Genomic DNA, 121,896 nt, shown 5'->3' on the forward strand with positions numbered 1-121,896 from the left:
CTCTCTTCGGCAGCACGTATGATAAAATCGAAATGATGTAGAGAAAATTAGCATGGGCTCCGTGCAAGCATGACACTCAAATTGGTGAAGCATTCCATATTTTCATAAAATAAGTAAGTCCCGAAAAGGTAATGTGACCATAGTTAACAACACTGTATTGTATATTTGAAAGTTGCTAAGAGAGTAGATCTTAAAAGTTCTTACCACAAGGAAAAAAACTTGTAACTCTGTGTGGTGATCAATGTTAACTAGACTGATCAGCATCATCTTGCAATATATACAATTACATATAATTGTGCTACACACCTGAAATGAATGTTATATGTAAATTGTATCTCAGTAATAAAAAGAAAATAACTACTTAGCAATAAATAGGAATGAACTATTGATTACTACAGCAACATGGGTAAATCTCAAAATAATTATTATACGTGCTGCCGACGCAAGCACTCAAAATAATTATTCAGAGTGAAAGAAGTTAGGCAAAAAGAATACATATCAGATGGCTCCATTTATATAAAGTTCTGGAAAATGCGATCTAATCTACAGTGACAAAAAGATCAGCAGTTACCTGGGAATTGGGGATCAGGGAGAGGGGGTGAGTGCACAGGGAAACGAGGGAGTGTTTGCGTGATAGGATATGTTCACACCTTGATTGTACTGATGGCTTCATATTTTATACATGTGTCAAAATTTATCACACTTCACCCTTTAATATGTGCAGTTTGTTGTACATCAATTATATTTCAACAAAGCTGTTAAAAATAAAATGAGGCACAAGAAGAATTTAAGACATGAGTCCTGGGGTGCCTGGGTGGCTCAGTCAGTGAAACCTCTGCCTTCAGCTCAGGTCATGATCTCAGGGTCCTGGGATTGAGCCCCACATTGGGCTCCCTGCTGAGCAAGGGGTCTGCTTCTCCCTCTGCCACTGCTCCACCTGCTTGTGCTCTCTTGCTCACTCTCTGTCAAATAAATACATGAAATCTTGGAAAACAAACAAAACAAAACATGAGTCCTTATTGGATCCTGATTGGGGAACAAGAAACTTTAGATACGATTGGGAGTATTTTAATATAGACTAGATATTAAATATATTAGATTATTGATATTTTTCTTAGATATAATAATGATATCATGGATATGTAAGGAAAAGCATGTATTCTTAAGAGATCTATGCTGAGGTAGGGGGTAAAATGTTGTCATGTCTGCAGCTTATTTCAAATAGCTTGGCAAAAACAAAGTAACAAGAAACAAAAACTGCACACACAGAAAAACCAAAGACAATAGAAAAATAAACAGATAAAGCAAATATGGCAAAAATATTAAGACTGTAGAATCTAAGTGTTCAGTATACAAGAGTTCATTAAACTATTTTTTCAACTATTTTTATGTTTCATAATTTTGTCATTAAAACCTGGAAAAGGGGGCACCTGGGTGGCTCAGTCGTTGGGCATTTGCCTTTGGCTCTGGTCATGATCTTGGGGTCCTGGGGTCAAGCCCTGTGTCGGGGTCCCTGCTCAATGGGGAGCCTGCTTTTCCCTCCGCTCTGCCGCTCCCCCCTGCTTGTGCTCTCTCTCTCTTCTCTCAAATAAAACTTAAAAAAAATAAAAATAAAAAAATAAAAAGCTGGAAAAGTTTACCAAGTAGATGTGAAAAAGGACCAAATTATAAAAGATAAATAAAACATAATTGAATTATCAAACTCAATGGATAGGTTTAACTGAAGTTACGGCAGAAGATAAAATTGGTGAATTGCAAAATAAATCTTAAAAAAATTATCCAAGATGCAGTACAGAGAAAAAGAGAAAATACGAAAGAAAAGTTAAGAAAAATAGAGAATAAAATGAGCAGGCCTATCATAAATCTGGCTGGAATTCCAAGAGAAAGAGAAAGAATGGGGCTAAGGCCACCTTTGTAGATATAATCCCTGAGAATTCCTACTGAATCCCTGAGCATATAAATGAAAAGAATCCACACCTAGGCACTCCGTGATGAATCTGCAAGGCACCAATGGCTGAGAGAAGGTCATAGAAGCTTCCAGTGAGGAAAAATGACCTGCAAAAGAAAGAAGACCGAGTACCTACTTGTCATCACTTACGACAGAAGCTAAGCTAAAAGTGGAATATTTTCAGTGGATTGAAAGAAAATAAGTGTTAACCTAGAATTAATTAACTAGTATCTTTAAGAATGAGGGCAAAATAAAGGCATTTTCAGGTAAACAAAAAATAATAGAATGCTTGCTGCTAGTCATGTTCACTCAGTGAAATTTTTTTTTAATATATATATATTTTTTAAAGATTTTATTTGTTTATTTGAGAGAGAGAATGAGATAGAGAGAGAGCATGAGAGCAGGAGGGTCCAAGGGAGAAGCAGGCTCCCCGCTGAGCAGGGAGCCCGATGTGGGGCTTGATCCCGGGACTCCAGGATCATGACCTGAGCCGAAGGCAGTCGCTTAACCGACTGAGCCACCCAGGCGCCCCCACTCAGTGAAATTGTAAAGTGTGTATATGAGACAGAAAGAGGTAGGAGGTGAAGTTTGGAGACATAGGAAGGAGTATAGAGCACAAACAAAATCAGAATATAAGTATATTGGAATATGTGAGTATATCTACACAAATTAGACTAAATAAAACAATAATATCTTCTGCAGTTTAAAGTAGAATTAAAACACCAAACAATAGCTTATAAATTAGGAGGAGGGTAAAGATGCTAACCTTCTACTTTCATAAGTATCATCTTGAAGTTTCTAGGTTACCCTTAACGGAATGCGTATATAACTTTCAAACTAGCAAAAGGGAAAAAGGAGAATGAAGGGGAGAAAAAGTCAGTCCAAAAAAAGGAAAGAGAGTGCAGAAAAGTAAACTTAGCCGACATGGGACAAATTGAAAGCAAAAAATAATAAATATTTTTCATCCTGTATTAAAAAAAAATCAACACCAGAAGGCAAGTGCAGGAATAATCATAGCTGCATGTTTGTAAAAAAACAACAACAAAAAAACCAACTCCACATAACCTGGAAGTCGGTCAACAATGGACTGAATGAATAAACTGTGGCATAGTCTTACAATGAAATGCTATACAACAGTAAAAATAAACGAACTACAACTATATGCATCAGCATTAATGAATCTCACAAACAATATGAAACAAAGATGCAAGCCACAGAAGAATTTGGAAAAACTTTGAGAAATTTGAAAAGCTGGACTAACTGACCAATACTTCATTTATTAAGGACATCTAAAAAGACTATACAGCCATAAAGGCAAGGGGATGATTGTCTTAATGTCGGGAGAGCCTATACCTCTAAGAAGAGGATGCCCCAAGGAGGGAGCATATATGAGGTCTTCCAGGGTGTTGGCCCTGTTCTCTAGCTGTGCCTTGTGTGGTGGTTCTGGGGAGCCTATGTTTTATGTCCCCTTTTTATGTCTGTTTTAGTAATCAATTTAAAAATAAGATGCAAGAAAAGGGCAGTCCTCCATGGAACCCTCTGAGACATCCAAGAGGATGAGTCTAGAAATGAATCTACATACAACCTACCAAGACTGAATCATGAAGACAGGAAATTTGAACGGACCAATGAGTAAGGCGATTAAAACAGTAATAAAAAAATCTCCCACCAAAGAAAAGCCCAGTAGTAGATGGTTTCACCAGTGAATTCTACCAAACATTAAAGAATAACACGAATCCTTCTCAAACTCTTCCAAAAAACCGAGGAGAGGGAATACTCTCAAACTCATTTTATGAGGCCAGGAGTACCCTGATACCAAAGCCAGGTGAGGATAGGAAAAAAAAAAAAAAAAAAACAAAAAACGAAAAAAAACCCCCAAAACAAACCAAAACTATAGGCCAATATCCCTGATGAATATATGCAAATTTTCCAGTAAAATACTAGCAAACTGAAGGCAACAGCACATTAAAAGAACCGTACACCATGATCAAGTATAATTTATCCTTGGAAAGCAATGCAAATTAATGTGACACACCACATTAATAGAATAAAAGATACATGTTCGTCTCAAGAGATGCAGAAAATTCAACATCCTTTCATGATAAAATTCAACATCCTTTCATGATAAAAGCTCTCAACAAACTGGGTATATAAAGAATATATCTTAACATAATAAAGGCCATCTATGACCAACTCACAGCTAACATACCCAATGGTGAGGTGTTCAAAGCTTTCCAAGATCAGGAATAAGACAAGGGTGTCCATGCTGGCTATTCCTATTCAACATTGCACTGGAAGTCCTAGCCAGAGCAATCAGGCAAGAAAAAGAAAAAAAGGCATCCAAATCACAAGGGAAGAAGTAAAATTGTCTCTGTTTACAGATGATATGTGTGCATATGGATGGTAAAAAAAAAAAAAAAAACAATCCTATGAAACTACATAGGGATACAGCTGTTTTCTATGGATAAGTGAGAATCTTGTGACTAGTCATGTCTACTTCTCGGGATAAAAAACCTCGAGTTGAATTTCCTATTCACCTTTTTTAACTACATAGGACTTTACTAGTTTAGGTACTTATTCCCTTTGATTTCTACTTTCTTCCTTTATCCTGATTTCCTCATCTATGTTTTACTGATATGAATTGCTTTTCTGATATGAATTACTGAAATGAATCATTTACAGAATAGGGTACATTCATACATATTACCATCCAAATTGACTTACAAATGGCCCAAGATTCTTATGATCTGCCTCCAGTCTTTTGTCTCAGCCTTATACCTATGCTAGTCCTGATATACATATGTTAATACTGTCATATTTTGTCTAAGCTTATGTGTATTTCTGTTTTGATGCAACCGTGTACATGGGATGCACAGGTAATCAGATTTGGTTTGCACCTTGGACTTGCTTACAGGCTGTGTACCCTTAAATTACCTGGCCCCTCTGAACCTCAGTACCATCATCTGTAAAATGGCACCTTGCAGGATTATGTAGAACACTAAAATGTGAGTAGTGGAAAATATGTTATTAACATTTGCCATTCGTTGGCTAGCTGATGTTGGAGGTTAAATAACCTGAGCTTGTTTCTTTTCAGATAGGATTATCTGCCTACTTTTTTCAGGATTTGAATGAATATATGTAAACAAAAGTGAACATAAAGCACCTGACAAAATACTCTATTTTCCCCCCCTTCTCTCCCCTGTTGCCTCTATCTGGGAAGCCCTTTCTTACCATCTCTGTTAGAATGCAAGCATTTACTAAGTTTCATTTAAACGAGTGTCTTCCCTATTTATTTTTCCAACCATAATTTATGCTGTCCTCAAATTTTTCCATCGACTTTTTAAATCTCTATATTGACTAGTTTTGTCTTTCTTGTCCCATGGTTCCAAGATTTTGGGGGGAAGACATTGCTTTCCCTTTGTATTCCCTCCTAATGCCTTGCATGCGGTTGGTCACTACCTACTGCTTTCAGCTAATTTTCCCGAGGCTACTAAGACCGTGGGGCTCCTTCCTTTGGTTCACTTGAGCCAACCATCCTTCCCTGTGTGATATTGTAGCCTCTCGCAGCCTCCCGGAACTCTGGTCCTGCTACTGTGTCACAACTTTGGGGAAGCTAGTACCACCACAAGGAAAAGACGCACGCATCTGAAACTGTACATTTTCATGTATTACACGCGGGGACCGGTCTTCCTCCGACCAGACCCGGACGTCGGGGGGCTCCCAGCACTCCGCCCCTGGAAGCCTGTGCGGCGGGGACGCGCTCCGAGGGCCCGGGCACCCTGGGCGCGCTGTTTCCTGCAGTTAAACGAACACCGCAAACACAGGTGGGCACCTCCGAAGCCCCCGGCACGCCCAGGACCCTGGCTTTGCCCCTCCTCTTCCGCCAGCCAAGCGCCTTCGCACCACCTGTGCCAGTTCGAAGGGCACCCTTCTTATTTTCCTGACGGCTGCCCCAGCTGGTGACGTCGGCCGGACACACAGCGGAGGGGCTGCCCCGCTCAGGCCAGGGCCGAGGGGCCGCCCCGGGGCGACCACGGCCCGCCCGCGCCCGCAGGCCCGCCGCCGGAGGCAGGGGCCGCCAGCCGACCGCGGCCCGCTCGCCCCTCGTCCGCCCCAGGCCCGAGCGGCGGAACGCGCATGCGCACGGCGCCGCTCCCCGCCCCCACCTCGCGCCCGCGCCCGCGCCCCACGCCCCTAACGCGGCCCGCCGGGCCATGGAACCCGCCGAAGTTGGCGCGGTTCTAGCTCTCCCGTGCGCTCAGCCGGGCGCCTTCCCCCCGTGAGGCCCGCGGGCGCTCAGACGCGGCTCAGCGGCCGCCCGCCCGGGCCGCTCCGCCCGCCTCCGCCGCTCGGCCGGACGCGCGCCGCGCTCCCGCGGCCGGTCCCCGCGCGTGCGCGCTCCGCCAAGTGTATGTGTGTGAGTGTGTGTGCGGCCGAGGGGTGGTCCGCCGCCGCCGCCGCCGACGATGCCGCGGGGCCGCCCCCCGAAGCCCAAGGAGAGCAAGGCGCGCGGCGACACCGGTAAGCGGCTCCGGCCCGGCCGGCCGCGCTGTGCCGCTCCGCGCGAATATAGTCCCCGGATGCGGCGCGGAGGGCGCCGGGAGCGGGCCGGGCCGGGGGCGGCCGGCGGGGCCGGGGCCGGGGTCGGGGCGGGGGCCGCCGCCGCCGCCGCCGCCGCCGCCGCCGCGCCCTGCCGCCGCCGCCGCCGCCGCCCAACTGGCGGCCGCAGGGCGCGGGCGGAATGATACCGGCGCGGCGCGCAGGCCCCTCCGCCGGGCTGGGCCTACTTTCCTGGGCCGGGCGGGCGGCGGCGGGGCCGGGGGCGAGTTGCGCGCCGCCGCCGCCGCCCGCCGCCCTCCTCCCTCCTCCTCCCCCGGCCGCCCTCCTCCCTCGCCCCCCTCCCTCGCCGCCCTCCGCCCGCCCGCCCGCGGGCATCCGGCCTCCCCGGCCCCCGCCCGTCCAGCCCGGCGTTCCCGGGCGGCGGGAGGCCTTCCTGGGGGAGGTGCCCTCCCCGGGGCGGGTCTCGGGGCCGCCGGGCCGGGCCGCCGTCCCCCGGGCCCCGCGTCGCGTGGGCGGGCGGGCGGGCGGCGGACGCGGGGCCCTCCCCCCAAGTGGGCCCGAGGGAGAGGCGCCGCGGCTCGGCCTGGTCGCCCGGGGCTGCCGAGTGCGCGCTCGCTGCGCGGCCCCGGCGGGGGGGCCCGGGGAGGCCCTGGGGCGCGCGGGCCAGCGGGGGCGGGCCTGGCGGGCTCGTACGGGGGCCGCGGGCCGGGAGGCCGGAGAGACTGGGGGCCCGGGGCCGAGATCGGGGGGCCGGGGCCGGGGCCGGGGCCGGGGCGGTCGCAGAGGCGGCTGCGTGCGCGCTGGGCCGGGGGTGGGGGTGTGGGGCATGGACTCCTGGTACTTGGGCCCTCGCTGGCTGGTGACCGTGCTCGGGGACCCCCGGGCGGAATAAGCGGGGCTCACTGGAGGGCTGGGGCCCGGCGGCGGGCGCCTGCACTGCTTTTCCCCCAGACGGAGAAAGGTTCCTCGTGGGAGCTGCAGATGAGAGTGTTTACCTTGCCCTTCCTCGCATTTAGGAAGAGCGAGGAGCAGAGTAGGAAGTGGTGCGAACTTACCGACGGGACGGACCCAGCGAGGCATCGTTCCTGCGGTCCTCCTAGCCCATCCAGTGAGCAGACACGCAATTAAGGAAATGTTAGAACACAGAGCATATGAATTTCGGCAAGACTGGACACCCCTCACCTAGCTTTTCAGGAGCTGAGATGTTGGCTGGGGAATAATGCCGGTCTGCAGGTTCCTAGCTGGAGAGTAACTGCTCCGAATCCGGACTAGGGGCTGCTGGTGCCTGCAAGGAGGTCCTAAGGCCGTTCACTGCTCCCGCTTTGGCCTTATTTTGTTCAGTGTTTTTATTTTAAGGTGCTTTCTGGCAAAAATAATTTTAAGTGCAGTGCCTCTCAGTTACTTGGAAGAAGGTGTAGGCTAGACCATGGAAAATGTGCATCAGCTTAAGGCCGGGAACATAATCCCCCCAATCTTTCCCGTCTTCCCAAATGGCATCACTATTCACCTGGGTTTTCAAGCCCTAAATGTAAGCATAATTCTCTTTCTCTTACTCCTCAAGACAATTCATAACTAGTCTTGCAGCTTCTGCCTCAAAATGGTATTTCCAGCCAGCCCTACCCTCTCCACGTCTGGTGCCCCTGGCTGGCCCCAGCCGGTCTGTCTCCGGGTGGGACTTCTGTGGGAGCCTCTCACTGCTCCCGGGTAGTCTCGTCCTACCGTAAGTCCATCACCAGCACCCTGGAGGAGCTCTTTAAAGTGTAGATGAAATGGCCACACCCTGATTAAAACTCTTCAAAGGATTTCTCATTCCTTAAGGTAAAATCCACATTCCTGCGGGATCCTAATTGATCTGGCCTTGGGTAGGGCTCATTTCTCTCTTGCCTTGCTCTAGCATTCGGTTCTTTGGGTTCCGGTTTGAGGCCACATTTGTGGTGAATTGAGGTTTGTGCTCTTCCTTTTCTGAGAATCCACCTGCTCTTGCTCATTCCTTAGGCCTCAGTGCTTCAGCTTCCTAACAGAGGCCTTCCTCAAACCTGTCTGAACATAACTTTACAGACAAGCCTTTCCTCACAGTGAGGTTCCCGGAGACACTTGGAGGGGTCTGCCGGGTAAATATTTTCATAGCGATACTGTTTGGTTATTTCACGTGGTTAGCATTTGCACCAATGGTACGAAAATTATGAGGGGTAAAATTGCTGACGCCTTTGCACGGATGCGGGTGGCCATGCCACCGGGCTGTGTGAAGCTGTGCTGTCTTCCTGCATTTCACTCAAAAACAACATGCTGAATATATTCCAAGTAAAATAACTTGCAGGAAAATAAAACATAACATATTGCAACCGAGAGAATGCAGAGGCAGACGTGAGGATCCACTTGTCCTCTACTAAGCCAGACATTAAAAAGCTTTGTAAAAGTGAAAACTTTTTTTTTTTTTTAAAGATTTTATTTATTTGACAGAGAGAGAAACAGCACAAGTAGGCAGCAGGCAGAGGGAGGGGGAGAAGCAGGCTCTCTGCTGAGCAGGGAGCCCGATGCGGGGCTCGATCCCAGGATCCTGGGATCATGACCTGAGCCGAAGGCGGACGCTTAACCGACTGAGCCACCCAGGTGCCCCAAGTGAAAACTCTTATTACTGCTTTTTTGGAGAATATATTTTTCATAAAAGTGTGTATTTGCGTTAACATATAATAGGTTTGTTTTTAAATGAATAAATATTTTAAAAAGCGCTCAGTTTTAGTTTCTAATAGGGCAAGTGGCGATATAATCTGTATAAACTTAAGGTCTTTGGGGTCCTCAATTATGTTTTAAAAATGTAAAAAGATCCTGAGATCAAAATGTTTGAGGACTGTTGCTCTGTCAGTTCACTGTCTTAATAATGCTTCTCATTACCTGAAATGATTTTGTTTTCTCTGTTACCATTATGAATTTTATGCCTAAGAAAAACTGGGAAGGTCGGTGGGGCTTTTTACAGATAGGGGGAATAAAGCTCAGAGAGGTCCAGTGAGTGATTTGGAAGGTCCACCCAGCTAGTGTCAGAGTTGGGATTTGAGTCTATATTTGACACCAAAGTGTGCATTTTATTATTTTGTCTTGATGAATATAGAGCCCTACATATGGGTTAATGAATTTCTTGAACAAATATGTTGAAGCACTTCCTGTGATGGGCGGATACTGCTAGAGGCTGGGTTACAGAGTTCAGCGACAGAGAACAGGATCTCTGCCGTGGCTCTTGAGGACCGTGCGTGTCCTGTGATGGTGGGAACACCGTGGCAGCAGAGGGCAGACGCTTGAAGTCTAGGGTTCCCAGAGGAAAGGATGTCAGAATGGAAACCTCAAGAAAACATCAGGAGTAGGCACTGAAAAACATTTCTTGGAATAATAATCAGCTTAGGACATAAGTACACTAGTCCCCCCCCCCCCCCCCCCCGCCCCAGTACCCGAGGTTTCAGCCCCTGAGGTTGGAAGCAGGTGGTGCTCTTTCTGACATGTTGTCAGAAGGTCATAGTAGCCTAACACCGTGTCATGGTGCCTTACTTGATGGCATCACAAGAAGAGGGGTGAGTGCAGCATAGTAAGAGATACCACATTCACCCAACTTCTACAGTGTATTGTTAGAGTTCCAATTTTATTATTATTGTTAATCTTTTACTGAGCCCGATTTCTGAGTTAAGCTCAGTGAGAGGTACGTATGTGTAGGAGAAAACGGTACAGCCAGGGTTCAGCACCCTGTGGTTTCAGGCACCCGCTGGGGGCCTGGCAGTACACCACCTGTGGGCCGGGGGGGCTCCTGGAGTGAAGGAAGCCTCCTGTGGGGGTCGGTGGGGGACGTGTTTATTGAGCACTTGCTTGGTGCCTGGCACTGTCGGATAGAAAGATGAGTGAAATCGGATTTTTTCTCTATCATACTTATTTTAGTTTACTCTTACTAAGTAGTAATGTGACCTTGATGGTCTTATATGGCTTCCATTTGTATTTTCCAGTGTGGTGGTACAGACTTTTTCTCCTGAGCTTGTACCTTTAGTTGGCCTCCTGCTAAGTTTTTGTTTTCTGTTAGAGGAATATTTATAATAACTTCATTTTCAGAGAGTGGAGACAAACTGACCTTGAGTCAGATGAATAGACAAGTCTTCTCTTGCTCAGATGATCAGTTCGGGCTATTTTAGCTGTGGATGAATTCAGGAACTCTACTTTTCTCCGAGGGGACTAGACTACTGGGGTGAGCTAAGAGCCGTGGAATTTAGCATACAAGGTGGCAGGAGATGCGCTCAGGTTTAAAGGTGACTCTCATGTACTTCAGCAGACAGAACTACTGGCAGAAACGAGGGGAGGACAGATTCTGCTTAAAATAATAACTTTCTAACAGTATTGGGTATCCAAGGACAAAAAGATTTCTTCATAAAGGAGCACCCTTCATTCTCCATACTTGAACTTTTTAGGTAGGCAGAGACTTGGACTTTTTAGTATTTTGAGAAAAGTGTGTCAGGTAACACATCAGATTTAAAGATTTTATGATCCTGGAATCAAGTAGTGAGTTAACAGGAGTTCAGAATCTTGGTCTTTCCCACAATAAAGGAAAAATATTTCATTATAAGGATTTATTAAAAAAAAAAATCTCGGGTGCCTGGGTGGCTCAGTTGGTTAAGCGACTGCCTTCGGCTCAGGTCATGATCCTGGAGTCCTGGGATCGAGTCCCGCATCGGGCTCCCTGCTCGGCAGGGAGTCTGCTTCTCCCTCTGACCCTCTTCCCTCTCGTGCTCTCTCTCTCTCATTCTCTCTCTCTCAAATAAATAAATAAAGTCTTTAAAAAAAAAAAATCTCTGTCTTTTACACAAACACGGCCCGGGAAAACGTACAAAACCATAATTGTTTGTGAGATAAAGTCAATTCAGCAGTTTTTAGAATAATGCTTATCCTATGTCAGGGTCATTATATTTTCTCTCTGTACAGAGGCCATGTCTCTGTGCTCAAGCAGTTAGTGTTTTTCAAACTACTTTTTAGTCTTAGAACTTACTACGTGAAATAATACGGCAAGGTCTCAAGTGGTGGTTTTCACTCTTGGCAAAACACCATGGAATTACCTGGGGGAGCTTTTAAGGATCTGGATGAGCGGGCTGTATCTGAGCCTGTGAGGTGGGACCAGGGCATTCCTGCACTGAAGAGTCCCTGGTGGGGCCACTGCATGGTCAGGGCTGAACACCACTGGCCCACGGCAAAAGCAGTTCTGGTGGAAGGGCAGGAGACTGAGGGATTCAGAGACAGACAGCCCATACCTCTGAGGTGCCTTCCCTCCAAATCTCAGCAGAGTTGAAAACTGTTGCCTTAGTGGATTAAAATGAACACTTTATGTAATAAGCCGCGTGAGCGGATAGTGTGCTCTTACTACAGGAGTCAAACACTCAGTTGTTTACGGGTCAGACAGCTAAAGCAAATTAGCGCGTCAGTTAAAGGTAGTAGTGACAGGTAATAGCTGGTCTGGGGCCGTGCTCCTGCTCTGCTGCGTTTAATTATTGCCGTGGCTTATGATTTTTCAAGAGAAGCCAGACGTGTGTATTTCTCTGAAACCTTTAATATTGTATTTTAGCAATTATGTTAATTGAACAAAACATCTCCAGAGGAAGTGCATAGACTTTCGTGTGCTGCATGAATTTCCATATGTAACCGGCACCTAAGGCATTGGCAGGATCTCCAGGGTTTTCCTGTTCCTTCCCAGTTAGTCATGCTTTCCCTCTCCGTGCTCCACTCTCCTCTTCTGATACCACAGGGTAGTTTGACCCATTTTCAAACTAAATGGAATTCATAGCATGGACCCTTTTGTTTCTGGCTTCCTTCATTCAGTGTTTGTTTTTATGAGATTATCCCTCTTATTGTTTGGCAGAAATAGGTTCAGTTACATGGTTGTATATTATTCTATCATATAATGTACTGTCAATTTATCCTTTGTACTGTGGGTACTTGCGTTGTTTCCAGTTGGGGACTATTACATATATGTGCTGCTATGAACTTCTGCATTTCTGGGTCATAGCAGACACCGTGAAACCGTTTTCCAGTGAATGTACTCGCTTCTCCTACCAGCGGTGTCAGAGAGTTGCATTCGCTCTGTCCTGTAGCATTTTAGCCATTCTGGTGTGCAGAGGGTTATTTTGATTTTAAACGTGCAGTTCTGTACTAATAAAGACCTTATATTTATTAGCCATTTGTTCTCTTCCGTGAGGCTGTCATTTAAGTCTTCTCCGATTTTCCTCCTGGGTTGAATATTTATTTATTTAGTTAGTTAGTTAGTTAATAGACTTTATTTTTTATAGCAGTTTTAGGCTTACATTAAATTGAGCAGATAGTACCTAGTTCCTACATGCTCCCAATTCTCCCCCTCAGGCTGCCCCCTGTTATTAACATCTTGTGTTAGTCCGGTACATGTGTAACAATTAATGAACCGATTTTGATACATTATTATTTAATAAAGTCCATAGTGTACATTAGGGTTCACTGTCTCCATAGTTCTGCTTGCTCTCAAATACCGCATAGTTGGAATCATACAATATGTAGCCTTTGCAGACTGCCTTCTTACTAGGCAATATACATTTAAGATTCCTTCATGTCTCTTCATGGCTTGATAGCTCGTTTCTTTTTTATTGCTGAATAATATTCCATTGTCTGGATGCACCAGTTTATTTACGTTTTGAAGGATATCTTGGTTGCTTCCAGTTTTTGGGAATTATAACTTGCTGTAAACATTTGTGTGCAGGTTTTCAGCTCATTTGGGTAAATGTTGAGGACCACTGTGCTGGATGGTACGGTGAGACTGTGTTTAGCTTTGCAGGAAATTGCCAAACTCCTCCAAAGTGGCTGGGTGATTTTGCCTTCTCACCAGCAATGAATGAGAGTTCCTGTTGCCCCACATCCGTGTCTGCATTTGGTATTATTATTATTAATTTTCTTTAATTCTAGTCCTTCAAATAGGTGTGTGGTGGTATCTCATTGTTTGAATTGCAATTCTCTTATGAGATAGAATGTAAATCATCTCTTTGTATTCTTCCTTGCCATCTTTGGTGAAGAGTTCTGTCTTTTCATTATTGATGTATAGGAGTTCTTTATATATACTGTATGTGAGTTCTTTGTATTTTTCTGCTCACTCTTTTTAGGATATCTTTTCATGAAAGAAGTTCCTAATCTTAATATTGTCTAATGTATCAGTTCTTTCAAGTTTGGTATTTTTGGGACTTGTATAAGGAATCTTTGACAATTGTAAGATCATGAAGGCCTTTTCCTATATTTTCATCTTTATTGTTCTACTTCTCACCTTTAGATTCATCATCTACTGTTGAAGGGCATTTGCATTGTTTTAGTTTGCTGGCTGTTGTAAATAATGCTTCTGTGAGCATTTTTAAACATGTGTTTTTGGTACACCTATGTACACATTTCTCTGGGGATATACCTAGGAGCGGAATTGCTGGGTTACAGGGTTTGTGTGTGTTCAGCTTTGGTCACTGCTGCTAAGTGGCTTTTGAGTGACTGTAGTGATTTTCACTTTCTAGTGGAATGTGAGATTTCCGGTTGTTCCACATCCTCATCAATCCTTGTTGTTTTCTTTCTTTTTAATTTTAGCCCTCCTAGTAGATGTGCAATTTACTTTTCTAAAACAATATTTTTTGTTTCATATTTATCATTCCTTGGATTTTCACAACAACCCATAACTACGCAAGATGGAAATCAACCTCATCTTTGTGTGAAGAATCGAGCCGAGCAACAGATTATCTGCTTTGCAGAGATCTTACTAACCACTCGGCAGGACTGACATTCACAAAGTTCATGATTCCCAGTCCCGCTTTCGTCACCATCTCCCTAATCTGTGACCAGTAACCCATGTTTTAATCTATAGATACCCATTTTTTAAGTTATGTACATTAAAAATAGTATGTACTGTGCATACATACTTCATTGGAAATTGGCACGGAATCTTGGACTGGGCTACCCATACTCTTCTGTGGCGCCCTTTAGCTGTACTTGTTTGTTGTTGCAGTGCTAACATAAATTGTACATTTGTGGAGATGAGAAACAGAATAATGGCAGCAAATAGACCAACAAAAAATTATTACATATTGCATTGTCTAAGGACGCATTATTCTCAGCAATACATTCCCGGATCATTCTCAAAAAGGCATTGTTACTTTTAGACCTTGGGCCTTGGGTTGTTTTCGCTAGATGGGGAGGCTCTAGGTACTGGACATATTATTTTGTTATAATTTTAACACACCATGGTTTTGTTCAATTGGAATAATGTGTGTGGTGTCTAAATATACATCCGTCTGAGTTTAAAGTCTTCTTTAGAAATAAAAATGTACAGGTAATAAAAGCAAATATTTGAAAGAGGATTGATACTCCTTTTAAAGATAGAGACAGTCGGGGCGCCTGGGTGGCTTAGTCGGCGAAGTGTCTGCCTTCGACTCAGGTCCTGATCCCAGGGTCCTGGCATAGGGCTGTGTCAGGCTCCCGGCCCCCGCTCAGTGGGGAGTCTGCTTCTCCCTCTCCCTCTGCCTGCCATTCCCCTGCTTGTGCTCGCTCTCTCTGTCAAATAAATAAATAAAATCTTTAAAAGAAAAATAGAGACAGTGTAGTAGTATGAGGCTTGAAAGGGAAACTCCACACAGATACAAATACTGACAAAGTGGGCATATTGGAAGCACACCTGGGTAAAGGTGAACTTTACTGTGGGAACATGAGCGACCTGACCCTGTTAGAGACCCTTTAGTGAGTCTTTGACCAGTTATTTATCTTTAACTCTGTGTCACAGATAATATTTCATATCATTTATCATGAAACCAGTATCAGTGTTGTAGACTCTAATTGTCTCATTGAAACTACTCATGGTTTTGACAAGCAGGGCACTTTGGCTTGACTCTCAGTTGAATGTGTTTTATACTGAAAGAACATAAACCGAGTTAAGCTTACAATTGACATAAAACACTGTTGATAAAATCCAGGTTCACCTGCTGTTTTTATAGTAGGCACAAGGTTAAAATTGGGGTTTCAAAAAAAATGAAATTGGGGTTTCATCTCACAAATCATGACCTTGAGAGGCATGGAAGCCTGAATAATTAGGAGAGAGCCTTGAACTATGAGTTGAAAATTACTTCCAGTTCTGCCTGGCTAACTGTGTGATTTTGACCAAGTGGCTTGTTTTTCTGGGGTCTTAGGTTCCTTAGCTATACAGGAGGTGGCGTGTATAACTCACCTTTTCCCCCCAAGTAAATTTTATTTCTTACTTTTTAATGTAACCGCTTTTGAACAGGTAATACATTATAATGCTTCAGAATTTAAAAAAATGAAAGTCCTTTTCTCAGCCCTATTCCCCAGATAGTTACCTTTTTTACAGGTAACCAATGCTATTATTTTTTCTGTACTTTTACAGGGCTATTTTATGCACACACAAGCAAATATGTGGTGTATCTGCCCCACCCTCCCCTTTTTAAAGAAGCGATAGCACCTAGAACATACAGGTTTTTTTCATTGACTACATTTTGAGGATTATTTTTTTATATGAGTACATTTCATTTCCAAATGAATATTTACTTAATAGCAAATACATTGAATAAATAATGGGTGAAATTCAAAAAGTGCCAGAGTCTTCCCTGGTAATGCCCACCTCTCTTGGTGCAGGCACTTTTGAGTTGACAGATGCTTGTTCCTTTTTTTTTTTTTAAAGATTTTATTTATTTATTTGACAGAGAGCATGCAAGCATAAGTAGGCAGAGAGGCATGCAGAGGGAGAGAGAGAGAAGTAGACTCCCCGCTGAGCAGGGAGCCCGATGCGGGGCTCGATCCCAGGACCCCGGGATCATGACCTGAGCCGAAGGCAGATGCTTAACCGACTGAGCCACCCAGGTGCCCCTGTTCCTTCTTAGAAGGAAGCAGGTGCTTATGGCTGGTGCTGTGAACTCAAGCACTTTCTTTTCTGACAGATTCTATGGAGAAAATAATGTAGATGCATTTCACCTAGCTCCTAGGAACAACCAAATGGCTAAGGAAATGTACAAAATAAGAATAGTCAGAGGACACATAACAAGCTGGAAGAATACTAAGGTAACTTTGAGGTGAAGGATGTGAGTCAGGCTACAAGTGGAGATTAGATATGCTGGTCTTAGGCACTTTGGACAACTGGGTAGAGACCAAAAGAGTCATTAGCTTTCTTCTTATCTCTATTTAGCAAATATTTGCTAGGCACTCAGGATGTGCCAGGGTGCAAGCCTTTGGAGGTACAGTGACCAAGTAGAAAGGGCTCACGGGCCCAAGCACTGCAGAGTTTTATCTGAAAAAGTCCAGCCGTGCTCAGACCTGAATGCTGACCAGTGTGAGAGGAACAGGAGAAAACAGGAGAAAGGAGAAAAGAAGAAACTAGAAAACAGTAAAAATAACACACACACACACACACACGAAAGTAGAGAGGAGAAAGCATGGTAGCTGGAAGTGGGGCCCCACCTGAAATGGGGGCGACAGCTGTCAGACTTCTCCAGGGCCTGTTTGGTGACCTCGGAAAGCATCCTAATGTCAGAGTGAAGAGCAGAGAAGATGCCTCCATGGTTAGAGAGCTGGGCTTTCGGGGACAAGATGTTGGAAGACGGGGGCGCCTGGGGAGTTCAGCCCGTTAAGCGTCTGCCTTCCGCTCAGTTCATAATTCCAGGGTCCTGGGATCCAGCTCCACGTGAGGCTTCCTGCTCAGCGGGGCTCTGCTGCTCCCTCTCCCTCTGCTCACTCTCTTCTCTCTCAAATAAATAAATAAAATGTTTAAAAAAATGTTGGAAGACGGGCCTGTTGAGAGCAGTAGAGATGTCAACTACTTTTCGGAAACTTTTTATTCAAAACAAAAATAAAAACAAAGTTTGGGGGTTAGCTCAATTAGTTTAGAAAATGAATCTGGTGGATCTCATTTTATTTTTTTATTTTTTTATTTTTTTAAATATTTTATTTATTTATTTGACAGAGACACAGGCACAGCGAGAGAGGCAACACAAGCAGGGGGAGTGGGAGAGGGAGAAGCAGGCCTCCTGCCGAGCAGGGAGCCCGATGTGGGACTGGATCCCAGGACCCTGGGATCATGACCTGAGCCGAAGGCAGACGCTTAACGACTGAGCCACCCAGGTGCCCTCTGGTGGATCTCATTTTAATATTAAAAATGCCTCAGCAGGATTTATGGATAGCTGAGATCTTCAATGCATAGTGCTTAAGGATTTAAGTCAGGAGATGCAAACTGGAGTTAAATCAATGGAATGCTATAAATGCAGTAGGTTTTGTTGAACCATCATATCATAGAGAGGCAATTTGTATAAGAGATCAACTTAGCAGGGCACCTGGGTAGTTCAGTCAGTGGAGCAGGCGACTCTTAATCTTGGGTTTGTGAGTTCGAGCCCCACATTGGGTGTAGAGATCACTTAAAATTAAAAAAAAAAATCATCTTAGCTCTTTAGATCAGAGATAAGGACAGACCTTTGCCATTAAGATTTAGCTGACTGGGCTGATTTGCTGTGCCCGGTCTTGGGAGAAGAGCAGTTTGTCGGCTTGTCCAGTCCCCCTTATGGACCAGGCCTGAATGTGGCTGTGGCAGAGTATGGTTATGGAGGGCCGGCGAGGGCATCGGGTGGCAAGGATGAGCATTAAAGAGGTGGCCGTGTTCCTAAATCATTGATAGGCTCTGTCTCAGTAGTGTCAGGAAGCATTATTTTATTTAATCTGTACAACACTGAGGTAGACTTTATTATGTGGGTGGCTGGTTGATAAATAGTTATTATATACTATTGAGAGTTAAATTGATTTTGAGACTAGTCTTCACATTTTTCCAAGGAAAACAAAGCTGCTTTTTTCAAGGAAAACAAAGCTGCTCAAACAGTTTCTGATCTTTGCAATCAGTTTGTGTTTACATTTGACAGTGAATTTGAGTTTTTGGTAACAGGAAGGGTGAGCAGTTGAAGAGAATGTGGTCGTGCGCATGCATGTGTGTAAGGTGACCTAAACCGGCTGGAATCAGCCCACTGAGTCTCCCTGCCTTCTGGAACCGCACAGTGATCCATCCCCTGCCTCCTGGGGGCAGGGGATGGGCAGAATCCCGTACTGGATGAACTCGTAGATTTGAGCACTGCGCAGTGCACGCAGATCCGTGCTTCTGTTGTGTGTGTGTGGGGGGATGGGCTACAGAGAATACCTGTTCTGATTTGGGAGACGTGAGGAATGTGTGGTGCCAAAATCTCACGGGAAGGTCCTCCAGCTGCTTCTAAAAAATGCAGCGGTGCTCAGGAGGCTGACACTCAGAGGCTGCCATTCATTTGGCCGAACCTTACTTAGATCCCTGGCCCCTCAAAAAGTCTGGTGGCCTGTGTGGCCCGGAGTTTTCACCCCGCCCTAACGATGGGCAAAGGCATGGACGTGGAGTATCTGCATGTCCTAAGGATACATCAATTGCATGGGCTTCTTTCTGGAAAACACATACTCTGGGGACCAGAAATTTGAATGAGCTTGAAGAGGGGAGAGGCAGAAGGGGTTATCCTAAGGCCTTGGACACTACCCAGGCAGAAAGCAAAGTGTGGGTGAGAGAGCCCGCCTGGCCCTGGGAGAAAGGCTTGTGCTTTTCTCGGTGCGGAAATGGCGCGGTTACTAAATGTGTTCCCCCAAAGCAAAGTGAAGGTCCGGACATGCTGTGGATTTTATTTTATTTTATTTTTATTATTTATTTATTTTTAAAAAATATTTTATGTATTTGACAGAGAGAGTTAGCGAGAGCAGAAACAAGCAGGGGGAGCGGCAGAGGGAGAAGCAGGCTTCCCGCGGAGCAGGGAGCCCGATGTGGGGCTCAGTCCCAGGACCCTGGGATCATGCCCTGAGCCGAAGGCAGACGCTTACCGACTGAGCCACCCCGGTGCCCCAATGCTGTGGATTTTAAAATTATGCTCAATGTGCAACTAAAGCATGTTTTTCCCTTTTAGTTATGCTTTAATTTGAATTGGCGTTGTTTTGTCTATGAACCAGATTAATATTGTATTATCACTGGGGGAAGGGACTTAGTGAAAAATGTGATTTTATTATGTTTTGAGCTTTGTGAAAGAGGGAAATCTTGCTTCTTAAGATAAAAATCTTTTCTGGAAAAGTCTTAATTCATAAGCAAAACAATGTCATTTTGGGTTTCAAATGGATAGTTTCTTATCTCTTAGGGTCTTATCTATCAGTTGCAGTTAATTACATCCTTTCTCATTTTGTGGTAACAAGCAGTTTCAGCTTAGAGGCTGTGAACATTGTTTCGTTCTACATCCTGAAATAGCCTTTTAATTTTGCTTTCTCGGGTGGGGAGGAGCTCCCTCATGACTGCATTTAGCCATTAGGTGGGAACACTGGCTACTGAGTTTTTAAGACACAATTTTCAACAGAAACTTTACTTGAACGTTCCCAACTTCTGTTTCTTTCCATAGTATAAACTTTCCCAAAGGGAATCATATGTCAATTGACATGGTTCCAGCAATCATTTTATTTGGCCCTGGAGAGCATAAAACATTTTGTTACTAATTTAATTAAAGTAGACATTTTGAATACATGGTCTTTGAGTAGAATGTGGATATAATGAATAAATAGAATAGAAGTTATGTGTATCTTTCCTGTGGTAGGCCCATTCTGTTTCTGGATGAAGTTTTTCTATCATATTAGTGTCTCTTGAAACTGGAATCTGCTTTACTCAAGGATCTGCTGGAAGAATTCCTGAAGGTGTTACCAGCCTTCTCCATGCCCCACTACTCCCACCTCCTCCGAGGCCTCCTCCCCCTCCCATCTGGAGAATTTCTCATTTCTTGTTTACCACAGATGCCCGTGTAGGGGAGGGGGACTTCTGGCCAAAGCTGGACTGCAGGCTGTTTTCTCAAAGGAGGGATTTAAAGGTCTATTGAAAGTTTGGGATGCCGTTGTTTACCACATGGATGTTTGAGAAATAGAAGACTCTCTGGAGCTCACTTGAGTCTTAAAATCAACCCTACTTTACTTATAGATTTCTAAATTTCAATATTTTTGAGTCAAATTTGATACAAAGAATTGTATGTGATGTATTTCTAGTCTTTGTATCATTAATATGTGTTATATATTTGTGCCTAAATTATAAGACTTGGAATTTATTATTTTAAAGAATTGTAGAGGTTTAGGACATCTTTATTTTCTGAGATTCTTGACAAATTTTTGTGATTATTACATATTTTTATTTGAAAATACTTTTATGTTTATAGCTGTTGACCTACGTGGGTCTATAGAAGCGCATCATGAAGCCTAAGGATTGTCCAAAGCACTGCGGACAAAGGTCTTCCTAAACCCTAACCATATGGGAGAACAGAAGTTTTTCCTCTCTGACTTAATCTCGCTCTGCAGCAGTTTTCAGAGGTAGATTGAATTAGTGAATTAGCTTTTATGCTTCTACTTGAGTTTTGTTTGCTGAGCGACTTAAGATGAACAATGTGGGTTACTGATGGATTCTCAAAGCGACTTAGAGACGAAATGCCTCTTTGATTTCTAGTGACATTGAAGCCATATTAAGCATGAAGGCTAAGAGACGTCATGGCTTTTATGTGTCTTTGGGTGGATGTCAACTCCGGAGTTTAGTTTCAGGTTTCTAAAAATTCTACCAGCAGGTGCTTATAAGCCCATTGTCCTGTGCCTCAGGCTTCCCAGCATTTCTCATTTCTGACTTAAAATCATGTCCTTTCGAAAAATTTAAGATATATTAATTTCTTCTAAATTCTCTCGTAAGTCTCTGCCATAATTTGGTTTCTAAACAATAACCAAATAATTTAGTTTTATTTATGTGATGAGAATAACAACTGGTATTTATTGTCTATACTTATGCAATTTTATAGATGGAGTTTTAACATTGAATGCGGAGAGCACTAATTATGCCTATCAAGTTCCAAACTTCCATAAGTGTGAAATCTGTCTGCTATCTTTTCCAAAAGAGTCCCAGTTTCAACGCCACATGAGGGATCACGAGCGAAATGACAAGGTATGTATTCTCAAGAGGGATGTCAGAAATGTGAGCGTTGAAACTGGAGGTATTGTAAAAATCAGCATGTCAAATACAAATTTTTCTTGTAATTTAGATTGCTAAATTGTGGGGCATTTTATCTTACATGAGTATATCCCTTGATGTTTTGTGCTTAGCTGTAGTGTATTCCTAACCCTTATATGGTTAATGAGATCAAGTGAGAGCTGGTCTCGTGAATCTCTGTGTTGAAGTTCTTTATCTGTGGACAAAGAAATCATCTCAAAACAGGACTTTCTGTGGTTCGGTTTCTGTGTGACTGAACGCAGACTTGGTATATCTTGGTGTGTTTTTCTCCAGCAGGGAGTGTTATCCCGAGGTGGTCTTGCGTTTTAAAATGGTGTTCCAGAGATTTTAGATGCATTTCAGCAGGAAGCAACACTGTCTTCGAGACTGGGATCCTTTTTTTTTGCAGGGCCCCTGTGGGCTAGGCTAAGAGTATTAGTGCCTTAATGGAATGAGCTGCCTGACAGAAAGTGGCAGTTAAAACTACCTTTAAAAAATGATCAGTTGACTTTTCCTAGTTTGGGAGAACATACACCAGTGAGCCTTTTGAGGTCAGGAGCATGCCAGGGATCTCTTGTCTAGGGAACGACATGACTAACTCCGGCTTTGTTTTCAGTGTGAATCTGATGTATAATATATATGATGACACATGATATCACTGGTACTGCTGTCAGCTGGTATTACCCTCCTAAGTTGAAAATCTGAAAATACTGACTCTAGTGTCTTGATACTCAGAGAGAAATACCAGTGGTTACTTTATCTTTCTACAAGTAAATGGCAGAATACCTTTCATTTGGGGAAAATTTTAGACTGTGATAAGCAGCTCTCTTAAAATGTAGTAAAAGTTTTTATGATTCCTGATTTTACTTGAAGTGATTCTGTTTAGAGCAATGGAGTTGGTCAGAAAAGAAGGGAAAAATCTATCCCAGGGAGTTGAAGTTTCTCATGTTTATTTTCATAGAGACTATATCCTGATACGTTTATATGCAGCATTTTTTATTCAGGCTTTTTTCTGCATTGATGTGTTGTCGTCCTTATAATCCTTTGAGAAATTCTGTAAGGAGCTTTGCTGTGTCCATTTTAGATTTATTGACTTCAGGTCCAGAAGAGACTTCAGAAGTTCCTTAGATTGTCTGTAGATTATGGTACGTGTTAATATTTGAATGGCATTTATTGTGGAAACATTGTATTTCAGTGGCTTCTTGACTTTTCTCTCCAAATAGCCACATCGATGTGACCAGTGCCCCCAAACATTTAATGTTGAATTCAACCTGACACTTCATAAATGCACCCACAATGGGGAAGATCCTACCTGTCCTGTGTGTAACAAGAAATTCTCCAGAGTGGCTAGTCTCAAAGCGCATATTATGCTACATGAAAAGGAAGAGGTAATTATTTTGGCCTATACTTTGTTCATGGATTTTTAAAATGCATCTAATCCTTAGGGGGATTTTAAGTATCAACTAGTTTAAGAAGCCTTTCGTATAGATTTCTAGGAGTTAATTATCATTCAGTGTGCCTTGCCTAATTCTCTACTTCACTGACAAAACGTTTTATTTTCTGGCCTGTCAGTATCTCAGGGTAGACACTTCAGTGTGTCGTATCTTTGGAGGATCCACTTGTGCCCACATAGGATTCTGCAGTGGTCACAAGTAAATGTTCGGTCTCTAAAGACGGTAGTATCTCCTCACTTGGCCTCTGGATCCCCTGACGTGTGGGATTTTGGGAGAGGAGAAGAAATTCTTGATGCCCCAAAGCAGTTTATGCAGCAAAGTGAGCAATTCTGAAAGGCCCACAGCTGTCCTCTTGGGGCTGCATTGAGGATGACAGGGCCACACTGCTGATGTGTGAACGGGGGCTTCCTGTTGCTGGGGTGGGTGGGCCTGATTTAAAGTACAAAGGGCTATTGCTTTAAAAAATTAAAGCCCCATGTCCCTGATTATTATTGTGTAAAATTAGGAAAATGCAAACAGTAAAAGAGAAAATAAAAGTCACCTTACCTTTAATTCTACTGTCCAGGGATGGGTTATAAAAAACCGTTTGGTATATTTTCTTCCTGAGACAGAAAAACAAATAACAGTATTTAAATTGCATATATAAAAATTGAGTTCATACTTTCTATATACGTTTGTCTCTTCTTTTTATATATGTCTTTACTTTTTAATATAAACTAATTTATTTTTATCTTTTTAAAAGTTATTATATAAATAATGTGTGTTTATTTTGGAAAAAAATTAGAAACTAAAGATTAACAAGAGTAACATTATTAGAAGAACCAAGAATCACGACATTTGGAGAGAATGCATGCATAGTCTTTCAGACTTTTTTTTTTTTTTGCTATACATACTTTCCATAATAGTTTATTTAAGGATAGTTTTTTAATTCAAAAGTATTTATGCTACTTTTTTTTAACCTGCCCTTTTTCCTTAATATGTTGTAAATATATCTTTCTCCATTTTCACTTACTGTATTATGATTGTTCCCCTATGTCAGTATTTTAAATTACTTTATTAGTCTCCTGCATCTGGACATAGCATGATGATATGCAATCATTTCTTTTGTGATTTAACATTTATTTATACTTTTTAAATATTACTCCTAATGCATCATTATATGTATCTTTAATTATTTCATTAGGATAGATTCCTGCAGTTGGGTTTACTGAATTAATACTACTTTTTCAGGTTCTTTATAGAATGCCACATTATGTTCTAGAAAGCCGTGCAGCCTTGTCCCTTCTCCTGCAGAGTGTAGGTCTTCCTTGTCTCACCCATTGCTTTTTTGTTTTTGCTTTTGTTTTTTTTTGAAAAGCAGAAAGTGCCTGTGTTAAATGGTACATTAAAGTGTTCTGGGCTGAGTTGTACACGCGCACAGTAAGAGATGAGAGTAGGGGATGGCGTGGAGGATGATTTCCTGTTTTGCTGGAAGCAGCTTCTGTGTCCTTCCTGGGCATTCTGGGCGCATACAGATTTCTTCTGCAGCCCCTTTAATCCAGGCCATCCATTCTGTGCCTTTTGTCTTCGGTGGACGGCACCTCAGCTCTTGTGGCGTGTCCGTGTATCGTGGAGCGGTCCCGTTCTTCTCAACAGCACATGGCCTTAACGTTGCGTACACACGTACAGTTGGCAGGTCGCCCCTGGCAGACACGTGTGTACACACGAACAGTCGCAGGTCGCCCCTGGCAGACACGTTGTGTACACGCGAACAGTCGCAGGTCGCCCCTGGCAGACACGTGTGTACACACGAACAGTCGGCAGGTCGCCCCTGGCAGATGACGTGGGTGGTTTCCAGCCTTGTGTCTGTACAGACAGACAAAGCTACAATGAGCAGTCTGCTCATCTACAGATTCTGGTTCTTGTGACTTGCTGGGAAGTACTTCCCAAGTCCCACCGCATTGCACAGCACACACGTGCATCGCACAGCCTGGGAGGTCACGCCGATCCCTCCACCTCCAGTCTCTCCCTCCCATCCTCCACCATGGGGACCCAGGCTCCTGCAAGGGCACACTCGCCACTCCTTTGCCCTGTCCTGTCATTGGCTCTGAAACAGCTTCGCAGTAGCCTGGCTCGGCCCACTGTAAGTCAGCCTGTGAACATGGTCTAGCCTGGCTCGGCCCACTGTAAGTCAGTCTGTGAACATGGTCTAGGGGCTGAGGGACGTGCAGGGCTCTTGGGTTCAGTCCACGTCCTGTTGTAGGCCCACCCCTTTCCCGTGCGCCCTAACTGCCCTTGACATGGGTCTAGTTGGTGTGACCACAAAGACGATCCAAAGCAGAGTAGGGGTTGAGGGTGGGGCGGGGGTCGGTTTCAATATCTGGATGGTAACTTACTATTACAAGTCACAGTGACATGAACAAGGGGCATCAGAAGAGCCGCCGCCTCCTGTACCCTCTGCCTGGTCCTCCCAGGGTCCCCGGGGCACTACCACCTTCTCGAGTTTCACCTTTGTCTTTGCTGTGTTTCGCTGTCATGATAAGCAAATGTTCATATGCTTCCTGTTTTCCTTTTCTGGTTTATTATTAATGTGAACGTTAGAATTTTGCCTCGTTAAAAATCAGTTGGTACTTTTACGTAGATAGACTTAAATTTTTAGATTGTTACAGGGGAAAATTGAACATGTTTACGGGTTTGAATCTGTATTGTCAGAACATCTCAGTGGCCTTCCACCCTTTCCCACGTGGGAGGTAGGTGACAAAAACCTGACTGGACGACCAGCACAGGAGGGGTTGGTCAGATTACAACAGCCCGTAAACCCCCAGACTTAGGGACTCCAGCGGCAACCCTCTCAGGTCCCCTCTCTCCTCGGGAGCTCTGTACTATCACTTTGCTATCGCTTGATAAACCTTCCTTTGCTGCCACCAAAAAATAACCAAAAAACAAAAAAACATCTCAGTGACGTTTTGTTCATATGGGTTCAGTACGTTTAAATTCTAAAGTGTTCTAGGATTTTTATTAATCATTTGGGGGTCTTTCTGTTACGTTTTTGTCATTTGTCCGTAGGAAAGGAGTGTGTTTTGTGTTTCAGTTTTGTAGCCTGCCATCCTACGAGATTCTCTTTGGGTTTTCATCTCTATAGGCTCATCTGCAAATAATAATTGGTTAATAAGGTGTTTTGTTTTCACTAGTATGTTGGGGGGTGTCTAGAATAAAATCACCTGTTGATCAGTATAAGTCATCATAATATGTAGTGATCGCATTTCCCCTAACTTTTTATTTTGAGAAATTTCACACTTGAAAGATTGGTACAATGAATACTCAAGAACAGTGAATCCTTTACCTGGATTGACCAGTTATTAAAATTTGCCAGACACCACCCCTGCCACTTCACCCCATCGTCCTGTTACCGCTTCACCTCTAAACACTTTAGTATGTGCTTTTCCTCCTGCTCACAAAACCCATCTCAGACCCAAGAGTTACCGTTGCTACAGTTGTTTGTCCTCAGGGGCCCTCACCTGGGTGGCAAGGGATGAGGTCTTGCCGGAGGTGAGTGTGAAGGGAGGACAGCTCTTCCTTAGGCCTGCAGGCGAGGCCGGGAACAGATGCAGGGGGAGGTGGGGGGGGGTGCAGGCCTGGACCAGGGAGGCCGCTCCTGCTGGGCCGCAGCGGAGTTCCCGCGCCCCATCCGTCAGCTTTTCCGCTCAGGCCCAGGCCCAGGGGTGGCTTTCTGTTTTTATCCAGCGCTTCGCTCCCCGCAGCCCAGGATTTGCCTTACTAGCTTAGCAGTCCCGTGAAAAGCTACTGTTGGTGAATTGGGCCCCGCACAGCTTTTCGAACCCGGGATTTCCCATTCCACACCAATTCCGGCTCGGTGCCTGCCTTTACCTGTGGCAGCTCCCGAAACCCACCTTCACAAGGGCAGCGTGGAGCTCGGCGTCCGCCTGGGCTGCGTCGCCCTGGAGAGGGCCCCTGAGCCGGGCCTGGTGCCGCTGGGCGCCGGGCCCGGAGCCTGGGGCGGCCTGGGAGCCCCCCCCGTTTGTCTCTGTGAAGTGGAGGCGCTGCTCTGTCTTCCTGAGGCAAGGCAGCAGGCGGCTGGCCATGGGCGCGGGGAGCCTGCCTGGGGACAGGGGAGCAGAGCCTGATCAGAGCGCGGCACACGGGCCGTATACGTGGGACGCGTGGTCGCTGCCGAGAAGGAGCCCAGGCGGCCGCAGCCAGCTGGGCCTGTGGGAAGCCCGCGGGATGGCCCGAGGGAAGGCGTCAGGACAGTGGGGACACGGGCTCCGGGCTGCGACGGCGACGACGTGAGCCGGGGCTGCAGCTGTGGGTGCTCTCGCAGGGCCCCCGGGGGGCGGTGAGGATGGTTGGGGCACGTGGTGCTTGTGTGTGAGCAGGGCGCCCGCCGAGGGTGGCGGTGGCACCGAGGGCTGTCCCCTCGCGGGACCCTGCGCCTCGCTGCGTCCCCACTGCACTGCTTCTTCAGCGCTGCCGTCTGAAATCGACTTTGACTTTCTCCGTGGTGGGAAAGGGCGATAACAGTAATTGATCGTTTCCAGACAGTCTTAGTTTCTTGGACATTGGTTTCAAAATCTTGCCTTCGTTGTCTCTTCTTTTCCACGCGCTTTGTCCACGTCTTTTCCCATGTTGTTCCTCCAGATGGAGCTCACCGTCCTTGGCTCTGAGGGCTGTATCCCGTGTCCCTTCCTTTGCTGGAGGCGGGCCCTGTGGTTTGTAGCTGTGCTGGGACGGCAGGTCCCCGAAGCCCGCCTGACCCTCAGTGTCCTCGGAGACAGCCCAGCTGTCTTTGCCTTTCGCTGTCATGGTCGTGACAACGTCAGCGCGCCCTCGTTTCGGACTCCTTTTTTTCTTAAAAAGGCCTTGGAGGAACGTGTATCTGCTGAGATGAGTAGACTCTGCGTTTCTGTTCCCGTTGCTGTCCTGTCTTGTGTGTCTCCTCTTGAGTCCCTCAAGCCACCCACGGTCCTGGGGGAGGGAGAGGCTGTGGTGGCGCTGGGGCCCAGGGCCCGCGGCAGGTGGCGGCGCGAATGTGGATGCCGGTCGTGGCCCAGAGCCACTGTGTCTGCCGCGGAGAGAGACTCAGTCACCTGGCCTGGTCACCCCACGCCGGGCAGGAGCTCCTGGCGAGGGTCCTCCCTGGGCAGAAGCAAAAAGAAGTGCTTGTTTCAGGTGGGAAAATGCGTTGGCCTTGTGTGAAAAATGGGCGCTCTTTTCTTAAAGGGCGGTGTTAGGTTTGGAGTTTTCCTCTGTCCCCTGTGTGGCCTTGTGCGGTTTGGAGTTGGTAGGGCCGCTGTACCCTCCGAGGCTGTCCAGCGCCGCCCCCCCCAAGCCTACCTCTTGTCACGTGGCTCGAGGACGAGGAGGAGGGAGAGGCCCGGTCTGCACGCGAGAGAACACAGTCCCCACGCACAGTGGTGGCGAGTAGTTTCTAGTCAGAGCCCTGTGCTCGGTGAGGAGCTCTATTAGTGTAAGGAAAGAAGAATAGATATCGGAACACAATTATCAGTCTTTCCCACATATGTTCAAACAATACATTTCTGGCTACCTTTTCCTTTTTGGCATGTTTTTATTCTCAGTGACTCGGTATGAATATGGTATTAGTAATACAGGAAGACGTCCTGACTTTTAGTCACATGCAAAAATAACCTGTAAGGATCCAGCCAGCATGGAGAAGCCTTCCTTTTTTTTTTTTTTTAAAGATTTTTTTCATTTTATTTGAGAGAGAGAGAGAGAGAGAGCACGAGAGGGAAGAGGGTCAGAGGGAGAAGCAGACTCCCCGCCGAGCAGGGAGCCCGAGGCGGGACTCGATCCCGGGACTCCAGGGTCCTGACCTGAGCCGAAGGCAGTCGCTGAACCGACTGAGCCACCGGGCGCCCCGTGGAGAAGCCTTTCTTTCGATCCCAGCCCCCCTCCCCCGCCACAACTGACACCACCCAGTGGGCACATAACCCGCTGATCGAGGGCTGTGGAAGGCGGGAAGAAGGCTGGCCGCTGAGGGACTTCGGGACCTGAGGAACAGTACGACAGTGAGCTCCTTTGGCTTCTTCTTTTACTCCCATACACCTGGGCAGGTTGCTGGAGAAGCCTGTAGCCTTCTGCCAACAGGCACAGATGAAAATACGCTTCAAGGAAAGCTGGTTCCCCTAAGTTAAAACTGGCAACAAAAGACTGGTTTACCAATAGAAAATTTTTTGACGATGCCCACCCTGCTCCAGCCAAATACCAACTGAGAAATTGCTCAGCAAGGTTGTGAGTGATGATCTACCCCATCCTGTCCCGGTTCCTAAACCTAAACCAGAGGGCCATCTGGCCCTCTGATCCCGTGACCGCCTGGGATCAAGTACAGAGGTAATCTTGCATCTCTCTCTGGCAGAAGGAGGTGGTACCCAGGCTCCCCCACCCGATGGTGTTAGCAGAGCCAGGCTGGAAGCTGACCTCTCATACTCTGCCCAGCAGAAGCAGGCAGTGTTGTGATTCTCTGCCAGAGTAGTGCCGGTGGGTCAGTGGGGAGCTGAGCCTCACTGCACCTGACAGCAGTGAGATATGAGGGTGCAGGATGGACTAGTCTGCACTGTGCTTTCTACCCCTGGGGTTGGCGGGACCCTGTAGTGAGCCTTCACCCCTGACGTGCTCCTCTGCTGCATCTAGGCGGAGTGACTGCCTGATAAAAGATAAGCAGAGATCTAGAGTCTCACAGCCTGACACCCAGAGTGTCCAGGATACAGTGGAAAATCACTCAACAGACCCAGAACCGTGATAGCTCCAACTCTAACGTAATGAGAAAAGACAGCATATTCTAACACTGAAGGGAACCCGATGAAATTATTTGGCAAAGATTTTAAAGCAGTCATCCTAAAATTGCTTTAACAATTGTTTTGAAACAAATGAAAAAATTGAATAGAAGAGAGAAGAACCAAAGGGAAATTACAGTGAAAAATGCAGTGAACATAAAGAACTCAGCTGAAGGGCTTGGCAGTGGAATGGGGAACCCGGAGCCTCCCGATGAAGCCCAGGGCAGGGAGAGGACATTCCATACTGGAGTGTGGAGGGTGTGAGTGATGGTCTGAGAGATGGGGCCACAGGGAAGGGTCATGCGGTGGCCCCTGGCGGGGACCTAGAAGGGCAGCCGTTACAGGGAGAGCGGCTGCAAGGCGGTTAGTACTTATCATATTTTATACTCTGACCTGTAAAAATTAGACCGTCAGCAAGATGAGGGCTGATCAGAATGCCATGCATTTCCCTTGACGAGTTCTGCTTGTCACTCGTCCAGGATGGAAATTACCCAGAAGGGTCTGTTTCTAGGGGACAAAGCAGTCACTACTTCTAGCCTGGAGGATTGCTGGCAGCTCTGAATATGGAGAATGCAGGACAGGGGAATGTCCCTTAGCGGTTGGCGAGGAAGCAAGGTATGGGGCTCCCTGCTAGGGCTTCCTCAAGTGTGGCCAGCTGATGGGAGCGGGTGGGAGGCGCGTCCTGGCTCCTGGGGCTTTCTGGGTGTGAAGCAGAGGCAAGATGACACTCTCCACCACATGCTGGGTTCTGCCCCTGGCCCCGGGGCACTTGCCCTGGCTTTTGCTAAATGAGGGAGCTATGTTCCGAGATCGAACAAGTGTAGATAGCCCCTGAAATATACTAATCTGCTCATTAAAAGAATAAAGTGAGGATGGGACAGGTTGGGAGAGCCAAGTTGTATTTCACAATTACAGGAAGGGACACCTGGGGCAGCCCCGAGCAAAAATGAGTGTTTTGCCATATAAATTTAGGAATTTTTTTTTTTTTAAGAGATGCAGCCAATTTTGTTAGGTATTTTTTTTCTTTTTGACAATTTCCTGAAAAGAATTTTCTTTATTATCAACAAGATGCTGACATCTTGTAGCTCATTATTTCCTTACATTATTATGTAATAATACTAACTTAATGTTACTTAAGTTGAAATCATTATTGGATTGCTCAGAATATTCCCTTCAGCTCATCTTTTTTTGCCGAGGATGCTCTCAGTATCAATGAACTACTCATTTTAATGGGGTTTACTCACACTTACAGGGCTGTTATGTATAGAAATTAGAAGAAAGTCTGATGGAAGAACTAGCTCAATAACTTTTAATATGTGAAAAATATTTCGTATATATTTTCAAACTAAAATATATCAAAGTAAAATTTATTTTATGTTTGTTGTTGTTGCTGCTGTTATTTGGAAATAACAGTGTCTGCTCATTGACAGGTTATACTCATTTTCTCCCCGTGTTTGGACAGTCTATGTTGAGGATGGTTTAAAAACCTGTACGACGGAACTCTTGAGTCTGCTCATCCAACTTCGTCCTCAGCCAGCGATTACTCCTGCCGAGAGCTGGGCTGAGTTCTCCCTCTGTGCCCTGCTCTCTGTCGAGCATCTTACACCTGGGCGGCAGGTGCTATGACATCCCTGTGGTTAACACCCCGATGCCACGTAGCTAGTGGTGAACCAGCCCAACTCCAGGCCACATGTACCACTGTTACCTAAAGGACAGAGGAGTCATTTAAAATTTATAGTACCCATATTAAAAGAGTTAAAAAAAAAAAGAAAAAGAAACAAACCAGATGAAGTAAATTTTATTTTAATATATTTTATTTTGAAAATACATCTAAAATATTATTCACATGTTAAAATTGAGCTGTTTTACGTTCTTGGCTTTTCGCAGTAAGTCTTTGAAATCCTGTGTGTATTTCGTGCTTTTCGCACCATGCTGTTCAGACCCCACCTGTTTCAGGTGCTGGGCAAGCCCTGTCTGAATGGAGCCCGTGACCTCTCTCTGTGAGAGTCTGCCTGTGAAACAGTGATAAGTGTTTCCATTCAAAAATATCAGCTGTCACTTTGTTTTAAGGTAGTCTGTTAAACTCTAATCTTAATCTGAGTTCTGTCCTGACCCTTCTGTGGCGGTGAAGTCCTTCTGCTTCTTTAATGTTTCCTCAGCACAGGTGTTCGAAATGCCAGGTACCCGACAGCCAGTCTTTGCTCAAAAATGGCACTGTTCTCTCATCTGCTTCTCTGGGTTTCCTTTTCTTCTAGCCAAGATGATTTTTATATATGCATATTTGGACATAATGACACAGTTTTTGACGGTGAAAATCGTGTTTTTTCCAGAGGAAAGTGTAATTTGTGTATCACCATTTGCATTTCCAGTTCTTTTAAGACGTCATGGTTTTGAAATGTTCGCTCTGCTCACGGATGGTCTTTGCTTTTGCAGAATCTCATCTGCTCTGAGTGTGGGGATGAGTTCACCCTGCAGAGCCAGTTGGCCATACACATGGAGGAGCACCGCCAGGAGCTGGCTGGGGGCCGGCTTCATGCCTGTAAGGCCTGCAGGAAAGAGTTCGAGACATCCTCCCAGCTGAAGGAGCACATGAAGACTCATTATAAAATTAGGTATGAGCCTTTCCTTGGGCTTGCCAAAAAAAGAAATCTATACAACATATTAAAAATGGGTGTACTTTGCTATGATTGCTTAAAAATATTGTCTACTTTAGAAGCAGCAACACAGCGGCTAATCTGGAATGGTGTCAGGATAGCTTTTAAAACGTGTAAGTCCTAGTCCCGTGTACGGTAAGAAAGAGAAGCTCAAAAATTTAAAGCAGTCATCAGGCTGCAGGAGTCGAAATATTTAGCAAGTATTATAGTGTTAAAAGTTGTGGGACAGGGTACTGACAGAACGTTTTCATAGGTAAATAATGAGGTATGTATGGTAGATCCACAAGGGCCAGATCAGCACCCTTTATAACAGATTTATTCATACTACCTGTTTAGAACTTCTGTGTTCCTGACACTTGCACTTAGTGTGCATTTAAACATGTGTGAATAAAACTTAATCATTGCAAGCAGCCCTGTCAGACCCGGAGACTTTACGTCCCCACTTTGTGGGTGAGAAGCTCTAGATACAGGACCGAGTTACTTTCCCATATGGTTTTACAGCTCGGAGGCTTCAAGCATCAAGGATTTAAACCCTAATTGCCTGGTTTTCGAGCTCATAATAGTGGCTTAATTAGTAGGCTGACAGCCGTGCTCAGTTGTCACACTTGTGGAGCGAGCTGAGGAGTTATGTGTATGTGTATGTGTGTACTTCCTAGTAACAACTACAACCACTACAGCAGTGTCCACACCAGTTAATAAAGGGTATATACTGTGTGAAGACTTTGTCGGATTTGTTCACCCTCTTAGGCGCTGTGTTTTAGTGGCGTGGACAGCACACCCCACAGGGCCCGCACCGCCTTACCCTTCCCACGCCCTCCACTTTGCCTTTTGTCGACTAATGGGGGCCCCGAGCATGCTGCATGTGCCCCATCACGCTAGGTTTTTATTTGGATGAAGCTTTAACAGAGGCAGGTTTGGTGTGTCTCCGAGGGTTTTGGAGAGATGACGAAGGGTGTCTAGGCGGTCAGCATGCAGTCGGCTGCGCTGGCTTCTGGCCCTTCTGGGATGGAGGGACGGGCCAGACAGACAGCCTCATCCTCATGGAATGTGCATTTATCAGGGAGATGAGTCAGTGTGACGCTTTCAGATAGTGCTTGTGTGGAGAAGGGAAGAAAACTGGGTTGCTCTGGGGCAGTGCTGGGAAGGTGGGCAGGGTGGTGAGCGGGCTGTCGAGGCGGGCCACGCTGAGGGAGGGTGTCTGAAATGAGGAGGGCCATGCGGGCCAGGAAGGGGAGAGCAGTTGCCACACCTCAGCTGCAGTGAGTTTTCTCTGCACTGGAACGCAGAAAGGAGGCTGGCGCTTGGGAGCCCACCGTGGAGGGGAGCTTGCTGGCGCTGGGTATGAAGGAGGCGGGCCCCGGGGCTGAGGGCCTCAGGAGGCCATGCTGGGAATGAGGATTGTATCCCAAGGGTAGGGGAAGTCTGCCCCCAACTTCCCCTGTGGGGTGGCTGTGGGGGGTGGTGTTGAGGCAGAGAGGCCGGTGAACCATCGCAGCGGACGGTGGTGGTCTGATAACTGAAAAGTGGGGAGGTCTGAGCATCTTTGGAGGTGTTTTGAGTGAAACCGGTAGCTTTTGAAGATGGACTTGAAGTCAGGGGCGAGAGGGAGAATCGGGAGCGACTCCTAAGGTTTAACCTTGCCCAACTGGGAGCTGCTGTTTCCTGGGTGGGGTAGCAGCAGGAGGGGGATGAACAGAATCCTGTTTGGCTCACACTAGCTCGCAGCCACCAGGCAGCCGAGCGCAGAGACGTCAGGCGGAGAGGGAGACGTCTGGGATTGGTGTCAGGGGTGCTGGACGGAGAACTTGGAGGTCGTCAGCCCGTGGGTGGTGCTGAGAGCAAGGAGACTGGAGGACAAAGCAGGACTTGGCAGTGTAGGGATCGTACCCACTCACGTCTTTACGTCTGAGCACCACAGGTACAGCTGTGTCCAGAAGGGACATTCTCACCTCTCCCCTCCAAGAAAAGAAAGCCAGGTTTATCTTTTCATTAGATAGGGAAAAATGAATTTTATGGTAATGAACACTACCAAACAACTGCATGTCTGTGTGTATCTGTTTGTGGAGACACACACTTACATGTGATTGATTTCTCATTAAAGCATGTTCTGACCACCAGTCGTCCACACTTGCTGGTAGCATTTTAATTGTGAAATTGTAATACAGAGGCGACGACTTCATGAATATTTTCCCCCCGTGTTATACCAGGGTATCAAGTACAAGGTCTTATAACCGGAACATCGACAGGAGTGGATTCACATATTCATGCCCGCACTGTGGAAAGACATTTCAAAAGCCAAGTCAGTTAACTCGGCATATTAGGATACACACAGGTATGAAATACATTCACTTTTGGGTGATTTATGATACAGCTTAGAGGAAAGAACGTGTGTTAGAGCTAGCTAGAACTGGATGGTAATGTTGGCTTTTCTGTCCTTTGCTCTGTGACCTTGGTCTTTACTTTGAGATTTTGAGTAGTCAGTTGGATGCATGTGTCTACAGTATGGGGTGATGTTCTGTCTGGACAGATAGGTTTGGGGTCTTGGGTTTGGGGGTAATGTATTTCTCTTTTAATTCATCAGATGCTTACACATGTGGAATTATATTTTGATCATTTTTCTCCCTCTCTAGGTGAAAGGCCATTTAAATGTAGTGAGTGTGGGAAAGCTTTTAACCAGAAGGGGGCATTGCAAACTCACATGATTAAGCATACAGGTGAAAAACCCCATGCCTGTGCCTTTTGTCCTGCTGCCTTTTCTCAAAAAGGGAATCTCCAGTCCCACGTGCAGAGAGTTCACTCAGAGGTAAACATCGAACTCGGGTCTGTGTGGTGCTCGTGGGGGTGCGGTAGATGGCTCTGGAGTTAATGAGTGAGCCTGAGAAATTCTTTTCTACTTTTATTTATTTATTTATTTATTAAAAAGATTATTTATTTATTTATTTGACAGAGAGAGACACAGCGAGGGAGGGAACACAAGCAGGGGGAGTGGGAGAGGGAGAAGCAGGCTTCCCGCAGAGCAGGGAGCCCGATGCGGGGCTCAGGGAGCCTGATGCAGGGCTCCATCCCAGGACCCTGGGACCATGACTTGAGCCGAAGGCAGACACTTAACGACTGAGCCACCCAGGCGCCCCTCTTTTCTACTTTTAAAATACAGGTTTAGAGTTTGTGCAGAGCAGACCTCATTTTAAACAAGCACATAGGTACACGTCTGTGTGGACACCTTACTGACTTCCGTGTGGAGAGATAGAAAATATCTTTTTGTGGCCTTATGGATGCTATTATAGCTTTGATGAATAAATGTTTGAAGATAATCATAATACCTTTGTTAGTTACAATCCATCGGTCTGGTTGTTAACATTTCATCCCTTTGGCAAATTTGAAACAGACACTATCAAGTCTAAGAAGAAAGACAAGAAATAAATTGAGAGGAAAAAAGTATTTTTCTTATTACTATCGTTATTGCTAAACTCACCCATGGCCTCATTCACGTTTTTTATCAGCCAGAGCCCTGGTCTGTGTGTTTCCCTCCATGTGAATTATTTCAGTGAGACTGTTGTTCACCATTTCTTGTTGTCTGCAGATCATACTGATTTGTAAAATGTCTGGAAGTATTTCTCTTAAGCAGGTTAACCTTTGCTCTTTCCTGATTTGGTGTTTGATTTATAGTCTAATTGTAGAATATAAATTAATGCTCAAGTGACAGAAACACTTTTGTCATAGATCATTTTATTTTATGTATAACTGTTTTGCAGAATGAAGACTCATATTCTTTAAAAGCAAATGTGTATCTTTTTATTTTTTCCTTGATGCTTTAAGTATCACTGAAATAAAAAAAAAACCCCTCCACCCTTCACATAGTTTATAAACATATTCAGCCTTCCATATGTGAGTTACTTTTTAAAACTAAGTTTTATTTTCTAAGACCCAGACACCTGAGGAGGAACACCTAAATACTAGTGAGGCAGTGATAATGTGGAGTGAGGTTTCCTTTAGATCTCAGAAGAATAGAAGTGACCTGTACCAGTTATTCTGGGGGTGCTGCCTCTGTGTGCAGACGATTGCTTCGGGATGGCTGCTTACTCGTGTGGCACCCAGAGAGACCTCATTCCCCTCCCCCCGCTGGCAGCCTGCTGAGATGCCCACCGGTGCTCCTGAGGTCAACGAGACCCCTCTGGGGGCTTGCTTGGCTCCTGGCCTGAGAGCCCCTGGGTCCTGTGGTGGGGCAGATGGCTGTGTTCCAGAAATGACCTCAAAGGGTTGGTTTGTAAATATTATCCAGTCCTGTGACGAACCTTAAATTTGGTTCTTAACAAGGTGCTAGAAATGGAACAGAATATCCGTGTGCAGAGAAGGCCGGTCCGTTTTCAAACCAGCCTTCGTAATTACAAGAATAACTACCGCTGGGCTTAAATAATGGCGAAGGAATAGTTGAGATGCTTTCTGTGTACCCGGAGGTTCTGCTTCATTTCCCTCCCCTCCAGGGTCCCCTGTTGGCTTTATCATAACTGTGTACAAAGTAGTTGCTGACATGGAGTATTGGGATTGGTGATGGAAGCTTACACGGTGTGCAGCCCTCCTTCCCAGCCTGTGTATCGTAACGCACCAAAGGCTTAGTTAGAGTGCTGCTCACACCTGTGTTACACTGTGCGTAACCACCGAAGAAACTGAGACTGTAAGTCAGGTATCTTATTTTCACCAAATTACAATAACTGGAAACTATGTCTTCTTACTTCCGAATCTGTTCTTATTTATGGAAAAGACTATGAAATTTCAATTAATTTCACACTGGCAAGGTCAATGCAAGAGTTGGGTCATTGATTTTAGAACTATCCAGTTTGAAAGAAAAAGTAATGTTAAATGGTTAGATTGTTTCTGCCATTTTTAATGGAATGGTAAATTATGACTTGCTATAATTTAAATATTTTTGTCTAATAGTTAATTGTAAAAAACAGTTTTTTCTCTTTTGTTCTTTAAGGTCAAGAATGGCCCTACCTATAATTGTACAGAATGTAGTTGTGTATTTAAAAGTCTAGGTAGCTTGAACACTCATATCAGCAAGATGCACATGGGCGGACCACAGAATCCAGCAAGCTCTACAGAGACCGCTCATGTTTTAACGGTGAGTCTAGCAAGCTGCTTGATAGGGGGATAATCTTTTACCAAAATTGGTCATCTTAATTGTGACCTTTAAAATGGAATATTATTTAGTACCACAAAGGTGCTACGAAAGTTTTCTATAAGGAGGTAAGAGTGCTTTCTTATTTTTTTAATTAGTGAAAGAAAATCAGTCTTTTTAAACTTCAGATTAGTATCAGATGATCCTGATTTAAGAACTGTCACCTGAACCAGTGAAAAGCATGCAAAATGCAATCATTAATTTATGAAATGGTAATTCTTACGGTGCTATTGATGATTACTATTGACTATTCTTTATCCCTGTGTGATGACTTAAGAATCAGTTAACCATTGTAAAATAGTATTTCTCCATGTCTGATGGGACAGTGGTAATTTTTTCCTGAGGATGTGGCCTTCTGTGAAACTAAATTGTGTAAAATTGGATGACACTCGCTCCCACGCTTGTGTTCGGGTTCTGGTGGGAGTCTTGAGCCCTGCCTAGGTCTGTTACCTCTTTCCTCTCGCAGCTGGTAGGGAGTGGCTGAGTCTGAGCGCGGGGCAGCGCACCATGTGTTAGCACTCGTGAGCTGGCTTGTTGGTGGTTTGTGCTGTCAGCGTCTGCCTCCACCAGCATGGAAACTCGTTAGCGCTTGGTTCCTGGGCTTTATGTTCACATTTACGGTTTGTGTTTTGTTCTCTTTTCTCAAAATATTGGCAGCTCGGGATGGTTCCTCACCTAACTCCTGATCAGGAATCCCCACGCGTTAGGCCAACCCTGTGTTGTACGTCCTGGATCCACCTTCATGCACCACACAGAATGCTGGGTCTGACTTCCACCGTCTTTTCCACGTGGCGTTTCAGGCTCCTGCGTGTCTGGGCAATCAGAGCGCTCTCTCCTTGGATGTTCTTGGCTCTGGCTTTTCTGAGCATTTATGCCTCTAGTGCCCCTCTTTTCCAGAAATTTCCTGAATTATCTTGGCCACAGTGGTTTCTTCTCTCTTATTTTCTTTATTTTGTAACGCTTTTGTTTCTGTATTTTACTGGACAGGCGCGAAGGTGAGGCCTGCGAGCTTACACCCCCACCTTGAGCTGATCGTCTCCCTGTCACTCAGGAAACCTTTGAAACGTGTAGTGGGACAGTTCGTTCAATATGTTCCTTTAAGAGCCCATATTGTGCCTAACATAAAAATCAGTGAGGCGTTTTATTTAAAATTTGTGTTTGGGATATTGTTAGATTTTAATGCTCCTAAGGAAGATGTGCCTATTCCTTTTTTTTTTTTTTTAAGAGAAGTACAAATTAACATACTTCTTACATTTTCAATGACAATGCTGCTGCGTTTCAGGCCACGCTGTTTCAGACGTTACCTCTCCAGCCGACGGAAGTCCATGTCACGTCTGCGTCGAGCCAGCAGAATTCCCAGGCCGTGACCGATGTCATCCAGCAGCTGCTGGAGCTCTCAGAGCCGGGGCCGGCGGAGTCCAGCCAGCCCCCACAGCCTGGCCAGCAGCTCAGCATCACCGTGGGCATCAACCAGGACATTTTGCAGGTGAGGCGTACCTTCTTGCTCTCGTCTGTGCTTGTCCGAGACCGGGTACCGTTACTGAAAAATAAATAGGCAGGACTTGTCCAAATAAAGGAATCATCATTAAATATGCGTCCTTATTGAAAACATTCTGTTGGAACAAAATATGCTTATGGGCAGTGCAGAATTCTAAATGATTAATCTATAAATTTAAAAAAAGGTTTAAAACTTAATTTTCTCTCTAAGCGATTTACTTGAGAAGAATAGGCCTTTCACAACTTTCTTATATCTCCTGTAACTATTGGGGAGAGTCAGGCCACCTCTCTTAGCAGCTTGTGAACGGGCCACGCCCCTGTGGGAGAGGAGGAGAAGGAAGTGGGGCAGAGCACGCTTTTCTGATTTCCCTACGCGGGTCCAGCCTTAGCCTCAGATCTTTCATTTACAAACAGATCTGGCCTGCCTTCTCCTCCCGATTTAGTGACCAGTTGTGAAAACTAACCTGTCACCTACGTGTACCTTTGGGGTGACCAGTTGGTATAAAGGATCTCGGGGTGCATGACAGCCAAGGTCTTAAGGGTGAACCCACTGTAACTTAACACAGTGATTCCCAGATGGTTTAGAGATAACCAGAGAGGTCTCAGGTAAAATTTCTAAATGTCAAATTAATTAATTCCAAGTCCTTTTAATTTAGCATACCGTATTTTGGGTGGAGGTGAGCTGTTAGTTTTCAGAAGGGACATTTCAGCTTCAAAGAGTTGGAAGTCTAGCTTATAAATGATGGTTGGCAGTGCAGATTTTTATAGCTAGTAGGGCAGAATTAGGGTTCTGTGGGCAAAGGTTATTGCATCTCTGTAATTGATTTTGGCAGGCAGATTTGGGCCTCCCACCTCCTAACCTGTTAGTTCTGTTCTGTCTCAGCAAGCCTTAGAAAACAGTGGGCTGTCTTCAATTCCAGCTGCAGCACACGCTCACGACACCAGCCACACCAGGATGCCCTCGGCTCAGGTTCAGAATCCGGATGCTCCTCACGCTTCGAGTGAGCAGACCCACTCCACAGAGGCAGAGCAGGAGAAAGAACAAGAAAGCCCAGAGAAGTTGGATAAAAAAGAAAAAAAAATTATAAAGAAGAAATCACCATTTCTACCTGGTAATTTTAATACGCTTTAAGGTTTACACGTTTTGGAGGGCATATTGCATATTTTTTCTTTTGAGGGCGACGTGGTTGCTGAATGTTCTGATAGTATCAACCTATTTGTTTGATATATAAAAAAAACCTCGACCATCGTAAACTTTGGGCTGCCTTTCTCCCTGTGATCGGTGTCTCCTCCTGACAGTCCTCCAGGCTCATTGCTGGGTCGTTCTGGCCACTTTTGTCCCTTCCTTTGCCACCGCACTGCTGTCTCCTGACTTGTAAGTGCGGCTCCTGGCGGACCCTCAGCCGTTTCCCCCTGCGCTCCCCTCCAGCTCCGTGGTGTCTGGGCTGTTGAGCTCTCCATCACCTGCCCCGTGTGCACGGCCAGGCCCTGCCCTGGACTTGGGGATGCAAGCTGACGTCACAGGGAGGCCGGGCTCCCACAGTGTCCGAACAGGCACGCGTCTCAAGGATCACCCTTCCCACGGGCTTTCTGTGCCGGAGTGTCTTCCTTCTCCCCTTGTCTCCCCCTGTCTTGGAGAGCTCCTGTGGTCATAGAATGAGGGCAGCACCTAGAGGAGACTCTGGGCCCTGCCCTTCCACTTCTTGGTGCTCGCTGCACTTGGAATGTTTCTGACCCTCCTGTGCACCGTGTATGGCCGAGTACATTCTCTTCGTCTGTGGATACCCCATGGGCCTCTTGCACGGGGCCAGGTATCACTACATCTTTCCCAAATGAAATTAGTTTCTGTGTTTTGGGCATGAGCGTTTCTCTAGAAATGTTTTCTAAGTGACTGACTATACTGCTTCTCCCAGGTGTCTTGGGGAGCAAATGATTTCTTGCTGCAAAGCATGGGATGATGACCCCTCTCATCTCTGTGAACACTTCTTCTGAGCATGTCTCTTCTCAGTGTTGACATGTGGTTGTGAGGTCCTTGTTCCTGCCCCTAGAACATGGCACTTCTGCTCCCCTTTTCCCCTTGATCTGCCCCCTCATCCCCGAGTGAAACATGGGATGATGGAATCAAAGCGGTTTATCATCCAGAGACGAAAGAAGGGGAAAAGCATCCTTTCCACATGTTTTTATTCACGATATGACGCCTTCTAGGGTTAGGGTTAGGGGCTAGGGGTTAGGGTTAGGGGTTAGGGGTTAAGGTTAGGGGTTAAGGTTAGAGGTTAGGGACTAGGGGTTAGGGTTAGGGGTTAGGGGTTAAGGTTAGGGGATAGGGTTAGGGTTAGGGGTTAGGTTAGGGTTAGGCATGCTCCATCCTGGTCTGCTGCACTTTGTCTCCTGTCCTGAGCATAGATGGTGGTTTCAAAACCGGGTTACCGTTAACATACACATGATTTTAATATGGACTATTCTGATTGTAGAGTTTGCAGAGGTTATGTCCGTTTATTTTTGAAATGCCTGAAGAAATTAAATACATGCACAGACTACTGAGCAAGTTTATGCAATTCTAGTGAATTTTAGACAAATGTGATCCTCAGTACAAGTTGAGAGCCAGCATTTTTTTTCCTTAGTCGTCCCTCACTTGTCATGATAGAATTACTGGGGATGCGTTTCTGTAGTAAGATACTTCTTCTGATTAAAGCTTTTCAGGGAGCAGGACATGTTTAATGTAGTGACTATTTCTGGAAGTAGCTGTGCAAAAGGGGAGTTGAGGGCCGTTTGGCGCCCCGAGGAGACCGTGAACGTAAGCTCTTCTTAGAAGCTTTGAATTCACCTTAATCTCGTGTCCCAAGTTGCTCACACTGTGCCATTTAAGCTGTCACTATTCGGCTTCCGTAGTTTAGTGTGAGAAGGTTTTAGTCGAATTTGTTTTGTTATTTTTAGAGATATATTGTGTATTAATTCAAAATTTAACAAATGCTTTTATATTTATCGTATAACTGACATATAAATCATTATTAAAACTTCACAAAGTTTAAAATTTATTGCAGTAAAATATTGGCTCTCTAGAAATCACAAGGAAAGGTGTTTTGGAAAGATGGTGACTTACTCCTTGAAGGGTGGCAATGGCATAGCTATTCTGTGTGGAACTCTTTCTTAGGGCCACAGAGATTTTACCTTTTTAGGCCAGAGTATGACTGGGAAAACGTAGCCCGAGCTTGACTCCTGTTCTGTGCAGTGATAGGCCGGCATCCTCGTGGCCTGCTGCCGGGCATGGGCTCCAGGGTGCCGTCCGTGGGCTTTAGTTCACTGGCCTTGGAAGCGATGTCGATTGCCCCTTTAGTGTTGGTTCTAGGTCTCTGTACCAGCTCTCCTCCTGCTTTCTTACTCTGCTGCTGGGGACCTGTAAGTGCCTAGGGCTCTGATAAATCATGACCTTAATCGTTGCAAAAGAATTAAGTATGAACTCATTCTTGGTAAGGACCTCTGCAACCCTTGTAGTTTTTCTAAAAATAAAGTGCATGAACAGGTTTGGACTTTTATACCTACTTTGACTAATTCAAGAGACTGATATTTTCTTTCCATTTTTGCTTTGCTTTCTCTTTAGAGGGTCTATATTGTGAATAAAGAAGGTTTCTGTATTCATAGTTCAGATAAATTACTTGTTATTTTGTATGATTTTATGCTTTTATATAATACAGTATAGAAAACTTTAAAAAGACTATTATTCATTTGGGTATAGTTGGATTAAGTTTGAAAATTCCATAATTTATCTCATTTGTGTACAATTCTTTGATAGAGTTTATGAGGTTTTCTTTAGGTTTGTTTTGAATTGTCATTTATAATTAAATATAAATATTATTTTTACTTAAGGCCTTTAATTTTTTTTAGTGGTAGTCTGGTTTGGAGCTGAGTACGCATTAGTAGTAAATGTAACGCACTGCCCTATGAAGTATTAGGAAGGACACACTGCCGTATGAAGTATTAGGAAGGACACACTGCCGTATGAAGTATTAGGAAGGACACACTGCCGTATGAAGTATTAGGAAGGACACACTGCCGTATGAAGTATTAGGAAGGACAGCTAGCTCCAAGGTGTTTATGGTGCGGCACAGGGTCAGTGCGTGGGCAGCGCACAGCAGAGACAATGGTGAGAGGCCATAGAGGCGTATTGTTAGTTAAAGATGTGCCCTGAGTTTGAGATAGGAGAAGTCGGTGGGCCACAGTGAGAAAGTAAGAGCTTCACTGAGTTGGAGGGACAAGAACCAAGGACTCATGGGAACGGAGGGAAGCACATGAGTGTTGAGTGAGAGTCCCATGAGGCAGGAGAGCATTCTGCTCCAAGGATCACTGTAACAGTTTCATTTTGTGTGTTTTTCTGTATTAACAGTTATTTAAGAAATTCCTAGCATTAAATTCTGTTGATATATATAACTAACATTTTATGCAAATCGAACGTTTAGATAAGGGTGTATTTGGTTGTAGTCACACACATAGAAAACACCACCCACAGGTTACAAGAGCACAACTGAAGGATCCCCTGTAACCCGTTTGAGACTTTGGAGGGGCCTGAAAGGTCATTTACTGTCTCCACAGAGATCCTGTCTTTTTCTTACTGATTTGTTGAAGTTCTGTACATAGTCTAGATTTTATTTCTTTGTCATTTATGTGTTTCAAATACCTTTTCCAGAAATAGCTTCTCTTTTCACTCTCATTAGGATGTCTTTTGATGAATAGGTGAATAGAAATTTGTACTTTTAATGCAGTTGTCTTGATGGTATAACTGTTTTGTATGAAAATCTTTCTAAAGGTCAGAAAGATTTTATCTTCTTAGACCAGAGTGTGATCTTCATAACTTAGCCTTTTCTTGATGATTTAGAGTCATCATTATGAATTTCATTATTGTTCAATGCTATGGTTGCCTTTCTATTTCTATTTCTTCAGTCTTTCTATTTATAGTTTGTGTGTTCTGTGTTTCATGTAAGAAATTTCTCCTTACCTACATTGAATTCTCCTGTATTTGTTTTTTTTTAACTAAGTGATAGGACTTGAACTCACGACCCTGAGATCAAGACCTGAGCTGCGTTCAAGAGTCGGACACTTAACCAACTGAGCCATCCAGGCGCCCCTGAATTCTCCCATGTGTTCTAACAAAAGTATTAGAACTTTTCTTTTCACATTTACTTCATTAATTTTTTTGGACTTTATTTTTACGTCTAAGAGGTGGGATTGAAATCTTTATTCCCGTGTGGTAACTAGTTGTCAAGCACCATGTATTAGAAAATCTGTCTCTTCTCTGATATGTGATACCAGGTTTGTTAGGGATCTCGTTTCTGTCTCTGTGTGTGTCTAAGCTCTGGGTTTTCAGTTGTGCTGCGCTCTTCTGTTTGTCTATGTGGAGATCGATACACTGTCTCCATTATTTAAAATAGCTCTTAAAATCTGTAAGGTGGGTCTTTATTTTTCATTCTCTTTTGTATTATCTTGGTCTTTGATTTGACAAAATTGGTATCTTTAACCAACTGAGCCACCCAGGCGCCCGACAAAATTGGTATCTTTAAAATACAGTGTTTTTTATGTCCCTGAACGTATTTCTCTTTCTATTGGTGTCTTTTGTTACATAAAGCTCTTGCAAGTCTTCTCAGATTTATTCTTTTACCTTATCCTTTTGTCACTGTAAACTATTTTTATGTTGCAGTTTTTGTTATAGGTATGTAGAAAGATAATTGGCTTTTGTATATTGATTATGAATCCAGCAACCAATTAACTTCTATTATTAATTGTAGCACTTTGGACATTATGTTGGATTTTCCATGCAGATACTATATTGTGTATAAATAATGACAGTTTTCCTCTTCTTGGCTTGGTACATTGGCTTGGACTTACGCCACAGTGTTGTGTAGAGGTATGGAGAGTGGTCCGCTTCCATCTTAACTTTGAACAGGGGATGGTTTTAATGTTTCACAGTTGAATTTGGCTTTTTACTCTTGGCTTTTCATAGAACCTCTCAGATTTGGGAGGCTGCCTTCCACTGCTGGTTTACCAAGGAGGTTTTTTGTTTTCTTCCTTATGTTGAATATTATCAAATGCCTTTTCTTTCTCTTTTGTTATGATCATATGTTTTTCTATTTTAATCTCTGAGGTGGTACATCACAGTAATTGATTGGAAGCAAACCATGTCTTCCATCTGGGCCTCCATGTTACTCTAGTTTCTCTCTCTTTCCCTTCCCTCTCCCTCTTCTTTTCCTGTATTTTTTCTTTATGACACATTTTTGAATTTGCTTGGCCAATATTCTTTTTTTCAATTTCACTTAATAAAATACACTTTTTTATTAAAAAATGGATAACACCAGTTACTTTTAAATCAGTTAAATTATAAAACCATTGTTTTATAGAATGTATACTGGTGTTAAAATAATTTAAAGAAACGCTATCTAGAAAACATTACTTTTGGTTATTATGTTCCCCTCATACTTCTACAGCATTTTTATATGCAACAATTTGAGTTGGCATGTAAGCAACTTCTCTTGTCACTTATCTGTATTTGGGGAGAATCAAGCCCATTTTATAAAAAGTCATCATGCGTATCCTGCAGGAAGCTCAAAGCAGGTTTAAAAAGATCTGTGTGAATGGCACAGAAAAATTCCTTTTTTATAAATCATTAACTGAGCTCCCTGGCACGCATAGGGAGAACAGCTGTGACAGAGGGGCACCTTTGAGTCATTTTAAAGAACTTTAGCGTCAGGCTTCTGGAGCGCTTTCCCAAACTGAGGAATTATTTCTGAAGCTACCTGGGAGGGTAGGTGTTCCTTTTGAAGACCCAACACTTTGAGCTCCCTTCCAGGGTCACTGCACCTGCAGGTGAAGCCTGCACTGCGTGCGTCTGTCCGGTCAGAGGTGCGTTCTGAAGGTGTGGGAACCACGCAGGGGTGCTGTACATAGGAACAAAATCAGCAGACCCCACTGGTCCATCTTTGCCTCCCTGGAGCTGTACCAGCTTTGAGCGGGTGATAGAGTGCATTCTCTGTGCAGTAGGGTCTGGATATTGGACTGTTCCTTGGTCACGTCTTCTGCACCTTGCCTGCTCTGACTTCAGCTCATTCCACCGACTGTTTGCGGGAAGGCGAGGTAACTCCTCTCTGAAGCAGCAGGCTGGCTATTTGTCCACAGAGCAGCACTCCAGAATTGCATGAAGCAGGGGCAGGACCATATGTAGTATCAACAAGGAGTCCTGTGCCTTACCTTTGCTTGCAGTCGGGTTGATAAAGGGCATGAACTGCTATCGAGCAATAGTTTCGGAGAACTCGGATCTCCGCCAAGAAGAACGAACGCGGGCATTACCCAAGTTCCCGTCCTATCTCGGAGCAGTGGCTCTTGAAACGCTGTCTGAGAAGGGAGCGCCGTAAGATGCTGGAAGAGCTTCTGGAAACCTGTAGAGAGCCATATTGCCACCCTCACTTGCCTAAAGCGTGTAGGGCACCTCTCTCCCCCCTGCGCGCGCTCAGCGTCCAACTGAGGCTCAGCCGTAGAAGCCAGTGTAACTCTGGGGAGACTGGAGTGTGCCCAGCGGTGACGTCAGCTGTCTTGTATTCTCTACAAACGTGGCTTCACCTTCACCCTCGTTTCCAAACTCAGTTCATCAGTAGTCAGTTTTTCCTAACAGCCGGCACGATGGCCTCTGTTAGCTTTTGCTGCTCCCAGAGCACTGTAGGCAGTTTCAAAAGGCGAAGTAATCCTGAAAAACCCATAATGTTAGAGGAGATGCCATCACCGTCATGAGTTGGGAGCCTTGACCTGACACCAACATCCCTTGTTGCAGTACCTTCTGTTGTCTCTCCCCATTCTTCATTTAGTCCAGCCAGCTACCAGTGCCGCCCCATTCCATTTCCGGTTTAGAGAAGTCAACAGCATGCTCCCGATCAGTGCTGAAAAACGCAGGCGACTGTGGGACTTGATACCACAATTCTGCTGGGCTCATTTGTCAACAGAGTCTCTTGGTTTGTGTATGATTTCAAGTGAGTGGTCACATGGCTTTTCCTGTACACGATTTGTTGGCCTATGGCCCATCTGCCCCATCACTGGCTGTGCGAGGGACACCCACTTGAAGGCGCTGACATGTGACTGCTGAGTGCGCACACTGATGGATGTGTAAGATGTGGTAGCATGATTCCTCCAGTTTGGAATGCACGGTTCCCGCAGCGAGCTTTCGTTCAAGTATTCCTGCAGCCTCTTCTGTTCTGTGCATCACACCATGACCCACCAGCTGAGTCCATGGCCTTGAGGATTCAGGGGTGCAGACCTCCTCCTCAGGGCTTCTGTCCACTGCTGACGGAATGCCAACAACAACCACAACCAGACTTGGGCCATGTAGTGAAATATTCTGTGACAGGGAGTAAGGGGAGACTTGGGCTGCTTTACTTCATTCGAAGGTCTCTCTCTTTGGAGATGCAGCATCTGAACCTGAATCCCAGGATATGAGCATCTCCCTGATTAGTTGCTGTTGAACAGGAGTTAGGTCTGAGTATTTATATTTAACTTGATGTTTTGCTGCTTGAAAGCAGGACAGCTTTCTCTGACTCTCCCCTGTTCCCTGGGCTGGAGCTTCTGCATGCACCTGCGGCATCTGGGGAAATCTTTAGTTGCTGGGAATCAGCCAGGACCCTGTTTCTGGTGTCTGAGCCCGCACTTGGATGTGGCCCCAGGAGAGCCTTTCTCTCCATCCCTACCGCTGAACTTAGAGTTCTGTGAGCACAGTGGGTGCCCTCTGGTCCCACTGAACAGTCCACAGGTGTCTTCCTGTCACTCAGTCCTGCCTCCCACCTGCAGGGCCGGGTCCCTGTCCCGTTGTCACCCCTTTCTCCAGCACGGCCACAGTTGGCGCTGAGGACGGAGCTGGCTGCGTTCCCGGTAGCTGCTCTTGTGTGGAGCCTGGTTGAAGAATGCGGAGGACGCATCTTGGATACGTTTGTTTTCCTTCTGCTGCAGATCTTCCGTGGCACGAAGGTTTTCCGGCATCTTACCCTGTCTGCCCCAAGCTGGACTCTTGCTCGTCCGCACCTGACATCTCGTGCTCTGGCCGTTGTGAACTTGACGTTTCCGGAACTTCATACCTGGCTTTTGCTTCTTCTTTGCCTGGTAGTCCAGGCCCTGCTGTCTTTCCAATGCAGACTTTTGTTTTTTGGTTAAGATTTTATTTATTTATTTATTTAGTAATTTCTTCACCTAATGTGGGGCTCAAACTCACAACCCTGAGATCAAGAGTCGCATGCTCTTCCAACTGAGCCATCCAGGTGCCCCTCGAATGCAGGCGTTTTTGAGTGTTCTTACCCTATGGGACAAATCCACACGGTCTTGGCCCATGTACACGAGTGCAGGTTCCTGTCTCAGCACATGTGTAGCTCTGTCTGCATACCTGAGGCCCTTCAAGGGCAGGAGTCTGCCTGCAGTGGCACCTGGGGCACAGTAAATGCTCTCCTTGAAGTAGAGCCAGAGGACAGATGTTTGTGAGAAAATTATACTCAGACTCTGGAATTAAAGACTTCAGTATGTGCCCTGACTTTTCCATTAACTGGCGCCTGACCTTGGGCAAGTTAGCTAACCTTTAAAATGTCAGCTTTAGGGGCTCCTGGTTGGCTCAGACAGTGGAACCTGTGACTCTTGATCTCGGGATTGTGAGCTCGAGCCCCACGTTGGATGTAGAGATGACTTAAAAATAAAATCTTTTAACAAAATAAAATGTCAGCTTTGTCATCTTTGAAATGGGGCAGTGACAGAATAAATGGGAGAGAATCGAATGAGAAAATCCATGCAAGCCATTCGAATAGTGCCTGATACATGGTAACTGCTTGAAGGAACACGTATATTTTAAAATTATTTTTTTAAATAGGTGAAACTGGCTCATGTCACATAATTCAAAAGATCTAAAACTGTGTGTGGTGAACAACCCCCTGTTCATCTTTGTCCTCCATGTACCCCTAGGGCCTGGGCAGCTCGTGGCCTCTCTGTGGTTTTTAAATGAGCAAGGGCATGTTACTATATATTGTGTATCTATTGGTGTTTAGCAGGATGGGGGGCATACAGTATATGTATATATTTTTTGCAGTTTACTTTTTTGCTACCTGGTACCTTCTTTTACGAAATGTCTGGGGATTTTTCCCTTGTATGGATAAATAATTATTTAGGTTATTTGCAGTCTTTTGCTAATACAAACAATAATAAATTTATATAAAATCCCTTTGAGTCTAAATACTTTAGTGTGTATTTCCTAAGGCCAAGATATACTATCTTCGATAATCATAGGACAGTAATCAACATCAGGGTGTTAAAATTGATCCAGTCCACAGATCTTATGCAGATTTCATTATTTGTATCACTAATGTGCTTGATAAAAAGGAAAAAAAAAATCGTGCGTACTTAAGAAGTTGTGGTGAATATTGCTGATTTTCCTCCTGTGCAGTTGTGTCTGTCTGTGTTCCTGGTAGCACTGTGTGGAGCGCCTGTTTGCTCAGAGCCTTTTGAACAGGTTCTTGTCCATATCTAGGGATCCCTTTTACTCATCAATAGGTTAAAAATGGTTTCTTACTGTGGTTTTAATTTCATTTCTCTTAAAAGAAGTCAAAGGCTGAGGAGCTTTTCATGTTAAAGAGCCACCTGCATTATTCTGTTTGGCTGACTCTTGACTTTTATTTGCTGTAATATATTAAGGATGACAGTATTTTGAGAGCATATATTCTCTTCTAATTTGTCTTTTTGAGTTAAAAGGGAGAAATGTTTTGTATTTCCATAGCCAAATTTGTCCATGTTCCACGGATTTTGGACTTGTATAATACTTAGACTTTGATAACTGACGTTATGGAAAGTAACCTCTTTTTTTTTTTTAATTTTTATTTATTCATTTGAGACACAGAGATAGAGAGAGAGAGCGAGAGCATGAGCAGGGAGCGAGGCAGAGGGAGAGGGAGAAGCAGGCTCCCCGCTGAGCCAGGAGCCCGATGTGGGGCTTGATCCCAGCACCCTGGGATCATGACCTGAGCCGAAGGCTTAACCATCTGAGCCACCCAGGTGCCCGGAAAGTAATCTCTTTTATCTAGCACTTTCCTACTTTCATATTTTAAACTAAATCTTTGACTCAGTTTTATTTTTTTTTGCAGACAGACACCCCTCTGTCCAAACACCATGCCACCATACCATTCTTTATACCCACAGCTCTATATGGGTCTTGTCTGGACTGTGTTCTGGGCATGAATCTTTTTATTCATGTGTTCTGGTAGCTCTGATGTATGCCTTTGTAACTAGCAGGGCTAGTCCTCCCCAGTTACACTGTTTTCAAAGTGTATTTTTGACGATTGTCACATACTTACTTTTTCATGTGTACTTTAGAATTGTCTGCTAAAGCTCCAGAGCCCTAGTTTTTAAAAAAATCCTATTGGTATTTGTAAATAAGTGATTTAACCAGTGAGAATTGATGTCTTTATAACTTTTAGTCTTTGTACCAAGAATAGGGTGTGTATTTCCATTTATTCAGATCTTTATATTTTTTTCGTATTTTAATAGTAGTTTAAAACTTTCTTCTGGATTTTGTTAGATATGAATGATGTTGATTTCCAGGTCTTAAAATGTGGGCCTATTTCTTAGTTTTAGGTTTTTAAAGGCATATAATCATATCATTTGCAAATAATGATTTTACCTTTTCCTTAGAGTTTATACTGTATATTTCTATATCTTATCCAATTTCATTGGCTTGTATCACTAGAATACAATAAATTCAATGCAGTGATAGTGGACTTTTTCCTGATTGTAATAGGACTGATTTTATTATTTTCCTATTCAGTCAGATGTTGTATTGAGATATGTTTATTCAGCTCCTCCTGTTTTTAGACAGTTTTTTAAAAGTTAAAACTAGATGTTAAATTTTAGTAATTTTTGCCTTTTTATCTTGAAGATGATTCTAATATACGTTTTTACTTTTAAATTTATTAATATGTTGGACCAGAAAGGCAGTTGCCCAGCACCAGGGAAATTTGCCGTGTAGGAATGCAGATCTGGTTTTCCAGATCTTTCAATTTGTCAAAGGGTCGAATATCTGGATTTAATTTTTTTTCTAATAGTATGTGGTCCAAACAAAACATATGTGGGCCACCTTTGGAGACATCTGCAGGGCTGCTAGTCTACTATCTGTTCCAGTCCATTCCCAGAAATAATTAGAGCCTGATGACAGTTTTATGTTATGTCATCGTGGGTAATTAAAGATAAAGTTTTCATTTTTGCCCGGAAAAAACCTGATGGGGTGGGAATTTCCCAAGTTTAGCTAATAGGTACTATAGTTCCCCCACCTTTTTATACCTTGCTTTTCTGATTTGTCATAAGACCATTAGATAATTATTACACTTTTATGACTTAATTTTTATCTATTGGTATTACACGGTCTTAAATTTCAGACTTCAGTAATATGAACAAGATCACCATAAAATAAATGTCTTTCTCTCCTTTTTAAAGCCACTTCCCTTATTTCCTACTTTTTTCCCTGTGGTTTGTCCTGGTTTCCATTGTGTGACTGTTTTCTAAAAAAATACCCTTTTTTATTCTTTTACCTAACCTCATTTCCTATGTTAATTAGTCTTGAAAAGAGCATTGTATTCAGGAAAATACATTTTCTTTCCTTATAGATTCACTTAACATAAGGAAAATTCCTTGCATTTACTAATAATAGAGAAGCAAATAAAAGATTTTCCCCCAATAAAGCTATGTCTGTACAGACACAGTTAAATAAACAGTTAATATTTTCTGATGAATTTCATTAACTTGGCCAAAATCTGTGTAATTTCAACTGGGTTGTTTACGTCATTGTAGATGACTGTTTAACTACAGATGAGTAAATCGAATAAAAAATTATGAAAGATAAAAAGTGATCCTGCTGAATTTTGTTTTTAAAATTTTTGTAATTTAGAAATCATTTATTATATTTCCATAAATTAGGCTTGTGATTTTTGTTCTCGATAGGAATAGTTTTAAACCTGATTGAAAGTTGAATAATAATATTTAAAGTTACAAAAGAATCTTTTACATTTGATCACGAACTAGTATATATCATACGTACTGTTTCTTTGTCGTAACTATTTGAGTGCCTTTTTACAGCATGAAAATTCACCATCTCCTAATTATTTGCATGTGTATTACATTTTATTCCATGACATCAGATAGATTCAAACAATGCTTATTCCAACTTCTTTCCTTCTCTTAGTATTCTTTGAGTTAATTTTGGGGTCATTTGCTCACATTGCTTTTATTCACATTTACAGTGGACTGAGTTTGGCCTCCAACTATTAATGTATATTACCTGTCCACTTAGTGCTCTTACCTCTCACAGGCTATGATTTGTGTTCTCATGGGACTGTCCAGATTTTCTGCAAGATTAAATCATAGTCTTCAATAATTTCAGTGATCATGGAAATGTCAACTTTTTTCATAATTGATCATCTATCTTCTGCTGTGGCAAAACGTATATAGCTTTTTATAGGTACGGTATATTGTTTTAATCTAACCCTAGAAAGACATTCAAGTGCCTTCATATTTGGTATCATAGCTGGGCTGTTGGTGTTCTTCATTTGGCTGCAGGTTCAATCCGCGAGGAGAATGGCGTTCGGTGGCATGTGTGTCCCTACTGCACGAAGGAGTTCCGGAAGCCTAGTGACCTGGTGCGCCACATCCGCATTCACACCCACGAGAAGCCCTTCAAGTGTCCGCAGTGTTTCCGGGCCTTCGCCGTGAAGAGCACCCTGACCGCTCACATCAAAACACACTCGGGCATTAAGGCCTTCAAGTGCCAGTACTGCATGAAGAGCTTTTCCACCTCGGGGAGCCTCAAAGTGCACATCCGCTTGCACACAGGTGCCACGGGGGCCCTCCGGGGACATGGGGTCACAAGGTCTGCGGACAGTAGTGGAACACTTTGAGGGCTCGTGTTTCTTTCTTTGCCTAAGTATTTATGATTACCTTCTAGAGGCGAGGCTCCGGGTGTGTGTTTACCAGTGAAGAGAGAGCCGATGGGACTTTGATTCTCAGGGAGCTGATGGCTTAATGAGGGAGGCAGGAAGCAGTACTGCTTAGGGAAGAGCCGAGAGATGGTGCTCGTGGGCAGCCACACTTGGAGGTAGAGGAGGCGGGCCTTTCGATGGAAGAGACGCCTCAGGTGGGGCATTTGTGCCGAGGCCTTGGGCAGCGAGGAAAACCTAACACCTACTCTACCTTTCGGATATTTTGTAATCAGTATTAAGGCATGAAAACGTTCATATTTAGGCAGTAATTTTGTAATAGTTTTATTTATTTATTTATTTATTTTTAAAGATTTTATTTATTTATTTATTTGAGAGAGAGAGAGCGAGCACATGGGGGGGGAGGGTCAGAGGGAGAAGCAGACTCCCCGCTGAGCAGGGAGCCCGATGTGGGGCTCGATCCCGGGACTCCAGGATCATGACCTGAGCGGAAGGCAGTTGCTTAACCAACTGAGGCACTCAGGCGTCCTTGTAATAGTTTTATTGAGATATAATTCACAGATCATAAAATTTACTCTTCAAGTGAATTCGGAATTCACTTTGTTCAGAAATTGTACAACCCACCCAACTATCTATTTTCGACATTTTTATTGCCCCTCCCCCGTGGAAGAAACCCCATACCCATTAGCAGTAACCTCACCTATGAACCTGGGGTTCCTGGGCCGAGCTGACCATGTGGATGAGGGTTTGAAAACGCTAAAATGAGTCAGATTTGTTATATGCCATTCTTAGGACTCTCCAGTTTCATTTATCAATGAAACTGTAAGTGAAGGAAATTTCCTTCAGGAAAGTGAATTGATAGTGGAGAATTGTTAAGAGGAAATTATTAACTGTCGTTGTCATAATCAGCAGCAGCATTACATACAACTAATAACAACTACTGTTCACTGCTTGTTTGCTAAATGCTCAGAGCTGCTAAGTGCTATTTCGACCTGAGTGTGTTCGCTCCTGGCAACGAGCCTGGAGGCAGGCACTGTTATTCCAGTTCGCAGACGATGGTTTGAGAGAGAGAGCAGTCTCACACACTCTAGTATTCTTAAGGACTGCATATTTAAATATTTTAAGGTTTAAATATTTTACAATGCAAAGTTAACAAATGTTCTTTTTTACTTAAAATGCTCTTATTGCATCTAAATATGCACTGTCTGCAAACAAGGGAAAAGAAGTTGAATTTGTAATATCCCTGAAATTATAAGCATGAAATGATGAATATTCAAATCAGAATTAAAATACTGGATTTTTGTGTTGGCATTAGTTGTTGAGATGTGTTTTCTTGAAATAATTCTACAGTATCTTTTTATTTTTATCAGGGGTCAGACCTTTTGCTTGTCCTCACTGTGACAAAAAGTTTCGAACCTCAGGCCATAGGAAGACTCACATTGCTTCTCACTTTAAACACACGGAATTAAGAAAGATGAGGCACCAGCGCAAACCGGCAAAGGTTCGAGTCGGCAAGGCCAACGTTCCGGTCCCCGATATTCCTTTGCAGGAGCCGATTCTCATAACTGACGTAGGTAAGATTCCCTTCCCCTTTGTACCGTACAAGGATCATATAAATATTATGGCCTACATAGTTGTAAGCATGGTGTTAATGAAGTTTTTGTTTGGCATTTTTGCTTTATGGCCTAGAATGTTCCACAATCAAAATGAAAATCCTAGTTCTGTCTAAACTGCTCAAATTGCGTTCTTGGTTAAGGAAAAAATGATGTATACAGGTGAAGGTATTAGTATGTAAGTTCTCATTGAAGAAAAATTTCTGCCTCAGTAGAACTATCAAAGTGGACAAGTGTTCTTTATGTGAAATACAGAGTGCCTTTTATTATTTTTATATTAAGATCTCTGTGTAGTATGTAACAGATTATTGTATGGCTGCTTTAATCTTTGGACTTGAAAAGAAAAATTGCCAGCTTTTAAGGTTTTTTTTTTTTTTAGGCTCAGTGTTATAATCAAGGTAAAGTACGACTTTGTTAAAAGAAAACACTGCTTATGAGAATCTTCAGAAAAATGTTTTTGTAAGTGCTAAACAAAATTAAAGAAACTTCATTAAATTCTGTGCTAAAACTTTTATTTTTGTGCAGTTCCTGTATTTCATTATGTCTTAGGCAAGATAATCCAGTCTATGAACAAACTTAACATTAAAGTATAACTGAATAAATTAAGGTTAAATGGTATAAAGGGAGATATTTTAGATTAATATAAATTATAATCTGCTAATAAGATGATCAACAACCATGAATATTTAGGAGCATTGCATAAAATATATAAACCAAGAACAAGTAGAAGAAAAGAGAAATATTCAAATTCTATAGTATCGTGAAAGATCCTCAAGTAGATCGATTTAACTAAACAGTGAAACTAAAAGAGAATTTGAAGTACACATATAAAAAGGATTATTTTATAGCTTTATAGAATCTTTTACTCTATAGTACGTACTCTTTTAAATATACATGAAATAAAAAGTTGATCAAATCCTAGGATATAGAAGAACTTTAAATTTTCCAAAGTAGACATTGTGCAGGACACAATCTTTGATTATAGTTCAGTGAAAGCGTAATAGAACATAGGTGAATGTGTTAGTTATAGTTCAAATAGCTAACACATTTGAAAATTTAGCTGACATGGACCTTTTCTAGAATAATGTACTTACCGTAATTGACTATAGAAGAAGTGGAAAACTCCAAAACAGACAGCAAGTAGAAGGTCATCCTCCCCAAAGTATCGTTCTCTAATGATCTTACGTCTAAGATCTACTAGGCTTCCAAGGAACTATGATTCTTAGGGGTATTAGTTGTTCAAAGCCAAGAAACTGATCAAAGCTCCCATGGGTGGTTAGAATACTTTGATGCCCTTGTCCGCTTTTTGGTAGCTCACAAAGCAAAGCAGCAGACAGTTTTACTTAATGTGTGTTTAATCTTTACTATAAACTGTAGAATCTTAATGGTTTGTGCTATACCTGAAATGCAGAAAAATCTCTGAAAGTCAGGACAAATTCAACATTTATTTAGTGGCCCTAGAATTATCCTTCATGCTTGAGAGTTACCTTCAAATTACCAGTTTTTTTCAGTTTGCCATTAATCAAATTAAACACCTGTGGGTTTCTTGACTCAAAGTTTGTAAGCCCTTAGTTGAGTTAAACTACAGTCCTAGTACTCCAGACATTTTCCAAGGTTCAAATGGGGTACATTTTACTTGTTGATTTCACAGATGCTTGTGAATCAAAACTTGGACCTAATTAGTGGGAGCAGAACTCTCCTTTGGTCTAGGCTGAATGAGATACATGAGGAAAATGATTCATAGTGTGGCTTCACATTGTAAAATGTAAAATATTGTAAATATTTATTTTCATGCTTAACTTCGTTATTTATATTTGTGTCTGTCTCTTTCAGACTCTGAGCTCCTTGGGGTACTATATAAAAGACGTGCTTTAATAATCTTTGGGGGACAGATTTTGATAAAAACATGACAGGGTTTTTAGCATAGATAAGTTACAATTATTTGACTTCATTGGGAGATGAGCTGTTCTAGTTCAGCCTAGTTACTTAAAACACAGTATGTCATTTAGACTAAGACTGTCACTTAGGAAAGTATTAGAATGCATTAAAACGACTAAATCATTTAGTCTGTGTATTAAGGAAGCACTGTTGGTGGTATTGTACCATATGGTCATAAAAACTTTTAGAGCTGTATAGGAACTTAAAAATAGTCATTCCAAAACCTCTCTGTATTCCTCATTTGTAGGTTATACAACTAGTTTGTACTCATGGTAGAACTAGAATCTGGATCTTCTGATTTCTAGACCAGAGTTGTGTTCAGTAAAATTCACTTCCTCTGCATACCCATTACCATTGAATGCCCAGGCACAGAAGTGTGGAAGAGCACAATATGAATTTCAAGTAGTCATTGTATCTTGGTGTCAAGCACCAGTAATTTATTTTCCCAAGCACCAATAATTTTTACTGAACTTGAATATTGTGAAATTTATTGCATGTTAGGGATTATATTTCACTAGACATGCTGTCTTATACTCTAAATGTTTTTTCTTCTAATTCAAGAGCTAAATTTTAAATACAGTTATGTGCAGACTGCGGAGGTATTGGAGTCAAGGTGATCATAATATTCAGAGGGAGTTCATTATTACCATCATAAAAACCTGAGAGAGTTCATTACCACCAGATCTTCTTACAAGAAATGCTAAAGGGATTTCTTGGAGTGGAAGTAAAAGAACAATAATTAACACCATAAAACATTAAAAAGTAGCATAAATCTCATTGGTAGTGGTAAATATGCAATCATAGATTCTGCAATATGGTAATAGTGGTGCACTTTACTTACAACTCTTGTTTAAAAGTTTAAAAAAAAGAGAAGATAGTAAAAATAACCATAACTATAATAATCTGTTGTTACATAGTATAAAAAAATATAAATTGTAACAGCAATAACCTAAAGTGTGAGAGGGAGGAGAAGTAAAAGTATAAAATTTATTAATTCTATTGAAGTTATTATCTGTTTAAAATAGGGTGTTACAAGTTTAAGGTAGTCTATGTAAGCCTCATGGTGACCATAAGGGAAAATCTATAGTAATTGCACAAAAGAGCATGATAAAGAAATTAAAACATATTGATACCAAAAGGCATCAAAGTACAAAAAAGACAGCAGAATAAGAAACAAGGAACATTGGATCCAGAAAACAATTAACAAAATGGCATTAGTAAGTTCTTATCAATAATTACTTTAAATGTAAATGGATTAAATCCTCAAATTAAAGGACATAGAATTTCTGAGTGTATAGCAGAACAAGACCCAGTGATATGCTGCCTACAAGAGGCTCATGTTAGCTTCGAAAAGGTACACATAGTCTGAAAGTGAAGGGATAGAAAAAGACATTTCAAGCAGATGGTAACCAAAAAAGGCAGGGGTAGTTATACTTGCATCAGACAAAATAGACTTCCTTCCTTCCTTCCTTCCATTTTTAATTTTTTTAGACAAAATAGACTTTAAAGTGGAAATGATGAAAAAAAGACAAAGGAGGTCATTATATAATGATAAAGGGGTCAATACATCAAGAAGATATAACAATTGTAAATATTTGTGCACCCAACATGGGAGTACCTAAATATATAAATACCTAAATATATATATATATAAATATATATAACAGCTAAAAGGAGAAATAAACAGTAACACAGTAATCATTGAGGACACTAATACCCGACTCTCAACAATGAACAGATCATTCAGATGGAGAACAATAAGGAAACAGCAGAATTGAACAACACTATAAACCAAATGGACCTAACAGGCATATACAGAACATTCTAACTAACAACAGCAGAATACATATTATTCTCAAGCACACATTAGACATTTTCTAGATTAGATCATATGTTAGACTACAAAAAATGTCTTAGCAAATTCATAATAGTCAAAAGTCTCCCAGCATAGAAAAGCCCAGGACCAGATGCATTCACTAGTGAATTTTACCAAACATTAAAGAAGAATTAACATCAGCCTTTCTCAAACTCTTCTAAAAAACTCAAGGAGGAAAGAACATTCCCAAACTCATTTTACAAGCCCAGCGTTATCATCATACCAAAACCAGGAAAGGACACTACTAAAAAAGAAAACTTACAAGCCAATATCCCTGATGAACATAAATGCAGAAATTCTCTATAAAATGCTGCTAAACCAATTTCAGCAGCACATTAAAAGAATCATTCACCATAATTAGGTGGGATTTATCACAGGGATGCAAGGATGGTTCAACATATGCAAATCAGTCAATGTGGTATGTTAAATTAACAGAATGAAAGAAAAAATTCATATGATCCCAATAGATGCAGAGAAAGTATCTGACAGAATTCGATATGTATTCATGATAAAAAATGTGAACAAATTAGGCAAAGAAGGAACATATCTCAACATAATAAAGGCCGTATATGACAAGACTACTGCTAACAATATACTCGATGGTGAAAGGGTAAAGGCTTTTCCTCTAAGATCAAAACAAGGCAAGGGTGCCCATTCTCACCACTCCTATTCAACACAGTGCTGGAAGTCCTAACTAGAGCATTAGCATCAAAAACAGTAAAATACTTAGGAAAAATTTAACAAAGGAGGTAAAAAATCTGTACCTGAAAACTAAAAGACACTGATGAAAGAAGTTGAAGAAGACACAAATCAATGGAAAAGTATCCCATGTTCATGAACTGTAAGAATTAACAATGTTAAAATGTCAATACTGTCAAAGCCACCTATGGATTCAGTGCAATCCTATCAAGATTCCACTGGTGTTTTTTACAGAAGTAGAAAAAGCACTCCTAAAACTGTTACGGAACCATAAAGAACCTGAATAGCCATGGAAATCATGAGAAAGAACGAAGCAGGAGACATCGTGCTTCCTGATTTCAAGCTATACTGTAAAGCTGTCATCATTGATACAGTGTGTTACTGGCATCAAAACAAAGAGAACAATGGAATAAAATTGGGAGTCTGGACATAAACCCAAGCATATATGGTTAACTAATATTTGACAAGGGAGCCAGGAACACTCAATGGAGAAAAGACAACCTCTTCAGCAAATGGTACAGATTATTCACACGTAGAAGAATGAAACTAGACCCTTATTTCACACCACTTACACAAGTTAACTCAAAATGGATTAAAGACTTAAATTTAAGACTTAAAACCATAAAAGTTCTAGAAGAAAACATAGGAACAAAGCTTCTTGATGTAGGTCTTGTTAATGATGTTTTGGATATGACATCTAAAGCACCAGCAACAAAATAAAAAAATAAGTGGGACTAAAACTAAAAGTTTGTGCACAGCAACAGAAACCATCAATAATGTGGAAAGACAGCCTATGGAATGGAAAAAAAAATTGCAGTCAATGTATCTGATAGTGTTAATATCCAAAATATATAAAGAACTCATACAACTCAATGGCAAAAAAGAAAAAAAAAAAAAACCCAAACCAATAAATAAATTAAAAAAAAATTAAAAAGTGGGTAAACTACCTGAATAGACCTTTCGCCAAAGAAGATTGTCAGTAGGCCGACAGGTACATGAGAAGATGCTCCACATCTCTGGTCAGTAGGGAATGCAAATTAGAACCAGAGTGAGATGTCATCTCCTAGCCATTGGAATGGCCACTATCAAAAAGACAAGAGATGATGGATGTTGACGTGCACTGTTGGTGGGGTTGTTAATAGGTATAACTGCAATGGAAAACAGTATAGAGTATCCTCAAAAAATTAAAAATAAAACTACCATGTGGTCCAGCAATTCCACTTGTGGGAATATATCCAAAGGAAATGAAAACGCTAACTCAGAAAGATAACCACACCCCTCTGTTCACGGCAGAATCATTTACAGTAGCCAAGAGATGAAAACAACCTATCGGTGAATGAATGGGTAAAGAAATTTTGGAATATTATTCATCCGTAAAAAATGAGGCAGTCCTACCATTTGCAGCAACATGGACGGACCTGGAAGCCGTTTTGCTAAGTGCAACAAGTCAGGCAGGAAGGCAAATATTGTATGATCTCACTTCTATGTGCAATCTAGAAAGAAGCAAAACAGAATGAAACTCATAGAGCAATAGGTCAGACGTGTAGTTGCCAGAAGCGGGGAGGAGGAGGGGGAATTGGAGGGAGGGGGTCGAGAGGTACAACTTCCAGCTGTAAGATAAATGAGCGCTAGAGGTGGGATGTGCGCCACGGTGACTCAGCTGTGTGATGCTCAGGAAGAGTTCTGGAGAGAGTAAATCCTGAGGAATTCCCATCACAAGGAGAATGTTTTCTGTTTTCCTCCTTTCTTTTCCTTTAATTGTATCTTTACAAGAAGGTGGGTGTTAGCTGAGTCTGCTGTGGTAACCGTGTCTGTAGACATAACTCAGACCATCCTGCTGTATGCCTTAAACTTCCACAGTGATGTGCGCCAATTATTTCTCAGTAAAACTGGGGGAATCGAGACATAAGGAAGGGATTCTATTCTGTAGTTGCTTCTCGACTTTCAAATCACAGATTGATATATATATATCATTAGAAATATATATATATATATCTTTAGAAATCACTGTTTTCCCCTATATATCACTCTCTGCGTGTGTGTGTGTGTGTGTGTGTATCACTGTTTTTTCATTTTGTGTAGCATAGATATTTGAAATACTTTTCTCTGAAAGTGAGCCAGGCTTTGGTTATCCATTATTTTAAACCTCAGGGCTGTAATGATTGATTGTCCCAAGTTTATATTCATGTTTTAATTATATCAATATTAGAGCATTTATCTTGCTTTTTTTTTTTAAGATTTTATTTATTTATTTTTTATTTGACAGAGAGAGAGATAGCGAGAGAGGGAACACAAGCAGGGGGAATGGGAGAGGGAGAAGCAGGCTTCTGCTGAGCAGGGAGCCTGATGCGGGGCTCGATCCCAGGACCCTGGGACCATGCTGAAGGCAGACACTTAATGACTGAGCCACTCAGGCGCCCCCATCTTGCTTTTTTTTTTTTTTTTTAACACATTTGTCTAATCTCATATATTAAATTTATTTTATGTTATGTATGATACATAATGTGTGTTATGTTTGTCATCATTTTGTTTTTTTGTTGTATTTGCGTTTTCTTACTATTTACAATATGAGAAAGCTCTTCTAAGACTTAAATATATTTTCCCCACACACTAACAAGATAAAGCTTTCTCCTCTGTTATCATGGAAGGAATTTAGAAAGTTTTTTAAAAAATATTTTATGTATGTATGTATTTATTTAGAGAGTGAGAGAGGGGAGGGGCAGAGGGGGAGAGAGAGAGAATCTCAAGCAGATTCCATGCTGAGTGCAGAGCCCGATGCGGGGCTTGATCTTAGGACCCTGAAATCATTGATCTGAGCCAAAACCAGGAATTAGAATTAACCTACTGAGCCTCCCAGTGCCCTGGAATTTTAGGAAGTTTTAAGGACATTTCCAGTTTGTTTTTGAGACACAGAATTCATCAAGTAGAATTTATTCATGCCTTTCTTTGAGATTAGTAGTCTCCTTAAAATAGTATATGTATATATGTATACATATACGGACTGATGATCTAGTAGAAATGACGTATTATCACTAAGACCTTAGGACATTTATGTATGTTTAGTTCACCCTTCATTTTTTTTCTTCAAAGATTGAGACCTTGTAATTAGCCTAACTGTGTAACAGAACTTTGTTAAATTACTGGAAGCGAAAAAGCATCTGAAAAATGAGGTCTGTTATTTTACTGCCTTAATAGCTCAAAGTAGGGGACCCCTGCCCCCGCCACCCACTTGTAAAGGGCTCTGAATCATTGAGGGATCTGTTTGTAAATACATATGCGTGGACACCATCCTCGAGCTTGTAATTCCTTGGCTAGGGGGGAAGTCACTAAGGTAAACAGTTGTGTAGACAAGATTGTTTATGGCAACTTTGTGGCACTGTACAGTTAGAAGCACTAGAAATATTCATCAAAACTCTTATGAAGTGAACTGCACACACTGGTCCAGTGGAATTCCTAGCAGACATCAGAAGGATGATGAGGATGATGTCCCATGTACTGACTTGGAAAGACAGTAAATGTATGTATACGAAGTATAACCAGAACAGTGTGTATGTTTGATCCACTTGTGTTTGTGTATAACAAGCTCTTGTGTTAGAATACACACAACTGTTAATTATGATTATCTCTGAGTGCAGGTTCTTTTGTTTTTCTTTTTATGAGCTTCCTAATTATTTGAGAAGGGGCCAGAGCAATTGTAGGCTGCCCGAGAGTTGGAAACGGGGCCCCGGCTCATGGAGCTACAGGCAGGATTGGGAAGGAAGTGATGGCAGATTGGGAGGCCCGAGCCAGTCCCGGGCGCAAGGCCAGGCCTCCTCAACTCAGAGCAGAAGCTGTCGCTGGAAATGAGCGTGCCAGCTTCAAGGGACTCACTGTTGGCCGTAGACTCACTGTTACGGAAAACAAATGAGGAACTAGACATTCTGTGAAGTGGTTTGTGATGGAGAACGTAGGTTCCAGAAGCCACAGGAGAAAGAGTTGTGTGCTTGGGGGTTGCTGCAGAGGTGGGTGGCTGGAGGGGGACCCTGTGTAGAGTAGGCATGGCACAGCGTGTGCCTCCGAAGGGCTGGGAGCTGGGAAGCCTGGTGCGGACGGCCCGTGTGAAGGCTCTTGGCCAGATTCTGGCGTCCGGCCAGTCAGCGAAGGCCGGGCGGGTGCCGTGGGCCGGCAGTACGGTGTCGTCTCACGGCGCGAGATGGGGCGCAGGCGACTGCTTGTATTGAAACCACGCAGGCTTGCCGGCTCCTGAGCTTTGTGTCTGCAGTGCAGGGCTCTAGGAGGACGTTCACCTGCCATTCTGCCTTCATTAACGGATTTCAGGTCTGACTCGGTGGTAGGCTTTTGAACAGCTTCTCCGCACCCCTCTTTGTGAGGCATATTCTTTTTTGGTAGACAAAATGGCAAAAGCAATAGTTGGTTTTCTTATTTGTGAAGTGTCTTACTTTCTCCCCCAATAAAAGAGATAGAAGACAACCACTGGAGGATTTTACTTTTTCAAAATGACTCTGTGAATTTTGTTTATTTTACTTACTTCCAGAAATTTATGTAATTTGTATAACTAGTTGCTTAAAGTTATTTCACTTTCTATATTTTTCTTTCTCATTGCTTTTTAATGTGTATATTATCTAGTAAAGTACATAAAATTAATTTATCACATTTGTATATTTGTACAGTTCATTTTAGTTGTGGGGTGAGCTTTAAAATTTTTTTATTGATGTTTTTCTTAGAAATCATTCATTCCAGGGGCACCTGGGTGACTCAGTTGAGCGTCCGAGCCTTGGTTTCAGCTCAGGCCATGATGTCAGGGTCCTGGGATCGAGCCCCAAGTCAGGCTCCACGCTCTGTGGAGTCTGCTTGAAATTCTCTCTCCCCCTCTGCCCCTCCCGCTGTCTCGTGTTCTCTCTCTAAAATAAATAGATAAATCTTTAAAAAAGAAAAAGAAACCATTCTGTTAAGTTCAACAAGGAACAAGAAAGTGGATTATCAGATACTATTTATTTGGAGTTTATAATTTGAATTAAGTGGTACTTTTATGCTAATAGTTATTGAGCCTATTTGCATAAAATCCCAAATAATTGTGCCTGAGAGTTGCTGTTGTGTTTTCCCCAAGAGACTTCCTATGTAAGCATTTGAATGTCACAGTTCCCTAAGCTGAGTTGTGACCTGCAACTTCCCTCTTCTCAGTTGCCCTTTTGGAGAATATTCACGTGAGCTTTCTGTTCTCTTCACCTAATTTATTGGGTCGTATTCTGTCCTCCTTGGCAGGTGTCATGGGCCCAAAGCTGTGTCCCTGGGACGGGTCCCCCTGCTCAAGTTACAGCCAGTGGGGTGGGGAAAAGAGTTGGGAGAAGGAGCAGTGACAAGTGCTGGCTTTGCCCAGAAAAGAGTGAGAGTGTAGGGATCTGGAGGGGCAAGATGAAGGGCAGGAGGGTGGAGATGGTGAGCGAGCCGGTGTCGGAATGCCACGCTGAGCAGTTGTGGTGATTAAGTACTTGATAGGAAGCCACTGAAGGCGTGCGTGCACTCTGTTGAGACAGGAGAAGGTTGAGCAGAACAGTGCTTTGGAGGCTAGCATCGTCGTGGTGTGTCTCCACCAGATTCAGTATGTGGGTCCTGGGAAAGGTGACTCAAGCTGTTTGTTTTGAGTGGGAGCTGAGTTGCTAGGAAAAAGCCGGGGAGCACAGAACAGCGTTGGAGCTGCTGGAGAGAGAATGTCTCTGAATGGCCCTGATTCGGCTCCACTAGTCCAAGACACTTGTGAAATGGGAAACGTCTTGGCAGCTTTAGGGTTTGTGCTGTGTGGATTGAACATAGATCACAAGGGAGGGTTCTGAGTTCTCTTTGAAAACTAAATGGGCTTCCGATGCAAGCCTCAGGACTTAAGTCTGATATAGGAGTGGCATGGCTTAGCTGAGCTACTGAGTTCTCTCCGGCTTTGTTATTTTTTCTCCATTATTTGAGATTCGTGGCAGCAGAATAGAAATGGGGCAACAGGTTTACGAGGCATTGGAGAAGTCAGATCCCCAGGACTGGCCAGTGACTTAACGAGACAGGGAAGGGAGTTCTCAGAAATTCTGAAATACCTGGCCCCGTATGACCGGGAGGAGGGGTGTTTGTCATGTACAAGGAGAGTTGGGAGAGGGAGGTAGGCTTTGGGGCAAAGAATCGAGCTGGAGTCTGGATGTCAGGGGAGGTTGGGACCACAGAGTCCTAAGAGGTGCCTGCCGAGAATCCTGGCGCAGTGAAGCGAGCAGGGAGGTTGGGGGCCGGGCCCAGATCCTGGCGGACAGCTGTGCTGTCCTGGGGGAAGGAGGAGTAGCCAGGGGCGTGGACAGTGGGGGTCTTTCTCTTCATGTTCCAGGTGAATGCGGAGTAATTCAGAAGGCTCAGGTGTATGTTTGTCCTGAATTGCATATTTAACTCAAGAGCTTGATCAAGACATATTATTACATAGTCATCCGAAGGGGATTCTTCCTTTATTGAAAGTATGTCAAACCTGAAATACTCAAGTTAGCAGTTTTGCTATTCACAGATAACCCTTCAGTAAAATTTCTATGAAAATGCTGACTTGTTTTTAGAACGGAAGATCATGTTAGAATCATTTGTGTTTTGAGTTTATTAAAGTAGTTAGGGTGCAGTCTTTATACTGAATAAATAAGGGATTTAGTGTCCTGATTAACCTACATTTTGGATATAGTTTATTTAGATTCCATGCCAACAAATGTAGGAATCCATTAAAAATTGGCTCTAGAGCCAAAGGGAGTAGCTGTGATGTACAGATAGTCCCTATGTTGGAAAGTTTCTGTCTTGTATGAACTTTGTAAGTGTTTCCCAGTGGGCCTTTTTCTAACACAATTAAGATAGCATTTAGCGGCAACACTGGAATCTATACTTTAACTCCTCAAAATTTTCATCTTCTGGGAAAAGCAGTTGCTTTTTAACATTTAACTTTTTTAGTAGCATTAACAGTGAATTATTCCTGATTTTCTTTTGGTTTGTAGGTCTTATCCAGCCCATTCCAAGAAACCAGTTTTTTCAAAGTTATTTTAATAATAATTTTGTAAACGAAGCAGATAGACCGTACAAGTGTTTTTACTGTCATCGTGCATATAAAAAATCTTGCCACCTTAAACAACACATCAGGTAAGGTAACAGATTCGGAAATGGAAAATGTAGAGGAAATGCAGTGATGTAGTGAGCTGGTGATGTGGAGAAGTAGTAAGGAGGGTAGTGTCAGCTTTGGGTATTTAAAATGTCGCACTCGACCCCAAAATATTTATTGGTGACTGATATCTTCATTCTTTAGTGTCTTGACTAAAATATTTTGCCCAGAAATTGTCACTGAGTTTTATTTGCATTCCTCTTATATTTCAGCATTTGCAATTTCTAGGACGTGTCAAACAAGTACTTGGTCTGTCGCATTACAGTTACGTACTTGAGCAGTTTTTCAGGTGTGTTCGTCAGCGTTTAGATTAATGCTTCTGCTAGCAGCAGTGAAAAGAAAGCAGAAACTCGGTCCCAAGAGACGGTGAAATGTCATGAAAGCACTTAGAACGTAGGGGCAGGCTGCTGATGCAGCATTGTCTCCGCGGTGCACCAGCTGTGTGTGTGGCTTCAGGCAAGTCACTCGAGCTCTCTGAATCTCGGGTTTCTCACTGCTTAGCTTTAAAAAGTGGTGCTCAAGTGAAAGAATGTACGAGTGCACTCTAGAGATAAAGCATTATAAAGTTGTAAGAAGCTTATTCATGAAAATTTTTATTCTTTTTAGATCACATACAGGTGAAAAGCCTTTTAAATGTTCTCAGTGTGGAAGAGGCTTTGTTTCTGCAGGAGTGCTCAAAGCACACGTCCGAACGCACACTGGACTAAAATCTTTCAAGTGTCTGATATGTAACGGAGCTTTCACTACTGGTGGGAGCTTACGGCGACATATGGGTATCCATAATGACCTTCGTCCCTATATGTGTCCCTATTGCCAGAAAACATTTAAGACCTCACTAAATTGCAAAAAGCACATGAAAACCCATAGGTAGGTACAATTCTGATGGTCACTTTTTAGTAATCTGTAATTCCCAGATAGTGGTGGAGAGTGTTTTTAAGAAATAATTGTCTTTGATTCCTGTAGTATTATGTCTAGCTTGAGGTGTATGGGCTGAAGAAATTTTTACGTCGTTGTTAAGAGCCACAGACTAAAATGTTAATGCTTTTATTTTTAATATAATATTGAAGTAGTCTATATTGGGCTGAATGCTTTGTAAGCTCTCCTAAAACAGGCAGTAGTAGCTGAAATGCTAGCTAAACTATGGCTGATCCTATAATTAGGTCATGAAGATTGCAAAAAGGAAAATCTTAGTCAACCAACCCTGTGATGTCTAGGCATGTCATCGGTGTATCTGAACGGTCTCGATTCTGTGTTGTTGACTTAAACAGAATGTATGTTTTAGTTATCACATAAATCCATCATTAAAACTTACTTACATTTTTATTTGACTAGAGGGCTGTCTCATCTCTAAATGGAGGTGAGCCAGGAAGCCCTTGCAGGAATGCATTTCTGGCTGTATCTGGAGCTCATTCACCTGTGCTTCTGGGAAGCCACAGTAGTCTGTGTTGTAATGAAACGCCTGGATAAGGTGACCACATCCCGGGAGACTTTGAAAGTAAGCGTCACTAGGTCCACCATCAAAGAATAGTAAACCTTCTGCCCCAGAACATTTATTTTCAGGCAGTACTTTAACCCAGATATCTCTGCCTGATATTACCAACAAAACCAAACCCCAAATGGTAGAATAAGCTAACTGTGAGAAATAGGTGTTGGGTTTTATCCCTCTGATGCCCAAGCACATGGATGCCTAAGCACTTAGGGCAAAGAAGAATTGTCTTCTTTGATTTTGGCACAGTTGATTACTTGGCTGAGAAGTTTAATAGCTGGAATATGATGTTGGTGGTGTCAGTGTGGGGGACTCTTACCAATTTTATATCCAGTTTATACTTTCCTGCATTTTATGGAGGAAATGATGGGCTTCACATGCATTTGAACTGGGGAATTCATGGTGCCTAGATGTTCAGGATCCTGTGCCCCCTGTCACTATCCCGGGTGCCTGAGAGCAGTATGTGCCAGGAGGGTAGAGCTTAGACAGGACCTGGCCTGGTGGCACTCGAAGAAGACTTTTTCTGTCAGGAATTCAGGTTCTTTTAAGTCCATGCACTTGCCGTGGTGGTGTGGGAGTCCACGCTGCGGGCCTCGTTGGTGGATGTGATAGCCAGGGGTAGAATTTCTGGGAAGTGGGTCAGCTGGTTTTGGCTGGGTTGCCTCTATTAGGTGGAGTGTTGCACTGGCCGCTGATTGTCATGGGTTATGCTGAGGGACACCTGGCACGGTTACTATAGGAGATGAGTGTGTGGCTTGAGGTAACAGTGTAAACTGGTGGGTCTGTCATGCTGCAGAGCTGATGATCTCCTTCCACAGATTGTACGGACTCTTGATCCCACCTGCAGGCAGCGAGGAGCTCCCCTGTTTCATCCCTTCGTTTGAAGTGCTGGGAATTCCTAAAATACCATATACACTTATATTAAAAACAAGTATAAAAGGTAACAGTATAGAATAGTATAGAAAGTAGTAAAAGTACAGAATAAAAGTTACCGTGCAGAAAGTACTAAAAGTACAGAAAAAAAGTTACCATGCAAGGCACACTTGCTCCCCTGTGGGGGGTTGTGGAGAGGCCCGGGGTGAACGTCCTGGCACTGCTGAGTCACCATCATAGTGAAGGTGTCACCGTGTACGTTTTCATACCTGCCTATTTCTATGACATTTTCCCTCTTCCTCAGTGAAAGTCGTTGAGAGGTGACTATTTTTGATATTAGAAAATGAAGAAGAAAGATTTTGTTTGGAACTAGAATGGAGTTCTAGGTAGGCAGATTCATAAGATTCTGGAATCAGGCAAATGGTGGAGTGTGTTTGTGTCTGACCCTGGTAATTTGGAGAGGGGAAGAGACCGGTCATGTCTCTGATACAATGCAGCCTATTCATCAGGTTTGAGCTGCTTTTTTTAAGTTCTTTGATTCATTCACTGAATTCACTGTTCAGTTTTCTCTTTGAAAGATAAATTGTTGACCTGGATGGAAATGTACTTCATATATTTACTATATGTAACAGCAATATTAACATGAGCACGGTTTTGCAGAAAATAGGAGCAGCCACGTGTATGCCTCCTAGTGGGTGTTCTGTCACGCAATAGATTGTTGCTCAAATAAGGTGTCTGTGCCCCGGACTGCAAGGGACAGCAGGTCGCGGGACTCTGCCCCCGGTCTCTGCACCACATTTGTTTATACTGCTGAGATCGGTCTGTAAAGGCCCTATCTTATTTTGTTCAATTCTTTTTTACTTATTGCAGAACGAGTTTTAATTTTAATTTTGAACTGGGACAGTTTTACCTTGGAACATATGTTATCTTTTTAATTTTCTTTTTACATTTTAAATATTCTGGCGTGTGTTGTCCTTCATCCTCTCTTTGCTGCTTTCATGTCCCTATCATCTGTGAAATCACTTAAAGTCAAGGGAACATGATTTTCCTTTAGAATTATTAATAGCATTTCATTTCAACTGGATTGCCACCACGGCTTCAAAATGAAATAATTTTCTTAAATGTTATCTCATGATTGGCGGCTCGCACAGCAGTTCTTCATGGGAGTAGGTTTTGACAGCACCTAACTGTGCGGATTGTCGTTGATGTTTTGAAGATACGAGCTTGCCCAGCAGCTCCAGCAGCATCAGCAAGCTGCCTCGCTGGACGACAGCGCCGTGGACCAGCAGAGCATGCACGTCTCAACGCACATGCAGGTGGAGATTGAGAGCGAGCAGCTGCAGCCGGCGGCGACGGCGTGCCCTGCGAACCCCGAGGCCATGCTGGACCTGGAGCCTCAGCAGGTCGTGCGCACGGAGGACGCGGGACTGGGTCAGCAGTTGACGCATCAGCCTCTGGAAGCAGATGAAGGCAAATATTTCACAAGTTCTAACTCTTAGAACAATCCGCATACTTTTGCAGCCATGTATACTCGCTCCGGTCTGTGTGGGTGTCTCTCATCTCTGACATTTTCAGTCCCAATTTGTGCTGTGTGTACGCCTGAGAGAGAGTTTGCTGTGATAGAGAATTACAGACATAGGACCTTCAACACATCCTGTGTTGAGAGTAGCTTTCGTTTTCAGTAAGACCCCATCTGTCTGATCACTAGTGTCCTGTTACTGCGCAGCAAGAGTCTGACGCACACACCAGCGCGAGTCTGCGAGCCGTTGTCCTTGGCCTGCAGCGATCCAGCCATTGCTGTCCTCATCGATGGAGTCTTGCTACAAGGTGTCAGCTCAGCTGTAGACAGTGAGCTTGGGGATGTGGCTGATGCGTGTCTGGCACGGGCTGCTTCTCCCGGGCAGGCCCGCTAACAGACTGTTTGCTGGCCAGTTTACGGTCTGATAGTATGGAAGCCCCAGGTATATTTAGTTGATGAGCAGGATTTTGTGCTTTTTATCCTCTGTGTTCTGGAACAATGCACATCCAAAAAGGTGTTAAATAGTCCTTGAGTGTCATTGTATGACATACCTCAGGGTATTTCCCTATTTGAAGACTGTCTCAGTTTTAGGGTGAACTGTGAAGTGATATTCTGGAAGTACAAAGATAATGCCTCAACTATATAAAATTATATATTTATATAAATATATACAAATATATATCCCACATATAAACATACAAGTGTTTATATACTTATGAATATATAATTTATATATAATATATATTTAACAAATAAGTTAATATGTAAACATAATTATCTATCTATATATATATAAAAATTGCCATCCTGTCTTTTCAAAGTAAGGAGGCTAAGTTTTGAAACCTCATGTGAGTATCCTTTTGGACAGATCGGTGGATGTGCGCATCTTCGAAATGTATGAATTCCCCGCCCGTCTGTATTTTTATCTCAGACAGGTTCGTGGCTCCGCCACCCGCTCTCCAGGGGCACATGGACCAGTTTGACGAGCAGGCCCCTCCGCAGCCATCCTTCGAACCGGCTGGCTTATCGCAGGGTCAGTGGTGGGTCCTGCGCGCGCATTTCAGGGGCTCTGCCCGGGTCAGGAGAATTCTACAACGGCCTGAGGTGTTTGTTTTAAGGCCCTTCTGAAATTTATGATTTCCAGCCCGGTAACTTTCCACATGGATTGCGTGTGTGTGCGCACGTGCGTGCATGCGGGTGTGCTATTTGTGGTCTGCTCAGGTTGTCTGAAAAGCACCTTTGATGACCATTCTGCACGTAGTTTGTGCCAAGAAACGGTGACTGAGTAGAAGTCAGGACGGTGGGACAGCCGTGTGTTGATGGCTTGTCTGTGAGCCTGCCTGGTAAGGTAGGGTGTGTGCTAGGTGCAGCCTCCTGCCCGTGCGCAGGTGTTCTTAGAGCCTGCTGGCAAAAGCTAACCCTGATTCTAATTCAGAAGGTAGAAATCTTTATTTGTGAAGCCACTTTTTTGGCGTGACTGTAGTATTTTTTGTCGAGCTCATATTTTCTGATTTGTTTCAGGCTTTACCGTGACGGATTCGTACAGCCAACAGCCCACATTTGCCCCTGTCCAGCAGCTACAAGACTCCAGCACGCTGGAGTCTCAGGCCCTCTCCACCAGCTTCCATCAGCAGAACTTACTGCAGGTCCCCAGCTCTGATGCGATGAACGTCGTGAGTGTCCACGAAAGGGGCGCGTGTCAGTGGCGGGCACATTCTGTTTTCCTCTGTGCTGTACTTATGCACGTTCAGCTTACCTAGGAGGGCATGCTCGCTTCTTGTGGCCACATGACTACGTCACCTGTGAGGCTGAGATGCCCACGTACACGTCTTTTCCCGTCAGACATTTATATTTTACTTAGAGACTTCAATCCCGTGATAGGGGATTTTACCTTTGGGTTAAAAGTCAGTAAAGTGCCGTGTAATCACATGTGAAGGGTCTTATGCGGCTTTAGTGGCACAACCTAACTGTTTTTAATGGTGGAATCTTAAATGTGGAATCTTACACCTTAGAACGAAAATATAAGGAATGCTGACATACTAAAAATAAATATTAAATGCATCATTTAAAATTTCTACTCGGTCTAGTTGGAGACATTTAAGTTTTGGTTTTGGTTTTGGTTTTCCCATTTTGGGAGAGTTTTCACTAGTGATGGACGTGATCGGCCCATCAGTTGTTTTCTTTCTTTACAAGCCGCCATTGAGAAAGAACAGAGCCACTGTTGGGAGCTTCTCCAAGTGGTAGGCCTGGGCCCTCCAGTGAAAATTTCAGAGCACTTTTTCATAGCGTAGAAACCATGTAGTTCCGATGCTGAATCTGGGTAGAGTCTGGGCAGTGGGGAGCACACTCTTCCATGGTGGCTTGCCCTTTACTCCAGAGCCCTCTGAATACAGCTACATGCCTGATGCACTTGGAGCGGATGAGGGACCCTCTGCTTTGCTCAGAGAAGTCAGGTGACCGCCTGTTGCCGCACGTGGGTGGGCTGTCCACCGTTCAGTCCTGTGCCTGTTCTGCATGTCCCTGAAGGTCAGCTTACCTCTGTCCAGTGAGCGTCATGGTTTTCTGCAGTAGTCGGAAATCCTCGGGCAGGTCTGCTCGGTTCCTGCTGTGGTAGCGGGCTTGCTGCACCTGTGTCAGGAATGGGTGGTGCTGACGGGCTGCTGCCCGTGGGCATATGCTGTTGCTCTCGGGGTGGGGGGGGGGATGTTTCCTCTCCCTGCGGTTTTGTGGCAAGCGAGGTAGTAGGACTGTGTTCATTCTCAGTAAGACGAGAGCAGATGAGTAATCTCTTACTAAGATCCATAATAATGTGGACAGATCAGTTTCATGGTTGGCTAAATTTTGTATTAAAGCAAATTAATAGAAAGTAAATAAGTATTTAATAAAATTGGTATGAGTGATTTTTATTATTAATCTAGCCAAATGCTTACAATGAGCTACGTGGAGTTTCTCCTTTGAATCTGCATTTATAAATTTCTTATCCTTAGTTGTTCGTTGTTTTGCATTTATTTATAGATATTCAGGTAGTCTGCTTTATACTTCTGCTAAATTTTAGACAACGCGTTTGATCCAGGAGTCGTCCCAAGAGGAACTGGAGCTGCAGACTCAGCGTCCCCAATTCCTGGAGGACAGGGAGGACCAGAGCCGGCGCTCCTACAGGTAGCCGTCTGCACATCTCGACGCCATGGGGCGCTGCTGGCCCGACCGCTGTGCCCAGTGCGTGCTTCCCCCTGCCGGGCCTCTGCGATCTGCCTCTCTCAGAAACCCTGTGAACGGGTCCTCTCTTATCCCCATTTTATGATGATTAAAGGATCTGAGACAAAAGAGGTTCACCTGCTAAGATTTCTGCAGCTAGTTAGTGACAGGACCAAGGTTGGGAGGCCGCAGCCTATAGGTTTAACCTGCTCTGTCGTGGCTTTCCTGTTACCATGTTTTCAGAAATAACTGAAATTTACTATGTGCCTGTTGTTCAAGGTTCTTTGTAGGCTTGATGCATAACAACCAAGGTGCACCATGATTGCAAAGACAGTTTTGAAGTCCACCTGTTCATCCTTCATTCACCTGTACGTTCAGTGGCATGTAGTGCGTGTGCTCAGTGTGCCTGCACTGCTCCGGACGCACGGACGAGGGCAGACTCTTGCCCCCGCTCGCGCTAGGCTGTGCACATTCACAGCGATTAAGATACATGTAGTTTTACAAAACTGGATACGACTCTGTGCGTCATATAAGAAGCAAGATGCGTATTGTCTTTATTGAGATAGTCTTGGCTTCATAGTATTTTAATAGTTTTCTTATTGGAGATGGTGTGTCACTTTCATAGGACTCGCAAGGAGGTCAAGGGTTCCTCCCCCAAGACATTAAGAAACATGGAACCGGCAGCCTATAATTTCATTATATTTTTTACCTTTTGCCTCATTATTATGACAAAATAGAGAATAGCAAAGCTCCCTGAGATGTGCTTCCTGGACCCATGGCTCCAGAGGAGCTCTTTCTGTGGACCCTGCCCCTGGCAGCTGGGGGTGTTCCCTCGCCTCCCTGCGCGGCCCCTGCACTGCGACGGAGCACCTGAAGGCCGTGTGTACTCCCGGCGAGGTGGCTCTCCCAGGGCGAGTGAGTCCTCAGGGTTGGCTTCTGTCATCTAGGTTGTCCTTGGACACTGTGGGAGAATAGCTGCGTGGTGAGCAGAGCGGGCAAGGGTCATCCGTGAGGAGAAAGGAAGCAGCGTTTTGGAGGCAGAGAAGGGCCCCGTCTCTGTGGACGGAGGGTCCTGGGTGGGAGCCCGGCTGGGGCCAGGTGGGGACAGTCTTGCTTCAGACTGTCCTCTGAGGGTGGCTGTGTCTCCACAGCACTGGTAGTGTTGTCCTGGCAGTGCTGGTTGCTTTTAGTTCATAGATGTGAACCCTAGAGCACCATTCTCAGCAGACATCAAATGGTTTAGTTTGATGCACTCAGTTCTGCAAATAGATGATTTTCTCCTGCTGCTGTGTGTACCAGAACCAATCCCAGCTTCATCTGCAGCATTATCTTTCTCAAATCAGTCGATGAGTGCCGTTGGCTTGCTTTTCTCTTTTTAATGGGTACCCTCACTGAACCAAGCTTGTATCATGGAGTGAGATTTCAAAATGTGTTTCCAGTTTGTCGGTCTTCAGTTCGGCATGGCCGTTAGCAGACTGTTAGCTGCTCTGTGCAGGTACCTGGTCCCAGAGGCGGTGGTTTGGAATGTGACTAACGTCCTGCTACAGCTTCAGACGGGGAAGTGGAAAAGGTTTCCGAATCCTTTTTTTAGTTTTTAATAATATGTGAATAAGAATTTTGAAATATTTCATAATTATTTCATCCTTGAAGTAATTTTAATATATTCTGTAACTTAGGGGAAAATGATACTGTACATTTACATATTACTCAAAATAGCTCTAGGAAAATCTGTTTTGTCATGTATCTTATAAACCTAAAGAGTATATGAATTGGCATTTCCAAGTGTCTGGACTCAGGAGCGATTCTGACCCTGAGTCAGTGGAAGGTTTCACAGTGTCTTGTATGACTTAGTAAAGAAAATAGTTTGTAATAAATTTTTTTCCTGTTAGTTTCTGATTAATCAGGTAGTATGCCTCCTGGGGGATTGCTGTAGGATTTACTGGTAATGAAATAATAAAATATGTTTAAGATTACAGCTACTCTGAGCAGAATTTGATCTGACAAATTATTAGTGCTGCTATTTCATCATTTCTTAAACGTTGGAGCACACACCTGTGTGCAACGGTCACGCATGATTGTTAGTGATCATGGGGGCGACTGTCTTCTCCTGTCTCAGAGGGCACGCTCATTCTCGTGCCGTGAACTGACGCGGCGTCTGCTCTCCGCGCTGTTTATAGGTGTGAGTACTGCAGCAAAGGCTTTAAGAAGTCCAGCCACCTGAAGCAGCACGTGAGGTCCCACACCGGGGAGAAGCCCTACAAGTGCAGGCTCTGTGGACGCGGCTTTGTCTCTTCCGGGGTCCTCAAGTCGCACGAGAAGACACACACAGGTCGCTGTCTGCCGCGCTCGGGGCTCTGTGGGATCCAGGGTGTCGATGCCGGGCTGCGGCCGTCAGCACCACCCCTTCTAGACCATTCCCATCATAGCCAGAAGCAGCTCGGTATCTGTGAGTGCTCACTCCCCGTTTTCCTTCCGGGCCCCTGCCCCAGGCAGCCAGGGGTCTGCTGCCGTCTCTGCGTCAGCCCGTTCTGGACGTTCCATCTGCGTGCAAACACGCAGCTCCAGCTTCCTTTCCTGGGTGTGTGTCCGGGCTTCTTCCAGATACAGGCAGCACGTCACTCCCTTGTGGAGCAGAACAGTATTCCACGGTGGAGGTGGACCCCCTCTCCTTCCTCCATCATCCGCTGTGGACGTGGGAGTAGTTCCCATCTTTAGGCTCATGGGAATCATCCTGCTGTGAACATGCATGTACAGCTTACATGGATGCGTTTCCATTTCTCCATTTAAGACTGGAATGGCTTGGTCATGGGGTAACTCTGTTTAAGCCTTTGAGTTGATCAGACTGTTTCTCTAAGTGGCTGCACTGTTTCACTTGTCCACCAGCGATGAGCGAGGGTGCCCCTTTCACACTTTGGTCAGTACTTGGCGTTGTTTGTCCCTTGCACCACGACCATCCCTAAGAGTGTGCCATGGTATCTATTCCTGGGCTTCATTTGCGTTTCTCTAGTGGCTAAGGATGCGGAGCTCCCTTTCATGTGTGTGTTGAGAAGCAGCTCTTCTAATCCTGTGTCATTTTTGAATTAGATTATTTGCAGTCTTATTGTTGAGTTGTTTAAAGAGTTTTTAATATAGTCTTTATCAGATATATGATTTGCAGTTAAATATATTTTACATATGTTACTTTTGTCTGTTTAATAAATTCAGTATGTTTATTTCATATATTAATGAATCTGTTTAATATCAGTGTATTCTTTATAAGGCTTTATTTGAACATAAAAACATACCGACAGAGCAAGGACAGGCTTTGTAGGAGTAGTCACAGTTGGTGGTCACAGGCCCTGGGAAGACAGGCGGAGGGCAGGTCCCGCGAAGGCCGGTTGGAAGGCCCTGCTAAGGAGTCAGCACTCCCCGTAGCAGAGAGGAGCCCATGCGACTTGGACAAGGAGCCGTGGCCGGTCAGCGAGGTGCTTGGACAGTCAGGTGCCTCTGTGTCTTCAGTCCAGAACGGACAGGGCCTTCCTGGCAGGCCTGATTTGGAAGTGAAGCTATACTCAGGTGTTGTAGGCAGTTCTCGCGTCACTGGCTGTGGAATGGTGAAAGAAGATGGATTTGAGAAAACCTTTCTAAGGCAGAATCCACCACATGTTGCCAGCTGGAATGTCAAAGACGGAAGTGGGAGCTCTCAAAGAGAGAGCTTGGCATTTGTTTAGAGCAATGTTCTTGTGCCTTTAATTCCACAAGCGCATTAGTCCTAAGACACGCTGTGTCCATTTCCTAAAATAAGACCAGGGCAAATAAATGGTCTTCAGTTTTGGGGCTTCTCGAACGTATGTTTGTTTGCTTTCGACTGCTGATACTTTAAGGTAATGAAATGCGGGTTTTGCTCTTGTTCCCGTTGCCACAGGGGTAAAGGCCTTCAGCTGCAGTGTTTGCAACGCCTCGTTCACGACCAACGGCAGCCTCACGCGGCACATGGCCACGCACATGAGCATGAAGCCCTACAAGTGTCCGTTCTGTGAGCAGGGCTTCCGGACCACAGTGCACTGTAAGAAGCACATGAAGAGGCACCAGGCCGTCCCCTCTGCTGTGTCCGCCACGGGGGAGGCGGAAGGAGGAGGTACGGCCCCGTGTTGATTCGAGGCTCAGTAGCCAGATGCTCGTGTAGTGGTGGATTAGTGCACACGTCATCGTTAAAACTAGCTTGTTTTCTGACTGTGACAGCAGTGTGTGCTCTCTGGGAAAGGACTCAGGGCAGAGAAGGAAACCACCTCACCAGTCACCACAGCCCAGAACATGCGCCGTAGCCGTGCAGATGCGAGTGGTGGTCGAGACATTAATTTCTTGACAAGCGGGGATTCGGGCTTACATGGTGGCTGCGATCCCCTCGGTTTTCCCTCCGCTGGTGTCTGTCGCGGACGTCAGCTCCAGGGGCTATGTGGAAGCCCGTCGTATTCTGTTCCGTAATTCCCTCTGGATGGACGTGTGCCTTCCGTCCAGGTCTCTCCCTGAGCCAGCAAGAGCCAGCAGTTAGGGAGGGCTGCACCCCTCCACTGGCCTGTGGGTGCACTGCAGTACCTCAGCTCGTCGACACGAAGCACCGTGTAGCTAGCTCAGGTTCAGACGTGCCGATGAGCGCACCTTGCTCCCAGTAAGGGCCGTCCTCCTGGGAAGAGCACTGTGTGTGTATGAGGTGATCTCTCTTTAGCACATCCCGGGGGTGAGATGCCAGGATTAGGAATGTGCTGTTGTCTGTTTGGACCACACAGCATTTGAGCCCTGTCACCTGACGGTGCATCCACAGTGTGAGGCCTGACGGTGTGCACGGGGTTGGTGCAGCATGTTTGTGGAGTGAGCGTGACGCAGCTGGCGTGTGAGTGTTGGTTGGCGTGCTTGCAGCCATCAGAAGGCTGGCGGCTCGTTGGCTTCTGTCCCCAGTTGCTTACCCCCGTGTGCTCTGTGCTCACCTGGCCTCGAGGTCACGGTAGTCTCCCCTGCGCTCGGCTGACGGGACGGCCCTGTAGCTTGTTCTTATATTTGGGGAAAACGTCTTTAAAATGTGCCTAACCTACCTACAGACGTAAAGACTGACGTCTCCACAGCAGAGCAGCAGCTGCTCTGGGCTCTTCAGTGGGTCATTCTGAATGTCGATGTTTCCGACCTCTTGGACTTTGTCACGATGTGGCGCCAGCTTTTCAGTCTCATCGTTGCACTGCGGTCATGTGATGAGTGAAGTACAAGGAGAGAATAATAGCTCTTCTCCTTGCAGTGAGTTACAGAACGTAGGACACCACGTACTGCTTCTGGCACCCTGTGGTGTGGAGCTGATGCAGCAGCCTCCGGGTCTGAGCCCCTGTTCCTTCTCGTCGGCTGGGGGGGCTCCTGTGGCGGCCTGTATGTTAGCTCCCCACAGTCTTTCGTGGGGTTTTCCTCTCTGGGGTCCCTGAGGAAGAGCAGCTGATGCGCTGCTTCCCGCCCTAGGGTTTACCCCATCACGTGTGTTGGGACAGTGAGCCTGGGTGGCCCGATTCATGGGGTTCTGTGTCTTCTGTGGATAGTGCTCCGTTTCACTGCCTTTTGCCCTCCCGTGGCTTCGCCATATTGATTGGGTTCTTGGAACTCTCTCTCCACCTTTCATTATCCGTGCTGGTGGGGCCACTGTCTATACCCCCACGGCCCCAAATCTTTCCAGATGTTACTCTCTCCTCCACAGCCCACCTTCCCTCTTCCCACCTCGGCCCCTCTCTCTTTCCTTCTCTCCTCTCCCTCCCTCCCATCGTTCTCCCTTTATCCTAACAGAAACACCCTGTAGCTCTTGTCACTAATATGGTGCTAGCCCGTGTCCATTTGGCTAGTTGGTGTTTCTGTCGAGGTTTTATTCTTCTGGTTTTTAGTCATCTGTGCCATTCTGACCTCCCACTCCCAGCCAACTTTTTTTCCTTCTGTTAGATTTTAATCGCACCTTATTCTTGTTTTCAATCAGTGTAAATATATTCTTACGTCTCACTGAGAGAATACTTAAATGTATATATTTTAAGGGTTTTTTTGGTAACTAATTAGGGCCTTTTTGCAAATTTATCACCTTGGTCTTCTGTCTTGGGCTGTGGATTTTCTTTATGTGATGATAATTCTGTTTTTGCCTGTATTAGTCAGCGAGTATCTGTGTTTATGAATGCTGGTGTCGTGTGTGGATGCTGTTGATTTCGGAGCTTTCTGCCGGGCTGGTCCTCAGGGAGGCACTGTTGTGATGAGGTGACCACAGTGCATCTCCCTTCTGGGGACCCATCTCGGTTTCCCCACGGACTAGCAGTGTGAAGGAAACTCCTTTGTCCCAAAGAGAGCTTCACCGAGTAACTCACTTCAAACCCTACAGAATTGTTTGGTTTCATTTTACTTGTTTCGTGAAAACTTAATTTTTTATGAGGATTGGATCCGTTTCCTGTATTTTATTTAGATGTGTGTATGGAGGAAGAGGAAGAGAATTCTGAAAGAAGTGCATCTCGAAAAGCTCGTCCCGAGGTCATCACTTTCACAGAGGAGGAGACAGCACAGTTAGCGAAGATTCGGCCGCAGGAAAGCGCGACCGTCTCCGAGCAGGTCCTGGTGCAGTCGGCGGCCGAGAAGGACCGCATCAGCGAGATGAAGGACAGGCAGGCGGAGCTGGAGGCCGAGCCCAAGTACGCTAACTGCTGCTCATACTGCCCCAAGAGCTTCAAGAAGCCTAGCGACCTGGTGAGGTGAGGCTGCTGGCGCCCTTCTCAGCGTTTGCGGGAGCGTCTGTGTGCGCCTCGACCATTTCGCCGCGGCTAGGGAGGCCTGCTTCGGAGGCTGGTGCCTCCTGAGAGGCTGGCCAGTTTCTACAGCAGCGGTTTTAAGCCGGTGTAGATTCTGGGGCTTCCATTCAGGCTCATTCGGAATGTTGGTGAGAAAGCAGTGCACTCCGTAGATGGCTTGTACGCAGGTCTAAACGGCTGTGCTGGGAACAGGGCCCTTTATCCGCGGTGTCCATCCATCCCCTGAGTGGGCCGTCCTCCTCCTGACCTTTGTGACAAGGTCGTGGTGGCCTACCTCTGCCTCACGCGCGTGTTTCGTCATCTCTTCCCCCCGGAAGACGGCGAGGGGGAGTCCAGTGCGGTGCTGTGACAGGGACAGAGCGTATTCACCTGACGTGTATCACAGTGTGGTGTTGTGGTCGTTCTACCTAATCATCAGTCATTGTAGTTAGTCTCTTACCTAGGCCTAATTTAGAAATTCAACCTCATGAGAAGTACCATGTAGGTACAGGAGAAACAGTGTACATAGGGTTTGGTACATCCGTGCTTTCAGGCATCCCCTGGGGGTCTCAGAACATATTCCTGTGGATAGGGGGACTACTGCAGGTAAAAAAAAAGAAAGAAAGAAAGAAAGAAAATGAATTATTTATTGAGGATGACACGGTGCTAAGCTGTGTAGGTTTGCGGACCACATCAGGGACCTGCTAACCCCAGGAGTGCTGGTCTGTGTAGGGAGCGAGGGCACAAGCACACGCCAGGGTGGATGGTGACAGTGTCATGAGGCAGCCTGTGATTAAGGCCAGTCAGCCTGATAGCAGCGACTGGCATGAGGTCAAGTCCAGCAGGACGGTAAGAACTAGAACCCAGGACCCTGAGGCTGAGCCTGGGAGAAAGAAGTGGGAGGTAAAGCGTTGTCCTGCCTGCAGTACAAAACCGGGTACTTAGTGTTTGCTCTAGGAGGGAGCTGATGGGTGAAGGTGTAGGGCAGCATAGCGCAGGGAAGAGCAGTTGGGATTTCGTGGTGGGTGATGGAGCAGGCTGCTCTCAGGACCCTCCACGTGGGTGGGACAGAGGCTGGTGGCAGAGTGGCTCCCGTGTTGGAAGTGCGTGTCCAGTGAGTCTGTAGAAGGTGACAGCTAGCCTGCACTCTTCTTCCCACATGGGAAGGGAAGTATGCCAGTGAGGGTGATGGTGAAGTCGGTGAGTGGGGATTAGAGTGAGTCCACAGGGAGCCGGCAGTGTCCCTCCCGGGCACCCCCTGAGGTGAGGGGTACAGTCGAGGCCGGGGCGTAAGACAGCAAAGCATATGGCGAGGAGAGCACTAGGCACTTTGGTGAAGGAATTGGGGTGCTTTGTAGGTAGGAGTGCAACCAGGCAGGAGGGGTGCCAGGAGGGGAGCACAAGGGGCAGCTGGTGGGAAGAGCCAGGTCAGCGTGAGGGGCTGGTTGGGAATCCCCGACGAGAATGCCCTGAGGGCCAGGGCTGCCAGCGTGGAGGTGATGGAGGCAGCACTGCGGGGATCCACACCCCACGTCAGACCCGTGCAAGGCTGTGGGCCTCTGGACAGTGCCGATGGGTAGCCCGCCAAGACACAGGGCAGAGGCGAGAAACCACTTGGTTGTCGGCACGTATGAATGCATCTGCATCACGACATGGAGAGTGGTGCCTAACAGCGAGAAGCGCTGGAGAGCCTCACAGCTGATTGATCCTTTTGTTCTGTCCTGCATTTAAAAGTCGTGGGCAGCTCAGCCTGTCCTGCTAGATACTGGGCAGAGATCATAGGGAAGCAAAACAAAACAGAAGCATAGCATGGGAGGCCGTCAGGTGAAAAATAGTCCTTCCTGCTCCCCACAGACAGCCAGTCAGCAGTTTCTTAGGTACGGTTTTGAGAAATGTCCACATATATGTCAGCGTTAAGTTCTGCAATTTTATTTGTTGCATAATTTTTACATATCATTGGGTCTTAGATATCTTTGTCAGTACCTGCACACCCATTACTTTCCTGTTAATGGTGACATAGTGTTCTCTTGTCAGGGAATATTAAAATTTATCCCATAACACACTGGTATGAGCATTTAGCTTTCCATGTTCAATTACTACACGAGTATTACGCGAGTACTGCACGAGTACTGTGTAAGCACTGCACGAGTACTGCATGAGCACTGCATGAGTACTGTGCAAGCACTACACGAGCACCGGATGAGTGCCGCATTACACAAGTATTGTGCGAGCACAATACAAGTACCACGGGAGTACTGTGCGAGCACTGCACGATCACTATACAAGTACTGCACGAGTACTGCACAAGTACTACAAGAGCACCGGACGAGTAACACATGAACACCGCACAAGTACTACATGAGCACTCATGAGTACTGCACGAGCACTGCGTGATCAACGCATGAGCACTGCACGAGCACTCTACAGGTACTGCATGAACACTGCAGAGTACTATATGAGCACCACGTGAGGACTGCAGAGTACTATACGAGCACTGGAGAGTACTATACGAGCACCCCACGAGTACTGCAGCGCACTATATGAGCCCCGCATGAGTACTGCAGCGTACTATACGAGTACTGCATGAGCACTGCACGAGTACTGCAACGTACTATACGAGTATTGCATGAGTACTGCAGCGTACTCTGCGAGTACTGCACGAGCACTGCAGAGCACTATACGAGCACTGCACGAGTACTGCAACGTACTATACGAGTACTGCGTGAGTACTGCAGCGTACAGGTGCGGCACAAGCACTACAGAGTACTGTATGAGCACTGCACAAGTACTGCAGCATACTATACGAGTACTGCATGAGCACTGCAGAGTACTATATGAGCACCGCACGAGTACTGCAACGTACTATACGAGTACTGCATGAATACTGCATGAACACTGCAGAGTACTATATGAGCACCACGTGAGGACTGCAGAGTACTATACGAGCACTGGAGAGTACTATACGAGCACCGCATGAGTACTGCAGCGTACTATACGAGTACTGCATGAGCACTGCACGAGCACTGCAGAGCACTATACGAGCACCACACGGGTACTGCAACGTACTATACGAGTACTGCATGAGTACTGCAGCGTACTATACGAGTATTGCATGAGCACTGCACGAGTACTGCAACGTACTATACGAGTATTGCATGAGTACTGCAGCGTACTCTGCGAGTACTGCACGAGCACTGCAGAGTACTATACGAGCACTGCATGAGTACTGCAGTGTACTATATGAGTCCTGCATGAGCACCGCACAAGTACTGCAGTGTACTGTACGAGTACTGCATGAGCACCGCATGAGCGCTGCAGAGTACTATACAAGCCCCAATGAGTACTGCACGAGCACCGCGTGGGCACCGCGCTGTGTGTTTCTGTGTGTATCCATGGGAGTGTGGGGCCAGTGTTGCAGATGCTGCTTGCTGGCCTTCAGACGGGCTGTACCACTTATGCCCGCTGGTCTCTGAATGCTCCCCAACCACCCCGACCGCGCCCTCAGCACACAGATGAGGGAAATGATATCTCATCCTTTTAATTTGCTCTTTTAAGTGCTGAGTATGGGCCAAACCTTTTCACGGGGCTTTGGCCATGTGTGTTTCTTCTGTAAGTTGTGCATTGCCCGTTCTTCCACTGTGATATTTCTCATCTTCTTACCAATTCATAAGCACCCTTTGGTTTTAAAGAAAACCCCTGTTTTCACTGGTCTTGCAGATTTTTTTGTTTGTTTGTTTTCTTCTGGATTTGTTTGTGGTTTTTTGTGTAGAGCGAAGATTAAAGGTTTTATTTGGCCAAATGTATTCAGCCTGTACTAACACATAATTTTCATTTATATGGATAGTTATGAGGTTGTTTGTAAACGTATGTAAAATTGAACTGAAAATCACTTCATTGCAAATGCTTTCTAATTGCAAATGCTTTTTGGCTAGGCATGTTCGGATCCATACTGGAGAAAAGCCATACAAATGTGACGAGTGCGGGAAGAGCTTTACTGTTAAGTCGACTCTGGACTGCCATGTGAAGACCCACACAGGTAAGGACAGTGCCTGCGTCATACGTAGGGGCCTTACAATGGCGTTTGAGATTTGTTCCTGTGTATCTTGCCCACAGAAATACTTTCAAAATCATAGAAAGCTTAAAAATCCTGAGCCACGAAGAAATGGGTGTATAAGAATTTTTGATTCCTGACTTGGGGAATATGACCCAGATAACACTGAGGAGAAGGAGCTTGATCTCAAATGCCAGGCTGTAGGTTGTCTTGTATTTTTATTCAGTTTTGAACACCTTTGTTAAGAAAATTACTTCTTAGTCTCATTTAGGCCAAAGAGATTTGGCTTGTTGAGGTTTTACAAGATCTGGGGATTTAACAAATCTCATTACAGTTCACAGGTAATAATTCTTGTTATGTGGGGGGAAATGTTTTAAAGGAAAAATATTAATGTCCAGTTTTCAATGGCCATTTTTTTCCCCGCTCATCTCCTTTGAGGGAACTGAAGGTGAGTTGTCCTAATGAAAATATATTGAGGCTTTGCTTCTTGATGTATACAGGGCATCCCAGTGGTTAGGGGGGCAGGCTTTGTACCTCTGCCAGTTTGGAGGTCTGTGTCCACTTCCGAGCCACTTCTCTGAGCCTCCAGTGATTGCTTAGAAAGTGGCACATGGTGAACTCTTAGGAAATGGTAGAGGATTATGGTTATCAAACTAATTTATATTCTTAATTTTTGGTTACCAGCAGAATTGACCAAAAATATACAAAAGAAATTTCACACATTTATATAAAGCCGTATGATTCTTTTCTGATAGGTTAATATTCGGAATTAAGTAGATACGTAAATGTAGTGTGTCTCTTCTGTGGGCAGTGTTTCTGTCACTTTGTTAGGTGCCATGTGTCTGTTTCTCTTGTGTGACGCTGTGAGCTGCTGAGGACCAGGAGGGGTCCGCTTGGCATCCCAGGTCCGGCGGGGGGTGGTCGCTGGCATGGCCGGTGCCAGTGGTGTTCAGGATGACTCGCACATGCGGGATTCAGGGCTGGCCCCCACACATAAGGAACAGAACAAAAAGTCTCTGTGAGGAATACCTTTCAGGCCTCCTGCTCCATGCTGGGCTCCTTGAGTGACCTTCGAGGCCCCCGAGCAGGGTTGGGACAGCAGGCCTCCCTCTTCTGGGGTGAGTCCCCCTGTGCCCACTCTGGTAAACAAGAGTCAGTATTGCTTTCTGGGAGCAGTAGAGGGAAACAGAAAACCAGGATGCTTTTGTCCTCCCAGAGCCTGTCCGGGGCAGAGTAGGTGGGTGACAGGGCACTCAGGCCCAGCTCCACGGCCTTCATCATGCCCTGGGCACAGGAAAAGCACGAGAGACCCAGGGGCTGAGCGTGTGATGCACACCTATGGCTCCAGGGTGCTGTCCCCTTGTGCAGGTGTGAGACACAGGTGCCGAGACACACATGTGCCCTTTGTGCACTGAGGCATAGGAGACCGCGCCGCAGGGCTGAGCTGCTCAGGGACGTGGGCCTCTGCTTCCGCCGAGGTTCAGGGTGGGCAGTGGTGCCCATGTGCTGCAGACATCTGAGCACGGGCACAGCGCTGGGCTCACACTGTAGACCGCCTACTCACTTCGGTGTCTGTGTAGCAGCACTCTGTCCCTTGCATGGCGTCCTGTGGGAGCACGGGGCTCCCTTCAAGCACTCGGGCCCCCCGGGGTCAGCACCCCGCTGGCCCCTGCTGACCCCTGGCTGGACTCCCCACAGGTCAGAAGCTCTTCAGCTGTCACGTCTGCAGCAACGCCTTCTCGACGAAGGGAAGCCTGAAGGTGCACATGCGTCTGCATACAGGAGCGAAGCCTTTCAAGTGTCCGCACTGCGAGCTGCGCTTCCGCACGTCGGGGCGTAGGAAGACTCACATGCAGTTCCATTATAAGCCCGACCCGAAGAAGGCGCGGAAACCAGTGACGCGAAGCTCCTCGGAGGGGCCGCAGCCTGTGAATCTGCTCACTCCGGCGTCCACCGACCCCAGTGTGTTCATCATGAACAACTCTGTTCTCACGGGACAGTTCGATCAAAACGTGCTTCAGCAAGGTCTGGTGGGCCAGGCTATTCTTCCTGCCTCCGTTTCAGGTGAGCCCGGGGCACAGGGGAGGGCTCCTGAAGCGCAGACACACCCCGCCTGCCTGCTCGGGGGCACTGCTGGGAGCAGGGCGACTTGTGTCTTCCTTGGAAGTTCCCCACAGGGGGCAGCTGGGAAGACTAAAGTGCCATCGTTCAGATGGCTTCCCTTCCGTTCCTCCTCCTCGCACGACATCTGCTTTTTCTTACTGGGTTTAAATGTGTGTTTTTCTCAGCATCCTCCCAGACTTCACAGTGAGATGTGTTTGGTAACTCCTCATGCACAGTGTAGGTAACATGGGAGAGTTCGCTAACTGCTCTTGGGTCACCTAGTGCTTGAAAAGCATACGTTTTGGCCATTTATGGGTTTTGTGGATTGACAGAGCGGCTGAGGCTAGCTACCAGGCATGTGTTGTGGCTTTCTGTGTATGTGACCCGTGCAGTGATTAAAGTCTGAGAAAACACGATTATTCGTTGCTGTTTTAAATCTTGGGCTAATCAACGTCATCTCTTTGAGCCTAGTTTCCGGGTGTGTTTAAGATGGATAATATCTATTTCAGAGGATTTGTTTTGCGTTGAATCAGCTAAGGTGCGTGTATGGCATGGGGTAATTATTGGTACCTGTGACGAGATCATGTTGGCGAGGTGTAGGACTTGGGTATATAAAAAGCCCTACGTGAGAATGAGCTTCTTTCCTGTCGGAGGAGCTTTTCCAAAGGCAGTCATCCACGTTGTGTCTCTTTGCAGCCGGCGGTGATTGGACAGTGTCCCTGACGGACGGGAGCCTGACCACCTTGGAGGGCATACAGTTACAGTTGGCCGCTAACCTAGTCGGCCCCAATGTTCAGATCTCTGGAATCGATGCCTCCAGCATTAATAACATCACGCTGCAGGTACAACACGTGCCATGGTGTCCTGGGCTTCGATGTGGTCAGAATCGCATGTCAGCATGAACTTTCCACAACGAGTATCTCTGTTGCTTTGCAGATTGACCCGAGTATTTTGCAGCAGACGTTACAGCAGGGCAACTTGCTTACTCAGCAGCTGCCGGGGGAGCCCAGCCTGGCCTCACAGAACACCTCTCTTCAGACCCAGGACAGCACGGTCCCAGCCAGTGTCGTCATCCAGCCCATCCCTGGCCTGTCCTTACAGCCCACCGTGACATCCGCCAGTCTGACCATCGGCCCGCTGTCTGAGCAGGACCCTGTGATGACCACCAGCAGCAGTGGTAAGTGAGCGCCGTGGGCACTGAGGACACTGCGCTGCCCCTTCTGTCTTTGGGAAGCTCAGCAAACACATCAAATGTCCCAAGAGTACCTAAGCTTCCCTAGCGACAAGTGATGTGTAATCACCGTACGCTCCTAGATCGCTACCCGCACCTGTTCCCGTGGACCTGTTGGCTTCCGGTTTCACCATAAGCCTCTCCTCTGTCTCTGCAGGAGGGGATCAGAGATGACTGATGTTTTCTTTTCAATCTTCTTTTGAAATAACTGTCTCACTGAACATTTTTAATATAAAAAAGGAGAAAATTACTATTTTTTTTAAGCCCAGCTTTATTTTGTTTTGTAATGATGACCAGGGACTCAAGACCTCTCTCAGGTGATGACATCTCAAGGCCTGGTGTCCACCTCCAGTGGCCCCCACGAGATCACCCTGACCATTAACAACTCAAGTCTGAGCCAGGTCTTGGCACAGGCTGCCGGGCCCACCGCTGCGTCGTCCTCAGGGTCTCCCCAGGAAATCACCCTGACCATCTCTGGTTAGTCACTTCACATTTTAAACCTGCTTTTCCCTGCGACTTGAGTATACCTTATTCGTATGTGTATGTATGTTTTTTTTTTTTTTTTTTTTTTTTTTTTGCAGAACAGAGTTTTGCATACAGCCAGTGCTCAATACGCATTTGTAATAAATGTGGGAAATTCAGGTTTAGTGAAATAGTGTCATAGTTCAAATCTAATACCAGAAACCAGCAGTGAGAGTTACTCATGTCCTCCGGCTTGAGTCTGTTGTCCTCTCACACTGATTTGGTCCACGGAGAGCAGGCTACATAGCTTCTTCGTCCATCTTCCTGCTCCATTAAACTGGAGGCGTCTGACTGGGGTGACGTGTGTGCAGGCGCATTCTAGATGCCTACACTCCTTCTCGGGATCCTGCACAGACTGTGCAGGACAGTGTTAAGTGTGCTGTAGGGCACTGAGAAGTCCCTACTCTCAGTGGGACTTCTGAGTAGGGACTCAGAAAATACCCTCTCGGTGTGCAGGTCACTTGAACTCGGCAAACCAGTCCTATGTGTCAGCCACCACGCGAGGTGCCCCTGTGCCAGGACGGCTGTGCCCGCGGTCAGATTGTCCTCTGGTGTCATTAATTCACCCAGCACGTTCTCCTCTGGCTCAGCCTGCAGCGTATTTTATCAGTGTGCTTTGCCCACGTGACTCTTAGCTGTTCGGTAAATGAAGCAATAATTTTTGTGGCCCTTACGTGCCAGGCACTATTCTAGTATTTTTACAGATATTAACGCATTTGATACTAATTTATTTAGGCCTCATAGCAACCTTATGAGGTGGATGTTAAAGACAGGAAAAACATTTTGCTAGGAGGCAGGACACTGTCGCTGGGGAAGAGGGAGCTTCATGTGGACGTGGGAGCATTTTCCCTTAAAACACTGGGAGTAGTGGTGGGCAGATTCCTGGACCGACCCAGCCAGGGGAGCAGGCCAGGCTAATAGAGTCGCGTTTCAGGGAGATTTCTGCAAAATTTGTGAGTGCAATAGAAAAGTTATTCAGAAGGAAACCAAAAGCTTTCTTTTTTAGGGAGTGTCTTTATTTCTTTTACTATATGTGACAAACTTGAACCCGTTCTTGGATGGAGTTTTGGTTTGGAGTGACATGGAGTGATTTTAGATGCTATTAGGCAGCAAACATTAACTTTCAATTTTACATAATCCAATTACCTTCCTCGTTTCTTTGTATATATCTGAGTTTTAATACTTTTTTTATTTTAAGGAAGTTGTTTGTTGAGCGAGTTCACTTGTCTTGAGTGCCCTCAGTGTATGAGGCACTGTGCTAGTCCTGCACAACAGGCCCGTCCTGCAGGGTTCCTGCTTAGCGTTCAGACTGTGTGTTACTTAGCGTATGGATTGTGCTACTCTTTCTTCCGTGTTTTCCTGTTCTTGATCATGAAGTTATTTTATTACTCATCAGTATTTTCAAAACAGTAAGGAGACAGATTTAACCAATTTTTAAAAAAAAATTGGCTATAAAGGTTTATCCTGGGAGAAATCTTTAAACCAGTTGATGACACGGGGTTTGCCCAAACCTTGGGCTTGAGACTTCTTGTTCTCAGTCGTCATTATTGTGCTCATGGGAATTGGCAACTCACACATCAGTGTTTCCTTACTCCATGCTAAAAAGGCTGTAGGAAAACTTTCAATTTATGGTCACTTGTTGAAAGCGTTTAGGTAGGATTTTCAGTTATTTTGTAGGAAGTTCTTCTTTCCATTAGTGTGTATAATTATACATGCTTGTCCATGTTAGGAAGCGATTATTACTTCAATGAAGTTTTGTGGACTTTTAGCAGTTCAGAGGTCATTTGAGAAAGAAACTGAACATTGGGTAAAAGGCAAAAATAGTGCTCAGGCTCCCAAACGATCTAGTTCCTCTATACCAAAGCCCTCTTATCTGATGTCTCAGCTAGTTTTCAGCAGAGAATCAAAAAAGTGGTACCCCACGTACTCTGACCCTTCATCTACAGGCCTTTTGAAGACGGGTCTGCTGTGCTGATCAGAGTTCTGTCTTGTGCCCGGCACGCACAGCTGCTTTCCCCTTTCTGTTTCTGTAGAGCGGTGTGAGGATGCTGCTGATGAAACAGCCGAGGTCAGCGTCCTTCTGTCTTTTGATGCTTTTCCCTCCAGTTTGCAGAGTTGTCTTGCTTAAACCTAACTTGACAGTAGATTTTTTTTTAAGGTGACTTGTTTGTGTCCAGTCTTCCCAAAGCATTCAGTGTGGGTTTTGTTGACATGTCAGCAGACTGTCCAGTTCTCCCATGTGCATGTTTCCCTACAGTAGCACAGCTTTTGTGACCGTTACAGCTACAGAAGCTGGAGTGCACAGGTTTAGAACCGAAGGCCAGTGCCCCCCAGTGGGCATGCACCCCAGGCACGTGTGAGCCCCGAGCGCCGTGGTGTGGGGAACCCTCAGCCAGGAGCCGCAGCATCGCTGCTTCCTCGAGCCCCGGCGGTGGGAGGTTAGGGGAGGGTCTAGCATCATTTTGTCGTGTCCCTACGATGCATTTAAACACACGTTTGCCATAAGTTCTATTCAACAAAGTTTGTAATTTTAAGTGCCTAAATACTGAGGCAAAGTGCCAAAATACTGCTCAAAATACTTGAGCAGCGCTTCAAAATGCTTCACAGCTTACAGAGTGTGAACAAATACTGGCATTTAGAGGAAATGAATGTATTTCATGGTCTTTTCATTCTTTTCTGTAAGTATTATTATAAATAAAACAGCTTTCATTTTGATAGCATGTTATTTCATGTTTAACCCGCTTGCCAGGATGTGACTTAACGTGTTACTTTCAGATATCACAATATTAATTTCCATTTAGGTCAAGATCTTATTCAGCACAATGCTAATGGAAGTAGTGAAGTGAACGGAAGCATAAGGCTATCAGCTCCTGCTGCCAGTGGTCAGTCTGCAGGTGCCACCCTAACCATAAGCAGTGACCAGCTGCTCGCCCAGAGCGCGACCCTGAACTCCTCAGGTACGCAGCCAGCGCGTCAGCACCAGGGACGTGATCCGAGAGCCAGTCGCAGGGCTGTGTCCCGGTTGCAGGAGAGAAGGCGCCTGTCTTCTTTCCTGACTGGTGTGTCAGCGGTGTGTTCTGTCACCTGGGACAGGTGCTTGTCCCTCCGTCCAGGATACAGTTCTGCTCTAGAGTTACCCACCAGTTAGTCGTTCTGCTGACTAAGGAGTAAAAGCGAATCGTCTCATTCAGATAGACAAGGTGCCGGGTGTTAATGCACATGGGCTTGTTGAGGACTCTGTCCCGAAGCTGCCCCCTGCCACCTGTGCAGGGACCTGCCTAGCTCATGGCCTCATGCCCCACAGCGAGACTCTCCTGGCACCAGCCCACACGACGAGAACGCAGTTTTAAAAAGGCATCTTTCTAGGGTTTTGAAGTGTAGACTTTGATAAATAGAAGCAAATGAGCTCTAGTAAAATAAGTTACAGATTCACAAGGACTCGTCAGTGGTTTATGATGACATGCCTGTCTCCTTTTTTTTAATCTTATAGAGATTTTATTCATTTCTTAGCCTTCTAATTTTCCAACTTTATCGTTTTTTGAGAAAAAATTTAGTATTTAGATATGTTTGTAGCTACAGGAAGGCTTTTTTTTCATGCTTATTTGAAATGCTTTCTTATGCAGTAATTCATTTCTTCAACAAAAGACTGTACGTGTATTGTGTGGCAGAATTGTACTGAATCTGGGAATGTGACACTGAGCAGGACAGACATAGCCCCTTTGCATTTTGGACCCTAGAAACTGATGGAGTGGACTTCATTGAAGAATCTGTAAAGCATTGTAAAATTGTGGCGGTAACGACAGATAGAGGAGAGCAGGCCAGAGGTCACGGGGCACTCACCTGGTGGGGTCGGCTTCTGTGAGAGCGGGGGCGTCTATCCTGAGTGTGGCAGCGCGGCGCTGAACAGAGGCCCGTGAGCTGAGGTGGGCTGGCACGTCCAAGGGGGGCACGGTCCCCTCGGCACAGAGGAGGAACTTCTGTCCACCGCTCTCGTCTGCTAACGTGTGCGCAGGCACCTGCGTGGTTAAGGACTTTGTCTGAATCCTGTGTCGGCAGATCCCAGCTGCATTTCTGGCGCGTGAAGTTTCCACTGCATCTGTGCTCTCTGTGTTTCGTGGGCCAGCGCGTGTGGTTATCGTCGACTCCGTTCTGGAACGTTAGCAGAGTCCCGGCTCCTCGCCGGCCTGCTTCCCTGGGGCGCGTCCTGGCTGGCAGGGGTGGGATCGTGCGTCTCTTTGGAAGCCCTGCCTGACCTCTTTAGTGAGCTTGGCAAGTGGATGGAAAGAAGGAGAATTTTTGGTGTTTTCATTTAAATGGAGTGGTTTTTTATGCTACTTTGGTGATCCTGGATGTTTGCTGGCACAGCAGGCGACTTCGTTGAAAGTGGGGCTCGTTCTGCTCAGGGTGGAGAGCACATGGGCTCTGGGGGCTCTGCGGCATCTGGTTGGTTAGATGTGGGGTCTCTCACCTCCTGCGTCTGCGTCGCCTGCACACTTAGTGACAGGACTCACGTTGCAGGGGAGGCGTCTCTCTGTGCGGCGGGGGGAGGGGCTTGGAGCAGCTGCTGTGCGTAAGGACCACTGTGAGTCACGCACTCGTGGTCCTTTAAAAACCACAAACATTCCGCTTTTCCTGACTTAATCTCTGTCTCTTCTTTACACTTACTGTCTTAGAACTGGCTGAGAACACTTCTTTTCTTTAGCGTAATTTGGTGCCTTATTTAAAATTTTTTTCCAAGGAATTTGTGAAATAAAAGTTGAGCTCCTAATTTTGAATGTGTAAGGATGTGATGTCAGCTGTTATACACAGAGGTTAGTTTTATATGAGCAGGTCACTTGTATTATGTTCTCCGGTACCTTTGGCATCTTTGAATAAACCTGGATATGGGAAGGGATTCTTTCTGCGTTGAACTACTCAATCCTTGATGGTAGGCAGGTATTTTTGGAGGTTTGCACATTCCACTGGTAGGAGTTATAATAATGGAACTGACCCCGTCGGTATAACATTGGTTAAGAGATTGCATCTTGAAAGGGCAACATTCTCCTGAGGGTCAGAGTCACTCCCAGGCCCGGCTTCAAGCCACACCAGGAATTGAAACTAAAAATGACTTTGCGATTAGCCATGTCTCTTCTAAGAAAAACAGTAAAACAAAAACTCTCAGTGTTTGAAAGTGCCACTTTATGTGGCCCTTTAGATCAGAGCACAGCACAGGTGCCCGTGGCCGTTGTCATCTGGAGTTCCCTCTGGGCATGAGATGCCGTTGAGGCTTTCAGCCTCCAGGACGGCTTTGGCCCTTTGCATCTTGACTGCAGCACTGAAAACAACAGGGCGTTCCCTTTGAGGGGCATGTAAATAAACAAGTACCGCAGAGTTCCATGTGCAAGACAAAAGCACGAGCTTCTCTTCAGGTATCTGACACGGGGTCTGAGGCCACTTCACGGTCTGACCCTGACGCATCCATGACAACATTGGACACACGTGGTTTTCTTAGGACGTGGTCACACGTGTTGTGAGCGCCTTCCCAGAGGCAGAAGGTGTTACTAACAGGCTGGAAGTTTAGTATGGCTTTTTAAGGAATTTATCTCAAATGGCTGTTATCTTTTGGTTCTTACCTTTGTCCACTATTAACATAATTTTGATGAATAAATTGAGTCATGTTTTCAGTGGAAAAAAAAAAGCCACAATTCTGTTTTTCCTTCCTTTGTAAGGTTATTTTGTTTCTTCTAGATTTAAGTACGATCAATTACTTCCTTCCCAGCAGCTCAGAAGTCTTAACATTTCCCATTTGTGGGTACATTTTATAATTATGGAGGACATTTTCCCCACTTTCTCCTTGGGGATGAATGGCCAGACGATGTGTCTCCCTCTTCCCGCAGTCCCTCGCAGCGCACACACACACCTTTCTTGCCACGTTTTTATCTCAAGAAAAAAACTGATCTCACATCCTTAAAACTGCTTATGAAACTTTCCAAAATTATCATTAAGTTTTCTCAGAAGCTATAAAAATTATCCCCACAAGGATTTAAGACAGTGATGGGTTTGATGACCATAAGGGATTTACTCATCCTTTAGAGGTGACTTTTTTGAGTTAGAACCGTAAACTGAGTAAGACTTAGATTTCTGTGATGTGGCCTGGAGGACTTGCGGTTTCAGAGCCGGTAAATGAGGACTGAAGGTGAGAGTTTGCAGTCTGTGCTCCAGTAGTCAACCTTAATTTCCAGGTTGAGAGTGTTCAGTTTGAATGAAGCTGTAGTTTCTAGAGCTTTAAATAAATCTTTTTGTATATAATTAAGAACTATATGTTGAACAGATGTGATTGAAGCTTTTAAATAGTTATGCTATTGCATGTTTTAGAAAACTTCATTTTTTCCTACTCACATTACCCGTTTTTGGACCATTTTGAGGCTAGAAGTTCTACTTGAACTGATACCATCCTCTTGGAAAATGTCTTGAATGTGGAACATAGCTGAACATTCATTCACACACTGTTGGCGTAGAGATGTGAACTCTAGCGTTGGCTGAGGTCCTCACTGACCTCTGTGTTGGGATTCACTTCAGCTCAGTGACAGGCTTCTGTTTCCTCTTTGGATTTCCTGTGCCTGACAGTCCTGGACCCCCTCACTGAATTAATGATCATCAGGGAGTCTGATTCTGCTGGCGGGGAGCGGAGAAGAGACATTCCTTTATTTCAGGAGTCCGGGTGAGGCTTGAAGTCTTGGCCTTGTGAGTCGCAGTGAGCCCCGTTAGCCTCTGGTTTCACTCTTTGTAGATATAATTCTGGTGAGCCTTTCACCACGTGCTTCTCTTGACTGGGCGCTTTGACGGCCCAACCCCGGTCTTCACCCTAGTGATTTTGATTGAACACCAATGCATGTAGCTGGTCGTTGCCATGTCCTCAGGATTCTTCTTTTTAGTCTTCGTCTACTCGTGTTAAAATCATACGTGCATGCTAGTCTGCAAGGGGAAGGGTGCGTGGAGGTGACGTGAGAACACGAGGTTGACCCACGTACTGGTAACTGGAGTGCTTAGAACATACACCCTCCACAAATCCACACTCCTCTGGCCCCAGCGTGTCCTAGCAGAGTCCACTCTGCGCAGATGCTCAGCGAGGTGGGAGGGGTCGGACGAGGTTGTCTTTGGAGCCCCGGTGGCTGCTGCAGAGCAGAGACTCCTAGCCTCCTAATGGTTATACTGCTTTTGAAGGTTCCAGGTCTGTGCAACACAGTGTGGGACTCCAAGAGTGTGGATCTATGGAGGCATGGTATTTGGAGGACTCCAGTTACAAGTAAGTAACCTAGTTTCCCTGCTGGCCCCTGACGCAGAGCAGAGGCTCTGGACCGATGGGGCCCAAGTCACAGCACAGTATCCACAGGAGTCTCTTTTTGTTTTTAAGCCTAATTAGGAAATAACGTTTTCACCTTTTGCTTTCGTTACCATCTTGGTATCTGTAGCACCTAGCCCAGGGGCTGACACAGGGGGTGATGAGTCACATTTGTTAGATGAATGGAAGGACAGATGGTGAGAATGTGTGTGTGTTTGTGTGTGTGTGTGTGTGTGTGTACACGCATGTGCATGTGTGTTATGCTTACAAGTAAAAACTCAAAAAATTGTTTTCTGTGGGTGTCCACCACAGGACTTTTGATAATTCCGTGCTCAGCCCATCTCATTTGCCGGCCGAGTGCATGAGTTTCTGTTTTGTAGAAGAAAAGGCCTTTCTTTGCCTGATTCTGTCCCAGATTTCTTCCTTTCTCTTATCATTGGCTACAAGGGGAAAATACTAAAAAATCTTGTTGTCTGTTCCAAAGAAAAGTAAGATGTCATGCAGGATAAATTAATATTTAAATGGTTGCATGAGGTTTATTTCAGCCTTAGCAGACATAGAGGAGGGTGAGGGGGCGCCAAGCAGGTGTGGTCACACTGTAAGCCGTGTTGCTGATCGATGTTCGGTGGGTCCCGTTTGGTTCCTCTCTTCAGGCTCCTCTCTGGTCCTGGACGGGGACAGTGTCCTGGACATTCTTGGCAGTTTCCTTCTGCCTTAGCAGTAGCGACTAGGACTATAGCATCACATTTTTACTCTTTTACTGTGTTTTTCTTGATATTATACTTAAGCAGAATGTATTTATGCATAAAGAGATTCAGAGACTGTAGAAGCCTGGCCTTAAAATTGGAATGAGAGATTCTATGATTATCTTGGTATAATTTCAGAAGCTTAGGTAATGTAAACGCCGATTCTGACAGATCAGTTCCTTCCTAAAACCACCCTCCCATCCCGTTATGATTGGACTTGCCCAGCTTTGCCGCTGAAGTGCCTCTTCCTTTTTCGTAGAGCTGAATGCTACCCCTGGAAGCCTTCCTTCGACGACACCCATGTCTCCATCAGCCATGTCTGCTCAGAACCTGGTCATGTCTTCATCAGGAGTCGGAGGAGATGCCAGCGTCACGCTCACTCTGGCCGATACTCAGGGCCTGCTCTCCGGAGGACTGGACACAGTCACGCTCAACATTGCTTCTCAGGTAGGGCGCCGCCCTGCCCTTTGTGGGGGGTCGTGGCACCCTTCAATTTCTTCTTTCCTAAGTGCACATGCTGGGCATCGTTTTCAAAACTGAAGTGGTTTTTTCTGATTAAAATATAAGTAATGTGTTAGATGCAATGAGGAGACAGGGAAATTCAGATAAAACAGAAGACTGTTTTTAAAAACCCACTGGCCAGACGGGACTGTGATTGACCCTGTAGCGTGTCGATCCTTCCGAAGCTTTATATGCGCACGTGCAGACAGGTACGTTAACATTTCCACAGAAGTGAGCTCGTGTGTATGTCATGTACTGTGAACTTCCCTCTTACTGCAACATGAACACCTTCCCCATCAGTGATTTTAATTTTTTTTATTTTTTAAGATTTGTATTTATTAATTTTTTTAGAGAGAGAGCAAGCACATGAATGGGGTGGGGGGAGAAGCAGAGGGAGAGGGACACGTGGCGCCTGACCCCATGACCCTTTGCTAACTAAGCCACCCAGGTGCCCCCCCCGCCCCCGCATCAGTTGATTTTAGGAATGCAAAGGTTTTTTTTTTTTTTTTTTTTTTTTTTTTTTTTTTTTTAAAGATTTTATTTATTTATTTCAGAGAGAGAGAGAATGAGAGATAGAAAGCACGAGAGGGAAGAGGGTCAGAGGGAGAAGCAGACTCCCTGCTGAGCAGGGAGCCCGATGTGGGACTCGATCCCGGGACTCCAGGATCATGACCTGAGCCGAAGGCAGTCGCTTAACCAACTGAGCCACCCAGGCGCCCGGAATGCAAAGGTTTTTTAACGGCTCTGCAGCATTTAGTTTTATGAGTTTGTTGAGGGGCATCGTGAACATTCAGGGTTTCAGTAAGTAGTGTAGAAATTCTCACGCTTTCAGTGACTTATGGTCTTAGGTGAATGCCTGCAGTGTGCCGGATCGAAGGGTGTGCATTTTGAATAATGCATTGAGCTGAGACACCGGAACACCTTTCAGAGTTTAATTAGAAAAACCGTGATAAATTATAATGGAGAGTCACTGTACTAACCCTATCTGGTCATTCCCCTTTCTGTGTCCCTGTCCCTGCCGTAAGCACGGCGCGATGTGCTGAGGGATCAGAAGCAGGATACGTTCTTGTGGCTCGTTCGTGTGCACTCAGGCTCGCCGCACAGGATGAGGAGTTAAGATTGTGGCCTCCAGGGCAGGAGTGGTCTGGCCGCATCCCAGCCAGCCACAGGGTGGCTGTTTGGACTCTGGATTCTAGTCCTCGCCGTTTGTAAGAGAGGGACATTTGTCCGCCCGGCCCGGCCAGTGCGGAGCCAGTCTCGGGCGGTTCGTACCAGCAGGTCGTTGTGCTTCTGAACCGCTCCCGCGCTGTTGGCAGAAGCCCTCCCAGGGCCCCTGGCGGGAGTCGGCTCCCACGGGAACACGCGGCCCGCTGCAGGGGAGTGGGGGCGAGGGCTGGCTGCCGGTCGGCTGACCAGTGTCTCCGCCAAGTAGCCCTCTGCGGAATAGCCCATGGTGGCCGCGTCGGTGCCGGAGGCCAGGGCCTGCTGTGCTGTCCCCCCCTGCGTCCTTTCACCGTGAAGGAAGAAGTATCTCACTGAGCTCTTCACACAGTGTCCCATTTACTTCTTCTCCTGTGTTAGTCATCACCTGTTTGTCAGGACATTATCATCTTCTAGATACTAAAAATTAGTATTACATTTTAAAATTATAGTTGGAACAGGAGGGGCCATCCTAAGAGGTCAGCGGTGTATTTTCTTTCTAGATGCAGGATGCATGGAGCTTGATTGGTGTTTGGTGGGTTGTTGTGTCCTTATTTCCCACCCGGGACTCTCGTGGTGACGACTGTAAGGGTAGCCTTGTATTGCGGTCCTGGCGCCACCTCGCCGCTGATGGGCACTGGCAGGGTGCAGCCGTATGCGGGACGTGGCCCCTGTCCTGCGGTGTAGATCCATCCACACTCAGGGTCCGGGGTGGCTCCTTACTGTAGACTTGTAACTACAGTAAAGAAGTAGTCATGACGTAAGAATTCTTTAAGATACAAAATTTAATGAAATTTAATGCCTTGCAGGGTGGGGTCAGGTTTGATCAGAAAAAGCCAGAGGCATTTATTTCTATGATTATGGGTTTGTTTTCTGTTTGTTAAATTCTGTCACTTTGAGAATTAATGATCATTATAATTGCAGTGAAAGTTCAACGAAGAGTTCCCAGTATTTGCTAGGGTCCATTTTTAAAGTCTGTAAATATTTGCTGGGGATGTGTTTCCTCGGTGCACTGGGTGGTTGCTGGGCCCCCGACGTGCCCCCAGGCAGGCTCAGGCTCATGGAAGCCCCCCCAGGCACGGTGCAGGGGTCGGGGCTGAGAAGGGAGCTGCTGCCTGAGAAGGATCTCAGAGGGCATGGGAATGAAGTGTTGATCCTGACGGCAGCAGCGCTATGATGATGTAAGGCCCACGTGCAGGGTGAGTGCAGTGGCGGGCGCGGGTTCTGGCCCCACCGTGGCTCCATCGGCAGCCCCCCCCCCCCACTCGGTGATACTGCTTGGCACACCTATGCACACGTCTGCGCTGCTCCTATGGCTGAAACTCTTCCGTGGTCCCTGCTGCTTACAGCACCAAGGCCACGTTTCTTTACAGACGTGGCCTGGAGGAGTCTCTGCTGTCTGCTCGCTGGCCCCCGTCCCTTCCTCCTGGGTCACACCCAGCACAGATTGCCGATCTCCCCACGCCCCCCGCTCCGGCTGTGTGCCCCCCCACCCCAGCTCTGTGTCCCAGGGCCATGTCAGGCCACGGCAGGCCATGGCAGGCAGTTCTCCTCGTCAGCCGCCCTCTCTCTCTCCTGCCCCAGCGCTGATGTCCAGCCTGGCCGGGTTTAAGAGCAGCGGGTGGGGGGGGGGGTGGCGGCACTGAAGTTGGTCCGGATAGACGGCAGCTCCCTCCTGCACGTCTGTGGGTTACCTTGCTTATCTATACTCTCTGGCTTACTTTCCCCAAATTGCCCAATCAAAAATTTAATCCCAAATTGATTAATTAGCATACATTGTATAAAACAGTGGTATTAAAAATTTCCATTAGAATTTCTGTAGTTTTATTGGAATCCTTTTTGTTAGCCGCCAGACTTGAATTGAGCTCACAATGATCTAATACTCTGAAAATTTGAAAAAACCAGATCAAACCTGTCTTAGCTTTATGAGTGATATTTTTCTAAATGTAATGAATTATTGCAAAAATAAAACCATCATTCTGTTGTCAAAAGTTAGTGAACATATATGGAAATGCTTATAAATATGTAAATTATTAGGATTGTTTATGACCATAAAAATTTGAGCTGGAGATCAAAGGTGCTTGTGAGAAATTAAACATTCTAGAAATAATTGTTCAATACAGATGAGAGTTAGTCACTAAGAGGCACAAATATCGAAGGGTTTAATAATCCCTTAACATAGTTCACAACGTGTGCTCTCCTTGAATTTAGTGAGGAAGTGAAGTGAGAGCAACGAGCAAGGGCCACGGGCAAAGGCGGCAGCCGATCCCACATGTCTGCTCTGAAACTCACTCAGCATGTGGAAAACCGGGGCCTCCCGAGAGCCACTGAAGGAGCCCAAGAGTGCGAACCTGTGAATTTTAAGTGTTAAAAAGACATGAAAATAGTATACATTGTGTACCATTTTTTCTATGTTTTTGTTTCTTTATAAATTCCACAAGAGAAAATGGTGGTAAAAGCACAAAGGGGTGTGATCTTCAGTAGTTTACTCACATAGTGGTGTTAGGTGGCTTGAACCCAAGGGTCACAGTTGAGTCTGTAACAGCAGAATGTTTGGAAAGAAGACATTTATGTATGTCCACAAGTAATCGTAATTTTAAACTTGCAAATAGCCCAACTAGAGAAGACTGTTATGTGGGGTAAATGATCATTTTGATGCACCACAGAAGAATTAGTTTATTTAAAAATACACTCTGTTGAAGTAAAAGTTAAATTACAGTGATGTACCTGCATTAAAATGTAACTTTGTGGTTGCTTTACTAGGGAAATTATTGAAAGGAAAATTGGTGGGTCATAAAGATTTTTTCTTCAACTACAAACCTGAGATGAGTTTTTCTTTCCAAATTTTGGACTATTGGTGGCAGGGGTGGGGATCAGGCCACTACATCTGACGATTTTGTAAGGAAATGCAAGCATTCACTTAAAAATCTATTCAGGGGGGCACCTGGGAGGCTCAGTCAGTTAAGCGTCTGCCTTCGGCTCAGGTCCTGATCTCAGGGTCCTGGAATCGAGCCCCGCATCAGGCTCCCCGCTCAGCGAGAGGTCTGCTTCTCCCTCTCCCTCTGCTTGTGTGTGTGTGTGCACTCTCTCTAATAAATAAAATCTGAAAAAGAATTTTCAAGAAAGCAAAGTGATTTTTCAGTTCTTGTTCTGAAAACAAAAATAAGTAACTGATTCGTTCCTGAAATGAATTCTATTTTATATGAATTCTTGTAGGTTTGGTGGTTTTTTTTTTTTAATTTTTTATTGTTATGTTAATCACCATACATTACATCATTAGTTTTTGATGTAGTGTTTTATGATTCATTGTTTGCGTATAACACCCAGTGCTCCATGCAGAACGTGCCCTCTTTAATACCCATCACCAGGCTAACCATCCCCACACCCCCCTCCCCTCTAGAACCCTCAGTTTGTTTCTCAGAGTCCATAGTCTCTAATGGTTCGTCTCCCCCTCCAATCTCCCCCCCTTCATTCTTCCCCTCCTGCTGTCTTCTTTTTTTTTCTTAACATATAATGTATTATTTGTTTCAGAGGTACAGATCTGTGATTCAACAGTCTTGCACAATTCACAGTGCTCACCATAGCACATACCCTCCCCAATGGCTATCACCCAGCCACCCCATCCCTCCCACCCCCACCACTCCAGCAACCCTCCGTTTGTTTCCTGAGATTAAGAATTCCTCATATCACTGAGGTCATATGATACATGTCTTTCTCTGATTGACTTATTTCACTCAGCCTAACACCCTCCAGATCCATCCACGTCATTGCAAATGGCAAGATCTCGTTCCTTTTGTTGGCTGCATAATATTCCATTGTGTATATACACCACATCTTCTTTATCCATTCATCTGTCGATGGACATCTTGGCTCTTTCCACAGTTTGGCTATTGCGAACATTGCTGCTATAAACATCGGGGTGCACGTACCCCTTCGGATCCCTACATTTGTATCTTTGGGGTAAATACTCAGTAGTGCAATTGCTAGATCGTATGGCAGCTCTATTTCCAACTTTTTGAGGAACATACACACTGTTTTCCAGAGTGGTTGCACCAGCTTGCATTCCCGGTTTGGTGGGTTTTTTGTTTGTTATTTACTTTATTAGAATACAGATAATTGACCCGGTACAAAACACTCAAACCTTGGTCGTTAGATATGGAAGTGTGGTTTTGGGTCTTGATAAGAAGTCAGAGTGTGACTGTATGCTTCAACGGAAGTGGTGGGTGTGATGGAGCAGGGGTTCCGCTCTAACAGTCGTGCGTTGTAGTGCCTGGAGGTGTCCTAGCCTGGGCTGCCGAAGCCTCCCTGCTTCCTTCCTGTGAGTGCCGTGGGCCTGCCTGGATGTTCTTGCTGCAGCACGGTGTGTATTATGTTCAGGCGGGCATGTTGAGTTGTGTAGGGTATGGCAATGATGACTGCTGAGAGCAGATCCCTGATGAGATGATGGAACAGGGAAACACTGAATGAGGCTGACTTTCAGGGGCGTGGTAGGGAGTTAGGTTGGCTGTCACACCAAGTCTCGTCTATCAGGGTGGCAAGCCTTAGTGATGTTTGAGCAGCATTTCCCAAACTTGGCTGCACATCAGAATCTCCAGGCTCACCTTGCAAGTGTGATTCAGCAGCTGTGGGTGGGGCTGGACTCTGCTAGTGAGCACCCGGGGCCCGGCTCCCCTGCCCCACGTGCACTCGGGAGTGAAAATTCCTGTAACTTCCACCTTGGTGTAAACCAAAACATAGCCAAGAAATAAATACACTACAAGTAATCATCAAACCGAAGATAAAGGACTTTCAGATGGTATCATCTTAGCAGATTCAGGTCACCACTTCCTTGGGTGTGGCTCATTGTTGAGCATTCATTTTACTAGACACTGATTTTTTTTTTTTTTTTTTTAAAGATTTTATTTATTCATTCATGAGAGACAGAGGGAGAGAGAGAAAGAGAGAAGCAGAGGGAGAAGCAGGCTCCCAAGGAGCAGGGAGCCCGATGCGGGACTCGATCCCAGGACCCTGGGATCACGACCTGAGCCGAAGGCAGACGCTTAACCATCTGAGCCACCCAGGCGCCCTAGACACTGATTTTTAAAACAGGTGTATGTATTAAGAATACTTAATATTAGCTATTGAAACACTAATAAGCTACTAAATTACATTGTATTGGGAGTTTTTTTAAATTAAAACTTTTTTATTTTACTTTATTTATTTGACAGAGAGATAGAGAGCACAAGTAAGCAGAGAGGCAGGCAGAGAGGGAGAAGCAGGCTCTCTACTGAGCAGGGAGCCCGACGCGGGGCTCGATCCCAGGACCCCAGGATCACGACCTGAGCCAAAGGCAGCCGCTTAACCAACTGAGCCACCCAGGCGCCCCTTAAATTAAAACTTTTTATTTTGAGTTAATTGTTGATTCATAGTCCGTCTTAAGAAATGATACAGACAGACCTTGTGTACTGTTTACCCAGCTTCTGCGGATGGTAGCATCATGCAAAACTCTAGGTATGATATCACGGCCAGGTATGGTTGTTGTTAATAGTCAAGACCCAGAACCTTCCATCCCACAGGTGTCCCTCATGTGGCCACCCACTGCCCCTTCCCCCTCGCAGTTGCTAATCTAGTCCTCAGGGCTATAATGTGTCATTTCCCCTTGATTAACCTGTATCAGTGCAGAGTCTCAAAGACCTTAGCTTTCATTTGAGAATATATGAGTTTATTGAGCCAACACTGGTTCTTACAAAAATTGGAATTTCTGGCTAGCAGTGGTATTTGTCTTTGATTCGTAAAATTAGGAAATGTGAATTTATTAATTTTGACTGATACCATTTTCCCAAATTGGGTGGTCTGGTAAGAGGGGTGGCAGAGCCAGTGGCAGACGAGTGATAGGAGTCAGATGTGACTGGTACTTGAAAGCAGCGATATTCAACTAACTTCTGGTGTAAGTGGGGTGGCAAGCTTTATTGGTACGCATAGGACCTTGCCAAAATATGCCACGTTCGTGTAAAAAACTTCGATAAATGGAGACACCTAAAATATCATTTCACTTTTCTTAAAGGTGCATATGAAAAGCAGAGAATCCAAATCAATTTAAGAAGCTCCTTTTCTCTAGAATCCATGATGCTCTCCTTGTAAATTTATATTCTGCCCCATGTCCTACCCCCATTGTCTCTGTGTCCGTGTCTGCCTGAGGAAGTGTCTTTCCCATGAGAAGTAGACCTGAAATTCTTTCAATGCCTTCTCATTGTCCTTTGCCTGCTCCAGTCTTTATCTGCCCCGTGGGAGCTGGGCTTGCCCCAGAGAACACCCCTCATCTTCGGCCAGGGGTGCCGTGACCAAAGTGCTCTTGCTGACTCCGTGCCCCTCTGTTGATGGCGGCTCTTCAAATCCTTGTGTGTTCTGATCACACGTAACGTGTGTGAGAATCAGCGTTGATTTGGCAGGTGTACAGGTTTGTGTGGCTTCCCATTTGGAGCCTGTGGTTGGGCCAGCCCAGCCAGACTCCCTGCTGCACGCCCCACCCCACCCCGCCCCACCATTCTCTCTTTCTGTCCCAGATCCACGGTCAGTGTGAGAGGTGCTGGAGTGGTGGTAGGACTCAGAGCAGTTTGTGTGCATTTGTAAACAAATAAGCATTCTTTATATTTACAGCGCTGTTGAGATGCACCATATATACTGTAGTGTTCACCCATTTATTTGAAGTAGAATTTAATGGTCTTTAGTATATTTACAGAGTTGAGCACCCATGACCACATCTACTTTTGGAACGTTCCATCACCCCAGAAAGAAATGTGGTACCATTAGTGGTTAGCAGTCACTCCCCGTGCGCCCCCCCCCCCCCAAGCCCCAGGCCCCCGACAACCACCAGTCTACTGTCTCTGTAGACGCACTTGTTCTGAGCATTTCACATCAGTGGAATCCCACAACACGTGGTCCTGTCCTGGTCTCCCTCACTCAGCATCCTGTTTTCAAGGCTCATCCGTGGCCTGGCCCGTGCCACACACTCCAGTCCTTCTTTTGGCTGAATCGTATTCCGCCACTCAGATACACCTCATTTTGCGCATCCACTCACCAGCTACCTGATACTGGGGTTTCCGCCTTTTTGGCTGCTGTGAACATTTGTGCGCGAGCGCTCAAGGAGGTGAAGTTTTCATTTCTCTTGAGCACACACGTGGGAGTGGAGTTCTGGGTCATGTGCTGCTTCTGTGGTGAACTTTTCTGAGGACCTGCCCACGTGTGGTCCCCAGTAGCTGCACCGTAAGAGATCTCGTACGTTACTACTGGATTTGATATCGTCACAACTTCTAAACTAGCCCGTCTTTACTAGGGTCAGCAGTTCCCAGCCTTACTCGCGGATCCCTCGCTGTCGGGCCAAGGGGGAGCAGGTTCTCCGCAGGTCATCCTAGTGAGCCACACCCCCCAGCCCTCCGCCGCGGCGTGTGAGGAAATCGCCTACCAGGTACGCCACGCACCTGCGTTCACACTCAGTCGCGGGTTGTAAGGAATGTGGATTGAGAGGGGCTGGTCCCAGAGGGTTTGGTGGGGGTGCTGGGGGACCGCTCCTGGGGGCCATCTCTAGCTGAATGGGAGTGAAGAGCCTGGGCTGAGCCGCGCAGGGCCTGGGGGACAGCCTGTGTGGAACGGTGGGTACTGACTCCCTCATTGCATGATTTGTGGTTTGCTGGGGCCAGGTTTTTGTGCCACAAAATAAGATGTAGAAACTAGTCATGTGTGAGGCTAGTTTTAAATTTATTAAATCTCCTATTCGCCTACAGATCGGACTTCACGTGGACACTTAGTTCTTTTCAAGGGTTTTCTTGTAATACCTTTGCCGATTCTTTTAGGTCTGGTTGTACCTTTTTTGTATACACACGTGTGTGTGCATGGACTATTTGTCATTTGATAGTTTTTTCCTTAAAATGTATGTTTTGAGGGTCTAAGACATTTAGTAAATGATAGTTCTAAATATAGAAGACTAATAAAATCTCTTTCCTTCAAACTTTTCAGAGTTAGAGGTAAAGTACAGATAATAAATAACCACTGGCTCTGAGCAGCATTACATTTTATGCAGTTTGAGCAAATGAGTTTCAGGACAATTACTTACTGGTCTTTCAGTGGGACAAGACTCCTTTCTTATAAAGAAATTAGACACGGTCAGCACGGGGAGTTTCCCCAACCGGAGCTCATCCAGATGGAGGTGAGTTTGTGTCTCGGGCAGGACTCGGAGCGTGCCGGCGGACGCGTGGGCGCAGCGCTCATGGCTAGCGATAGCGTGGCTCCCGGGGAGGCCCACGTGTGCCCACGGAGGACACTCGCCACCCGGCTAGCTCCGGCCCCTGTCGAGTCAGTGCGCGTGGCTGTGCGTGGCCGGCTCTCATCCTGTGCTCCGTGTCTGCAGGTTTAGTGCAGCCCGAGCCTCTTCGATTCCAGGGGCTTTCAGGCTTCCTTTGACTCACAAGAAACAGGTTTATGCACTGACCTGAACACGTAGTGTCTTTCCGTTGTTTCTTTGCTTCGCACGCACAGACCCCTGACAGAAATGTCACAGGGAGATACCTCCTTTGTGGCGGGTGACAAGACTGCATCATCTGGGCACTTCTGATCGCTTGTTTTATCCTTTTTCCATTCCGTTCTTTTTTTTATTATAGCACAGATGAATGATCTGAGAGCACCTTATAGAAATCTTTTGTTGTTAAGTCTTTTTCTTTAAATTTTATCCATTTCTATATATTAGAAAATTATGAAAAAGTACTTGATAAACTAGAATAAAGATGTTGACAAATCCCATCAATTTTCATTATAATTACTTAAAATTTTCTTTCACTAAGTTGTCATATACAAGTTTTTATCTGCAAAACTAAACTCTTATTTATAAAAGCTGGGTAATAAACTCCTGCTTTATTTGTTTTCGGGGTGTTAATGGCATCCCATTAAAATGATTTGAAAACCTCATTGGTTGTGATTCAGAGTTTCGGGCAGTGCTTTAATCCACTCAAGAGCTAACATACCTTCCGCAAAGTGTTATTTATCCTGCAGTTTGCTGAGAGAGCTCTTGAGCCAAAGCAGTAGGGCATTTTGGGAGCAGTAGCCTTTATACTTGTCTACGCTAAAACTGCTACCGTTAACAGCACATACTGAGTGCGTGCCGTGTGCTGGGTATCGTTCTCAGCACCCTGGGTACTGTACCCCGATACTGTTTATCAGATGAGTCACAGGGAGGGAGCAGCCAGGGCAGTTTGCCCCTGGACGGTTGCGTGCACGGAACACCGTTCTGTTCGCTAAGCTCTGCTCGGAGTCCAAGAGCGGGCTGGTCTGATCCGTGGCCGTTTCCTGGGATGACAGGCGCCGCGCTGGGGGCCGCGTGTACTTGCGTCGGCGTGTGTCTATCATCCTGTCGTCTGTCCATTTACAAACTGCAGCCACTGAGTAAAGTCCGAGATTTCCGACCCGCTGCAGGTAGCTGACGTGTCGGCCAGCCTGGCCCAGGGCGGGCCGCCCGAGAAGGAGGGCCGGATGCACCAGTGCTTGGAGTGTGGCCGCACCTTTGCATCGGCCGCCATGCTGCTTCACCACAGCAAGGAGGTGCACGGCCGGGAGCGCATCCACGTGTGTCCCGTGTGCAGGAAGGCCTTCAAGCGCGCCACGCACCTCAAGGTACGCTCTGCTGTGCTCTGGCCACCAGTCCCCGGGGGTGAGAGACACTCGGTGGAGTCTGTGATTCAGTAGAAGCCATGAATCTCGCTCACAGAAAGAGTAACAAATTTTCCCATTTTTTGGAGGGAAAGGTCAGTGGGATTTTAGTTTTATCAGATCCGCTGGGTTATATGCGAGTGCAGTTCTGAATCCATGTCTAATGGGACTTAAAATGACAATGAGATACCATTTCCTACCGAGCAGAGCAGCAAATAGTAAAAAATCTGCCAGCACCTAGTGGCCGGACCGTGGGGAAGCAGGGTCGCCCCTCTCCCTGGGGGCCCGCACTTGGCACGGCTTTCTGCAGGGGAACAGGGGCCCCTTGGCTCCTGGCTCCGCACCCACCTTGAGAATGGGGTTCGCATGCCAGGAGAGGGGCTGCGTAAACGCTGGGACATGCACGTGGTAGGGGAGAGGAGGAGGAAGGGCTTTGGGAAGTGATTTGCAGGGCCGCGGTCGGGTGACATGCCGTGGTGGGGGGGCGGGGACCCGGCCCCGCGACTGCCGGCCAGCGCTCCTCGTTAGCAGCCGCGGCCTCATCTGACCACTAGTTGGCCCGCCATGGATCCCGCCTTCTGCTGCACGGTGAACCCGGACGTCTGCCCTTCAGACCCACAGCTCGTTTGTGTGCCTCGTCTCTCCCTCTGCCGTGTTTTCTGGCACCTGCACGTGACCTTCACCCATCCCACAGCCCCAGTCTAGTCATGAGAAACACTTCAGACAGTTCTCAGTCGAGGAGCAGCCTACCACATAGTGACCAGTGATCCTAAAAACTGTCCAGGTCATCGGCAGAGGGAGGGCAGAGGCCCCGCGGAGCCGCACAGCTGGTACCTGGGGGGCGTCCGGGGGTCGCCCCCCACCCCCACTGAGTCCCCGAGGGCGCTCATCCCAGATCGGCCTCCAGTCGTCCTTGCTGCTCACATGGGCCCCCGCGGTCGTGTTGCAGGTCTGGAGAGTCCCCCCGGGATCTTAAGTATTTCTTCCCTTCTGTGTGTGGTCTGTAATAGGAGCACATGCAGACGCATCAAGCTGGCCCTTCATTAAGCTCCCAGAAGCCAAGAGTGTTTAAATGTGACACCTGTGAAAAGGCGTTCGCCAAGCCAAGCCAGCTGGAGCGGCACAGCCGCATCCACACAGGTAACCGCGAGCCGCACGCTTCCAGGTCAGGGTTCTGGAAGCTGGAGAGAAAATGAGACTCAATGTGTAAATATTCATTTACAACATAAGCCGTTATTTGTAAAGCCAGGTTCGCATATTCTGTTCTTTCCTTCATTTTTCATCAGTTCGTCACGCTGACTTTTCAAGTAAGAGATTTTGTGGTTTCCTTGGCGACCGTGGGGAGTAGAACTGTTAAGGGCTGCCGTGGCCTCTGGGGACCTTGCCTGCATCGGGGCCCCCCCGCCCTCACCTCCGGGCTCCCTGTCCTCCTACTGCGGGGGACGCCATTCTCTCTCCTCCTCTTACTTCTTCAGGCTGTTCTTTGCTGACTTCCCGTCACCTCCTAAACCTGCTCAGGCCTGTTGTCTCAGGAAAAACCAACAACACCAAGACACAAACCCCCATCTCCCTGCCTCTTGGCCCATCTCCCTGACAACTCACTTGCACCCTCCACCCCTGCCGCCCTGCTGTGGCTCACGCGGAAACACCACCGTCCCGGGCCCTGTTTGCTGAGGCCTGTCCTTTCGGGACCGACGGCGGGACCTGCCTCCCGCTCTGGCGGGCAGCCCCGTGTTCGCACAGAGCCCGACAGAAGCCCTGGGAGTCTGGCAGATGGGGACCCTCCCGTTCCCCTCTGAGCACGGGCAGGTGGGACCCTGGTGTCCTGTAAGCCGTCTCACCCACTGATGCACACCCTTGTCCTGCGGCACCCGGCCGCGGGAAGCCTCGGGGACCCACACATCTTGCCACCTGGAGTCCCGACTCTGCTCCCTGAGCGTCCTCTCTGCTGGTCCCCTCTGCCCGGCCCGTCACCCTTGGCCTGGCCGCCTTTGATTTGCCTGCTGGGGTCAGCTTGGACACCCCTCCCCAGGAGGCCTCTGTGCCCCCCGGTGCCCCTGGCTGGCCCACAGACCTACTTGTATTGTCAGCAGGTGCTCCCCATCAGCATCCTTCCCCGGCCCTCGGGCTCCGGTGTTCTCAGTGATGTCCCTGCTTGTCGTCGCAGACCTGGCACGACCAGGTGTTCAGCGAACAGCTTTTGAGGGAAAGACAGACATGATGCTGTATTTACTCAAAACCATGGTTTTAAGGGATGGAGACTACCGTTTGCCTGTTAGCACGAGCTAGGTGCTTCCGAGGGTTGGGAGAAACCCGCTGAGGGCATATCGCTGTGGGCCCTGCCTCTGCTGGCTGGGTGCCCCCCCCCCCCCCCCTCGCAGTGTGCACGGCACCTTCAGACCAGCCATGGCCCCTGTGCAGCCTCTGGTCCCTGCTGCTCCCCTTCTGCTGCTTTGAAGGGGTGTGTGTGGGCCCGCCAGGGTAGTCTCCTTGTGAGTCAGCCCGAGTCACCTGACTCGTGTCACAACCACCTCTGTGACATCCTTGTCCTTCGGGCGTGTGACGTCCTCCCATGCCCGGTCCCGGGGATTAGAGCCGGAGAGCTTCGGGCTGCTCTAGGGCCCTGGCTGGCATGGGGGGCGGTGGTAAGCCCTCCCGTGTCTTGGCCACTGGGTGGGAGGGACATACTTGGAGTGATGGAGGCTGACACCTGGGGAGGATGCCAAGCAGGTGCTACTGGAGCAACCACGTGGGGCTTCATGCGGACACGTGGTCCAGGGAGGCCACGCAGGGAAAGGGGGTGGACGCCTGACCACGAGGCAGCCGCGCCGACGGGAAAGAACCTTCTGGGCCCAGGGGAAGGGCTTGTGCCCCTGGGGGCCTGGCAGTGGACGAGCGTGTGGGGCAGAGTCAGGGACAACGAGGGGGCAGGACTGCGGGCTCAGGCCGAGCCGGGCTTCCAGCAGGGGTCAGCGTGCCAACGTCCCTCCCATCTTTCAGTTTCTGTGTTAACGTCAAAGCAGTTAAAATGACATTTTAAAAAAATACTGGGTAAAGTAATTAAGTGGATTTGACATTCTCATGAACTTAGCGTCATTTTGCTTTACTGCCCCAAATGTGTTCGGAACGCCTCGTTTAGACCACGTGTGCTGGATGCTTTTAGGAGTTTGAGTAGCTTTTGATTAGCGTCGTGTTCGAGCCGCAGCATGGGGCAGGGCTGCTAGAGCTGCGGGGCGGCAGGCCGCCGGGGGCCGCTGGGGGCCGGGGCCCCTCCTGGCGCGCGCTTGGCCGCGGGCGGTGCTGGCCGGGCGCTGACGCGGCGCCGTCTGCCCTCAGGAGAGCGGCCGTTCCGCTGCACTCTGTGTGAGAAGGCCTTCAACCAGAAGAGCGCCCTGCAGGTGCACATGAAGAAGCACACGGGCGAGAGGCCCTACAAGTGTGACTACTGCATCATGGGCTTCACCCAGAAGAGCAACATGAAGCTCCACATGAAGCGCGCGCACAGCTACGCCGGTAAGACGGGCGGCCGCGGGGCGGCCGTGTGGGCTCCGCGCGGCCGGACGCGTCCCCCTCCCGGCCGCGGGGCGGCGCGGCCTTCCCGAGGGAGGGCCGGGTGGGCGCGTGCGGGGCCGGGGCCTGGAGCGGGTCGGGCCTGCCCCGCGGCCGCCCCCGGCGCTCACGGCTGCTGCCGCCGCTGCTCGCTTGGCCGTCCGCCGGCGGCCCGTGTGCCCGGGCTGCCCGCCCTCGGGGCCGAGCGCTCCTCGGCGGCCTCTGGACGGAGCGCTCCTCGGCGGCCTCTGGACGGAGCGCTCCTCGGCGGCCTCTGGACGGAGCGCTCGGGCCCGAAGGGCTGCGTCTGTTCACTGCAGAAACGGGGGCGGCCGCAGCGGCTGCCCTGCCCCTCAAGCTAGTCTTTCTCCTCAGGGGTGGAGAGCAAGTCCGTTTCTAGCGGCCCGTGCCCCGATGTCCTTCCCTCCCCGTGAGCCCGGGGGCCGCCGAGTGTCTGAGCTCTGCCCGCTCTGTCGCCCGTCCGCAGGCAGCGCGCCGGAGCCCGCGGCCCAGCCGGAGCCCGGCGCCGAGGAGCTGAGCCGCAGCCTGCGCCTGGAGGAGGTGGTGCCCGAGTCGGCGAGCGAGTGGCAGGCCCTGGCCCACGTGTTCTGACGCGGCCGCAGGAGGGGAGAACGGAGCAGCGCGGGGACTCGGCTTCGAGGCGTCAGGTGTTGAAGTGTCAGCACGCTGGCGCTTTTCGCTGCAGACTTGTCTCCAGAACCGTTGTCCTCAGAGACTGACGGGAAACACCCGCGGGCGGGGCGGCCGCGCCGCCGTCCCTTTTGCCCGCAGTCCCCGACCTCAGGCCCTGCTCCAGGCCGGCGGCCGGTGCGTCGGGCGAAGTCGTCAGCGGGGCCTGCCGGTCGCGGAGTGTGGCCTCCTCGTGTTAGAGACAGAGGTCAGCGCGGACGAAGGAGGAGGTTTTCCTTCGTGCTTTCCGTTGTCAGAAGCATAGCTTGTGAAACATAAAATCGGTGCATGAAGTTCAGAAAAATGTTAGAACGCACAGGGAAGTGTTTTCCATTTTCTTTCTCTGTGCATTTTGAAATTAGAAATTGACTCTTTAGTCTACCATAAGTTACTGGACTACCTGGAGAGATGGCTGGACCACTCTCTCTGCATTGCGATTCTCGAACCGTTAGCTACAAGAATGCAGCATCGGGGCATAACCAGGGGAGGGGGGCCCAAACGAGGACGAAGGCGTCCTCACAGGGTGGGGGGCGGGGCCGCACGGCTTCCCGAGTCCACCTTGGGGTCCGTGGGTTAGACGGTTGCAGAAAGCACAAGGCGTGCGGGGCAAGCCGGTGAGAGCAGAGCTGTGTCCTGGGAGTAAAGGAACCGTGGCCCCGTCCCCCCCCCGCCCAGCCACGAAGCGGCGTGTTCGTAGGTTAGAGGTGACACCCCGAACAAGCCCCGTGTTCCTCTCTTCATGCATAGGCAGGTGTGTTATTTATTTCAGGGAACTCTTTACTATCATCAATGGTGCCACATGGAACATGTCCCAAACCAAATCCCACCCCGAGCCGGGGCAGAGTATGCGTTGCTCCTACAGCATTCCAAAGACGGAAAATTCTTTACTTCATGTGAGTTTCTCCTTCAGAATTATTTATATGTTCTATATATAAATACATATGTACATAGACAGATATATGGGCCTCTGTGTGGCTGAACAGTATATTTTGTAAATAGAAGCATTCGTCCCGATTACAGAGAGAGAGCGCATCAGAGTTCTGACCTCCCCACGAGCACTTCAGATCAGTATTGTATTCCTTATCGTAGTAAATGGGTATCTTTTTCATTGTAACCTAAAGGTGGGGTTGTTTTGCTTTTGTTTTTTTCCTGAAAAATAATTGCCTTTATTTTGTCTCATGGCCTCCCTGGTTTCAGAAGAGAGCAGCTTTATTATAAATATTGTGTGGACTTTGTATATTAAGAGAGGAGCTCATTTCAGATTCGTGAAGAAAGAGACATTTTCACTGTTATTTTTTCAAAGGGCATCTTTTGATTTTTGTTGTTCACTTTTTGGCGTATGTACATAAGTAATATTGATGATGATATAAAAACTTTTGTTATGTGAAAATATTTAAGTCAGAAAACTGTTAAATAATATTACTTTTTTTTTCAAACTGCTTTGTGTATTGTATATTTTTTTAAGGAAAAAAAAAAAGCCTTATTTGACGTATTCTTGTGATACTGGACTTATATATCCTGAGGTTTTCCTTGAATGTCAGTGTGTAGCTGGCTGTAGTCCATATATTCCGAATAATTGTAATTGTGCCAGAGTTTTAAAGATTCTGCTTTTAATGCACTTTTCTTTTATAATTTTGTATTAAAATATTTTAGAGATGTTGATCAATTTTGGTGAACAGATATCTCCAAAGTTGAAATTATTGGAATTTAGAAAATTTTGTTCTTGCTAGGTTATTTATTTTGGTTGTAGCATTAAATGTCATCTCTCAGGACAAGTCTCTAAAAGGGGTTTATTTAATTTCTAACTGTACAGAAAGCATAGTTCAGTGAACTGTGTTGGTGAACCGCCTGTTTATGTAAGGCCTTACCAGGTGAATCTAAAGCCTACTTTTATTTTCGTCAAAGAAAAAGAAAAAAAGATCTCTCAGTGATTCATTTGTGAGTTTTCTCAATTTATTAACTATTAGCAGGCAAACACAAGACATTAATATGTTATTTTTATTTACTTCCTAATTATAAAAGCTGCTTCTTTGCAAAACATTCCTTGAAAATATGAGGTTTTGTAAAGACATAATTTCACTTGAACCTTTGGTGGAGTACAGGTTGATCTTTATATTTTACTGGTTGATAAATGTCTTCTGACGAGATTTCTAGCCTCCTGCATAACCAGGGTTTTGAGAATAGATAACTGTATTTTTAGAAATATCTCATCATAGCATATCTGCTTTGGAATAACAATAAATAAAAAATGAAGTTAGGAAGTGTGATTAATTTTTTTCTTTTAAAATATTTACTATATAATAGTTTTGGCATATGAATTAATTTCAAGTTCAGAATTTTTTAACAGAGCAGAACTTGAATGGTATTTTTCTTTGCCTCCGTGAAGTCCAGACAATGAAAACTAGCCCTCGCAAGGTCTATCTGAAGAGCTTCGAACTTAAAAAGTCAGGATACGGGTCACCGACAGGCACGCCGTCCCTATAAGCTACAAGCCTCATTCCTGTTCTGTCACCTGCGTGATTGGCCCTCGTGAGCGTTACCTCTCGAACGTTCCCGACTGTCTTTAACCCACTTTTGTGATGAAAGAAGCATTCTCGGGAGCTGAGGGGAGGAGCTGCCTTTGCACACACAGCCAGCCTAAAACCCGGGTAGAGTTCTTGTGATGTCGAGGTAGCGGGGGTCTGGTCCACTGGAGAACGCACAGGCCGTCCTGTTTCCCCAGAACGGCGATCGGCGACCATAAAAACGTCTCTTCAGCAATGTAACGGCAAACGCCCCCCCCCTGAGCTCTCCGGTGCCTCCGCTGATCCTTTGGCGCGTGGACGGGGGTGGACGGGGGGGGGATCCCTCGAGGAGCCGAGGCGCGAGGCCCATCAGGCTGCTCCTTAGCCTCTCACGAGGTGGTGCTGGCAGCCGGGAGGCTCAGTCCCTGTGAGTGAGTCCTGCTGTCCTGTCGGCTTTCTCTTTGTCGTCCAAGTGCAACGCGGCGTCCTGTCCGTCGCTCCATGTGCCGCGCTCCCCTGGGCGCTGTTGCTCGTGAGGGAATGTGAGTCTGAGCCTCGAGAGCATGGCCGGGGTTCTCCGGTCTCTTCTAAACGCTCCTGTCACATTTACGTGCAAGAAATGCATTCGTCGGTACAGGTACTGGATTTTTTTTTTTTTTTTAAAGTGTAAGTAGATCTCTGTTCTTCCCATGGAGCTTCCTCTCCACCGAGAAATATGTGTAGCTCGTGAAGATACACATTTTTAACATTAAGTGATCACTCAGATTTATGTAAGTAACATCTTTTTAGGAAAATACGTAAGATATTACAGGACTGCTTTCTGGGTATTATTTTAGGGACCTCTCCTGTCTGCTTTTTGCCTGTTTTTTTTTTTTTTTTCCCCAGAAGTTTATTTCAAAGTCAATATTGTGCTCCTCCCCGCCCCCAACAAAATTAATCTAAGGGTCGATCATTGCTAATCTATTCTCCTTCTCAAATCTATCATATAAAGTAAGGCAGAGATGAAAGTGTATAATTGGCACTTTGTAGTCATCTAGATTTCTTCTCTTTTTGCCACTTAATCTCTATTCATGCAACATCGCTGTTTTGGTTTCTTAGAAGAGAATTTCAGAAGTGCTTACATTCACATTTGGGGCCTCTGTATCTTTACCTTATTCTGAGAAAAATTAGCCTTTTTTAAAAAAGATTTTATTTACTTATCTGACAGAGAGACACAGCGAGAGAGGGAACACGAGCAGGGGGAGCGGGAGAGGGAGAAGCAGGCTTCCTGCGGAGCAGGGAGCCCGATGCGGGGCTCGATCCCAGGACCCTGGGACCATGACCTGAGCCGAAGGCAGACGCCTAAGGACTGAGCCACCCGGGCGCCCCCAAAATTAGCATTTTTAAAACCTAGTTGCATCTTTACTGATTAAGTAGTGGGGGCAGGCAGCACTTTTGTAAGGTCAGAAGCCCTGCATATCTCCAGTTAAGACGTTTTCTTTGCCTGGATAAGGTTTGTCAGCCAAGCGTCCTCCTCGTTGCCGTTGACCCAGCGTGAACCGCCCCTCCCTCGGGCACGCACACCCGCAGATGAGGCTCAGGCTCGCGGTCTCAGCCGCCTGCCCTTTACAGACCGGCGCCACAGTAGTTTCTCATACAGATGATGAGTAAAGTATTTAAAGCACTGAAAATAAAGATTAAGTGGCAGGAGCAATAGGCAATAATCATAAAAGATTTTGCTCTTTAATCTTTTTTATATGTAATGCTTTGCGGCATGAAGACCTTTGCATTAAATCAAGATTTGTAATCTTTGACAAATTCTACGGTGACATGGTGATTCATTCTCAACTCGCCACGAAAGAGAACTTTTAAAATCATTTGTTTTAATTTACAAAAGAATTCTTTTTTTATCTTCAAAATCGTTTCAATGTCTATACACTGGATGATATTTCCTTAAACCAGTTTTGTATTAGAAATGGCTATTTATGCCAAAAGCCACTGTGCTGGCTTTAAGAAGAATAAAAATAGTTTTTGTGTTATTTTAAAACTCCTGTAGATTTACTTAATTTGGGCTTGGGGTGAGTTATAACTGTTTAAAGATGGATGTTTTCTGTAGGTAACATTTTCAGCAAGGCTCAACCCAAAGCAACGATGCTGAATTTGCAATAAATTGAGATCCATTGGGTTTGAAGAGTGGGAGAATGTCGTATTTTCTATTCTTGGGGATAATTGTCCCTTTCCTCTCACTTATAAGTTATTTGAGAGTGACTTGCAATGAAATGAAAATCGATCCCAGTATCAGTGTGTCCGTTCATGAGCCGTGTGGGACGTTGGACTTCCCCGGAAATACCGTTGGAGTTCGTTCATATTATAGCATCTAATCCTCTTTAGAGACATATTTCCAAACTTTTAGAAGGTCAAAATATATGGAATTGTTATCCTGTTGAAATAACAAAAGAAGGGTATCTTTTGTCCTTTGTCTACCTTATTCCTAGCACAGAAGAAGGGACTCCATGCAGTTTTGGACCGAACTGCCTAAAACGATACGGTTGTTTTTTTTTTTTCCCCCTGCACTTTGTTCAGAGGGAGTGGTAAGAAATTGTTTCAGTATGTCTGTTGCTTATTTGTAGGAGGAATATTGCTCTAATAACTTTTAAAATATGGTAGGTGGGTGGGTTTTCAAACACAATGATCAGATTATGGAAACACTTTTTCTTTACAGAGGATTGCCTCAACTATTTACAGTGCTTCTCCAGATGGGCTCTTCTGGCCTGCTTGGCTCTCTGATGATGGAAGAGTATTCATATATAAATGCAAAGGCATGAGTTTGCAGAGCATCCTGTGCACCAGCAAAGCTGAAGGGTAGGGTGACTTGGGACCTCAGGTCGGACCAGCCCTGGCGCCGATGGCTGGCTGTCGGTGGGCCACTCAGTTAACTTCTCTGGGCCTGTCCCCTTGTCTGTGAAATGAGTCGATTAAATCCCTTCCTTCTGCTCGTACTATCAGTCACTGAGCTGGGATGCTGGACACGGCCCTCCATCCGTGTCTCGTGTCCGCATGGCTAGTGAGCAGAGCGCTGTCTGCCTTTGATCCGGGATCTCTTCAAGGCTGTGTGTACAGGACCCGACCTCGGGAGACAGCATCTTCCTCCAGAGCAAATCGAGGCTTGTTCACTGACCAGCATAATCACAGTACGTCTCCCTCTGAGGCCAGGTCAGCCTGCTGCCTTTTATAAAAGCCGCAGGTGTCCCTAAGCTCTGGTTCATCTCCTGCAACCCAACCCTGTGCCGCGGGCATCGCCTGGCCCACTCTGGCTCACCCTGTGGGACTCAGGATTGGGAATATCCCAGTGTGGTGACTAATAATCCCCTTTGTCAGGACCCTCTGCCAGGGCCCAGGAAACAGGCTTCTTGGGAGCCGGCGGGTCGGCGAGAAGCTCGGAGGCCTCGTGGCTGCCGGCAATACGCTGTCCATTCACTTTGGAGGCCTCGAAATGCCCCTGGCTCAGCTTACTCTGCCGGTGGTAACTTTTATCACAAGTGTCAGTGGCTCATTTACTCCACACCATCCACACTGCTGTTCCCATCACTGAGGAGCTCTTGTTGTCATAAAGCCTCAAAGCTTTCCAGTCCCTAAGGAAACAGTGAAAAGTGAAAAATGTGTGCCACCGCACACGCAGATGCTTCACTCTCTACCAGTGAGCCGCTGTCTCCCCGATCCCGTGATTCTGGATCAATCGGGAGAGGTGGTCCCACACCACTTCGGCATCAGAGCAAAGTAATCCTTGGTTACCCTGGTAACCAAGCTGTGTGGGAAGGAATGCTGACAATCAGCGCAACGCAGCTCATCTCGATGTGACGTCAGCCAACTTCATCGTCGTTCCAGATAGAGAGGGACGACAGCTGGCCGTCTGCGCCAAGACCCACTGCTTGGAACATTCCTGATTCTGAATTGTCTTCCTCGAGTTTAATAACCCAACACCCTTCTCCTTTCCGTGTAACCCTGTTTTTGAGGCAGCTTCAGGTTCACATACAGTCGCAGGAAGAGGGCGCGGAAGGCTTTGTGTACGCTCCGCCAGGCCCCGTTCAGGCACTGCCCGGAGCGGGCACGGTCACGGCTTCGCTCTAATGGACGCCCTCGTGGCCCGTGGCCCCGTTCCTGTGACGTTCCGGAAAACCACGGGCCAGTCGTGCAGCAGGAGGTCCCCCAGTTTTTCCTCCAGGGTTTCTTCGTGATGCATCTTTGGTCAGGGTCTCGCAGACATGACGCAATGTTCCGGTTGCGTCTTAGGCAAGGTGACGTGTCGTGTGCGATTGTCACGTTGTCAGCGGCGCCGATGCGGGCTTTCCTCAGTGTAGTCACTTCTCCTCTAGGCAGTGGGCGTTTGTGCGGGACCGGGAAGCGTGCAGCCTCGTGGTCTGGCCACGTGCAGCCCCGGCCTGGCCCCAAGTTTCTGGTTGCGCTGTTTCTTCTACATTACTGCTGGCCTTCCTCTGTGAGGAACTCCCTCCTTGGCTTATCCCTGTGTTCATGTTGGTGTGGACTTGTGGGTTCCTGTTCTATTGCACGGGCTGCCCTGATGCCCAAATACCCCCAGATCTGACCAGTAGAGGCCCCTTGAGGCAGCTGCGAGCCCTTCTGACGCGGCCACGTTGTTCCTGGAGCCCGTTCTCACTGCTGGCGCAGCAGATCGCGCTCTGTCTCCGCCCCGGAACCAGCCGTTTTCCCAAGGAGCCCCGGATCCCCTTCGTGGAGAGCAGCGTCTAGAAGTCAAGACCCACGCGGGAGGTGTGCGGCTGCCCCACGGGAGTCAGGGCGGGGACGTGCGGGGGGAGGGCGCGCTCACGCCTGCTGGCCAGGGCCCCTTACCCACGCCCTGGCCCCACCCGGGGTCTGCCCTCATCGAAGACCGGCCCCAGCCGCACCTGCCCTCCCGGCGCAGGAAAGGATATAGCCACGGTCACTAAGGAGCATTGCGGGGCCCTTGCTTCATCCGCTGCCCTCGCCATAGCTTAGACTTGCTCCTCTCTCTGCCGTCTGCTTGCCAAGTTATGTACCCACGGAGACGAAGATGCTCCGGGCCCAGCTCTGCGGCCGTGGCTTTCATTATCTGAGCTGCTTCTGCCGCATTCATAAGGCGGGCGTGCAGGTGGCTTGCCTCTGGAGGCTGGGGCGAGTCCTCAAGCGGCAAACACCCCCGGGTGCCTTTTCAGAAAGCAGATTCTGATCCAGGAGGTGTGGGCAGGGCCCAGGACGGCTGGCTAACCATTCCCAGGGGTGCACAGATGCAGGCCCGGCTGGCGTGGGGGGGAAGCATCCCTGGCCCACCAGACCCCTGGTGTCTGTCTTCCCTCGGCAGCCGCGGGAGCTCGTTGCCTGTCCCTGTGTCTACACTCGGGTCTGGGCCTGCCCTCGTTGACTTAAGTCGGAGGCTGGCCCTGGACTGGGCTGGGAGCCCCCTGGCCAGCACTGGATCTGGTCCACCATCTTACTCGCACACTCGGGTCTTGACCCGTTAATGCATTCCAGGCGCCATTGGAATCGGGCGCTAACCTCATGTCGTCCCACAGGGTGGGAAGCGGAGGTGAGCAGCCCTCACTCTGCCGCCAACATAAGAGTGGACTCGGAGCCTGCTGATGGAATCCACATGTTTCTTGGAAAGTAGGCCATGGACGCCCTCCCGTGGTTCCACTCCCACTTCAAGGAGGGCTGTTCTGTGGGTTAAGTTGGTGCCCGATGGCTCAGCTGCGACACGGACTTCACGGACTGCGCGTGGCCAACTGCCCCCGTGTCCCCTTGTTGGGGACTGCGGTGACTACTTACAGCAGACAAATCATGAGAGGAAATGGGCTATCACCGCTCTGGGAAAGGGGAGAAGAGTGGCTTCCTGCGCAGGCCTGGGCCTAGTTCCGGCATCGGGCCAGATGGGGACCCAGGCAGTAGCATCCCCGCGTGAGAGGGACACGCAGCTCTGTCCCGGGAGGCGCGCCCGCCCCGCACGGCCCCGCGCCCGGGCCCTCACTCCCCACTGGACTGTATTTGGAGGCAGGACACTGGGGAGCAATCCCGCTGCACACGAGGCCGCGGGGTGAGGTCCTCAGAGGAGGTGCCAGGCATGTGGCACATGGAGGGAAGGGCGCAGGAGGGCAGACGAGGAGCTAAGGAGCTACGCCCCGGCCTCGGATCCGACCTCCAGCCCGGCGGGGAGCTGCGTGCCCAGACTCAGAGCTCCTTGCCCCCGGCCCGGCCTTCCGGGCCCCCCCGCAGCACCACCTCACCGTGAGTCGGCAGCCGAGCTCCTGTCCTTCATTCCACCTGAGAACTGTCCCCATGGTCCCCACGCTCTCTCCCCACAAACCCGAGTCCAGGGGGACCCCACCCTGACTTACAGAGCGGGCGCGCCCTGTGGCACCTCGTCTCCCGACGCGGCGTCCTCTCCACGCCCTGCTAACCCGGCCCCGGGTCTGTGCCCTCCGACAGACCCTCTGTCCCCCGACCTGTCCGCTCTGCCCGCCTGGAGGCTCACGCTCCTCCACCAGCCACACAGCCCTAGAGCCCCGACGGCGGTGACCCATGATCCCCGGGTCCCCGTCTACGCTGAATGGCGTGGGGGCCGGAGAGTGCGGTCGCGTGGCTCTCCGTTGTGATGGGGAGCCCCTCCTGTGCCTCCCGTGGCCCTCGTGACACCACTGGGCTCTGCTTGGGGCTGGGGTTCCCGAAGCCCCTTCTCAAGGAGCTCAGCCTGGTGACCGACCTCGTAGGTAAGCCCTCGGCGAGAACGCACATTCCGAGGTTCAGCTCCCGTTCTGCCTTGTTTTACTCTGAAATACGTATCCGAGTGTTGAGTTATCATGTGAGTTGCTGTGTTACTCTAGGATTTACCCCTGGTTTACTGTTTAATGTGCTTCCTGTACATGTAACATTAAAAGAGACCTGCCAACTGAAAGACTATTTTAAGAATGTGACTCTCGGGGCCCCTGGGTGGCTCAGTCAGTGAAGCGTCTGCCTTCGCCTCAGGTGGTGATCTCAGGGTCCCGGGACTGAGTCCCGCATCGGGCTCCCTGCTCATCGCGGAGCCTGCTTCTCCCTCTACCTCTCCCCCTACTTGTGCTCGCTCTCTGACAAGAGAGAAAGGAAGGAAGGGAGGGAGGGAGGGAGGGAGGGAGGGAGGGAGGGAGGAAGAAAGGAAAAAAGGAGAAAGAAAGGAAAGAAAGAAAAAAATCTTTAAAAAAAAATGTGACTCTCTGTGCATGATTTTCCAGATTCGTTGGTTGAAGGGTTTGGGGGCAAAGAGGAGGGGAGGGGCTGGTGCCCGGCGAGCAGGGCAGGCTCCCCTGGCGTTGGCATTGGGGTGGATGCACACAACACTGGTCTGGGGGCGCAGACAATAGGCTCGTGTCATCCCAGGACCATCCCAGCACGGGGGCTGCCCTCCTTATGCTCACAAGGGCAGACAGCCTCTCACGGCTGCTGCCGAGACAGAAGGGAACCAGGACTTGAGTTAAAAGCAAGACAAAACAAAGATTTTGGCTTATCTTTTTGAAACAGAATTCTTGTAACCACGAACAATGAC

The 121,896-nt window shown here is 46.2% G+C and overlaps 1 protein-coding gene and 1 non-coding gene across 17 annotated transcripts in view; both read left to right on the forward strand.

Annotated features, from left to right (window-relative positions):
- LOC113913388 overlaps nucleotides 1-104 on the forward strand; it is a 107-nt gene extending 3 nt beyond the window's left edge. The window contains exon 1 of the small nuclear RNA XR_003517181.1: nucleotides 1-104. This exon is cut by the window's left edge and continues 3 nt beyond it. This is a non-coding gene — a small nuclear RNA (U6 spliceosomal RNA).
- A 6,246-nt stretch (nucleotides 105-6,350) lies between these two features.
- Nucleotides 6,351-114,098, forward strand: ZNF236 (zinc finger protein 236). 16 transcript variants are annotated; one of them, XM_027575890.2, is made up of 33 exons: nucleotides 6,376-6,469; nucleotides 20,758-20,908; nucleotides 21,382-21,524; nucleotides 22,793-22,957; nucleotides 32,248-32,426; nucleotides 34,676-34,800; nucleotides 35,099-35,271; nucleotides 37,444-37,587; nucleotides 38,927-39,130; nucleotides 40,025-40,253; nucleotides 52,747-53,019; nucleotides 54,494-54,697; nucleotides 66,248-66,389; nucleotides 67,015-67,275; nucleotides 69,984-70,237; nucleotides 71,218-71,319; nucleotides 71,808-71,959; nucleotides 73,342-73,445; nucleotides 75,659-75,810; nucleotides 77,386-77,598; nucleotides 79,933-80,215; nucleotides 84,184-84,287; nucleotides 86,001-86,366; nucleotides 87,102-87,247; nucleotides 87,342-87,582; nucleotides 87,934-88,113; nucleotides 90,960-91,115; nucleotides 96,485-96,672; nucleotides 105,239-105,370; nucleotides 107,368-107,565; nucleotides 108,612-108,741; nucleotides 110,938-111,114; nucleotides 111,638-114,098. In XM_027575890.2, exons 3-33 carry the CDS (start codon nucleotides 21,498-21,500, stop codon nucleotides 111,760-111,762), a joined length of 5,529 nt encoding a protein of 1,842 aa, XP_027431691.2. In that variant the 5' UTR covers nucleotides 6,376-6,469; nucleotides 20,758-20,908; nucleotides 21,382-21,497; the 3' UTR covers nucleotides 111,763-114,098. The 16 variants fall into 16 exon arrangements, 14 of the variants coding, with proteins under 14 accessions (XP_027431686.1, XP_027431688.2, XP_027431693.2 ...); XM_027575889.2 differs by lacking the exon at nucleotides 6,376-6,469 and adding an exon at nucleotides 7,330-8,326; XM_027575891.2 differs by lacking the exon at nucleotides 6,376-6,469 and adding an exon at nucleotides 7,330-7,616.
- The last annotated feature ends 7,798 nt before the right edge of the window (nucleotides 114,099-121,896 follow it).

This window comes from Zalophus californianus, chromosome 14, assembly GCF_009762305.2.
Source record: "Zalophus californianus isolate mZalCal1 chromosome 14, mZalCal1.pri.v2, whole genome shotgun sequence".
NCBI lineage: Eukaryota > Metazoa > Chordata > Mammalia > Carnivora > Otariidae > Zalophus > Zalophus californianus.

What these genes read in the sequence shown, in the direction of transcription:
- ZNF236 (XM_027575884.2), top strand. Translation starts at nt 6,415, where the DNA reads ATGCCGCGGGGCCGCCCCCCGAAGCCCAAGGAGAGCAAGGCGCGCGGC. An exon ending in GCACATCCGCTTGCACACAG is followed by an intron (nt 53,020 to 54,493) that starts GTGCCACGGGGG and finishes TATTTTTATCAG; the next exon opens with GGGTCAGACCTTTTGCTTGT. An exon ending in TTAATAACATCACGCTGCAG is followed by an intron (nt 87,248 to 87,341) that starts GTACAACACGTG and finishes GTTGCTTTGCAG; the next exon opens with ATTGACCCGAGTATTTTGCA.